Source organism: Dermacentor albipictus, chromosome 7 (assembly GCF_038994185.2).
Source record: "Dermacentor albipictus isolate Rhodes 1998 colony chromosome 7, USDA_Dalb.pri_finalv2, whole genome shotgun sequence".
In the NCBI taxonomy this organism is placed as follows: domain Eukaryota; kingdom Metazoa; phylum Arthropoda; class Arachnida; order Ixodida; family Ixodidae; genus Dermacentor; species Dermacentor albipictus.
The window spans coordinates 74,090,664-74,218,008 of NC_091827.1; the positions used below are offsets into that span (position 1 = coordinate 74,090,664).

Genomic DNA, 127,345 nt, shown 5'->3' on the forward strand with positions numbered 1-127,345 from the left:
GCGATGTGTCCATTACCGGAACTATTAAAGCAGATGGGTTTATCATTCGCTGTGTGTCAGTCACCTGGGCTGCGACACAGTGGCGGAAAGCTTCGCGTCTGGGAGCGAGCGGCCGGAGAAATCTGGTAGCTCTTTGTATGATGGACCGAGCAGAGAGATGGAATGCCCAAACTTGCTATTTCCTCCCGAACGACCGCTTGTATAAGGGAGATAGCGGGCACGCTTTCCCGACAGTCAGAACAAACTGGAGCCGGAGCCATGGCCTCAAGCTCACGGCGAACGATGCGCGTGATATCTTCTGGTCCTGTGGGCTGAACAAACTGCGACGGGTCTTCGCAAGAAGATGTCGTGGTGGTATTAGGCAATCGGTCGAAATTTTGAGTGACGCGGCGGCCCTTCGCTTGTTCGAAGCACCGGCACTCCTTTATAATTGCATCCACAGTGGCACAATCCTTACACATCAGCAGATTGAAGGCATCGCCTACAATACCTTTCAGTATGTGACCAATCTTGTCTGCCTCGTTCATGATGTTATCAGCCTTGCGACAGAGGGCCAGCACATCCTGTATGTAGACGCCATAGGATTCTGTGAACGTCTGAGCGCGGCACGCAAGTTCTTTTTTTCGCTGACAGGTGACGACCGACAGGTCTGCCAAACAGGTCTCGCATTTTTTCTTTGCCGACATCCCTACTCATTAGGTCAGCTTCGTGTGTGTCGTACCATTGCTTCGCAGTTCCTCTTACATAAAATATCACCTTTGCTAGCATCATTGTTGGATCCCACCTGTTGTTGTCGCACACTTGCTCGTACATCGTAAGCCAGCCATCGCAGCGACTTCAGGTGGCAACTTCAGAAATTGTGCGCAGATTCCTGGACAGAAGCATCTGCAGTCCACCATCGTCGATGCATTTTAGATTGTGCTGTGTTTTGAAACCTTGGGCATGGCGGCGTTGATAAGTTCACAAAGGTAAACGACTCATTTAGTGTAGCTCTCGAAAGTTTCCGCAGTCTGCTGTGCTCAGGTGCGCAAGCGCTGTTCAGGGTGCAGTATGCGGACAGCAGGTCTACCAAACACTTCAGTGAATGAGGTCTTGAAAGGTTACCATGTCGGGATGTAGGTTTCATGACATGGAACCAGAGTTGGGCCATGGCAGTAAGATAAAATATGACCTAGATCAACTTCGGGGCATGGTCCCACTTGTTATGTGCGCTCAACCGTTCGTAAGGTGTAAACCAGTCCTCCACATTGGTGTCACCTGCACCGCTGAGGACCTTCGGGTCACGCTGCCGAGGAACCCCGGCACAGATGACGGACTGGGGCGAACGCACCGGTGGGTGTGTGGCATTGGTCATGATGAGCGGGAGCGTTTGGGTTAAAAGCTCCAAGATAGAAGTGACGGGTGAGCTCCAGTAACCTCCGACAACTGATAGAGATTTATTGATGGTGTGTCACTTTATGGACGCTACGAGTAGAAACGGCCAGGCAGCCTGAGGAACCGTCCAGAATGGCACCAGCGACCAGCAGCGCGAGAAAAGCGAGCCGAGCGTAGACATTGCTGCTGGACGGAGGCGCACCTTCTTCACAATATATACACACCTCTATCGCATGACCGGCTTCCCACACATCACCTTAGTTACTTTTTACAGCGAATCTGTATATAGCTACATCGCGGCGCGGGTCGATGTCCGTCCGTCAACGCATCGCGTCGGCACGAAAAATGTTTCAGCTGAAGCTAATCGCGAATGCTCTGTAGCTGTCAACCTAATGCAGATATCTTGGAAAAAAATATGCTGAAATTGACCATTAAGACGACTACATCATTACGCTGACTTTTATTTGCTTGTTATAGTTAGTTGACAGTGAAGCTGTAAACGTTACAGAATTCCCGTCTGTTGTCAATACCTGGAGGGTTGCAGAAAACGGCTGTAACTCTTCTTTTGTCGAGACTATACGGAAACAAATTATGTGACAATTAGCGACCAAAACAATTCTAATATATTCCGACTTTCATCTACTTTTCGCAGTTACATATTTCACAGTGAAGTTGTAAAAATTGCGGAATTCCGATCTTCTATCAATACATGGGCCTCTGCGGGAAGGAAACGGTCAACCTCATTTTTGTCTGCTAGAATAAAACTCTAGCCCTTCCATGTTTTATTCAGCTAATTAAATAGAAAGTATGCCCAACCACAAATTACAAAGAAACGTGTTTTATTTTGTGAACTCCGCTGACTGCGCTCCGGCCAAGGCATGTAATCTCTAGCGCTGAGGCTCCGTTTAACACACTATTACCGCCAGTGGGTGTGGTGGGTACGTCATAGTAGCCTAGATGACCCTATAATAATAATAATAATAATAATAATAATAATAATAATATGCGTAATTCCGTCGACTGAAATATACACAGCTTTGCTGCTCACCCTGCACAGAGTAGAAGCCCTGATGAATATTCTAAGGAAGGAGAATAGGATTCTTCCCTACTTCAACTATTGTGAGCATATATATATATATATATATATATATATATATATATATATATATATATATATATATATATATATATATATATATATATATACTAGGCAAAGAGGGATTCTTCAGGCTACCTTTCAAACGTAAAGAACTTGAGTGGTGCTACACGGTAAACAGAACAAGTATTTAATTTTGACAGTTTCGATCGGTGGACCGATCTTCATCATGCATATATATATATATATATATATATATATATATATATATATATATATATATATATATATATATATATATATATATATATATATATATATATATATTGTCTCTTTCTTCCTTTCTCTCTTTCTTGCTATCTCTACGCCCTCTATTAAATCATCGGGTTTAATGGGTTTAAATTACATCGTATACAGTGCTAAATTTAAATTTCTTAGGTGATTTTAAACAGGAATGTTTTCAAAAATTTTATATATGGAAAGGCTGTCCGGATATAGGAGGGATACGCATAGATTAACGGTAGCTTTCTTAGGTCTTGCAAGTTCATCGACGCCGCTTCTAAAATGTGAAGCTGTGAAGGTTCTATATGACATATGTCATTTCTCGTTCAAGGCGTTCATGATGCACGGGAACGAAAGTTGGGAAGAATGTCAGGTCATGCAGCGTCATTGTTAGAAGCTTGCGAGGTCTAGTGAACTATGAGTTCGGATGATCTGAGTGAAAAATTATATTCACGTTTGACATTGCACGACGAAAAGAGCTGCCGTCACCACTACAGAAGGATGGAATTGTTCCTTTTCTTCTCATCACAATATAAGAAAATGACAACGGTCTTTTACTATCAAACTTGTCCGCTTGTGACGACGAAATACCTGTACAGTATTTTCACTAAACTCAGTGCACTTTCGGGCAGTGTCCTGAACCGAACAAGAACTGAGCCCGAAAGCCGAAGTCGAACCATTATTTTTAGCTGAACAGGAACCAAACTTTTATTTTTAAGCCACATTGTAATTGTGCCTGAACCCGGACGTACTGTAGGAACATGTGGTTCTGAGAACACTTTGGACACTCTCATAGAGCATGTCAGAGGATAAATGTTGGACTAACGCTCAAAGTATCTTGTAGTGAGTAAACGCTTCTCACTCTATAACAAAAATTCAAATGATTTTATTATCCTCAGCTCATTACTGAAACTTCTCACGTTGCTCATACTTGTGCAACCAAGGCTGTGCTGTATGCGAATAAATTAGCGGTTGATCTATGCACACTAATACATCTTCTGCAGCGAAGAGACGAGAAACATTCTTTCAACTCCCTGTTTGCTGTTAAATCGTTGAGGCCCAAGAAATATCTATTGGCTAGATTTTGTCAATTTTTACTACCCAGTCATACTTTCATATTGTAGCCTCACTGGATGAATTTCATGAATTGGGCTTTGTTATTTCAATAGCCACAAAGGTGTAGATTGTAAAGTAAGCTGCGTGAGTGCGGGGGCCCAAGCCGATTCAGGTGAACTAACGTGTGCTAAATTTCGTAAATTCTTAAAAGAAAATATCTACAAGGAAGACGAACATGATATATGGCCAGTTAGCTTTCTCATTGCAAAACTTAGCATTGAAGTTGTAATTATTTTTTGTTAGGCTGAAGATTTTGCCATTCAAGTGCGCAAGTCATGTCACTTTGGATGGTGACGAGGAATGGTGTTCATACTGCTTTTCGGGATGGCTGCAGTTCTCTTAATTTAGTTCATACGGCTGTAGACGTTACATTACTCCATTGATGCAGGCATATAGAAATTAAAACAGTAAGCCTCTGAGTGAATATAGATAAAATCAAACGTTTCGGTTCAGTAAAACATTCGGCTGTACTGTTAGCCTCTCCTGCGATAGCAGTCGATTTCTTTTATTGCAATGATGTTACCTGCTTTCCGTGGTGACGTAAAAAATAGACATATTTGTCTTATAGTACGGTGGTTTATCAGAAAACGGAAACACCACTGATTCCAATTTAACAATTGAAGGTTGCCCGACCTCTATCATACGCATCCACTTGTTTACTGCGAAATATACGTTGCCTGCGTTGTTCAGTTTTAATGCGATTGGCATTCTTTGCTACTTCAGCCATGTTGAGCCTCTATATAAATATATATCCTCTTACGTCGACGCATATGAGGAAGTCGTCTACCAGCTTTGGCCGCTCGGTATGCGCGCGTTGTCCCGATGCCGCCATGGTCATTGGATCGTCATTTTGCTTTATCACATGGCTCTCGACATGCCTTCGTCGTTCCGCCTTGTTCACCGACCTAGTGGGCGGCGTTGTCTAATAGCTTGGGTCACTGGGCTTGCGCTCGTGGTCTTGATGCCGTTGTCGCATTTCCATTTGGTCATTCCAGCTTGGTCAATTGCTCTCGTCAAGCCGTCGTTGTCACCCTTACATCGTTACGTCATTCTCGTCACGCAGGCTTCGTGATGCAGCCATCGTAACGTCATTGTCGTTATAGACTCATCATTATACGATTGTCCTGATATCATTGTTATCTCATGGTTGTCTCTCTGTCATCGCACAGTCGTCGCCATGCATTTGTCGTAGCGTCGTGGTAATGTGGTCGAGGTTGCTCCGTTGAACAAATTCACCATAATCTTTCTTCGTTTTTTGTGATGGTTCCAGGATTTATTGATTCTTCTGTTACACAACACGAGAAAAATTGGAAAATAAAAAAACCTTATCATAACACGGGAAATGTTTCATGCCATAAGACATTATCTATCCCTTTGACAGTCTACACAGTAGTTCTGCTATCGTAAGCCATGGGTACAAATTCAAGGTGAAAAATCCAAAGTCCAGACGTTTTTTTTTTCTCAGAAGCTCCCCAAATGAGTGTGCAGTTTCTATTCTTGGCTCAATCAGATAACAGTATAAATTGACCGACGAAGACGTTGTAAGTCTCTGCACGTTATGTTCAATTTGAAAAGTCTCAACGGCATGGTGTTCCCCGCAGGAAATTACTTCTATAATTAGCAAATTTCTATTTTCCGGATAAATTGATGATCATGTGAAGGTATTCAGATGAGCGCCACAGTACATCGTGGTGGTAGGCCTAGATTGCGTATCGCGGCCAGACGAAATTTCGAGAGTGGATCTCTGCTGGAGCATACGCGTCATGCATGACGCATTTTGCTGCTGGCAATGCTGCGTGCCACTACATTGATTTAGTGCTAATAACAGCATAAACGACGAAAACCATCCTCTGATGCTTCCTTTTGGAGTTTTAGTTTTTAATTTTAGAATGACAGTAAGCTGTTTGTCATAATTTGGTTATGCAAGCCATACGAGTGCCAAACCATTTTTATTTTTCTCTGAATTTCCTTCTCGTGATCACAATCTGCTGCAATAAATGGCCTACATAAACGTAACCTTGTACAAGTTCTAGAGGCTAATAGCAAATTATACATGCCTACATATGCCTGGTACCGCCCATCAAATCTGCCAAACTTGGCAAATGCGTTGGATAGTTGCGCAGGAAAAGTGGTGGAACGAATTATTTTCGACGAAGTGGAGTGGTGGGCTACTTAAACCCTGCAATGTTTATCCAAATGCTGTGCCCAGTTTTCGGTGTCTCCGTTACTCCATTGATAATGTCATCAATCTAATGAGTTACGCTGGGCATCACAAGTTATGTAAACAGTTATATGTCGTTATGTTTGCGAACCTTAGGGGTGCTTATGAGAAGCTTGCTCATGACACCATAATTAATGGTCTTGAATTGGTTGACCTTCGTGGTCGAGTGTGACAGTGGACTTCCTGCAAAATCTGTTACTGTAACTATTAGTTATACCCGTCAGATGGACAAGTTTAGCGACACTTCAAGCGAGGGCACTGTGCCTTGCTGAGTGTCAGTTCGGTGCCATGGTGCTAGGCGGCAAAACGGAGTGTCATTAAGGATTGATGACAATTATGATCTAGAAATGTGGAGCTTGATATGACTCCAAGCATTTTGAGTTTTATAACGTTTACTCTTTTATTACAAAAATAAATGCTCATTTCAAAGAAGCTTCGCACTAAAAATTTTAAATATCATAATATCGTAAACATATCTATTTGCTTTGAGTCAACACAAGCACAATTTGTATCTAAAATCTCAAGAGCCAAAATGGCGGATGGCGCTGGAAATGAACGTTTAAAGCTCATCTTGGCTTCACTGCTGTGGTAATGACGCTCACAACACCTGAAATTACGAAACAGATATCTTAAAAATTGCGGTGATTCTGCTGTCAGCATTTATTTATATATCTTTTGAAGCACAGCTATCGAGCCCTCGCACTTCAGCACAGCGAAGCGAGTTCGTCGAACACACTTGCTCGCGAATGTCGGTAGACATTTGCGTCTGACAGCTTGCGAGTGACAATAAAGGTGAACGGCGCTCGCTCGAAGTGTCACTGAATTTGCCTGTCTGACCGGGCAGATCAGAGCCTACAGGCTCAGTTACTCGCGCGTTCACTCCTTTTAACGATTACTTGGTTTTTTGTAGAGGGGGATGAACTGCGTCACTGCGATGCTTAACTTTCTCAAGCTGGTTATACAAAGTGGCCGTAGCTTGCCCTTTCCTTGGGTGGCCGCTAATTTAGTAATTAGTAGTTTCTTTGTCTGTCCTTACCTTTTAACGAAGAAGCATGCGTGCTAGTCGTGTGCACCAAGGTCAGTTATGCTCCTTTTGATTGCCGCGTCATACCATTCCAAGATTGTTAGAAACGATGTGATAACGTAACGCCTGAATTCTGACACTCGTGGGTCAGCACTATGCAAGCTAGTTTCGGCGCAAAGGTGCAACGACTTTGCTCCTCTGGCTATGTTTCTGCTTTCTGACATGAGCTTCCCAGCATTTGTTTGAACGCATGAAATTCACTGGACGAAATCGCCCTAGTGAACCCCTCACCGGAGTCCCTAATAAGTCGAAATGAGCGACAATTACGTACTTCCATGCGTAGAGGGTCACACCGCGTCATAAAGATTGACGAAAAGAGAACGTGAATATCTCATTTGCTGGCAAAAAGCAAACTTTGCGACACTTCTTCGATGAATTAAACAACGGCTTAGCGCGAAGCAATTTTTCAGCTAAGTGACAGTTCAGCGAAGCACACCTCCAGCTTTGTGCCATGTGGTGTTTGTGGTAATTACAAAGTGCCGCTTTTTTGTGGCAAGTTGTGTTGCATCAACGCCCGCCTGACAAAGCACCACAACTCCTTAAAATGCATGCTGAATGCTCATTTGTCTAGTTATTGCGTTGATGCTGTGCTTTATTATTGTCGTTGGAATCAAAACTTCCATGAACGCATAGTGCATGGTGTGTATTATATGTGGGCTTTAAGATTGGAGTTGTGTATAAATTGAATCCGTGTTCTGTGGCATCTGTTGTGTGCGAAGTGTTCATATCTGGTAGTTACACTGTAAGCGTAGGCCAGCTTGTAGTAAGAGACGTGAGCGACTAGTTTGAAAGCCGGACATCTGCTTCTATCACTGGAAGGCGACAACATGAACGCGTTACACGCAGTGAAAAGTGCGGCCGCTTCCATGTTGATGTGACAGCCGGTGTATGGGTCACACCCTGGCTCGAAGCGTTCTAAGAAAGCTTCACCCCCCCCCCCTAACAAGATACGTGGGTGGGAGCAGGCACACGATCGCATGGGGGCATGTGTTTCCCACGCAATTTTCACGGGAGTGGATCAAGGTGGGAGGGTGAGGCGGGTGGCCAAGTGACGGAAGATATTGAGAGGTAGGGATGCGTGCCTGCCGGTTACAAGCCATATTGGGAGGATTATTTTGAGAGTTCGATGCTTGGCTTTGAATTGAGGTACATTCGTCAAGGTGCACTGAATTCACTAAGTTACGTACAGGATTTTGCAGACATGGCAGTTTTCACGAGACACCAAGATCAGCGTACCCGAGCAATAGCCAAAACTATCATATTAATAAGGCCGCGCAGGTAAGTTTGACTCAGTACTACGTTTCATTACCACAGGAAGGATGCGCATACCTAAATAATGTTGTTACGAAATAATATTGCTAATATTTCACCTGAACGTTGTAAAGTTCTTTATAGTAAATTTTGTTCGTATTCACTTGCCCATTTTTTTTATTGACACGTTCTGATTTGTAAATGCAATTGTCACCTCTCTACAATAAAGCGCATGCGTCGTACCTTGTTGTCCGTCTCCATTTGTTACGCTCTTACACGATAAACGCTATGCCATGCTCTCATGCTCCGATCGGCATCTAAAGTTTCAGCGCATATATTTTCGGTGGCTGGTAGCCAGGTTTAATGTGCCTGAGAACCTAACTTCGAAATGTTTGTTAGCCTGGCAATATTTGAGCGTGGTACCTCTGCTCGTTGAGAATTTGATGACAGATCAAGTCAGTGTGTTGGAACAGAACGAAAATACAGACTATACACGAAGCAAAATGTTATTTTACTGGAACGAAAACGTAACCGAAACGTTATTTATTTTAAATGCGAATTATTTCATGGCGAGCACCTGCCACTTTGCTGCTATCTGTGTAGTCGTCTATGTCTTGGTGCTCTCATGGTCGTTTGGTTAACTTGCCATGTACGATAATTGGCTTAGTATGACAAGAGTGAACGACGAACATAAATGATTGGACATGACATGAATGTAATGACATGCGTGTCATGTAGGTAGTGAAACAGCCGCCTACGTCTTGGTGTTCTCATGGTTGTTTCCTTACCTTGGTGTGTACTAAATTTTTATGGTCTACGTCGAGTGTATGAGGAACAAAACTGATAAGGTCATAACATGAATGTAATGAAATGCGTACCATGTATGTCATGAAACAGCCCCCTATATCTTAGTGCTGTCATGGTCATTTCGTTAACTTGGTAGGCTCACCGCTCACTGCTCCGCAAAGCATGGATTCCCACAGGACGTGGAATCGGCCCACTTTTCTTTGTCCGTTTTCAGTTCAATAGGAAACTCGGCGATCTGAAAGAACCGAGGTTAGGCATCGTCAGAATTAGCGCATATCTCAAGGGTCCGCAGAAGTGCGTATCTCAAGCAGGGATACTGCGAGCGAGAACCGGTCGAGCGCTCCATTATTAAGAGTCAGCCGCTCGGTGCATTAGGTGATCAGCGTCGTAGCGAAACCCAGGGCTTGCGCGCTGAAGAGTTCATTGTTTCGTTTTCTGGGGGCCCAGCGTATGATTTGTTACGAAGATTTACCATTTTGCTTATGTTCGTATGAGTTTCTTTTGTAGGAAAAGCGGTCTCGCATTTCGGTGAGTACACTAGAAGACGGGCCGCTTCTGAGATCATGCTCGACGCATTTACCCAAGGCGTTCTGCATGATCTCAGAATTCCTAATTCAGTTATTGGGAAAAGTAAATACTTTGTTTCTATCTTTACCTCGCTTCTAAAATGTTTGCATGCGAAACGAAACCCTTCTGAACCATTAGAGATTTTTTTTCGTTCCGGAGCAGAAACGGAACGGATCTTCTTTCGGTGGAACAAAGCTAACACCACAACAAAAACGTTTCATACCAGCACTCTAGATCAAGGAAAGCATGGCGCTCCCTCACCGTAGAGAGCACCAACCTACGTCTGCACAAGTGATTTCAAATTTGTCATCGCTCTCCGTCGACGGAATGTCGGTAACAAATGGCGCTGCATAATAGTGTATAAACCTTAACATAACATTTAACATTGTTTTAAAACATGTTGCAGGTCGTCTTAAGGCTGATCTTTATTTGCGGACGAGCCTAAATATATGCCCGGCAAACAGGAATACTTGCAGAAAAAGGAGAATGCGCAGAACCATGCATATCAAGTCAAATCAGTTCACGTGCCCACGATTGCCCTGCGCTCGGCCAGGTAATCTTGCTCAGCTGATGACCGAGCACTGGAAGTGGTGCTTACGCAGCGGTCACCTATGATTGTGAATGCACTCCGCTTCTATTATTTCTCGCGTTAGCTGCGACCTGAAGTAATTTGACTTGATGTGCGGGTTCTGCGTATCCCCGCTTTCTTCTGTGTGTTTTCCTGTTTGCCACGCATATATTTAGGCTCGTCCGCTAAGAAACATTATTTGGAAGTTGGCGCTCTTTACTCGCCTCTGTCCTTGCTTTCCTACTTTTGTGCGCTACGCAAACACCACCGTTATGAACCACGACATACTCTCCCAAGCCTCTAATAACCCTAATAAGTTTTATTGCCTTACAGCGTGTGCGATGCGAGCAACAATATTTAGAGATCTCGCAGAGGTCGCCGGTTTTATAACGGTAGACTCTTAAACCCGTACCCCTACCTAGTGTAACGCCTGAGTCTGGTTAACAATGAGTCATAAGGAAATTTGTTACATGCGTGATTTGTCAAAAACACTTTCTGAACAGCGTGTCAACTATTGTTGACTAGAAACTAGGGTTTTCTGGTGTTGAGCACGACTCCTTCTTCCGGCACTAGCAAATTATATACAATCCAAAAATATGCTGCGCGCAAAATCGCCAATGCTGCGTTCGATTTGCCATACAAACCTATTCGTGAGCCACTTAACCTAATACTGGTAATTTAGAATAATGGGTTCCCTAAAAGTTATAAATTCAGCGATATGCAGAGTGCCTTTTTCGTTTGGCTACCGAAGTTAAACCATAAAGCGCACACATACAATTCCCGAGCATCAGGAAATTCGGTTATAGCTGAAATACCTATGAATAATGGTCTACAGATGATTTTTCATCCACTATGCTTTGTATTAAATTCATACAATGCTTCTATCATTCATGGAGTGATTTTATTAGCCTTTGTCTGTACAATCGTTATGAGAGAGCAAGTTGTAAGATACTTTTCAAGTTTTCCTTCAAAATGGTATTTTTTTGTTGTCGCTGCTTAAATTACTATATTAGACATGTTCCTATCAACCAAATTGTTTCTTTAGTAGGAAGCGTAGACCCCCTTTAAGCCTGGGGAATATTTCTTGCCTACCTCCCCAAGACAATCATCATGATTTAAATATATATTTCTGTATGCTTCTGTTTGTAAAATTTCTCCGTGGCAAGTCTATTTTGAAAAAAGATTCTTTAAAAAAGAGGAGCGGGTTAGCGTGCTGTAGCCACGCCATGAAAAGTGCACGAACAATGGACTAACCAACAGGCTAACGTAGTGACTTAAAACATGATATTTGGAGGTGTCAGATTGGGTGCCGAGTTGACAACGAAGTTAAATTTTTTTTGTTTTATGGTGTGTGCTAAACGAGCTGCGATATAAGAGCACAGAGGTCGCCGATTTCATAACGATAGATTTTTATACCCATGTCCCATCTTAATGTCACGCCTGATTCCCGTTACTGCTGAGCCATCAGGAGACAGACCGAGCAGATTGGTTTGGGCCAATAATAGAGGATTTCGTTTCTTTGCGTATGTGGAGGTTACACTCAGGGTGAGTTCCAGTTTACCTTCAAATAGAGATCTCAGATTTCTCTATCATTTGCCAAATATATTCGAGCCCGACTGCATTGAGATGTTCGCTATTGTCGGCGACAAAGTAGGAGGGACTGTGTCTTATATGTATGCTGCATGAATACTCAAATTCAGTTTGTCTTCACCAAACTCTGAAATTTCTGCAAGCGTGCATAAATTGGTTCGGGTTCTTGGTTCTCACAATCAAAGTAAATTTTCTCAACATACCGTCACTCTGACTGGGCTACCCTCAAATTTACCCTAGAATTTCTAACAATTACTTTAACAAAAACAAGACAACACCGGTATAATGATGGGAACAAAAGAAAACTGCAAGTTCTGTTATGTTGGCTTGTGCTTTTCCTGTCATTGGCATTGTCATTGGCTCTCACAATCTGAATTAATAATGTTCCCAACACATCATTGCTCGGACGCGGCTACCCTGTAATTTCCACTCGATTTCTAACATTTGGTTTGCTAAATACAAGACAACACAGTAATGAAGGTAACGCAAGAAGATCACACGTTCTTGGTTTGTAGGCTCTGTGCTGTAGTTTCTGTTGGTTCTGTTGGTTCTGTACTCGCGCTTGTCGATTGTGTTTCTCAAGTCAGGATGTGCTTACTCAGAGTAACACGGGCCGCTGCCGAAAGGGCTGTTGTAATATTATAGGCACTATAAAGTTGTTTTATTTTATTGTCAAAACAGAACTGAAAACTAAATTTTTCTTTCACAGTAAAAATATAGAAAACATTTAGTGTTCACGCGAAATTTAAACGTGAGTCGTTCTAAGGACGCATGAAGCCGTTTCGAGCTCCACTTACAGATTGTTCTTCGAAAATATCACAGGGTGGTGCTCAGAAGAGCGTTATCGTTTTTCTAAAAGAATGAACATCAGGCAGCAACTCCAACTGAACACGTGCGCATAAGGAGCAATTACACACATGATCACAGTGTGCCTGTAACGAACACGTGCTGTAAATATACGTGGATTTTACGCGAAAGTGCCATTTTTAGAGAGTAACTTCTAAGTGCTGCGGGTTATAACACAAAATATGGCTGAAGAAAACAAGACTCTCCCGACCCACAGGCCCCACATCCAATATGACCGAATATTCTTTGTCGCGGCCAGAAAGCCCGTTTTGCGTCGCATGCAAATTTTGAAATCTGGAAATGCTGGACACCAGAAACACTTGGAGGTATTCATAAATTGTGAAAAAAAAACAATAAGCCACTGTGTCTATAGAATATTCCTGGTGTTTTACAAATTACGAATACTGCACATTCAGCTAGTCTAAACAACGCATCTTGAAAGGATAAAAATGCTGCTCCAGAACTGTTACCTTATTAGACTATTATGCTGTCACGTTGTAGTGACGTTAAAGAACACAGTAGCAGTACTATTACAGTTGTATGTTCACAGATAAAGCCAATATTTCCATTCTTGAGCGCCAATTCTAGTGAACGCAATTATTGCCTCATAAAAGACGGCCGTTCACAAAAACAGCCTTTCCCTGAGAACCCGAAACTACTAGTATTAGGCAGCACCTTACATGCTTTCTTTACAAAGCCAATATTATTAGGGCGAGAACGAAACTGAGCATGTTTTTGTTCACCAAGCAAGATTTTGCTGACACACGATGTACATCATTCAAGAAATCTTTGTCGCCGAGTGGTGTCGTCAGGGCTATGGAAACTTATTCGATAGCAAGTACGCTGTTTATCTCAACATTTTTTAACCTCCAGTATTGCTTAACCTCGGCCACACTCCTTTCTAGTGCATAACTTTCAGGCTTTAGGAACCTGTTTGGAGCAGTTAGTTCAAGCTGCTGCACACGCGTACACGCGGCTACTGTCCATGACAATGAATTGGAACTCCAGATTCCTCACATCAATGTCTGCCTCTTGAAGGTTGAAGTTTATATTAGTGACTAGGTGGTCGATGCGGTCATTAAACCTTTGCTGAAAGGTGGCCGGGAGGTCATCAATTTTCTTGGAAAGTTCTGCAGATGTAGGCATTATCATAGATAAAGACACAAAACACTAAAAGCATGAAACAGGAACAGCAGCCGAAGCAGCAGTCGCGGTTCCAAATCATATAACGGATAAGAACGCAAAAGCAACAACAAATGACCTATACCATAGAGACCGCAATGTAACCTGTGCTCAATGCGACCACAACTGCTGCTTTGAGGGGATTCTTCCGGGAGTGCAGCTTATATGAAAGTGATCAAGGAATCCGCGCAGGCGCAGAATGGTGACGCAGCTCGGGATCATGGCAGAACCGACGTTCTCAAACGTTCTTTAGGTTGATAAGAACAGGACGCATTTTCCATGCAGGCCTGCGCCCGCGTCAGTTGATTAGCCGTTATCATCACAGTCACGAGGCATGAAGGGGTTCTAGCCGGCAGATATGTGGGCGACCTGTAGTGCACATACAGCGAACTTAGATATGCGCAAGGTGACTGCAACTGCTGCTATGTATAAGTCACCTTGGTGTGATTTGCGACACCTTTCTCAACTGGTATCCGCACATAAAATTTTGTGACTGGAAAAGAAACCTGTACCATTGGCATTTCGCGTATGTGGTGGTCAAATAGGATTGATCAGAGACACACTCCTAATGATCTTCCGTATGTACGTTGGTGCTATATTATAAATCGGCTGCGCACTCTTATTTGGAGCTCCAGCCTACAAGTCCCGCCTGCTAATTCCGATAGAACGAGGAAGCAATGTGCTTATGTCTAAGGTTTCTTAATTTGCCGCAGATGCTGTTCATTTTTTACAATTAATTGTTATTTGCCTTTCGCGCAGGTTCTGCCTTTTCACAATTCATACATTCTTGAGAATTTATTACTCACCTCTACTACATTCTCAGAGGCTCTTTGTTTACTATCCTGCATTGTCTTTCTTGTTTTGTGTAAACTGGCCGAAATTGCCTAACCCACAAATTAGATTCGTGCAACGATTGCTTGGGCCGATGAACATGCTCATCTACTATGTATTTAGGACACCCGTTTGCTACCCGTTTGCGTCTGCTATTCATTGCAGTGACATTTTTCATAATAATGTGAAATTACTTCCTCGTCGTATTCAAGACGGTCTGTGACAAGAGTATCTGCAGAGCCTTAAACCAAACACCGTAATTGCGACAGTTCCTTCGCAGAGAGTAATCACGTGTAGGTATAGCTTGCCCAATTCTTGACTGGATGCCTTCTCTTTGGCTGTCAGGTTGCATGCCCATATTAGCAGCTGAATTCATGGCAGTGGTGCTGGATGTAGGCGTATTAAGTCCATCAATTATGCATAGTCCGTGATAGTCTCCGATTAGTTATCCTTGAGAGAGAGAGAGAATAAACATTTTTATTGGGTGAATGCAGCTTTGGAGAGGCGTCCTCATTCCAGAATGCCTTGAGCTCGGGCCGCGTCCTGGGCCCTCGCAATCAGCCGTTGCTGATCCTCGAGGTCGGAGCTGGCCAAAGATCTCTCCCAAAGCTCGTTAGTGGGGTTAGGGTTCGGAGAATTTAATGGTGCCGCTCTGCAACCCCCTACTATGTGCCTGAGGGACCCGAGCTCTGTGCAGAAGCGGCATTGCGGAGATAATTGTGTCCGGTCTATGAGATGATTTCTGGTTGGGTGAGAGAATGTATTAACCTGTAGAGCTCGGAGGAATCGCTCCTCCTCTCTAGGTAGTGACTTGTGTGGGGGTGCATATGTTCTGCGGGTTAGCTTGTAGTGTTGTGTGATGTCTTAGTAAGAGATTAGAGGATGCATGCGCTCGGGTTCAGAGTCCTCGGCGTCGGCTCGGTGGGTCAGATCTCGAGCCACGTGGTTGGCGAACTCGCTGCCAGGAATGCCTTGATGAGCTGGCGCCCAGATGATCATGACTGATCTCGTTGGCGGCTTTTGATTGATGATCCGGAGCGTAATGGTATGAATTCTGTCGCTAGCAAAGTTGCGGCACGCCTGTTGGGAGTCTGTCACTATGACTTCAACCTCTGTTCGGGAGAGCGCGAGGGCTATGGCCGCTTCCTTGGCTTGGAGGCGATTGTTTCCTGTGAGCGAAATGCTGCTCTGATGTTCTGTGTTGACGACTACGGTGGCTGTTGTGGCTGCGCGTCTGGAGTAAGAAGCCGCGTCCGTGTAAGCTTTAGAGGGTAGAGTCCCTATCGCTTGTTTATGACTGGGGCGCGGGCCTGCCCTCGCTCTGCGTGGTGCACTGGGTGCATATTGCGAGGCAGAGGATGTACGGTGATGTTGCTCCAGATGGCATGGGGTAAGCTCACAGTCTGTGGCGGCGGATGGCTCAGAGGGGCAGATAGCCCCAGACGTGAGAGAATGGACCTCCCTGCTTCCGTAACCACCAGCCTTGTTCGCTGACTGGATAAATGTGCCTCAATCAGCTCCTCGGTCGTGTTGGGCACACCTAGTCGAAGTAGGCGTTCTGTGGAAGTACTGATTGGCAGGCGCATAGCCTGCTTACATGCCTTTCTGATCATTGTGTTGATTTTCTTGAGTTCCGTCTCGTTGAGTAATGCGTATGGAATAGCGTAAGTTATTCGAGACACGACGAAGACTTGGACAAGCCGAAGTATGTCCGCCTCCCCATGCCTCTTGTGTTGGTTGATATTCACCGGATCCTGGGCGTAACTTGGGCTGTTGTATTCTTAAGCTTTTGAATTAATATTGTATTGGTGCGATCCGACTGGAAAACCATTCCCGATATCTTTACGCTCTGAGACGGAACGATGGTGTGTCCCTCCAGTTGTATGTTGATAGTGGGCGAGTCGGATGTGTGCTTCTGTCGCGGTGAGACCAGGAGCAGCTCCGACTTTTGGGGGGCGCAGCTGAGCCCGCATGACTTAGCATAGTCGCTCACCACGTCTGCAGCTTCCTGCAAGCGGTTCTCCATTTCCCCGATGGACCCTGTGGACGACCAGATGGTAATGTCGTCGGCATATAGGCCATGCCGGATCCCTGTGATGTTATCAGGAGCGGTGGTAGGCCTATTATGGCGATATTGAAAAGGAGAAAGGATAAAACTGCGCCCTGTGGCGTGACGCGCCCGCCCAGTAGGAAGGGGTTTGTCGCTTTGTCCCCGACCTTTAGGATGGTTTGTCTATCTGAGAGGAAATCTCTGATATAGGAGTACGTCCTGGCCCCACAGCCCAGCGTGTTTATCCTCTGTAAGATTGCTGTGTGCTTGACGTTATCGAACGCCCCTTTAAGATCTAAGGCGAGGATAGCCGTGGGGGAGTTGCGTGTCGCTGGTACTATCACTTCCTCTTTCAGCTGAAGTAGGATGTCTTGAGTTGAGTGGTGTGGACGGAATCCTATCATCGTTGTTAGAAGTTTCCCCGAGTCATCCAGGAATGGTTGTAGCCGGTTGAGAATGATGTGCTCTACGAGCTTTCCTACACACGAAGTGAGGGAGATCGGTCGTAGGTTCTCAATGGCTGGTGGCTTGCCTGGCTTGGGTATCAGACGAACTTCGGCTATTTTCCAGTCCACGGGAAGGTTTCCTTTCCTCCATACTTCATAAAGATGAGCGGTAAGCTCTAGTAGCGAGGGGCTGTCAAGATTTACAAGTGCCTTATGGGTAATTTGGTACATTCCCGGGACTGTGTGGCATCTCAAACCCATTATCGCCGCTGTTACCTCATGTAGATGAATGTCCTCATCTAGGAGCTCGTTAGGGGTGCCGGCGTGGGGTGGCAGAGGCTCCGATGGCTTTGTGGGGAAGTACTGGGCTTTGAGAGTCAAAAGGAGGTCCGCCTCGTTTCCAGGAAATTGGTGAATTACTCGGGCCATATTTTGGTGGGATGCCATTTTGCTGCTGTCCGGGTTGATTAAATACCTCAATAGCTTCCACGTCTTGGAAGTACTCAGTCTTCCTCTCAAGCTGTCGCAGAGGGATAGCCAATTCTCTCGGCATAGCGTGGTAGCGTATTCCGCAGCCTCTTGTGAATAGTGCTATTCGCCTCTTGAGCTTGCGACTTAATCTTTGCCTTTTACAATGCTTCAGCAGGCTACGCCGGGCTTCCCACATGTGGAGCAAGCGAGCGTCGATGCTTGGAGTGGTAGTGGATGTTTCAAGCAATTTCATTGGCACCTTCACATCCTGGTGAAGCCGAGTGATCCAGTCCCCAATTGACTGAAGCTGTTGGCTCTGTTCGTTCTCAGCTCTTTCTTCTCTTATCTCCCGCAGCCTGGTCCAATCCGTGAGGCGAGCCATGCCTATCCTGGTTTGGATTCGAGCCCACGGAGAGTGGTGGCTAGCAGCGCGTGGTCCCTGCCTAGGTACTCCTCCAGATTGGTCCAGCAAGCTTGGGGGTTACTTCTGGTGAGGGTTAAGCCGGGGTTCGTGTCTCTTTGAACACTTGTGCCGAGCCTTGTGCTATTCCTTGTATCGTTGACGAGTGGGAGATCCATGTCCTCAATAACTTTGTGAAGCATGTTTCCCCTGGGGCTGGTGTAGGTATAACCCCAGAGGGGGTGGGCTGCATTAAAGTCGCCCACAATTAGAAGCGGATGGTTGCCTGCTGCGTGCGTGGCTTGCTCCAAAACCAGTTTGAGGACCAATGGCGCGCTTTTCGGCCGACAGTAGACGTTTAGAACAAACATGGGACCGTTCTTCTTTGTTGCCTGTGGGATAATTTCGAGCAGAATGGCAAGCGGTTCGGATTGCTGGAGATAGTGTTGAACGGCCACTAGCTTCTTACTGATTAGGCTGTGAAGGCTGCTGCCTGTATCGGTGCCATAAGTGACGTATCCGGTTAGGCTGACGTGTGTGTTCGTTCCTTGCAGTGCGATTATTTTGAGGTGGTCTTGTTGATGTAGCGATGTATTGTATCAGTGATCCACACTTGTTCTTGTAGCCCCGGCAATTCCACTGCCACACCGTGGTTTCGCCTGGGGAGCCCCCGCGCTTACTGCATATATGTTGAGGCGGAGCCACCTTGGTCATCAAGGGGTGGTGGTGCGTGCACAAGATGGGGTTCTGGGGAGTCCAGAGAATCTGGCAATTCTGGTAGGGCCTGATGGGATGTTTTCTTGGGGCGCCGGCTTTGACGAGCTTCCGGTGCTAGTATGCGTTCCTCTAGTCTCATGATGCGTTCCGCCAACTGAGTGTTAGAGTGTTGTTGTTGAGTTGCGAATTATTGTTGTGCCGCTGACTGTTGTATAGCTGTGAGCTGTTGCTGCATAGTAGCTTGTAGGGATGTCTGAAGGCTCTGAATAGCTTTTGCTACTACCTCTTCTACCTTCTGGAGAGTGTCATATTGGACGGGTATGGCTCCCTGCGGTGCATTGGGCTGCGCGGTTGCTCGTTGCGGTGTCGGATTTGAAGTGAATGTGTGAGCTGGCTGCTCTTCCCGCTTCCGCTTCTCCGGGGGTGGGGTTGACGTGTTTGGTATAGGCGTAGTGCTATTTCTTCCAAGCAATTCATCTTTAGGTGCTACGAATTCTGCGTGTACGCTAGTGATTTCTGATTTTAGTTTTGTGTTTTCTGCAGTGAGACGCCTAATCTGGGCATGTGCCTGTGCCAGCTTTGTGTCAACAGGGGGGGGGGGGGGGGGAGGTGGACGAGCTTTGGGAAAAACAACCTGTGTCCAGCGCACCTTCTCCGTGACCTGCGCTGCTCCCTTGCTTCCCCTCCTGCCTCTTGCGGTCCTACGCCTGGAACCGTAACCGGAATGCGGCCTCGAACTGCTCCTCCCCTGGACAGCTCCGCGTTGTTTCGGGGACCGCGACTTGTTGGATGCTGAGTGCTCGCCACGTGGCCTCGGAGATGATGAGCCTGCTCTCAGGGTCTGCTGTGGTTTCCGGCGGTTTAGGGGTGGCAGGAACCTGTTGAGGCAGGTTTTCGCTGCTGTCGGGGGATTCCCGCCGCACAGAGAGCACCGAGGGTGGCACTCGTGCTGCTCCGTTGCTACCGAAGTGCCGCACTCTCTGCACTTGGGTGTGGCGGGGGGCCGCCGGCAGACGTCCTCTCTGTTGCCTGTCTCGTTGCAGGTTCGGCAATGCGGCACGATTCTCTTGCAGAGGTAGCACCGCAGAAGAAGGCCGGAAAATTCCATGTAATATGGTACTGTTTTTTCCAAGAATGTGATCACCATGGTGGTTGTGTTTCCCAGTCTTCTACATGTTAGCGCCTCGTATCCGGGAGATTCAATGCGTTTAATTAACAGTTCGGGTGTGGTGTCGTGACCGATGTTGTATATCACCCCTTTGCAAGAGTTATCGGGGGAAATTCCGTATGCTGCAATATCATGTGTTGTTGCATCAACTGTAATTTTTTTGCATTTTGCTTAGTGCTGAGGCCGTAGCTTCTGAGGCAGTGCTCAGAACAAGGATGTTTTGGTCTTCGTCGATGCGTATTTTGAATCCGGTGGAGCCGATTTGTAGCTTTGCCTCATTTGTGATGGCGTCTACTAACTTGCCTGGGCTCACCTTGTTGAGCTGCAGGCCGTTCCGTGGGCGAACCACCAACTTGTAATCATCGGCAGGAAGGGGGGGTTGTCGGCGCTTGCGCATCGCCGCTCGGCTGTGGCGGAGAACGGGCTTCGGTGGCGTTCGGGAATGTTGTGGCGTGGTCGAGGGTGTCTGCAGCCGACGGCGACGGGCACGACTGGTAACATTGATCCAAGGCTCATTGTCATCTTGGTTCTCCTTAGCAGCCCGAAGAACTCCTTGGGATTCGCGAATTTCCATGTCCTCGTCCTCCGGGGCCCCGGTAGACGATCGGTGGGCTTCGTCGGCATCGGCATTGAGCAGCGCGTTCGCCATCTGCAGCGGTGCGGCGGCCGAAGCCTTTGCTAGGCCTCGCCACTAGCGAAGTGGTTTTAGCGAAACTTGATGTGGCCGTAAAATGCAAGATATAGCACTTACACCATCAAGTTTGGTGTTGACGTGCTCTGGCTGACATGCTCTGGCTGACAATGATTACGTAGAATCTGGATGCGGAGGTGATTTCGCCGAAATGTAGCTCCTATACACACACTTTTTCTTACATATCATCCTGTTTTTTTTTATTGTTCCTCTATACACTTTACATTTCCCTGAGCTAAAATTACCATTTGTAAGTTTCAACTTCTAAATTGTGGATTACCTCGCAGCTTAGCAGGGGCCCCATGGGCTAGGTGCTAGGGTGGAGAAGTCCCGGTACTGAACCTCTTCTAGCCTTGCTTGCTTCTTCTCTATATCATGGCGCGTACCAACCTAGAATCCAGCGCCCAACATTCGGCGCTGTAGGTATGTAAGTAGAAAAAATGAACTATTCATTGTCTTCTATGAAATACCAAAATGTCAGCTGCTGATCTCGAACGAAGTTTGCCAGATCTTTTAAATCGCAAAGCATGTCTACTTGCTTCTGATATTACGCGGTTAGAATTGACTCCGCGAGCACTGTCTGAAGTACAGCGGCGTCTAAGCGTATTCGTTTGCTCTCTGGATCCTGTTGTGTAGTCCCTTCTCTAGACAGTTAGCTTGGGCAATTAGGGAATACCGTCGGTACGGCCTCAGGTCGAAGCCACAAACGGTACAGCGACGCGGTCCCTGTGCGGCCGGTGGCTTGGTCAATGTATCTTGTCTCTCAAACTAAGTTTTCGCGTTTAAAGTGACGCTCGCACACTTGACAATATATATTTTGGCATAATTGCTGCTACCTGACATCGCGGGTGGTGGTTGACGCATTTAGCCTTTACATGCCACAAAGGAGTTGTAAGTAAGGCTTGCTACCCAACAGTAGAAGCAACCCACTAGCGAAATAATTAACCATTCACCATTTCAGAACGCTTTTCGCGTGGAAAGCCACATATGCACGTTTTTTTTTTGCTTTGTCTGCTTTAGGGAACGAAAAAACGTGGACGTTGAGGCACGTTTACTGGGGCACACAACACATCCCGTGCATTAGGCACTTGATTCTAATTCTGCACAACCCTGTTCGGCACACATAACACGCGATAAACACTGATGCCGGTCGCCGTTGCCGATTCAAGAATAAAAATAAAGGTTCAAGCAAACAAACAAATTTTTCAGCAACCACGTGCGTTTGACAGCAACCCGGAAGCGCGTACAAATGTGTACCTACAAGAAACATCTATACTGCAACCGACGCCGCACCGACAGCCCCAAACCGATGACATATGATCACGTGGCCGAGAAGCACTCGGGCCTGCAACGAATTTCTTCTAGGGGGCATTGCTCTCATTCCCCGCAGCAATGAATTTCGCTCTTTCATCCTTCTCTATGCTCGTTCGGCCAGTTACACCGAGGAACGCCGACGCTAAACGCAGGAGCGGGTGCATAACATAGGTGCTCTAAAGCAATCAGTAAGCGCGTTCTCATCATAGGTGTTCACACAGGCGAGTGCATCGGACGAAGCGTAGTAATGCTTTCAAAGCCTTTTGTTGTGATGAGTCCCGCTTGGGCTTGCCTAACCGCAAGTGATCTCAAATTCCTTGCAGGTTTCTTACAGATGTTCTAAGATAACCTCGTCCTTCTAAACGTTTCGACGTTCTTCCCTAACGATAGTAGCTGCGATAACAGCTTAACAAGCATGGTCAAAGTTATTCAAGCAGGCATCCTCTTCCTTTTGATGTGTTGGGAATGGTGCATTATTCAAGGTGAGTGCTCTTTTTCAACTAGTGCCAAATATTTGTTTCTTAGGAGTTTTTTCGTCGATTTAGTGGCACATTACTGCGTCATGACGTGGTCTATTCTGCAGTCTATCACTACCACTATTAAAAGGGCGCATAAAACTTACGACAGAGACAGGGGCATGGTACATAGCTTCCAAATCGACCAGCAAGCTGGTACCTGCCGTAGGTGTCGAAGCCATTAAACGGCACGCGGTAGTACGACACGAGAGATGTAAATACTCGACGCACACCTTGCCAGACGCAGTGAGTACATTGTTTTAGATCTCAACTCCCAGCCACTGCACATTTACTTCAGCACAGGACAGCGTCAAAATGGTGCATTTGGATGCGGTATTCCGTGTCGCCAACAATTGGGAGAACCGTCACGTGCAAGCTTTGTCCTACCCCGATACCGACGGGATTTCGTTGGAGCAACCATCGTGCCCTGTGAAGGGGTACTCTAAAGGAACGCGGGACAGTCAGACGGGAATTCGACAACCTGGGCACCGATATGTCATGAGTCCTGGTCGCAGGCTCATGACATATCGCAGGCACACCACTGCGTGGCTCCAAGAAGTGTTGACAACCAAAAGTGCTGTTGGGGCTAGGGAGACTGCTGGCGGCTCGCTGATCCCTGCTTCTTCCATAGGGGCACTTACGCACAGTCTGCGAATCTGTACAGGGAAAAATGTTACTTAAGCAGCTTGCCTCCGCTGCCTTGCTATTATATATCGCATATTAATCTCAACCCCATTAAGCAATGCGGAAGTGGAGGTACACGACCGGCTAATACGCAAGGCTTATAAGCAAGCGCTCGGACTACCACCCGGAACGACTACCTTTCGACTCGACGAGATAGGGGTGTACTACAACGCACGGGAAATTATAGAGGCCCACCTGGTATACAAGAAGGAAAGTCTACAACGCACAACAGAGGGACACCTTGTGTTGAACCGTCTTGGATATTTCATACGGAAGACCAGCGCACTCACAAAAATTGCAACACGAATACAGGGAACTATGCATGCCTCACCAATTCCCAGAGACATGCACCTGCACTTCCACCTCAAAATGCGACATGTACGAGCGCAGGCGCTCGCGACGAAGTATGAGAACCACCGCAACGTTCTGTACATGGAGGCGGCCAGCACCGCAAGATGCACCGAATTTGTCACCAGCGTTGTCGACAATCATGAGACCGAAGTGAATATGTCGGTTTTCAGAGAGAGCGCTGCAGAAGCAGAGGAACTAGTGATCGTGTTAGTCATTACGATGAGACCCCACTGGGAGTGCGTCATAGTTCTAACAGATTTTCAGACGACATGCAGAAATTTTCCCAAGGCCAAAATTTCCAGGCCTACACATAGCATTCTGACTGGGGCGCACCAGCTCCCGCCATGCCCACAAGTGGTGTGGACTCCGGGGCATGAGTCCTTACGCGGCAACCAGCAGGCACACGCCTACGCCCGAACCCATGCACACAGGGAGCCGCGAGAGGGCCGCACCGAGCAGTTTCACCCGTAGTCCATACCATTAAACAACACGTACATCCTACTACACTACCGTTTTTACCAAAGAAAACTACCGCCGGATCACATCGCTCCGACGGGAGAGGAAACGGTAATATGGCGAAAACTCCAAACACATATCCACATTTTAGTCTCTACCACGCCATACACACTGCGCTGTATTCGTATAAATGCCCACACTGCGATCAATGCGGCACGCTTTACCACATGGTATGGGCATTCACCAGCACACCCACAACCGACCACCGTAACAACCCCGCCACACAGCAATGGGAAGCAGCTCTGCGCAGCTCCGACTCGACATCATCATCATCAGCAGCAGCAGCAGCAACATCATCAGCCTGGTTACGCCCACTGCAGGGCAAAGGCCTCTCCCATGCTTCTCCAACAACCCCGGTCATGTACTAATTGTGGCCATGTCGTCCCTGCAAACTTCCTTATCTCATGCACCCAACTAACTTTCTGCCGCCCCCTGCTACGCTTCCCTTCCCTTGGAATCCAGTCCGTAACCCTTAATGACCATCGGTTATCTTCCCTCCTCATTACATGTCCTGCCCATGCCCATTAGTTGTTCTTGATTTCTACTAAGATGTAATTAACTCGTGTTTGTTCCCTCACCCAATTTGCTCTTTTCTTATCCCTTAAAGTTACACCCATCATTCTTCTTTCCATAGCTCGTTGCGCCGTCCTCAATTTAAGTAGAACCCTTTTTGTAAGCCTCCTGGTTTCTGCCCCATAGATGAGTACTGGTAAGACACAACTATTATACACTTTTATCTTGAAGAATAATGGCAACCTCCTGTTCATGATATGAGAATGCCTGCCAAACGCACCCCAGCCCATTCTTATTCTTCTGATTTTTTCCGTCTCATGATCCGGATCCGCCGTTACTACGTGCCCAAAGTAGATGTATTCCCTTACCACTTCGAGTGCCTCGCTATCTATTGTAACTTACTGTTCTGGCTGTTAAACATTAGTTTTCTGTAGATTAATTTTTAGACCCACTCTTCTGCTTTGTCTCTCCAGGTCAGTGAGCATGCATTGCAATTGGTCTCCTGAGTTACAAAGCAAGGTAATATCATCAGCGAATCACAAGTTACTAAGGTATTCTCCATTAACCTTTATCCACAGTTCTTCCCAATCCAGGTCTCTGAATACCTCTTGTAAACACGCTGTGAATAGCATTGGAAAGCTCGTATCTCTCTACCTGACGCATTTCTTTGTTGGGATTTTGTTGCTTTCTTTATGGAGAACTACGGTGGCCGTGAAGCCGCTATAGATATCTTTCAGTATTTTTACATACGGCTCGTCTAAACCCTGATTCAGTAATGCCTCCATGACTGCTGAGGTTTCGACAGGATGAAACACTTTCTCGTAATGAATGAAAGCTATATATAAGGGTTGGTTATATTCCACACATTTCTCTACCACCTGATTAATAGTGTGAATATGGTCTATTGTTGAGTAGCCTTTACGGAATCCTGCCTGGTCCTTTGCTTGACAGCAGTCTTAGGTGTTCCTGATTCTATTTGCGATTACCTTAGTAAATACTTTGTAGGCAACGGACAGTAAGCTGATCGGTCTATAATTTTTCAAGGCTTTGGCGACCCCTTTCTTATGGATTAGGATTATGTTAGCGTTCTGCCAAGATTCCGGTACGCTCGAGGTGATGCGGCATTGCGTATACAGGGTGGCTAGTTTCTCTAGAACAATCTGACCACCATCCTTCAACAAATCTGCTGTTACCTGATCCTCCCCTGCTGCCTTCCCCCTTTGCATAGCTCCTAAGGCTTCCTTTACTTCTTCGGGCGTTACCTGTGGGATGTCGAATTCCTCTAGGCTATTCTCTCTTCCACTATCGTCGTGGGTGCCACTGGTACTGTATAAATCTCTCTAGAGCTCCTCAGCCACTTCAACTATCTCATCCATATTAATAACAATATTGCCGGCTTTGTCTCTTAGCGCATACATCTGATCCTTGCCAATTCCTAGTTTCTTCTTCACTGCTTTTAGGCTTCCTCCGTTCCTGAGAGAATCTTCAATTCTATCCACATTATACTTCCTTATGTCAGCTGTCTTACGCTTGTTGATTAACTTCGAAAATTCTGCCAGTTCTATTCTAGCTGTAGGGTTAGAGGCTTTCATACATTGGCGTTTCTTGATCAGATCTTTCGTCTCCTGTCTAACGGAACTACCACCGGCTTCTATTGCACACTCCTTAATGATGCCCACAAGATTGTCGTTGATTGGTTCAACTCTGTGGTCCTCTTCCTGAGTTAAAGCCGAATACCTGTTCTGTAGCTTGGGGTGCTATGCAGGATGCGTCGAGTTTGGCGAAACTCGGGATCTTCACGAGCTCTGGCGACACCCCAAGATTAAAGCACGAATGGTACCGAGACACAGTTTATCTTTCGACAAGCCTCCAGTTTCATTGGTTTATCTAGATTCACTCTGGCTGGCTATCATTCCTTGGGCGTTGCCTTCTGGGCGGTCGACAAACTGGGGCTCACGTGATCATACCGTCGGTGCATGGCCGTGCCTTCTTTCACTTGTTTGTCGTTCTACCTAGTGCATTACATGCAGAAGCAAGTTGTAAAACAAATGCATTTAGTACAATATTACTAGTTACTTTAACGTGGTTTAGAAGCATTTTGAAGCTTACGAGATGTGCACTGAATGCGTCTTAGACTAATTTGTAATTTAGTACGCTTCGCATTATACCACGAGGGAGCGCTGTAGTGGCGTCATCGCATCCATTCACCGGGCAAGCATGACGGCTAAGCATCAGAGAGGCCCAGTGTAAACACACCCGTACAACGAGCTTGCAGTGCGCGACGTAGTGATCAGGCTCGACGAAGGCCACTATTTCTTGGATAGTTCTGTTCCTCCGTGGGCAATCTTCCCGTGCACCCGGTAAGACTGCCAATAGCTTCGGCGATTTTACAGATCGCAACGCGCACCTGCTGTTCACGGCGAAGTGCTGAAGAAACAACTTGTCCGGTGCTGCTTCTGCGAGTGCGCTGAGTTCCTCCACTCTGCGTGACTGCGAGCGTCACGAACATTACATAGTGTGGGCAAAAGGTAGACATCCTATATAGCTACGATGCGACGAGGTAGTACCGACGATGGATCTCGCTACCAACACAGTGAAGGAGACTTCGACAAACTGCAGATAAGTATATTTCTACTGTTTCGTATTTAGCATAATAAGAGTGCACGGATTAAGTCACTTTCGTAGTAACGAACTGAATGTCCAGCAGTTTAAAGAAGGCAGTGAGAACCAATGAGTGTTCGTGCTTTTACATGCAAGTGGGCCCGCGAAAATATGGAAAAGATGAAGGTAACCTTCACCAACTTGGTGAGATAACAGAAATTCATGAGTGACATTAGGTCAGCAAAATTTATGGAAGAGTATCTTTATCCAAGTGAAATATCAATAGCAAGTACTGATATAAAGCAGGAAACTTATACAAAAATTTCATGGGTTGAACAGCACATGGAAGGCATTACCGAATCGTGATCGCCACGTTAGCGATATCCTTGAAAAAAGTCTAGAATCATTGCATTCCACCGGTTATGCAATATGGGACATAAACCTGGAGGTTAACAAAGAAACTTGAGATGTCAAGGACTGTGTAGAAAGCGAAGTAACAAAAATTGTTGCAGATAGCATTAAGGCAGGAAGACAGTGGCGTAGTAAACCGTGGCAACTGATATGCTAGTTGAGATTAAAAAAGAAAGGAATCGGCAGGCAGGCCATGCACGTATTCGATCACTTGTTGCCAATTCATATCAGGTGATTACATAAGCATTACAGAATGAATGTCAAGGAGAGAGAACTACAGCCAAGCATGGTAGAAAATTGCGTAATGGGACAAGAACATGATGTTTGTAGGCATAGGATGCAATCAGCTCATATAAGACGGGATTGTAGGGTGAGGCATTTGTTTTGCAGCGAACAAAAATAGGTTTGTGGTGCTGACAGTAGAGACTCGTGAAGGTGCAGGGCCACCTCAGCTGCTGGCACACTAATCAACATGACAATTGGCTCTGAAAAAGAAAACCCCAGTTTTGAAAAATAAAGCAATGTTGTCCCAACGCATTGTTTTACTAAGCATACTACACTAGAGGCTTCCACATTTAAGGGCACTTAGTACTAATAGTGCAACGAGCATTTTTCATTGTAAATAATGGTTTGTACGTGGCTGATTCATTCCAATACACTTTTTTGCAGCAAAACATTCTGCTGCTGGAGCCACTCAACCGCCTGGTGGCAGTAGGCGAGCGCCAGGCACGTGCTCTTGAGAGTGTGGCAAAGGTCCAGAGGGCTGCTCCGCAACAGTAGTATCGGTGCCCTCACTGCTCTCTTGTCGAACCCACAGAAGGCACCTTATAAAGGAGCTTTCAGTTTAATATTTTGTTTATTATTCAAGAACATGAATAAAATTATTGCAGTGAACATTGTGCTGTGCATATTAGGAGACTTATAACATGCACTTTGTGTCCCTTCAAAATAGGCAAAAACGTAAGACAACCTGTGCCACTCTTGGACCATGTAAATAAAAAATACACTAATGCAGCATACACGTCATCATGCTGTTTGTTCTTTCTATGTGCAAGAATACAGTGCGTGTTCATTAGCCACAAGATGAACGGTGTGTGTAATTCACAATGAAGAAAGGAAACAGCAGGAGCTTAATAATGCTATCACCTATAGACTGTGCATATGACTGCAACACTCCCCGATTCAAATGTGCCATTACATGCATGTTCGATACCACATATTCTTTAACATTGTCTTATAATTGCATGTACCATATTTCACACATTTTAAGCCCTTGCATAGCACACTTCTGATGCATCCATTTCATAGGCCAAATAATTGTACACTTTGTCCTTTTGTGTTGTATGAAAAGCAGCATCCTTTACAGTCGGATAAAACTTCAGAAGACAGGAGAGGCCCCACCCAGATGACCAAAGCGCAGCAGCCGATTGCCTACACGTCTAAAGAAATAGTCCCTCTCCAACGAGCACTATTAGTCTGTCTGGCAGCACGATATAAGTCTCGAGTGCGTGCCCATTGGTGCAGGCTTGTGTTCACCTGCCTTAAAGTGCAGATTCCGCAGCCTCCTAAAGTTGTATCCGACTATAGAAACACGTAATGCCTTGCACCAGTTGCATAGACTTCTGCAATTTGATAGCACACAATGATCAGGAGCAGAAATCTATAAAGGCATCCAAGCAAAGCTGGCTGACCACACTTCCATTATGAGGGGCTGAAAAAGGTCTCGCCAAATATTCCCATGACGTCCTTGAAAAAGAGGTGGTGTTTGGCACTTCTTTAGAATCAAAAACAGATTACACTGAATGTTGTGTAGCACGTCAAAACAAACTGAGCTTGGTTATTTGCACAGCATGTAATGGGAGGTCGAGCTTCACATAGGAAACAAACTGCTCTGTCCAGTACAATTTTGAGGCCGGTATGGCACCTATTATGGCACCGGTATGGCACCTATTATGTCAACAGTGTCTATATACAAATTACACTTTTCGCAGGCCATTGATTTCACCATTATTTTTGTGTGATGGTTCTTTCAATCAGCGCTTGTATTACATGAGCAGGTGGATTTGAAAGCAAAGCTTTGTTTGCAAACCTTCTGACTTCCATATGTGTGTGGCAAGGCACTGGCATGTTGTCGAATAGCTCACACTTCCTCGGTCCTGCACCAAAGAAGCCCAATGCTCTATTTTAAGTTGGATCGCACAACAATTTAACGGCACACAAAGAAGTGTAACACACACAGCAAAGCATTCTGCTGTGTGTATTTCTCTTTGTGTCCCGTCGAATTGTTGTGCAATGAAACTTCAAGCTTCTATACCAATACACCGTCTTCAACCTCACCAATGCTCTAGTTATTAGGCCACAATGGTGCACATCTTTGAAATTTCCCAACACAAATTAGTTCTCCGAAAAATCATAAATGTTAAATTTTGCAGCACAGCTATATGTATGAACGTGCCATATTCTTTACCACTAAACTCACAGGAATCAAAGAGGCAAGCATTAACCAGCCTTGCTGCTGCCGTTACCATTGACACCAATGGAAAGACAGTGCCACGTTTCAGTAAAGGGAGTGCTGGAGGGAAAGGTGTGACAGCGAGGGCTTACAATAAAAATAACAGTTACGAGACATGTTCAATGCCAATATATGCTGCATGTCGCTCAGCCTACTTTGGCAATGTGGCAAGTGTTTACTCGTTTGTGCATATCACGTTTTGTGTAATCGTTGCTCTAAAGCTGCACAAATGGTCTATTTGCTCTGCAAGTTTTATTTTTATCATAGTAGGTTAAAGACCCACTTTTCATTGGCATCTGCACCACATTTCTCCCGATATGTAATAATGCCTTGGTGGTTCATGACGAGTATCGGATGTGCATTGTTCTAATGCTTAAGAATTAGAGCCCCATTACGAGACGAAAATATACAATTTATCCATCCAGAATAACGCCGCCCCCCCCCCCAAAAAAAAAGAGGATGCACTGAACGTCTGGCACATGCATCGACAGCCAACAGAGCAAACAATCTGAAGTATTTTCTTCATGCAAGCCAACACACTAAGATTCTCAATGCATTTTCATTTCGCCACAAATGCATAGGCACAACCGGCTTGGCGCAATATCCACATCTCGCGCTGCAACAAATTGTGCAATGCCTCGCTGTTTCATAGTGCGGCCGATAGATTACGCATGACCAAAATTCAGCATTGTGCATACTTAGTAACTTCACCAATGAAGAACCCCAAGTTGTTTATGAGATTAGGATTCATAGGTTACTTCACACAATTAGTGATATCCATTTATCTATTTATACTTAACCCCTTTCCCAAGAAAGTGAGCCATTTGGAAGGCACCCTGACAGATAAGTAGAACAATCGACAAAAAGTGATCAACCAGCGAAAAAGTCTGTTAATCACAGTAACGCTGACATTGAAGGCGCCTTAATTCCTACGTACGTTCCGTCGACACACCCGACTACGTTCGTAATGTTCCCACGAAGTGGGAAGCATTCTTTTATATATGCCCGCTCCGCCGCAGTATTCTGGAAAGCTAGCCACCGCTTACGCACTGCCGCATCGATAAGCGCGTCAGACACATCTCTGACACAGTGGCTAACAGTAGTTTGATGGCGTCCGATGTAACGCTCGGCGCCGACGCTTCCCTGAAAACTCCCAGTCCCGTAGAAACGGAGGGCACAGATGACTTGCTCTACGACGGTGAGCGAATGAAGCCCGCCACGCTGTCTCCACAGACGAGAGTCTTCACCTAGCTCGTCACACAGCCAGCGCACTGATGTCTTCGACAGGCGAAAATGACGCTGAAACTCTCCGTCGGTCATGCAGGTGAACGGGTCCGGACGGTCATACTGACGCTTGCTGCCGCTGGATGCAATGAAACAGGCTGCTGCTGCCGCCGCCATGTTCCCGAGTTGAACTCGGAGGGGGTTTCGCGATGTACGAGTTTAGCACGAGTTCGCCTGTCAATCGAACCCAGAGGTCACGCCCCGCGCGAGGCATGTAACTATTGCGCGCGCACCCACTACAGTTGGGCCACGCCCAACTTATCTTCCGGCAACAGCGACGCGGTGTCGAGCTGAGAGGCATCAACAATCTTGACCGCCGACATAAAACACGCACAAGCACTGTCATCGGTGATGTACTGAGCACCACTATCGAAAACAAAGCGTTGACTGTCGCTGGCATACATCTTCTCGGGCTGAGATGGCCGCACAACACGGTTTCATTGCCTGCATTGCGGCGCGTAGCGCACAGTAAATAATTATCGGCACGTCACTGTAGGTGCTTGCAAGGCGTCGAGGCGTCGAGGGGGACGACGATGCTGAGAAGTGCTTATTGCAGCAGTCGTTTCAGATGGCTGCTCTGACATCGGTGATGAAACGGAGCCACAACGTCGTAAACACGATCAGCGTCCGAGAATCGCTCGCTCTTCAAGGCCCAGTGCAATGGCATTTCTTCATCACAAGCACTGCGCACTCAACAGTTCCAACACCTCTCTCCGTTCGAAATCTGATTTCATAACTGCACACAAGAGCCCTCACCTGCCAAAATGCGAGTGCTGCGGTGTCGTTACGATATCCATCTGCGATCGCTGCTGGCTCCAGCAGAGGTAATCCGCAAGCACCTTCGACTGCACAACACACTCATATACTGCGTACATGCGCTCAGAGGCGCCTTTACTGGGCAAGCGATGACAAGCGATGAATTCTGTCGCTGGGGAAGCACGCACGTTTCGCAATGTCTCGCAGAGGCTTCGCGCACAAAGATAAACTGGTACATTTTCACTGAACTGCGTCACTACGCACTCTAAAATAACATACCGCCATTTTACAGCGTCAGCTGTTGTGTCGTTTTTAGTTGGTAAAGCGGGGGCCTTAATAGCCTAGTGAAGCGCCTGCGATGAACAGCCGTACCGCGGCGCTGCGTTTCTATTCCCCTAATAGAGAAAGAGTGGCCATGACCCTCCATGGATCATGACCGGCTTTATTGAGAATAGCACTTCAGCGCCCCTAGGCGACTTATCACCGTATGAACGCCCTCGTGCGTGCGACCCGCTTCAATGTACCGCTTCTAAGCTTTCGCCTCCCTGTCGCCACTCACGGCAAGAAGTGCAAAACTTAATAATTTGCTCGATCTACGTTTGTCATCACAAATTTCTAGCATTGAAAACGAAAAACAGATACCTAAAGAAATAAAAATGTGCGTTATTTTATTTGTCGTATTTTAACGTATTCGTTTGAGTGAAAGTGTAGGTGCAAGAATGCGCCGCATGTACTCCGTTTGCATTCGATGGAGGATAGATAGATAGCGCCCGAAAGATGAGGCACGCCCTTGACGCGCCCGGGAAAGGCGTGGCAAACGGCTCACGGCAAGTGTGCTGACAGACAGCGGGGCAGTCACGGTATCGCTAAGTTGCGATAATCCGTTGATAACAATACGCGGCGCTGGCGCGTTTCGTTGTGCAGCCTTCTGCGCTTGAAACGTGGAAGCAACGTGCCCCGCAGGGTGCGCTCATGTTGTCATACGCGACTTTTTGTCTACATATTTTTTTGCCTGCACCTTTGGCCCGTTCCGCGCTATCTCCGTTCACTGACGGCCGTCGAGCAAACTCGGGCAAAACTCGGGTGAACGAGAAACTCGGCGCATCCTGCATAGCACCCTTGATCTGGAATTCCTCTATTTAACCTTTTACCGCTTACTGATTGATCGGCTTCTTATGTTCCAATCGACAAACGTTCCCTCTCAAGACCAAGTTCAAGTCCGTGAGTGAATTTTTCGTCATCCCACGTGACTTTGAAAATTCGAAGCGGCGGAACCCCGTTAGGCCTCGATAGGCTTAGCGCGTGAGCGACTGCCTCACCGCTTAATAACCGGATCGCTTCTGCCGAGCGTAGGAGATGGCTACGTCAGAAGACATGGACCTCCAAATAACCTCCCCGCATTCGGTTAACAACGCGGACAAAAACAGGGACACAAAAATAATTTCTGAAGTTGGGACTAGCCCAAGCCAAGAGATCGCCGCCCACAAATAGGCGACGGACGGCTGGCAGTTAGTTCTATCGCGGTGACAGCGAGAGGCTGTCAAGCACAACGACAGGGAAAAGGCTTCCAACAACAAGAATAACATAAACGGGCAGCCATCAGCAGACGGTGTGAAAGGAGACGGGCAAATCAGTCGTCGCAACATGCGCCCGAGGAAGGAGAAGCCTCTGCCACCATTACCGAAGAATGACATCAAGATACTACTGAAGCCCCACAAGGGACTAATGCTCAAGGAATATCTGAGACGAGAAATACCACAAGCGATTATTCGTGCTATCGGGACAATATTCACAGGAAACGGTCCAAACCAGCAAAAAATCACCGGAGAGGATTTCATACTGCGAATCCCAGAGGGAACGAATACCATCATCGTCCCCACACCTTCGCTGGAAGTGGCGGACGTCATTCGTCGAATCACGTGCATGAAGCTGCGAGGCAAGCGACACCCCTTACAGTGTACGTAACGGATCCAGACGATAGCTACAAAGGGGTGGTTCACGGTTCTCAGCACACACGGAATCAGCAGATCTCCAGCAACCCAAGGAGTCACTATAGAAAGGGCCCGAATGCTAGGAAGCTCAAATGCCGCTCTCCTCACCTTCTCGGGAGTCACGTGCCTCAAATGCGTGTACTACATGGCAGTAGAGATGCGGTGTACGGAGTACAGGCCAACAATCCAAATGTGCCTGGAGTGCATGCAAGAAGGACACCGCTCGGACGTTTGTCCGAACCCCAGGAACATATGTCGTGGCTGCGGACTCGAAAATCCACCCCCACAAGGACATGAATGTGAAGTGAAGTGCGCCGTGTGCAGGGCGGCGGGGCACGTGACCCGTCGGTGCCGGAACAAACTGATTGCCGCCAAGCGCGTGAAGTCGCCAGTATCGTTCGCGGGAGCGGTCGGGACAGAACACCATAAAGGCACCGGGGCGCTGGTTCGAGTCGACGGAAGAGGAGGACTTCTAGTGGCACCGATCGAGATCCAGATCTCCACACGGAAACAGAGCGAAGAGCAATACCCCCTCGAGGGACCCTTTCAGCTCCAGGGCTTCGCAGCGGTCGAATTCGCCACTACCTAAAAAACAGCAGTTGAGCTGGGCGAGGGTTGTTTCTCCCACTGCTCCAAAACAGAATAATGATGAAAACGATAAACGTATTCGGAAATTGGAAAAGGAAAATGCGCGACTAAGAGAACAGCTCTCTGGAGAAGAACACAAACGACAATCACTTGAGAAACAAATGTCAGAGTTGGAGGCGCGCTTCAATAGCACAACAGCTGGAAACGCAGCGTCAGTCTGAAGAAATAGCCAAAACGAAAGTGGCGGCAGATATAAACGCCGTCTCCACATAGTCTCCGACAACCCAAATTTCAAATAACGCGCAGAAAACGGCACCGCAGATCTAGACAATGATCGCGGAAAACTTGAAAATATTTATGCATGAAATGATGACGTTAGTTACCCAAAGAATAATGGAATATCAAGAACTATGCACGAACGACTTCGAGAAACACAAGGTATTCGTGGCGGAACAGTTTAAGGCAGTCTCTAAGGCTGTTCGCACCAAAAAATGCGCAATTGCGATAGGAGTGAGTTCAGCAAAAACTAAAATAAGCCACTGCGTAACAGAATCCGACGGCTCCGACACGGAAACATCACGGGCTTAAAATAAGAGTGGGCAACATGGCAAATCACGCTAAGAAATCAGAACGAATACAAAATTCAGAACAATTACAGATATGGCAATAGAACTGCTACTCCTTCTCCAGGAAAGCGGCAGTCTTCCACCAGTTTATCAAAAACTCTGGAATCGCTCCGGACGTGATATGTCTGCAGGAGGTCGGGGCCAAGCCGGCCAAACTTCAGGGATACTACACTCTGAGCGATCCTCAAAATTCGAAGGTCGCCATGCTGGTGAGCAAGTCGATAAACGCTCAGTTATTAACACTTCCGCAAACTGAGGGAGAGACTAATAAAGAAACGAAGTAAGGCACACACAATAACCACAAATCTGTGCACTCCTCCCAAAAGCAGAGGGGATGACCTACCCCACATTCTTTCAGCAACAAAAGATTTAGCGGGCACCAGGGATAAGGCGGTGATAGTGGGTGACTTTAATGCACCACACATAGTATGGGGATACACGAAAACGTCGCCCGAAGGGTTCCTATTCGAGCGCACCACAATGGCCTTGTGCTTACGGGCAAACAATGAGATCGGCAAACCGACGCGCACGGGTAACAGCGTCAGCAGAGACACAGCGCCCCGACCGTGCCTTTACAATTAACAGCAGAGACGCACAATGGGTTTCCTTTGACGAATACCTGGGAAGCGATCATGACATAATCTGAGTAGCGCTCTCCACGCCCAACATACGGAGAACAATAGGAATGACTAAATTAACTGACTGACCTCATTATAGAGAACTCCAGAGAGCGCTGGAGGAGTCGGATACAGCCCCGACCAACATGCGAGGATGGACTGAATTCCTTCGACGAGCACACGAGGACACAGTAAAGCCATTGAGCGTACAGCGGAGGTGCCGGTGATAGACTCGCACCTGGTCAACCTATGGGAAGGCTGGCCAAGAGGTGGAAAGCACAACGTCTAAACAAACACCTGAGACAAGGCATCGCTCTCTTGGCAGAGCAAGCCCAAGGCCTCGCCAAAGAGCTCGCTAAAAACGAGTGGGCGACGTTCTGTGGAACCCTATCAGGGACTCTGGGAACGACCAATAAGTGGCGAATACTACGAAGCATGCTAGACCCTATGAGCACGCGTGCTGAGAATAACAAGAAGCTCCAAATTATAGCAGACAACTTCTAGGGTACAGACCAATATCTAGTCCATGCTCTTCAGAAAAAGTACATAGGACCCTCACCTGCCACGGGATCGTCGTACGCGAAGAGACAATACGCGGGGGAGGCGAACCCTAAATTAGACGAAGAAATAACGTACGCGGAAGTGTATGAGGTGGCACAATCCAGAGTTAAAAACTCGGCACCGGGCCCAGACTCGATCACAAATGCAATGATTCAAAACATGGGTTCGGTAGCCCTAGCGAAAATAACAAAGATTTTCAATAGCGAGTGCTGGGCCAAGGGAGACTTGTCCCAAGAGTGGAAATTGGCTAAAATAATCATGATCCCCAAACCAAAAAAGAATCCCTCGATTGGTACACTACGGCCGGTGTCGCTCACGTCCTGCCTGGGTAAGCTCTATGAAAGGGTTATCCATCGCAGATTGCAGCGATACCTGGAAAAGCGGAGCTGGTTCCCGGACTCCATGATAGGATTTCACACGGGGTTATCTCGCCAGGATGCGTTCCTCCTACTTAGAGAGGAAATTCTAACCAATATACCGTACGGCGACGAGAGACTAGTCCTAGCACTAGACCTCAAAGGAGCCTTCGACAACATCTCTCACGCCGCAATATTAGAGGAACTCGAACTCGCGGGTTGTGGTGAGCGCACATACAATTACTTAAGAGCGTTTCTTTCCAACCGTGAGGCGAGCATCAGTATTGGCCAAATCACTTCGGATTTATTTAAAATGCCTGACAAAGGAACACCTCAAGGAACTATATTATCTCCTCTGCTCTTCAACATGGCGATGTGTCGCCTCGCGCGCGATCTGGATCGGATACCCGACCTAGGTTACACGCTCTACGCGGACGCCATCACGCTGTGGACGAGCAGAGGCTCACTAGGGGATAAGGAATATACGCTCGAAAGCGCAGTATTAGTGTTCGAGAAATTTTCTACATGGAGTGGCCTGAAGTTCGCACCCGAAAAATCTGAGGTCATCCGGATACACGCGAAAGGCTACAAATCCAGAGGATCGATTAACATCGTGGTTGAGGGCCAATCAGTCCGAGAGCTACCTACGATGCGAGTCCTGGGTTTGTGGCTTCAGAGCGACGGGAGAGCACTACAGGCACACAAGACCCTCAAATTCACAGCCCACAACATAGCCCAAATGATACGTCGATTGACGTATCGAAAAGTGGGAATGCCAGAAGACGATCCACTAAGGCTCGTACAGGCCTTAGTGGTTAGTCGAATCACGAATGGCTTACCATACCAAATCCTGAACAGGGAGGATGAAAAGTAGGCTAACACAATAATCCGAACCACTTTCAAAGCTGCTCTGGGCCTGCCTAAGTGTACTTCAACGGAGGGCATGTTAACTTTGGGAGTGCACAATACTTTCGACGAACAGAGGCAGGCCACCCTGATGCGACAAAGGGAGTGCGTCAGCTTCACGAAAACTGGTAGGGCAATATTGGCTAGACTCAATATCCCAGCATACCCCATTTATCTCACAGAGCAGGCCGTACCTCTCCCTCCTTCGATGAGATCCAAAATTACAGTAGCCCCAATTCCAAAGAATATGCATCCCGAGTACAACAAAGAACGGCGCAAAGCACGCGCACAACACATTCATTCAGCGTACTCTAATAACCATACGTACAACACGTACTACGCGGACGCAGCTGTGTATGCAGAAGTGACCGGGCAGCGCTACCAAAGGAGGTACGCCATGGCAGTCGTGAACGCCATCAGCCAACAGCAAATTACCGTGTTGGCCATGGTGGCATCCCCCACCTCGGATGAAATATTAGCAGGGACGATGGCACTCGCTCACGCGGAGCGTTTGCAAAGGGACTCCGTCGTGGTCATGGACTCTCAGGAGACATGTCGCATGTTTCTCAAGGGGCACGTGACTGCGGCTAGCCTCGCGATAATCCCCAAATCCTTCAACCACCATCATCGCCTACTCTCGTTCCCGGACCACGCGGGGCTACAGGGGACCGAAAAGGCTAACGCGTTAGCTCGAGGGTTCACTAACCAACCGACTGCGTCCTCTTCTAACCCCAACAACTCGCACTATCCCTCACACAATTCCACAAATTATAATGCCAAAGACATCCTTGCTCATCAGCGCGGAGTCCACAGAAAATACCCGCCGCCTCACCCACACCTTAGCGGGGAAGAGGCCGCCGATTGGCATAAAATACAGACCGGGGTATTCCCCCATTTAAAATCGCTAAACGCCATGTATCCCACTTGTTATAGGGCCAACTGTCCTTGGTGCGGTGGCATACCTAGCCTAATACATACAACCTGGGAGTGCACTAAGCACCGTCACGGGCGAAATACCAGCAACACAATGGAGCAGTGGGAGGCACAGCTCGCCCGCTCCGACCTGGTAGGACAAAAGTCCTTAATTAGTCAGGTCAGACAGGCGGCAGAAGCCAGTGGGGCCCGAGACTGAGAGGCTCCGACTACCCCTCCTTCAAATAATTTCCATGCCAATAAAGTTTCCATTCTATTCTATATACCAGTTTCTTCTGTTCCCTCCTCAGGTCCAGGCTAATTCCAGTTCTTACCATCCTATGGTCACTGCAGCGCACCTTGCCGAGCACGTCCACATCTTGTATGATGCCAGGGTTAGCGCAGAGTATGCAGTCTATTTCATTTCTAGTGTCACCGTTCGGGCTCCTCCACGTCCACTTTCGGCTATCCCGCTTGCGGAAGAAGGTATTCATTATCCGCATATTATTCTGTTCCGCAAACTTTACTTATAACTCTCCCCTGCTCTTCCTTGTGCCTATGCCATATTGCCCCACTGCCTTGTCTCCAGCCTGCTTCTTGCCTACCTTGGCATTGAAGTCGCCCATCAGTATAGTGTATTTTGTTTGCACTCTACCCATCGCCGATTCCTCGTCTTCATAGAAGCTTTCGACTTCCTGGTCATCATGACTGGTCCCCCGACTACACTCTAAAAACTAAGAGAGTGCCGGGCACTCCCTTTGAGGGAGTAGCGGCTTGTCCCATATTTCACTCTCTTTTCCAGAGTAGATCGACCCTCTTTGAGAGAGAGTAGGTCAACTCCTGTTGACAGAGTTTTGTTACTCCGCCGCAAGGGATTGCTAGTACTCTTCCGCAGAGTGGTAATACTCTCACCGTAGGGGTAATGGCACTCCACCAGACCGAGTACTTCTACTCCCCCAAACAGAGTGCAACTACTCTTCCCAATACCCTCTTAGCGAAGTCCTGGCCACGCATGCAGGCAGGAAATCAGATCAAATTAGGGTCGCTGATACACCGTTCTCTAGGCGGCTCCTCAGACTCAGTGGCCCGATTCCAAGCGGCCTTCAGAATAGGCGTGAGCAATGTTATGCAGGATTTTAAAGTCATTTTTCCTGGCTATTTGCTGCCTACCATGAGTCGTGACAGCTCGTAATCGGCCTATGCGTATGTGTCCCGAACGCCACTGCGGAGAAAAAAAAGCTAATTCACATTTAATCCGCAAATATTTTCGCATATTTCACAATCAGGAGACACATAATCTAATTAGAACACAATAGTCGAGGGAATCACACACTTATGGAGAACCACATTGCTCTATACATCACGTGGATTCGAACCCGCGTACACTCGCATCTATACAATTCAAAGCACACATCCTAACCATCACACCACAAAGCCACCACGCTCAGTCGTGTTGTTTTAGAGCTTATATACATAACAAATGTATTTGAGGAATCGGCTGCGGTGGTTGGAGTTTCTCTGCAGTGTGCTGTGCTGTTGTGTACTGGAATACGTTTGCGTTTGCATCATTTCCATTCCTTGCTACGACTAACGGAGGAATACAACGTAGACGAGGACGTGAGAACTATTCACGGCTTGTCGTCACCCCAGGAAAATAACAAATGTGCCGTTCAGCTCACGATCGAGTGCTTTTCCAGTCCATGCATTATATGTTCTCCGAAAATACGCGGATACAAAGTATCGTGCCAACCATCCACGTATGTGAATTTAAGTCGCGCGTATACTGGTGAGCATTTCTATTTATTTTTTCCGCCAGTTCCATTCGTATGTGGTCAACTGCGATGCCAGTACCAGGCATTTCGACGTGCCTCACGCTGCCGTGTAGGCGTTCTTTTCAGGTGCATTAGTTTAGAGTTTGGTTCAGTCCGCTGTGAGCTGTTGTCCTGCATTAGCAGCGGATCGTTAGCGTTTTGAAGAGCACGCATTCCAGCATTTGGAGACTGCTTATGCCGATAGCCGCGTCACATGCATTGGCACGCATGTTTAAATGAGTAATGTGTCCACTTGTTACGCGTGCACTGCTCGTATCCTGTGGCAGTGCTCGTTCTAAAAGCTTCGAAGACCATCTACATTCATACGTGTGTTCAATATATATGCACAGGATAGACTTGCCGGCTAGTTGGTTGAGCATTTTAGAAGAAACAGCGCAACACAAGGACGACGCAAAAACATGGACAACACCACGAAGCGCTGGTGTGGTCGATGCTTTTTTTCGTCCTGGTGTTAGTGCTGTTTCTTCTTCCACGATACACGCACACCTCAGGTACGCGAAAGTTTAGGAGTATAGGGCGTTAACTTTGTTTTCCCCGTTTCCTCTCAGTGTCAATGGCACAATGCGTTGCCCAAAATAGCGCACACTTACCCCCATATTCAGAAATGCATCATAACTTGAAGCCCATGCTTGACTTGATCTAAATGACGCAAGTCGTGAACGCACCAAAAGAAAGGCAGTGAGCGTCTGGGGGACGTTCGCACCAGGCGTCGTTTATATAAAGTCAAGCATGGGCTTTGTATTAATATACATTTCTGAATACGGGGATTAGTCATCTACTTCTCACCGAAAATGTCGAAGAAACGCCCACCAAAACCAGGCACATTCGTAAACCTAACTAGGCAATACGAAGCTCCATAGAAAAAGAGTGGTATTAAAAGCTTTCAGTATTTTTCTTTACTCCAAAATGGTTGCGCTCTCGTGGTTTCAATGTACAGAGATGATGCAGCGTTAGCTAAAAAGCATGAATTTCCGAACTCCATGCCAAAATAAGCTTGTAAAATTATTTAGGTGCTAGAAACCAGGGTTTGTAGCGATCCTTGAAAACCCTTTATTTCTAAAATGCCATTTTCAAGGCATTGAAAAGCCTGGAATTTTTAGAAGTACTGGAAAGTCCTTAAATTTGTACACTTGGCTAGACATAGCACACATTGCCAAGTGTTTTTTTTTCCCTTCTGTGACATTCTTCGCATGTCACAGAGAATTGTCTGTGGAGGTAATAGAAGGAAAGCGACATCCTTAAAGTTCAAATTACAAAGGAGCTGCAGATACCAGTTTTAGGCACATGGAACCGGCGACAAATGTACTTGGAGGAGCAGAAGCAGGAAGCTCAACGGTTGAGGCATTCAAAGAAAAGCCGTGATGAGTAAATTGAGAGCTACAGACACAATAAAAGATCACCTTTCTCCGGTGCTGTGTTGTTCCGCGATCTTGAGCGCGCGCGCGCGCGGTGGAGAACTCCGAGTGAAAAAGTAGAGCGCTCGCTACGCGTTCCTTTGAACTGCGGCGGCCTGTTCTCTTAGAAGCAAAACGATGTGTTCTTTGCTCAGCGTGCATGAATGATACATTGCCATGTTCGGGGCCAGCCACCTACAGTTGAAGCAGAAGATCACGCTACGTTTTGTTCTCTATTGCCGCAAGAGTAGAACTACTCTCTCTCTCTGAAGGGGGAGAGTGAAAAGCACATTTCACTCTCTCCTTGGTGAGAGAGTGAACAATGCATTTCACTCTCCTCGACATTTTGCGAGAGTAAAACGACGCTTTGAAGAGTGAACCGGCCGCTTCACTCCTGCGATACCCTTCCTAGTTTTTAGAGTGTAGACGGACCAGCTCAACCTGGTGAAACACTCCAGAAGGGCAGCTAAGGCTTCTGGACTCCTGGAGTGACTGCACAGTGCACAGCAGAAGAGCTATCAATTCTCGTGTGCTCTTGTCTATAGAGTTTACTCTCTCTCCCTATGTACACCTTGCAAAGAATTCTTCGCCGAGGAAGCTCTCCTCGCCTCTGATTCTGCGTGAAGTAAGACTCAGACCTCCAGCCGCCCTCACCTATCTCAGTACACGTAACGAGCCTCGGACACGTGCACGGGCCTTTGTATATGCCCTCAATAACTGTTGAGTAACGAGCGAGAGAGAGTGGCGAACTCATGACTCGGAAATATGTATTAGCCAACTGACGACTGAGCGGAAAGCTGCTGGACTTAGTGTTCGGAAAATCGAGAATGGAGAACGACGGCAGAATAACACAGGACAGGCTGCTGGACTGTTCCGCATTGCGGACGTTGTCGCTCAGGCAAGAGCTGATCTGTGCAATCAATATAGAGGAATCAAATTCCGCGCAACTATATTCGAGCCTCAAAAAATGTGACTGCGGCGACACTCCGCGACCTTGTGGCTTCGCGTTCTCGTTATAGGCACAGTCCATATAACTGTAATTTATGAGGACATCTGTCACTCTTGTCGGCCGAGGTGCAGAGCGCTGTGCTTTGTGGGCTGAAATGATAACGTTCACATAGACGGAATCGTGTATTCCCTTGCACTTAAAAAGCATAAATTTAAGACTGCCGGAAGCAAAATCTTTGGTCCCTACGACGCAGTGGCTCGGTTTCGCTTCTAAGTGAGAGGGCGCATGTTCTTTTGTAGGGCGAGGTAGACGAATTTTGATGAGCACGAAAAGCAAGAACGCATGTGTACCGTGGAATGAGTGCGCGCTAAGGAGGCCCCGGAGATCAAAATTATGCTGCAGTCCCTCACTACGTGCGACATGCCTCCTAATGCGACTGTTGTTATGGCATGTAAAACACCCGACTTTTTTTGTATGCCTGTACGAAAGCGATATCTCACAAGATGGTTACGGGTGTATAACGGCAATGTTTAGGCGTTAGCTTTGGTGAGGGTTGTGTCTTTTCATTCCCGATCTCGAACTCACCGAATCGCTTGTGGGTCTGAAAGTGCTGCTCCTTCCATGACTTTGTAGTGTAAAGGTTGTTTTATAGCTCCAGTGCTCACCGGTTTTCCAGGCATACGGTGGTGCAGCCAAAGGCTTTGCAGCGGCGCGACTATCGCCTCCGTGGTCGCTGGAGAAGAGGAGGGCTCGCCTGTATGTAGCACGAGAATAGAACACGCTGGGGTGCTGGACCTGAGCGGTCGCGTGTCGGCCACTCCAGAGATCCCGCGGCACCACGGCTGGCCAACATAAATGAACCGTGGCGACGACCGCTGCCTCTTCGTGCCATCTCCCACAAACTGGTTGCCCAGACGACGAAGCCCAGCCATGACAGTCAGCGCACCGACCCTGCCAAGGCGAGATGGACGTGGCCTCACACAGTCCGACAGACGTCCCGTGGTCTTAGGGTATCCGTGAACTCTGCATCTATATGGGAGACATCTGGTTCATCTAGCTGGACAGCATGACGACTGATACCAAGTGACGATTGATACCATGGACAGCAACTTCCGTGTCAACGAGGTTCCAGGCTCCGGCTGCATTCTAGGATCCGGCTGCCACCTCCCTGCCCCGCTCTACAAGGACTTGCGGGCAACCGTGCTTGCTCACTACGCCGCCTCGAGCGCTCAGTCGCTCAGCTCTTGCCACTTGAACCGTCACATGATTCCACGTCTTTTCGTCTTACCTGCGTCCACCCGTGCAAATCGCCAGCATGCGTCTTCAGCACGCGCCGGGAACACTGGCGTGCGACTGTCGATCTCAAAACATGTGAAAAAGAGGGCTTGCTTGCATGTAGTGCGAGAAAAGGCCACGCTGGCGCGCTCGACCTGAGAGGTCGCGTGTCGGCCGCTCCAGTGATCTCGCAGCACCACGGCTGGCCGGCCTAAACAAACCGTGATTGCGGCGGCTACCTGTTCGCGCCGCCTCCCACAGCTTTATGAGTAGAACGACGTGACGACCCTGCGATGACGAAATTCAAATGGTGATTATAACAGGAGGACGACACTGCGACAATGACGTCTAGTGGACGATACGATGAAGGCGAGTGTTTGAGGTAGATGGCTCGACGAGGACGGCGTTACGTCGATGGTGTGACGAGGATCAGATGACAACGTTAAAACGACAACGACGGCATCATGAGGTCGGTACGACGACGACTGTATGACGAAGATGGCAACTATGTAATTAGGTGGAAATAGAAAAATAATCTGAGTATCTCCGAGCGATGGGACATTCGCATATTTTTTTTAGGTTTGGCTCAAGTTACGTCGGACACCCTACATATCATGTGACTGAGTAAGACAGATTTTGGCTTATTTTTCCAACTTGTGGTCTACTAATTGTCGTGAAAAGCTTTTCATCGGCACCTGTCTTTCATAGTTGTACACAGACCTACCTTTGTGTGCCCATGTGGATGCTTCTAATTTCCGCTAAGTATATCATCGGATGTTCATCGCGGTAGCTGTAACGAGCGCTTTTAGTTTGCAGGAGCGCGGTGCGCCCGCTTTAAACTTGCAAAGAAAAAGACAACAAGCCCAGAAATAATTGCGTGTAATCGGAATTGCAGAAAATGTACGGTAAAGAAAATAAAAGGTTGTGACCAGCAAAATATCGAGGTCCTTGTTCTAATTATTATTCTTAGTCCTTATTTTTCTCGCTCAATAAACCGGCAATAGTAGGCTACGCCTCACCTTGACGCTTCACTACGTTTTACCATACTTGTGGTTGCTAATTTTTCACATTTTTTAGTCGCCGGGCTTTACTTTATTACTGTTTATTGGAGATGGGACAGATTCAGTGAGGCTCGCATCATTTGTCAAACAACGAGACACGCCCACACGTTGAGATTTCTTCCTTTCTCATCACTTCAGCCTGCAAACACAACGAGTACAAAGTCCATTGCTATCATCATGAGGGCATCCCCGGAAACTTGTGCCCAGGAGTAGAGAGATGGCCGTGCAGCGGAACTAGAAAAAGGTGTGCATGTGTGCCGGGAACATACCAGAGGTGGGACGCCTACTGCGTGCCGTACAGGGACTGCGGTAAGTACCTATAGGTAAACGCTGGCTACTACACTCTAGCACTGGAGCTACAGCTAGCGCGAACCAATTAAAAGCGCAACTGTGTCCTTCAGTTTGAGGGGACTCGCATGCCCCTTGCGCAGTGGGAGTGCCTGGTATCTTACAGGAGTACCGACTGCTGCGGGTTCGCGGTCAGCTAGCCACAAGGCCACGTCAGTCTTTGCCTTACGTTATCCTGCGCGCCGTTGCGTTCACGCACGCTCATACTGCAAAAGGGTGTCGAGTGCTGCGCGGCAAGTACAGTATTGCCCTAAGTTAACGGAAACAGTTTATTCGCCTCCTGCGACATCCGGCGCTGCACAAAAGCCCGCTCGTGGGTTCGCTCGGGAATCAAAGGGGTTCCCGCTCCAAGGGCGATAAAGTGGTCCCCGCCAACCGCCCGGAGCAGGCTGACGCCTCTACGTCCCTTATCCATTCCGGCCGAGGGCGAAATACAGAATAGGGCGCCGCTAGCACATCGGTAAAGGAGGATAGCTCCCCGCGACCCTGCGCGAGGGAAACCTGTTCCCGATGCTATGCTGCACACTCTCGCTACGAACAATGTCCTACTCGCGAGAGCTAGTGCAATCCCCGTTGGCTTGAATACGACTCGGCGCATTACGACCACGCGCAAGCACTAGGCACCACCGCTCTTCGGCTTAGCGTTCGGAAACGGAGCAAAACAAGGTACGCGGTAGACGTATGTGAAAGGCGCCGCAAGCGAGCTCATGTCCGATGCTGCCCGAACAAAGGAGCTGGAGGACGAGAGCAACAGCGTGTATGTCCCCTAGCGCTGTCCGAGAGAGCTCTTCCTCGCACTCGCCAGGCGGCAGTGTGAGCTACACCGCCGCAAACCACTCTGTGGTAAAAGCCTCCCGCGGCATCCATCGGCGGTAAAAAATGAGAGGCTTAGGAACGAAGAAGCAGGTGAACGCCCGTACAAAGGCACCGAAACCCACCTCCATCCCCACCAACTTTCACATCATCGTAGGAAAGGCAGGTAAGCAGACGTGCAGGCAGACGACCAGTGCAAGGAAATGGGGCAGGCAGGAAGGCTATGCACCGTTTCGTGCTACAGGCAATGAGCATGCGTCCGGCTCCCAAATATGGGGCCATCAATAAAAATGCTTATCACCTTCACGACATTGCAGTGCGCTGCTTGCGTAGGAGTAGCATATGAGGGAACAGTAGGCCTCGTTGAAAAATCGCAACCCAGAACTTACATTCTTAAAAAAGATAAGGCGACTACAGTCACATTAGTCTCGCAAAAATATGTTCCCATTTACGTTATGTACAAGACGCGTGGACAACATTTGTACGCAGTTTCATGAACAAGGCGAGACGGAGTATCCGAGAGGTAGCGATACGCTCATTTAGTGCGTGGTTTATTTCACCTCGAACTCCGTTCGTGCAGCTGCGACGACTTATCTATACGAAAAATGGCAACAAGGAACAGTGGAATTATCGGTCAGCGTATCCGTTGCCAATGCTTTCAAAAGCTTCCACGTAGATCGGACCATAATGTACCATAATACTTAATTTGATTATTGTCAGTGTTTCTTAATCGTGTCAACAGCGGGAAGAAACGTGATTTTTTTTCTTTTTGTTTTTCCTTATATCTTTGCCCTTTTGCTCACTGAGCCCCCCACACCTCCCACCTTCTTGCTATGCCTGGCTAGTCCAAAAACCACTAGCGCACAGTTTTGTATAGCAGCTGCTTGTGCCAGAACGATGTGATGTTTCGCTATCTTTGCTGGTTTTTTCTCTCTTTTTCATAAACCTTGGATATCTAATGCAAATAAAGTCTTCAGGACCCACAAGCCAGATGAGGTAAGCAATATTTACGAGATAACAAGTGATTTATACTCATCCCTAGTAGAACTTGTAGATCACTATCCTGTTCATGCCCCCTCCCTCTTTTTTTTCTGATCTTCTCTTCCCTCTGAGCTGACTAACAGTCTTGGGAGCACTGTTGCCTCAGGCATACTGCTGTGATTTTATTGCTATATCAAGTATATAGCCACTTAAGCCGAATTTTCTCCGTCGTCGTGGCCTTGAGGTTCCGTTTAAAGTACCACTGCGACATGATCATATCACACGCTGTATGCTGTGATGTGAAGTGAAATTTGTGGGGGCGAGCTTAGAAGGATGGTTGCTTGATTCGTGCCCAGTCTGGCTGGTTACGTGATAAAGCGTCCAAGAGGCGAGGGGGGGGGAGTGGGGAGGAGGGAGGGAGCTCAGCACAGGTCTCTTCCTCTGGCCCGACCGTGCATCGCCAGTTCCCTAACTTGGAGGTGACCTCCGGTGGATGCAAAGAGAGTGAACCAACACGGCTGGCGGTTGCATGTATGCTGTCTTTGCAAATGCGTCTAGGGCTGAACGTCGCGTAATCCCAAGTTTCAGAAACACGTTGAAGGGAGAGGCAGTAGAAGCGTTGGCTCGCCCCAGTTTGCGCTCTTCAGAACGCCAGCGTTGGGACAGCGAGCGTTCGTGGTCATCAAGTGAGATCTGTTCATGTTTGTCTGAGCGAGCATGACACCATGACTGCTAATTTAATAAGCGAATATGTGATGTTTTTCTGTAATTTACACAGCTGATAAAACCACGAACCTGACACCGTGTAGTTGTGCAATCCTTAAAAATTGATATGAATGTTTCGTTTTCGAGCGAAACAGACTCTCGAAAAGATTCTCCCTACAGTCTGCGTATTAAAAGTGGACGTGTAAGTGCCAAAAACCTTCGTCTATTAACAAGCTAATCGGGGATTCTAGAATATGTGCGTGGTAGAGTGACCTGCAGTCCGTTTTCCCTGTAGTGCGCGACCAAGCACGCAGTATTATATATAAATAAATATATATATATATATATATATATATATATATATATATATATATATATATATATATATATATATATATATAAGTGAATGCTGCATGCTGTGCGGTGTCAGTAAATGAGTCCTAGATTCTAAAACTGCAAGGTGAAAGTTGAGGGAGCGGTAGTTCTGGCTACCTTGTTAGTATGAAATAGTGTACCACTTATTTTAGTAGGACAAACCTTAAGGGCTATCGTTTTCAGGCGGGGCTGTTTCCGTCAGAGGTGATGAGACTAAACCCGTTTGAAACGCCACCGCACCCATTTAACGTTACAACAAATTGCCAGACAAATATTAAAACAAGAATTACAGCCCTTGCGCAGGCACATGAATTGCAGCTTTTCAGCTAGATTTTAGGAACGCCAGCCGGTTCATTAGAAAGGAATTACAACGATCAGTTGAATCATTCACAGAAAACGAACGAGTTAATTTTATATTTCAGCACTACTAAGTTAAAATAATCCTACAGGTCTTCCCGCTGAATTTCATCCAAGCGCCAGTCAATTTACTCCGTGCACCAGTTAATTTAGTCCAAGCGCCATTCAAATTAATCCAACTGGCAGTCATTTTATTCCAAGCGCAACACAATTTAGTTAAAGTACCATTGAATTTAATCCAAACACCAGCCGGATTAATCTGGATGGCTGTGAATTTAACCCAAGTAAGGCATTTCAAGAACCTTTGAATTTTAGGCAACTGAACTTTTGTGTTAATTGAAGGGTTGAGGCTTTACTCAACCATTATTTCATCAACAAAAAAGACCCGCAACTGTCGTTTCTGTTGCGCAATAATAGTTGAGTAATGGATTACCAACTTGCCGGAATGCTGCTCTCATTCAGTTCAGGCTTTAATTCCAGATACAAGGGCAAAGCGGGAGACCAATAGTGTCCCTACCACACAACGGATGACAGCCTTTTGACACATTTTTTTTTATATTTTGAGCGCTACTCAGAAGACAAATTTCCGCACACAAGCATGTGGAAATGTCGGCATTGGGTGGTTAAGAGAGTGAGTGACACTGGTATTAAGTCCTCGTCTACGCGTATAAACCAAAATAACAATAAGTATCTCAGAGGTGATCACTAGACATGGTAGGCCTTTATCACTACTAAATATGAATCACTTTTTCTACTGCTGCTCTCAGTAGCCTTCAGTTGAATACGTCGTCATTGAGAGTACTCAAATTATCATTAAATTAGCAATTGACTGCCTCATACACATAATAGGGCATACTTACTAGTGAGAACAAGTTACTTACTGTGTTTACTTCAGTGTTATTGCTGCTTTAGGCATTATAACATCATGCATATGAAATGACATGTCATAAAACTAGGTATCTATCGAAGTATCATTAAATGAGCACATTTTCTGCTAATAACGGCTACTAGAGTCTCTATTGTTGTGTTACTATAATGATTAACGTAGTTCAGTGTTAATCATAGAAAACAAATTAAAAGTTATGCAAACGGCGATTCAAGTTTTATATATACAGTTAGGAAGTGCTAGGACTGCATCACTAGTGATCATGAATCGTTCTACATTACGAGTTAGCAATGATAGCAGGCAAATATGTCATCGTTTCACCATAAGAGCCCAGAAATGAATGCGTTTGCAACACGTTAGAGTGCTACATCAAGCGTAAGAGTCGTAGCTGTAGTGCCAGCATGAATTGAAGTAGACGTAAGCTGACGAAATAAAAACGAACTGTTCTGCTAGCGGTCCTTTGTTTGAATCTTGCCATTGGACAATTTTATTTATGCTTCTTAATTAAAGCCAGTGTCTTTCTTAGCGACTTTCGCACCGCTCTACCCTATCGGGTATGCTTCAAACCTTTTTACTAGGCCGATCCCGGATGTAGTGGACAGCCGCTCCAATTAAATTACAGCATTTTGACGTTAGAGCTCTGTTATTGTTTCAAAGTTTGAAGCTTTAACTCTGAGACTATTTAAGAAAAAAATGCATGCACTGTCTGTGTTTTGTTTCATTACATTTGTATGTGGGTTGCAATGCTCAAAACTCTGGGGAATAATTTTGTCGAGAATGTAAGACCTGACATGAGCGACTTTAGTGATAGAATGGTGGGGCAAGATAACACACAAATACCACATGTCATACAGCATGGCCTTGCGTATAGTAAACATTTAACTAAATATGGACTAAAAATCACGGCGACACCGACGGCAACGACAGCGTTTAAAATTCGCTTGGAGTGCCGGTATAATTCACTTCGCCATAAAATGCTCATTCACTGACATATCCAAAGATATCGATGACAGTGTGCACAAATATTGGTTATAAGGGTTGATAATCGTTATACTGGTTGGATCAACCTTCATAATATTGATAATGACACCGGGCTGCATGGAGATGAACAAGAGGCACAATGCTTACGCATACTTAGAAAACTCCCAGAGGAGTGTCGGCGTGAAATATTTGTTTTTCGTAATCAAGCAATTGAATTTTTTTTCGGACGCTATATTCGTCTACTATCGCGCTCAGTACGAGCTACAACGCGAAAGCGCATGGCAAACGGTCGCCTGTTCTAGCTCCTACTGAACATGATAGTACATTGACGTTGCAAGTAAGACAGAAACAAACTTTAAGAGGAAGCTGTACCTCCGGAACTCCACCTCTATATAGATGAAATGGAATATGTTACATCATTTTGCTTGCCAACCACAGCACCAAACTTGTTGAGTCTTTTTGCATCAAAAGAAAGTTGAAGTCTACTGACTGTGGCAAATGCATTAGTTATTTAGGTTATCATTTACTCTTAAGTCTTGCACGTCGTAAAATTTCTACGCGCCGAAGCATCAAGTTCACAACTTTGTAAGTCATTAAAATGAAAAATAATAACTCAAGTTTGTAAACTGCACCACTTCAGACCTCTTAAGGCGACAACATTAATGTGTTATACAGCTCGGTGAAGTATATCGCAAATTTGTGAGTAGGACGTTTGCGAAAGCGTTGTAAACATTGTAACAAATTGCCGTGAGCTATAGACAGCTGTATCTAATTTGGGCGCCTCAGATGCTCCAACAGATGCAGTTTACAGAACGCCGATATCGGCTCTTGTCACAGAGCTAAAGATTTTAAACATTTTGGATTAGTGCTTTCTTTTTGAAATTTCAATATTATCGGCAAATTGCTTTAAATGTCAAAAGCGGTAAATTGAAATTCTCCTACCTACAGCCCGTATATTTCTCCTTTACGTTTCAAGTGCAAAGAATTGCATTCAAATTGATTGAGCGATTGTTTAAAGAGAGCATTTCTGCGTTTCACAAATATATGAATAAATCTGAGTTGGCCCGAGTTAAGCCATCCTCTTCATACTGCAACAGGGGAGCGCTCGAACTGCTCTACCGTGCTCCCCCACAGGAGAAAGAGGATTAGGGCAAAGCCGGAAGAGAGGAAACCAGGTGGCACGTGGAAGGATCACGGGAGAATATGTCTAAAGGAGGCTGCTCTAAACTTAATGGCCTTAATTCCGTAGCCTATGCATGCACTTCCGTGAGCTTGGCAATGATTTAGCGTACGTAGTAATGCAGTGAAATACCGATATAATAAAACGTTTTGAACCTCTGAAATGCTTTGGTATATAGGTCACTTCGTCGAAAATTTCGCACGCAGTACCACTGACAATAGAGAAGGCTAAGTACTATTTGCAAAAAAAAATTGCACAAAATCGAGAGACAGTGAATTATGCCAATAGTTTTCTTCTCTACATTTAGTTCTACGGAATCATCGACTGTAGCTGAAGTTATGGCAGTGAGGTTCACGCCAAGCACTGCGGCGAAGTCTCGAGGTGACTCAAGCCATAGCTGCAGAGCGTCGAACGGTACCCCCGTCAAAAGTGTTGCTTAGTTTGCAGACAAACTGCTGCCTTTGTCAGCATTTGCCTCAATCCCGTCATTGGTTGCCTGGAGGATGTTTCCGAGCAGGTGATCACGTCAGATAAAAGTAAGAGAGAGCAAAGAGGAATGGTAAGGGAGGGGGTGGAGGAAGGCTACCTTAACTATTGCGATGTCTGAACCCTGGCGCATGGTGGCTGTCTTACGTGAGCTGTTCTTCGTAGCTACTACGCAGGGATGCGGTGAGGCCTCTACGTGTGCTCGTTGTAAAGAAAAAAATCGGCCCTGGGAGTCGTCTATATTCCTAAGATGTAGTGGCAATTTGTTGTAGGGGTCTTCGCTCTCGATGCACTTACGATACGCGCGATGTCTAGGAATTCGGCCAGGACTTACGAAGTCCTTCGCCATACAGAGCATCTCGCTGTAGAGGCGTTCCACTGTAGTCGCTTATTCACTTCGTGAACTTTCCAGTTGGCGTTCTTTCGCCATCCCTGGTCATTGCGCAAAAAAGAACTTATACTCATCATCATCATCAACTTTCTAGTTCTTACAATGTGCGTTAACCATATAGTTAGGCTGAAAGGTCGGCAACGACTGGGATACTAAACAACAACACTGGGATAATAGGCGATAATTAAGATCTAATAATTCTGAGGCTGGACTCACAAAGTATTCTCAGAAAAAAAAAATGCCAGTGACCAGCACTTTTCATATCACGTCAGTTACGATTTCGGTCCCCCCTTAGTTTTTTCAATGAACCGATCTTACGTATGCAAGCTGCTTTGTGAAACTGCGCGTATATCGCCTAGAAAGGATAACCCTGTGGTCACTCAAGAAAAACTTGTTAACAATGTCGCATTGTAGTGACGGTGAGGAAACAAACACTGCGAAAAGGGTGACTTGCGCATCCTTCACCTCATACCGCATACGCTTGCGGAGAAATAAAAGCAACACTCGAACCACATTGTTGGGGGCGGACAGTCCTCGGTCGTCAAATCTAATACCACGGGCCAATTATGCGCGTCGTCCGTTATTTATACATTTCTCACCGAACATTTCAGGGTGATCCCTTTTGCAGTTCGAGAAAACTTACAAATGATCTTCTGCGTGATATTTTTTCAGAATCATCAGCCTATTTTAGGTCCAATGCAGGAAGAAGGCATCCCCTTGCGATCTGCAAGGGGATGCCTACCCCTGTCTTGCGTAATCGTTTCAGACTAGTGCCCGCGAATTTCCTAATTTCATCGCCCCACCTAGTCTTCTGACATGCTCGACTGCCCTTCCCTTCTCTTCGTACCCATTCTGTAACCCTAATGGTCCAGCGGGTATCTAACCTGCGCATTACGTGACTTGCCCAGCTGGATTTTTTCTCTTAATATCAATTAAAATAACGGCTGTCTGATTAAAAGCGTTATTTTTATGGCTTTTATTGTTATGCCTAGCATTCTTCGTTCCATTGCTCTTTGCGCGGTCCTTGACTTGTTCTCGAGCTTCTTTGTCAGTCTCCAAGTCCTTGCTCCATATGTCAGCACCAGTAAAATTCACTGATTGTACATCTTACTCTTCAGTGATAGTGGTAAGCTTCCAGTAAGAAGCTGACAATGTCTGCGGTGTGCTCTCCAAGCCATTTTTATTCTTTGTACACTTCCTTCTCATGATCAGTGTTGCCTGTGAGTAATTGACTTAGGTAAATGTACTCTTACACAGACTTTAGCGGCCAACTGACGATCCTGAACTCTTGTTCCCTTGCCCGGCTATGCATCACTGCCTTTGTCTTCTGCATATCAGCGTACTGTATACTGCATACTGCATACTGCATCAGCATTCTGCATACTGCAGGAATCAGCAGAAAGTACCAAATCAATTTCATTGCCCGTTTCACCATTACGACTTTTTCACATCCACTTTCTGTTGCTACGCTTTCTCAAGAAGGTGTTCATTATTCGCAGCTTATTCTTTTCCACGAATTCTATCAGCATCCCTCCTCAAGATTTCATATAATCGACACCGTAGTTACCAATTGCTTGTTCGTCAGACGGCTTTTTCCACACTTTTGCATTGAAGTCCCCCATTACTACAGTATACTGAGTTTGCACTTTACTCATCGTCAATTCAACATCTTAATAAAACTGACGTACTTAATCATCATCATGACTGTATGTTGGAGCGTAGGCTTGTACTTCTTTTAATCTGTACATTTTATTAAGTTTCGCTACGACTATTTCTACCCTGTCATTTATGCTGTAGAATCGTCAATGTTGGCCGCTACGTCCTTATGGATTAGGAATCCTACCCCGTATTGCATCTTATCTGCGAGACCTCTATAGCAGAGGCATCCGAGACATGGCCTTTGGTCAGTGCTGTACAAGCCTCACCAGCTCTTCTAATCTCACTAAGGCCAATAATATCCCAAACACTGCCTGATAGTTGGTCAAAGTGTCCTGCTAAGCTAGCCTCACTAGACAGAGTTCGGGTGTGTTAAAGGTTGCCAGGGTCTGCAAATGCTCTATGCTAATATCTACTATCATAACTGCTGGTTAGTGCGCGTAGATTTATTCTTATTTTGAGACGAGCTCTGAACTAAGCACCCCTACCCGATATAGGGAAAAATGGCACTAATGGTTTCTTTTGAAACCAGGCTCTTGCGTAGAATCGCGCTTTATGATGTAGGCCATTTTCATAAGCACTTGCATAGTTCGAGCTTCCCTTACTGTTGGACGCGTGAATATGACCATGAGAAAGAGCGCCAGTAAGTATGTAACGCGTGCCTTAGTACGCAGAAACTATTTTCTGGGGACAATTTCTTGAAGCGTCCTCTGTAAAATATCATGCAAGAACTCGTCATGCAAGAACTTGCTCCAACAGTGAAACTTGTTGCCCAATTGCTGGAAATGAACTTTGTATTCTAAACCTAATGTACCTGCATGTCGTTAAATTACTCAACAAGATCTTCACAGAGAACAAGAAGTAGTACACACTTCGTAGCAGTAATTATTTTTCCAGTACATATAACGGGGAGCGTTTTCGCAGTGTCGGTCACAAAAAAAACACAAGTGAAAATTCCTTCTCATTCATTACCAATCTTAACTAATAAAAAGGAATGCATTTGATATATCTCAAGATTATCTTTATTTTCTTGCAGTTGCTCAGTCTGAAAGAAGACCTCGTCATGGTGGGCACAACGACTACAATATTCGACCAAAACACCCTCAGATGCTTTGTGTCCTCGCTGGTGGAACCCGTTAATTACAACTATCACCGTTACGTGAAGTATCAACAATTCGTTAATGTGAGTTGATTCGGGCTTCTCGTCCCCGCAGGGGCGTCTGCGTAAGCAGGCCTTTGGTTTGTTGCGACACCACGTACCCGAGCACACGAGGGTTGGGCCCTCCCGCGTGTAGCCGTGCGCGGCTTGGCCGTGTCCGGGGAAAGGGGATCCTGGAGGTGGAGCCGATGCTGGGTGTTCGCACCTTTAGGGCCCGTCGGCGGAGGCAACACATTTCTTTGGCCTCTGCTTCACGCAGACGGCACCCCCAGACTGACCCACCAGGGGGAATCGGCAGTCGCCTTTTCCTGTCCTCCTCTCCAATCTTCGTGTTTCTGTCTCGCCTTTTTCATCTTTCCTGTCTTCTCACCACTTCTCCTCACTTCCTAGTTTCCCGGCGGCAAGGGTTAACCTTGTGTAGCTAGCCAGCCTTGGTTATGCTGTATTTGGTTATTTATTTATTTATTTACAAATACTGCAGGCCCTATTCGGGCCCAAGCAGGAGTGGTTACATCAATAGTAACAAACAAGGCTAGAAATAATAACAAAAAAACAGAATACAGAACAATAATAAAGATATATAGAATCTAATATACAGGAACATCAGCCTTTGAAATTTAGACCTATGAACATGAATACGATATAGGAACAACAGTTGTAGTTTGCAACTCAACAACAAGTACTGACAAACAATGTACACACAACAGGTCATTCAATTCAGCATGTTCACCTAATTTTATTACAAAACACAGACAATGATTAATTAATTTCTTTCCCTATGTGCATGCTATTAATCAAAAGAAAAACCATTCACAAGATGAACAAACGATTGTGTGGTATTAGCACTAACTATTTCTTGTGGTAATTTATTCCACAATGAAATAGCATGAGGAAACAGGGAGTATTGATGCATGCTAAGGTGACTGAATGGTTGCCTAACTGTTTTGTTGTGTTGTGTACGGGCAAAGCGTATTGGCGCCTCGGTTATGTGACGTTCGCGCTGTATGTTAAAGTGACCATGGTAAAGCTGATAAATAAATTTTAATCTGGATACCATTCTGCGATGATCGAGTTTTTTCAGCTTCGCTTTGTCTCGAAGAACTGATACGCTGGAGAAGCGCGAATAGGTAGAATAAATGAACCTCAATGCCATGTTCTGCACCCTTTCTATTTTTTTAATTAAATATTGCTGATACGGACTCCAGATTAGGTCCGCATATTCTAATTTTGGCCTAATGAGAGCTTTGTATGCTGTTAACTTTACAGCAGGTGACGCATGACGTAGTTTTCGTTTTAAAAATGCCAGCTTTTTCAGTGCGTTACTGCAAACATTATCTATATGAGGTTCCCAACTCAAATTACTTGTGAGTGTAACACCCAAATACTTCACCTGGTTAGTTTTTTTAATATAAGCATTTTTAATGGTGTAAGCAAATTGTAAAGGTTCTTTTTTGTTACTAAATGTTATGCTTGCCGTTTTCGAAGTATTGAGTTTCAAGCCCCATTTATCACACCATGCACTGATTGATTGCAATGCATCATTTAGTCTGACTTGATCAGCGTGTTGATTTATGCTGGAATAAAGGACACAATCGTCCGCAAACAGTCGGATCTTTACAGGAGGTTGCACTGAAAAATAGATGTCGTTGATATAGACCAGAAACAACAATGGACCGAGCACCGACCCCTGTGGTACTCCTGAGTGTACATCTAGTGTATCAGAGATGCAGTCGTTAACGGCCACGTATTGTTTCCTTGAAGCTAAGTAACCTGCTATCCAGCGAACAATGTTGTCTTCAATACCAATAGCATGCAGTTTCGTTACTAAATCATCATGTGGAACAACGTCGAACGCTTTTGAAAAGTCTAAAAACACTGCGTCAATCTGACCCTTCAAATTTAGGGAATTTACGAAATCATCGGTTATCTCGGCTAGCTGAGTTGCAGTGGACAGACCGGACCTAAAGCCATGTTGATTGTCATGAAGCAGTTGGTTATTTTCTAGATGTATCATAATCGCCTTAAATATAATATGTTCTAACATCTTACAAATTGTGGATATTAGGGAAACTGGTCTGTAGTTGTTTAATTCTAATGGTGATCCAGTCTTGTGAATTGGGACTATCCTTGCGGAGCGCCAGTCATCGGGTATCACACAAGATTCTAACGAGACTATATATATTTTATACAAATACTCTGCTACCCAGGTCGCATATCTGTTAAGAAACACGTTTGATATTTCGTCAGGACCAGGTGATTTTTTTATATCAAGTGTACGCAAAAGGTGAAGAATACCCTCTTTGCTTAAGTTTACTTCAGGCATCGGTTCAAGAAGTGCATAAGATGGCAAATGTGCGTGTGACGCCGTCAGCGTGAAAACGGACTGGTAGAATGCGTTGAATTTTTCAGAAATTATGGAGGGGTCATCGATGATTACGCCCGATTCTTTTATTTCTGTGATACCGCTTTTATCTTTAGACAAATAACGCCAAAATTTTTTGGGTTGTTCTAACATGAAAGAGGACAGAGTGCAGGAAAAAAATTGGTTTCTTGCTGCGTGCACTTTTTCCTGAAATGTTTGTACAAGACTTGGAAGCTGTTGTTTGTCACCACGTTTGCGACAGCGTTTAATCTTGCGTTTTAGATGAATCAAATCACGATTCATCCATGGGTAGTCCCTGTTGACACGTTTCTTTTTTAAAGGCACATAACTGCGCTCACAATGAAATATCATTTCTTTAAAACATGACCATAGCTCCTTGACATCTCTTATTTCATTAAAATATGGGAACATGGATTCCATATAGCCGACTACTGCATTGTCATCCGCGTGCGTGTAGTCCCTGATAAAAATGTCAGAAGGCTTGACGGGTGATCGTGAGCCAGAAATAGGACATGTTAACACGAGTAACTTATGATCAGATATCCCATCTCTGATACTAACAGAGCAGTTTGGGAGCGAACTGCTTGCAAACGCAAGGTCAAGAATAGAAGAAGAATTGGAAATCCTGGTAGTTTCGGAAACAAGTTGGTTTAAGGAAAAGGTAAACGCAGTTAGTAGTAGAGGCTCAGCATTTTTAGAATCCTTGCCGTCGTGGGAAAGACTGGACCAATTAATGCCGGGTAAGTTGAAATCGCCAGTGATAAAGATGTTTGAGCGTGAATTGGTATTTCGCAGCAAGTAATCATATAGTGCTTCTATATACTCAGGGGGAGCATTCGGAGGACGATAGACACCACCCAAAGTTATATTCTTATCGAAAAATTTCAATTTGCACCATATGCTTTCGTGATTGTTGATACCATCTAAGCGAGTAAATTTAATGTTGTTTTTTATCGCAATTGCAACTCCGCCACCACGTGATCCTCTGTCTCTACGGATTAGTGTGTAGGAAGATGGAACTATTTCACTATTTTGCACATCTGAATGTAGCCAGGTTTCTGTAATCACTAAAACATGTGGCTGATAAGTTAAAATTACATCTTCAAGTAACTGCACCTTATTAAGAACGCTGCGTGCATTGAGTGAAACAAGCCGGAGCGTCTTGCTAGACACTTGTCATTTCTTAGCTCTCTGACGGGTGGTCGCACGAGTGGACTGAGAAGGCAACTGTTGGGATTTCGCAGACGCAGTGGATTGGGATAACTCTACTCTGCAATTTCTAAGTGTGTCCCATACATACAGCTTGCCATCGACTTTCAGCTTATCAAAAACTAGTGAAACTTTAGAACCACTGTCCTTTGCTTCAGCGGCAGACCGCCATAATTTCGCACGTATATCACGAATCTTTTTAGAAAAGTCCTCCGAAATGGCTATTTCTGTACCTTTTAATTTGAAGCACGAAGACAGAACCTTAGTTTTGTCGATGTAGTTATAAAACCTCAGAATGATAGGACGCGGACGCTGTGTGTTTTTGGCGCCAATTCTGTGGATGCGCTCTATGGAATTGATTTCAACACCCAGGACGTTCTTGACAATTTCTTCGTTTACTTTCCGTTCCAGTTCTTTTGAGTCTTCTCCCTCCTTTTCTTTTACGCCATAAACCAAAATGTTGTTGCGCCGACTTCTATTTTCGAGGTCTTCGACCTTTGCAGTTAACTCAAGAACTAGTTTGGTAGCGTTTCTGCAAGCTTCATCACACTTTTCCAACCTTTGCTCGCTTTTCTCGATTCGGCAAAGTTCTTGCTCAATAGTTGTAATCTTAGCTTGAATACCTTCGACCGTTGATTCAACCTGTTTCAAGTTTGTAGTCAGTGCGACTAGAGTCTTATTTGTCTTGGTTTGCTCTTTCAAAATTTTTTTCAGTAATTCACTGTTTAAGTGCGTCTCGGACTCAGAATCAGAAGGACCAGGGTTTAGTTCTACATCGCCGGAGGTTACTAGCAACAATCTGATCACATGCACGCAATCAAACAATAAACAGAGCAAACACTGGGGGCTTGGCAACACCGTCAATGTGACTGAATCGTCTCTAATAGAAGAAATTAAATATTTGTCACCAACCTGGACAAAAAGAATTGGGATAAGCATCCGTCTGCCAGCGGTGTCACCAAGCCCACTGAAAGAATCTTCCAACAGGCTCCGGTATTTATACTTGAATTCGCCAGTGTTCGATGATGTCACCGAGTTGATAAGATGACACGCCTGGTGCACATAGGGCGTCGGATCTTGAAGGTTGCTTGACGATGCCGCGATGATCCTGTCAGCTGGCGCATGCTCGTCAGAGGAAGCAATTTCCACGGCAGGGTTCCTTGATCCTACGGCGAAATGCGCCCTCCAAGTAATCTGGACAAAAAGAATTGGGATAAGCATCCGTCTGCCAGCGGTGTCACCAAGCCCACTGAAAGAATCTTCCAACAGGCTCCGGTATTTATACTTGAATTCGCCAGTGTTCGATGATGTCGCCGAGTTGATAAGATGACACGCCTGGTGCACATAGGGCGTCGGATCTTGAAGGTTGCTTGACGATGCCGCGATGATCCTGTCAGCTGGCGCATGCTCGTCAGAGGAAGCAATTTCCACGGCAGGGTTCCTTGATCCTACGGCGAAATGCGCCCACCAAGTAATCTGGACAAAAAGAATTGGGATAAGCATCCGTCTGCCAGCGGTGTCACCAAGCCCACTACATAGCAGCGATGTACGGCTGGCGTTGGCAGGGTTCCTCTAGCAGGAACTCCTGTCACGCCCCCCTGTTGGGCTCCATGATGGGTGGTCGGCATCGCGGCCGAACACCCAACTTTACTTATGGAAAACGCTTTTCCTAAACTCCCTGATCGCCCTCAGAAACAACGGCGCACCGAAGAGGTCTTTCAGTTTTTTGGATGCCAAGTCCACAATTTTCCTCGTTTTCATGTGATCCACGCAGAAAAACCAGCTAAACAAGTGCGAAAAATCTCCCCGTTCCTTGTATCTAAGTCTCTTACCAAAGTTTTTGGTCCAGGATATAAGGTGTCGAGGATGGCTGGCGGTGACCTCCTCCGGGAGCTCCGCGACCAGAAGCAATTTGAGCAACGGCCTCACCTAGTATCATTTGGGGAGACCCAAGTAGTAGTAACCTCACACCGCACGATGAATACCTCCCGTGGCGTTGTCTCGGACGATGATTTGCTAGTGCTCACTGAGGCTGAGCTCTTGGAGGGCTTCAGCGAACAGAATGTTATAAATGTCAAAGTAGTAAGATGAGGCGAGTAGGTAAAGAAACTGCGACCAAACACCTAATACTCACCTTCAATTCAAGTGTCCTGCCCGAGTCAATCGAGGCCGGGTACATCAAGCTCCGTGTAAGACCATACGTGCCAAATCCCCTCCGATGTTTCAAGTGCCAGCGTTTTCGCCACAGTTCGCAGAGCTGCTGAGGCCACCAAACTTGTGCGAAATGCAGCGCGCATGAACACTCCTCTGAAGCTTGTGAGAATTCTCTCCACTGTGTAAATTGTTATCGGGAGCACGCCGCGTACTCGCGGTCGTGTCCATCGTGGAAGAAAGAAAAAGAAATCGTAACTATCAAAGTAAAAGAGAATATCTCATTCAAGGAAGCAGGCAGGCGGGTTTTATACCTGCCGAAGAAACGTTTTGCCGATGTGACGCGTCAGGGGGCAGCGTCCCAATGGTCTCCGGCGGCTGTCCTTCCCACACCCAGTGAGGCGGCAGTGACGTCATCGGCCCCCGCGGCAGCTGTAGCTAACGCTGCTACGCAAACACAGCAGACGGGGCCATCGACCCCGAAGGTGGGCGCAGCCGAGGCTGCCCCAACCTCCCCGGCCCCTTCCAGTGCTGGCAACAGCAGGTGCAGCCAAATGCCTCAGTGAGTCCCATCGACCTCCGGGCTGGTGGGCGCAGGGGTCTTGCCCTCCAAGGCGGGACTCTCTCTTGTAACTTCTCGCTCGCAAGAGCACGTGTCCGGCGCCTCATAAGAGGCAATGGACACTACACCTGTCCTCAAGGTGCTCCAAACGCCTAAGGAGCGGCGAGGCTCCCTCGAACGCTCCAGACAGGGCAGAACCCCCGTTACAGGGCCTCGAAAGAGCTCTGTAACCTAAGGCATCACCTCCGTTTCCTTACAAACAGCACTTATTTACTTTCAAAATGGATACACAAATTATTCGATGGAACGTCAGAAGTCTTCTTAGGAACCTTGATGACGTGCAAGAGCTTATCCAAAAACACAATCCAAAAGTGCTGTGTCTACAGGAAACACACTTAAAATCACAACACACAAACTTTCTCCGACCGTATGTCAAGTTCCGTAAAGATCGCGATGATGCTGTCGTATCATTTGGCGCTGTTGCCATTTTTATTCATAAAAGTATTTCCTGGCAGCATTTACAGCACCAAACGCCCTTGAAGTAGTGGCGGTTCGACCTGTTCTCCTAAACAAACTCATCACCATTAGCTCTCTTTACATGCCCCCACATTACAAATTAACGAAACATAAGTTCCAATCCTTTATAGATCAATTGCCAGAACCTTATGTTGTTCTTGGCGATTTCAATGCGCACAGCTCCCTGTAGGGCGACTCTCGTATAGATGCGCGAGGTTGTCTTGTTGATCAGTTCCTTTTTTCTTCTGGTGCGTGCCTTCTGAATAAGAAGAAACCCACTTAGAAGTGTCTTGCAAACAATACCTTTTCTTCAATTGATCTGAGCATAGTTTCTGCGTCCATACTGCCTGAATTCGAATGGGAAGTTACGAACAATCCTTACGGAAGCGACCACTTCCCCATACTATTAAGAACACCCAAAGAAAACGAATATCCACCACAGGCTCCCAGGTGGAAGATTGACACAGCAGACTGGGAGAAATTCCGAAACTTAACTAGTATATCATGGGAAGACATGTCTTCTTTAGATATCGATGCTGCTGTGGAGTACTTCACAGCCTTCATAATAGATGCCGGATCTAAATGCATACGTGAAGTGGCTCCGCATCCAAACTGCATGTCCCGTGGTGGAACGATGAATGCAGAATCGCACGTAGGAATCAAAACAAAGCGTGGGGGTTGCTACGCGCTTCGCCCACTGCAGAAAATCTTGTCAACATTAAAAACGTAAAGTCCCAAGGTAGGAGAACCCGCCGACCGGCCACAAGAGAAAGCTGGTAGAAGTATTTATCGAGCATTAACTCGCTTACAGATGAGGCCAAAGTCTGGAACTTGGTAAATAGAATTAGAGGGCGACAAACATATTCACTCCCACTAGTAAATACACAGGGCGATACACTGCAAGATCAGGCAGACTCACTTGGGGAGCACTTTGAGAGCGTATCAAGTTCAAATCATTATTCACAATCCTTCCTGAAATATAAACAAATAGAAGAACGTAAACCATTAACAAGAAAATGTCGACAGAATGAGCCTTACAATCGTCCTTTTAGTATTGCCGAATTGAGAGCTGCCTTGAGCGCATGTAAGAGCTCTGCACCAGGATCCGATAGAATGATCTATGAAATGCTCAAAAACTTACACAATGACAAGCAAGTTACACTACTCACACTTTTCAACACCATCTAGGATGCAGAGTACCTTCCAACCGCATGGAAGGAAGCCATTGTGGTCCCTGTTTTGAAACAAGGCAAAGACCCTTCCTCAGTGGCAAGTTACCACCCGATAGCCCTCACAAGTTGCATTTGTAAGGTGTTTGAAAAAATGATAAATCGGCGACTCATTCATTTCCTTGAACAGAGCAAAATGCTTGATCCTTATCAGTGCGGCTTCCGAGAAGGGCGTTCACAACCGATCATCCCGTACGTGTTGAAAGGAATATCCGGGACGCATTTATACATAAACAGTTATTCCTATCGATATTTCTCGATATGGAAAAGGCGTATGACACGACGTGGCGTTACGGAATCTTAAGAGGCCTGTCAGAAATGGGCATCCACGGTAATATGCTTAAGATAATAGAAAGCTATCTGTCCAATCGTACCTACCGGGTAAATGTCGGCAATGCACTCTCACGTCCTTTTATGCAAGAAACGGGTGTACCCCCAGGAGGCGTGCTCAGCTGCACGCTCTTTATCGTGAAGATGAACACGCTTCGTGCTTCATTACCGACGGCCATCATTTACTCTGTCTACGTGGATGACATTCAAATAGCTTTCAAATCTTGTAACCTCGCAGTCTGCGAGAGACAGGTACAGCATGGCCTGAGGAAAGTGTCAATGTGGGCAGACAGGAATAGATTTAAGATCAATCCTAACAAAAGCTCTTGTGTTCTTTTTACAAGAAAGAGAGGACTTATCCCAGATCCTTGCATAGAACTGTGTGGACAACCGATACCTGTAAAGAAACAACACAAATTTCTAGGTGTCATACTTGACTACAGACTCACTTTCGGACTTACTTACAGACTCACTCACGGAGTTCTGCACAGACGCATCAAAGTCACACGACGGGGTGTCCTATGCAGCCATAGGTCCATCCTTCTCGGAAACCGATGTACTGCATCCGGAAACTAGTATCTTTACGGCTGAGGCCTACGCACTGCTGTCCATCGCAAAGCATATAAATAAATAAAAACTCCAGAAATCAGTTATATATACGGACTCCCTTAGTGTTGTGAAGGCCTTGATGTCTTTCTGTAACCACAAAAATCTGGTAATTAATGAACTCTACTCCGTACTCTGTAAATCATATATTTCTAACCAACATGTGATTATATGCTGGGTGCCTGGACATAGGGGCATCGAGGGTAACGTTCTTGCGGACCAGATGGCCACATCATTTTCATTGCATGCAGTTAATCCTACTGCTTCGGTCCCTGTCACAGACCTGAAGCCTTTCTTAAGAAGGAAAGTGCGAAACCACTGGCAACATATGTGGGACGCAGAAGTAAATAACAAACTGCATGTGATAAAGCCACAGTTAGGTTCTTGGCCCTCCGTAACAAAATCACGGCGAACAGATGTCCTATTCTGTCGCCTCAGAATAGGACACGCATTCGGCACGCATAGCTTCATACTCACTAAAAATTATCCTCCAACCTGCGGTAGATGCGGGGGGAGGCTGACCATCCTCCACGTCCTCCTGGAGTGTCGGTCAGCCGAATCTGAGAGAAGGAAACATTTTTCCCTAGCATACCGGCAGCACATCCCCCTACATCCCGTAATGCTACTCCGCCCAGAACCTTTATTTGACACCAACACAGTCCTAAGTTTTCTGAAAGAGGTTGTCTTGCATGTTGTTAGCCCCACATGTTCGTAGCGGGTCCTCTCTTCAAAGGATGCCGCAGCACATGCCTCTAGGCCCTTGTGTTTCAAGGGCCCTGGCGAGGCAGCTGTGCTCCAAGTAATTTTCCCATCTCATATATTTTCTATTTTACATCATTCTTCTACGATGTATTTTGGTCTTTATAGTATTCGTCATTAGTCATCGCCATAATTTTATAGCACGTAGATTTTACGCACTTACAGCGACTGTTTTTAGGCCACTTTACAGCGAAGTCACATCTTCTTTACAGAACTCATCATTCCACCACGAAATCACTAACACTGTCTTGGCGCTCTTTGGCCATATCTGGCCCTTACGCTATTAAACCACACACATTTATTCATTCATTCATTTGCGCTTCTCGAAACTTAGAGGAGCGCCCCCTTTATCGCTAGGGGATACGAGCTCGGAACCACGCGACGGGAAACACGACGAGCCACAACGTGTGATATGTATTTATTTCTGAGAATGCTTCGGAAAAGGGTCGTGAGAATGTTGCGTTAGAACCGCCGAACGATAAGGCTCTAGGCGGTAAAAACTCTTTCAAACATTATTTGAAATGTGAACAAAAACATGTCTTCCTATATAAGTGCGACAAATTTTCAATAATTCTAGAGCATTCATTGCTACGCAGCCTTCGTGATTCTATATACACAGCTCGTGGCAAACACTTCGCCAAAGGGGCAACGTAACAATCGACTATGCCACGAAAACGCTGGCGGCGCGATTTATACAGCGGCAAGCTACACATCACGCTGCATCGGGGACCACTGCCGCTCACAAGAAATCTAGCTCGCTAGCGCGGTCTACCCCAGGAGATCTGGCGCAGGAGCCTCGCATCAGTGCCGTAACTGGGCGGCTCTTCCGAACACGTCTCGTTGTGCGTATGCGCGCCAGTTCTGGGCTGCCGAGTCAATGAGCGTGCAGATGGCTGCAGTGCATGCTGTGACCCCACACTGAGTCCAGTGAGCATTTCCCTTGATCTTGCCCCAGCACGCGTTTGCACTGGGCTTACCCATACCGACTGGTCTTTGTGAATTCCTTCGACTGCGTGGCGCCATCCGTGCGCCTGCACGCACTCATGCTTTCCTTTCTTGCTCTTTCTCTGTTTTCTACTATGATTTCCGTTCCTAGGCGTAAGGTAAGACTGCTAGACACTCTTTTAAAGCGATGATTTCTTTGCCTACAATCCCATGGTTCTGGCTGTGGCGGTAATCAATCGCTCGTCGGGCTCTCACCAAGCAGATTCGTCCTCACTCCTGAAAAATATGCAAATCCGACGAACATGTCTGAATCTGTGGAGTGAAACTTTGGTGAAGAGTTGAATGAAATCCTATAAATTTAACTGCTATTTAACTGCGTCTTTGGCGTGAAGAAAAATTGCTGGCCCTCCCGTAATCGAGAGTAGATGTAAGCATGAAATGGCCACCGGCAAAGGACAATGGTTGGAGGTGATACTAGCCACAATTTTAAAATGGGTGTAGTGTAGGTTCGCAACGGCACACTCCACCACACCACACCGCAACAGGACATACCGTGCACTGGTCCGTCTGCACGTTCCTCAGCTAGAAGAAGAAAACCGGCTAAAGGGTGCACGGCAGGCAGCGAAAGACGCCAGGGAGACAGACCACACTGTCCAGCTAGTAGAATTAATTAAATTTGCTGGTTTTACGTGCCAAAACTCCGATGTAATTTTGAGGCACGCCATAATGTGGGACTCCGGCTTAATTTTGACAACCAGCGGCTCTTTAACGTCCCCGCAATACACGTGACACAGGCGCTTTTGCATTTCTCCTCCATCGACATGCAGCCGGCGCAACCACGATTTGAACCCGCGACATCGTGTTTAGCCGCTCCACACCATAACCGCTAAGCCACCATAGCGGGTAGAAGTGCCTGAAGGACACCCACGCAGCGTAGCACCATCTCTCGAAATGATGGAAAACCCGCGCCGTGGAACTCACGGGAAGCTGGCATGCAGTGGCTCAGCGCCAAAGATGACAACTAAGTGCATAGTGCCCTGTATCTACTTTTTGAACGTCGCTATTGGAAATGACAAATAAAACTTCAGCGTATTAAAGTTACAGCTTCAGTGATATTGTGAGTGAACATTATGAAGTACTCGGAAGCAATATTTTTTGTAACTTGCTTGGGCAGTAAGTAGCCTATGTAATGCGGTCTTATACGAAAGGTTGGGGGCCAGGACTGCATTGTTTTATGTTCTGACTGGTTGCCCCGGGCGATCTCGTCTTCATCTCGCAAGCTTGCCCGGATGTTCTCGTTCGAGTGCCCGAATAACGGCTGTGGCTTTTGAGTCAAGGTCACTTGAAGATCCCCGACAAAGGGAACAAATATCATTTCATCCTTAAAAACTAGCACGTTCACGGGCCCTCACACACGCGTGCTACTGAATGGCACAAATCTCATAATATGTTGGCTTGTATTCCTTCATTCCTTGTTATTTATTTCTATAGCGGAGCTCTTTACCTGGCGGACTTGTATGAATGAGTTTCGAATGGGGTACGCGGACTGCCTAACGTAAAGTGAACAAAAAAGATAATGCAGGATAGTATGGCGCAGAAGAAAGAGCGAACACGTGATGTCACTGTGCGCCGCACCTGCGAAGTGGGCAAGTGCACCCGCGCTAGTTGCCGTTGCTGCCGGCTGCTGTCGTCTGCCCTCAATGCAACTGCACGATAGTTGTGGCGGGAAAACACGGAGATGTGCGCCGCGGTAGCAGCCGCGGTGTGTAAGAACCGGATTGTGCATTGTTCTTAGAGCGTGAGCGAAGATCGTTCGACTGTGCGTCCACGCGGCAGAAGCGTGAGTTGCCACTTCTTTCGAGTTTCCCCAGGGCGAATTCCAAATGCAAGAGAATGTTTCTGGACGCGGAGTTTGGCCATAGTTGCTCGGTCTGCGATCGAGAGCTTCGCTGGCTAATCGGTCACTATCTGAATGAATGGGCCCGATATATCTAAATATATATATATATATATATATATATATATATATATATATATATATATATACATATATATATATATATATATATATATATATATATATATATATATATCGGCAAAAGTTCCCGCACACTCTAGAAATAAATTGTTAAGACCACCAAATGACCAAGATTCAAGGAATTTACTAATGTGCCTTCCGCACAATGGTCAAATAGAAGCTGCACAAGAGCAAAATTCAGAACGCTCGCAGATTCACGGGGCACAGGAAATAGGGTTAGGTGTTAAGATGCAAGGGTCTCCTCAAACGCTTCAGCAGTGCGGCACGCCAACGCAGCATTCTGTTCAGGCACCAAACAGTTTTCAATATCAAGCACTTTTTAAACCGCCAAACTATATGGTGTTGACAGGGAGCCTGAAAAGAAGGCAACACCAGTGGAAGGTTTGCCCCTCATGTGTTTGTCACCCTCAGTCAGCGATAATTTTGCGGGCAAACACATCTTTAATGTACCGGCTGCTTCCTAGCCGATCCCTCGCTGTGGGTAAAGGCCATGTAGTATGTAAGTCGTAATCATCAACATGCGACAATCATCTGCAAGTTCATCCACCATGTTCTAGTTCGTGACACGATGTACCGACCGCTTGGCCAATCTCCCGTCGCGGGTATGGGCCATAGCCTGGAAGTCAGCATCATAATGAACAGGCTGACACGGTTCTTTTGTGGTTATGCCGTTGTAATTATGTGCCACAGCACGAAAACCATCACCCTAATGAATACATGGCGACCATGCATCTATCTGAAAGAACTAGTTCGTGTTTTACCTGAGAAGTAAATCTTGACCTAATTGTTGGAGCATTTGGCTGCTTCGCTGAGGGGCCGATAACACGGTACCACGCATCTATTCTTTAAGCAGTACAGGCCAGTGGGTTTTACTCCCTCTGGCAGACAGGCTTTTCGTTTAGTTTTTTCTAAGAGTCAGGAGGAATCTACCCGTTGAGAATTCTGACCAGCGACCGACGAAAAGACCGACAGACCCAGGTGACACCATGAGGTGGTAGGCAAAGAAAGCTTCGATTTAAAGAAAGAAGCACGCCCGTCGGTGGCATCGGCCGACCATGTGCGGCGATGGCTCGAAAACTGCAAAATAGTTGCATTTAATTTTTTTTTCGTAACCGACTTTGTGTGAAACTATTATAAAACAAGTCTGCTATAGATGCATAGAATGTTCCTTTTATTAAGCGTTTATATCTCAAATAGGTTGGTAAATGGGCCCTTTAGGAGCAAAAGACAAGCAAAACATGCTTCCGGCGAAGATTAAGGCTGCTGATTTGGCTGCTTAAAGAAACGTTGCAGGTTCCCACCCCCAATCGCATTAACTGCCACGTCAGTTTGACGTCCGGACCTTGGAAAAATTTCAGTTTGGAATAGTCTTACGTTGTCGCTCCCACGATCAGCGCTTTGGGTATTTACGTCCTATACGACGAAAGAACTGGGGCGTTTACCACCAGAAACCGTTATAGCCACCCTAACCACGGCTACGTAGCAGCATGGCAGCGTCCATACAGCTTATACCTCCCACTTCCATCTGAACTTGCGCTTGTTACGGCCTCTCTGCCTTGGCAGACAGAAATCAGTGGTAACATCAGTCGTCGCTTAGTGTAATCGCACGCCAAGTGCAAAGCATCAGGTATGATTGGTCGTGTTAGTGATATCGAGTGTTTCATTTGGCACTGCTAGGACTACGGAGATGGTGCTGAGTCGTAAAAGCGGTTTCATTTTCAGTCAGCTAATGCGCCATAGCATTATCACTGGTTATGGGCGTACAATGCAAAGTGCTATAAAGGCCGGACTGCTTACTGGATCGGTAACTGATTACTCCGCTCTAGTATGGTAATTGATGAAGGTGGCGGGCATGCGCGAAATAGACGCCGAGCATAAGTGGTGCCGCTGCAACTGCCAGTGGTGCAACTGCAACTGCAACTGGGCAGTTGCAGCGGTGGCGTAGAGGTAGAACACCCGCCTCGCGTGCAAGAGGTCCGTGGTTCGAATCCCGGTGCCGGCAATTTTCCACCGGATTAAAAAAAAATCCGCCTGTTGATAAAATTGCATAAACAGGCCTGGAGCCTGGCCTGATCCCGGTGACCAGAACCGGTAACGCACTCTCTCACCAGAGCAGGATTGGCCACCCTGGTGCAGTACTTGGCCACAACCTCCTATATGAACAACACAATCAAACCCCGGCCCTCAGTCCCCAGCAGCTGCGAAGCAACTGACCACGGCGGCGGTCAGACCTGCGACGCTGCAGAGGGTGCTAAGAATCACTGGCTCCGGACAGGCCGCCATTGGAATATGAACCTGGCAACGTTTAACGCTAGAACGCGATCTGGTGAGGCGAGTCTAGCAGTGCTATTGGACGAATTAGAGGGCAGTAAATGGAATATAATAGGGCTCAGCGAAGTTAGGAGGCCAAAAGAAGCATATACAGTGCTAAAAAGCGGGCACGTCCTGTGCTACCGGGGCTTAGAAGAGAGAAGGGAACTAGGCGTCGGATTCCTGATTAATAAGAATATAGCTGGTAACATACAGGAATTCTATAGCATTAACGAGAGGGTGGCAGGTCTTGTAAAACTTAATAAGAGGTACGAAATGAAGATTGTACAGGTCTACGCCCCTACATCCAGTCATGATGACCAGGAAGTCGAAAGCTTCTATGAAGACGTGGAATCGGCGATGGGTAGAGTGAAAACTAAATACACACTACTAATGGGTGACTTTAATGCCAAGGTAGGCAAAAAGCAGGCTGAAGACAAGGCAGTGGGGGAATATGGCATAGGCACTAGGAATATCAGGGGGGAGTTATTGGTAGAGTTTGCGGAACAGAATAATATGAGGATAATGAATACCTTCTTCCGCAAACGGGATAGCCGAAAGTGGACGTGGAGGGGCCCGAACGGCGAGACTAGAAATGAAATAGACTTCATACTCTGCGCTAACCCTGGCATCATAAAGGATGTGGACGTGCTCAGCAAGGTGCGCTGCAGTGACCACAGGATGGTAAGAACTCGAATTAGCCTAGACCTGAGAAGGGAACGGAAGAAACTGGTACATAAGAAGCCGATCAATGAGTTAGCGGTAAGAGGGAAAATAGAGCAATTCCAGATCAAGCTACAGAACAGGTATTCGGCTTTAACTCAGGAAGAGGACCTTAGTGTTGAAGCAATGAACGACAATCTTGTGGACATCATTAAGGAGTGTGCAATGGATGTCAGTGGTGACTCCGTTAGGCAGGATACCAGTAAACTATCGCAGGAGACGAAAGATCTGATCAAGAAACGCCAATGTATGAAAGCCTCTAACCCTACAGCTAGAATAGAACTGGCAGAACTTTCGAAGTTGATCAACAAGCGTAAGACAGCTGACATAAGGAAGTATAATATGGATAGAATTGAACATGCTCTCAGGAACGGAGGAAGCCTAAAAACAGTAAAGAATAAACTAGGAATTGGCAAGAATCAGATGTATGCGTTAAGAGACAAAGCCGGCAATATCATTACTAATATGGATGAGATAGTACAAGTGGCTGAGGAGTTCTATAGAGATTTGTACAGTACCAGTGCCACCCACGACGATAATGGAAGAGAAAATAGTCTAGAGGAATTCGAAATCCCACAGGTAACGCCGGAAGACGTAAAGAAAGCCTTGGGAGATATGCAAAGGGGGAAGGCTGCTGGGGAGGATCAGGTGACAGCAGATTTGTTGAAGGATGGTGGGCAGATTGTTCTAGAGAAACAGACCACCCTGTATACGCAATGCCTCATAACGTCGAGCGTACCGGAATCTTGGAAAAATGCTAACTTAATCCTAATCCATAAGAAAGGGGACGTCAAAGACTTCAAAAATTATAGACCAATCAGCTTACTGTCCGTTGCCTACAAACTATTCACTAAGGTAATCGCAAATAGAATCAGGAACACCTTAGACTTCTGTCAAGCAAAGGACCAGGCAGGATTCCGTAAAGTCTACTCAACAATAGATCATATTCACACTATCAGTCAGGTGATAGAGAAATGTGCGGAATATAACCAACCCTTATATATAGCTTTCATTGATTATGAGAAAGCATTTGATTCTGTCGAAACCTCAGCAGTCATGGAGGCATTACGGAATCAGGGTGTAGACGAGCCGTATGTAAAAATACTCAAAAATATCTATAGCGGCTCCACAGCCACCATAGTCCTCCATAAAGAAAGCAACAAAATCCCAATAAAGAAAGGCGTCAGGCAGGGAGATACGATCTCTCCAATGCTATTCACAGCGTGTTTACACGAGGTATTCAGAGACCTGGATTGGGAAGAAATGGGGATAAAAGTTAATGGAGAATACCTTAGTAACTTGCGATACGCTGATGATATTGCCTTGCTTAGTAACTCAGGGGACCAACTGCAATGCATGCTCACTGACCTGGAGAGGCAAAGCAGAAGAGTGGGTCTAAAAATTAATCTGCAGAAAACCAAAGTAATGTTTAACAGTCTCGGAAGAGAACAACAGTTTACAATAGGCAGCGAGGCACTGGAAGTCGTAAGGGAATACGTCTACTTAGAGCAGGTAGTGACTGCCGATCCGGATCATGAGACTGAAATAACCAGAAGAATAAGAATGGGCTGGGGTGCGTTTGGCAGGCATTCTCAGATCATGAACAGCAGGTTGCCATTATCCCTCAAGAGAAAAGTGTATAATAGCTGTGTCTTGCCAGTACTCACCTACGGGGCAGAAACCTGGAGGCTTACGAAAAGGGTTCTGCTCAAATTCAGGACGACGCAACGAGCTATGGAAAGAAGAATGATAGGTGTAACGTTAAGGGATAAGAAAAGAGCAGATTGGGTGAGGGAACAAACGCGAGTTAATGACATCTTAGTTGAAATCAAGAAAAAGAAATGGGCATGGGCAGGACATGCAATGAGGAGGGAAGATAACCGATGGTCATTAAGGGTTACGGACTGGATTCCAAGGGAAGGGAAGCGTAGCAAGGGGACGGCAGAAAGTTAGGTGGGCGGATGAGATTAAGAAGTTTGCAGGGACGGCATGGCCACAATTAGTACATGACCGGGGTTGTTGGAGAAATATGGGAGATGCCTTTGCCCTGCAGTGGGCGTAACCAGGCTGATGATGATGATGATGATAAGTGGTGCGGGTGAGCATTTATGCGAGCGTTCGCCATTACAACTTGCTAAGGAGGGTGCAAGGAACTGTTGAGGAAGCTTATAGATAAAATGCAACCCCATTGTCACAATCAAGCAAAGGCAGCTTGTGGTTACAACGACAAAACATTTGCTGCGTCAATTCACCAACCCGGAGGGATGGCAGAGCAGACGCTGAGCAGACGGCGCAGCACGGATAAACACAAACAGAGAGGCATTCGGCCTTCCTATTGGCTAAAATGTGCTGGATCTTCCACAGTGCTGCAGGGAACTCCTAAGGGAATATAGTCTGCGGTGAGTGAACTGGAGTCGATGGAAGCGATTCGGAGTGTGTTTAGCAGCCTAGTGGCCCACCCCCTAATGTAACGCTTTTACATGCTTAATGCTCTTATATGTCGGTCAAATTATCAAGCTCCTCATAGATGTGTTGCTTCAGATAACACGAAGAAGGAGTGCGTCATCCATGAGACGTCGCCTTTTAAAAAGTGACAAATTGTTGCATGGTATTAATGATGGCATGAAGCTCGCACCAAAAAAAATTACGAAAAACCGCTTCAGTGAACTTCATCAAGCTGCACCTCGCGAGAGAATAAACTCCCTCGAAACCTAGTAGCGTTAAATATCTAGCTCAGTTACGTTGTAATCACCGAGCCCTCTAAAAATTCTTGTCCAGTTTCACTATATTCAACACCGAAAGTGGTTCTTTCTTACGGCCATGTTGAAAATAGAAACTACGCATTCGGTAGACCCGAAATCACCGTGTGAAATAGTAAGAAATGTTTGGAATGCTACAAGTCAAAGTAATATGCCTAAGCAAGATGCACAAAGCGTCCTATGTCAGATGGTCACAAATTATATGTAGATTGTGGTGTCTTAAAAGATATTTCCATCTGGAGATAACGAATTTGTTTATTTTCAAGAAAAAGCACGAGTGATTCTCTCTTGAATCATTGTATCCTGTTAACTTCAGAAAGAGGCACCAGAATCGGCAAGCATTAACAAATTCTACTTTCTTTCTTTCAGGGCAAGTGGGAGCACAAGTATGTCTATTTTTTTTTTTCATGCTATGAGTCTGTCACTGCTACACGGGCGCCTCTGCAGAAGACAACATTGGAGTTGCAAATTCGAAAACGAAGACTTTTTTCTGATTAGACACAATTAGAAGAATAAGGCAAAATATATTCTCACCAAATGAAATATCATGGACACATGCACATGGCGCACGTGTGTAGGTAGTGCATGCATACATGTGAATCCCGTGTCACCGGTACGTATCGATGGAATCCCAGAGTGTTTTGCCACACTTTTAGGCAGAAATAAAGTCGCAGTAGCCTGCGAGCGTTCCAATTCTCGGCCCATAGCAAAGCAATGGAAGACTGCCTCTCAGCCAATCTTAGGGTATTTCATGCCATTTCCGGGGACTACGTATGAATTTATGTTTGTATATAAACGTTTTCTCGCAATCTGGGCCACTTGGTAGTACGTGGTCGAATGGTTAGCGCATCGGGCTGCTGTGCCGAAGTTGCAGGATTCGAGATCAACCATCGGACAAAATTGGGTCACTGAGTATGCGGCAAAAATATTTATACATGACGCTCTTCAACCAATCTCTTTCATGCCAACGTGGTTCACTGTAAAGGTTGGACTAGGTAGTAGCGCTGTTCGAAGAAACTCTAACTCCAACTTGGAGAACTCGCTATATGCCATTAAGTGCCGCTCTTCAATGAACATCTTTGATATCTACTTTGGTAACACCTATCTGTCACTAAGAATGTACCGTGCAACAATGACGAATCCCTGATATCTCTCCGTTGCTGAGCGGAATCAAACCTCGTAAAAAGGGTTCCTCAGTGACAGCAATAGGATGCATTAGCAGGCTTCACCAAAAATGTAATGGGCAGGTGCCTCTTTTCAATGAACGTCTCTCAGGCCAACGCTATACTAAACTGCACTTAGAACGACAGAAATCTGAGCTAGTTGGTAAGGATTCATTATGCAAAAAAAAGAGGTGAAGCGTGTAGACAGGACGCAAGAGTAGAGAAGTGGACAACACGAACGCCGACTATCAACTGAAAAGAGTACTGAGGTGAAAAAGAAAGAAGACACAAAACTCATCTGCGCAAGCTCAGGAGTGGTAGCACCACGTGTCAGTCGGGTAGATGTACCGGTCTACGTGAGAGATAACTGTTAAGGCACTTAATCTCTTCCTTGTGTAAAGTAATCACAGGCTGACTCACGCACGCATTTCCACCGTTATATATATGCCATCCCTCTACCATAAGACGCGTATCTTCATTCTTATGCCTGTACAACATCGCGCATTCATCTAACTCTGGCGTGCAGTTACAATCTTGGCAATGTAGGAAAAGATTAGAAGGCGATCCAATGGTTAACAGCATTTTATGCTCCATTAGTCTCTGATTGATACACCGTCCCGTTGGCCCTATGTAAAACTGGCCACAGCTAAGGGGAATTTTATTAACCACAGTTATACGACAGTCAGTAAAACTGTTGTTCTTATTGTGCTTCACTGGACAAATATCTGCTCTTTTTTGCCTCTTACCTGCTCCTTTTTCCTATGTACGGCAGCGCATATCTTATCTAGCTTCCTTCAGTTGCATTTCCTTCCTTCATATCTTGCACGCTCCCTTCAGTTGATAGTCAGCATTCGTGTTGTCCACTTCTCTAGTCTCTTGTCCTGTCTGCACGCCTCATGTCTTTCTTTTTTTTGCAAAATTTAAACTGCACCCTGAGTGCACTGGGTATCAGCCGCCCTTTAATTGCCCTCCCGTCGGATGACGGCAAAAATACGTGCTGCTAGCCGAGCGCTGCCGATGATATAAAGAACGCTCTGCCGCTTCCTCTTCGCCATTACCGTTGCAGCCAAACTTGTTCATCGAGCGCACGCTTGAGTGCAGCACAATACCACTGCACATAGACTCCGTCACGTCGCTTTCTTTTTTCATATTTCCGGGCCTTTTTTGCAACCGGGAAAAAAGGACTACGTCAGACGTCTCGTACAGGAAACAACTCGATCGGTGGTATCTGAAGGTGCTCTAAAAATCTGCTTATCACACTTGGGGTCCTCAGCCAATAAATAAAAAGTTGGGTAATAAAACCTAATTAGTGAGTAATGGGGAAAACAAACAATCACCGGAGTTACTACATGCTATAGCGAATGGTATGCATCCAGCTGAATTCGCTTCCGTCATGCCTTTCATTTTTAAATTCCTGGCTATATATATATATATATATATATATATATATATATATATATATATATATATATATAAAATGCTAGGTGTCAGGTGCCAGTTGCGGCCAGTTGCCAAGATAGTGAGCTAAGGCGTAGCACTCATTATCTGTTTTGTTATTCAATTTTTCATAAATAGTGCCTTTTTGTGTTCATGTAACTTGATTTCCACCTGTTCTGAAGGGAGGGCGCGTAGCAGCGAGGCTTGACCTGCAGCCGCGCCAATGATTTCTTTTTTTTGTGTGTACTCAGGGACTTATTGCGAAATAAAGGGATGCAAACTTTTGCAACTCATTTTATCTTATTCTTACGATGACTCATGCAGGAAGTTCGATCTAAGGCTCTACACAGAATACCATGGAGAAAAACTCCTTGCCGATGAAGGTGAGATTGCAGCGAGTTTTCACCACACTTCACAGGTTGCTGAACGTGTCTAAGCTATCGGCACTATGAAATGCCTGGTACGAATAGTTACAAGAGATTCTACACATACTAAACAAAGTAAAGCGCAAGAATTGAAATGACAAAAATAATTCATACCCGAAAGGGCGTCATTTGGTGCATGTCCTCCCAGAAACGAGTTTTCCAATGTCAGAATCGGCAGGGGGTAATGAATTATTCATATATAGCATGCTTGACAACTTTGGGAGAGTATCAGATCAGCCGTAGAGCTCTTACTATCATGCTTGTCACTTGTAAGGACCAGTTAGTTCACTGCTTTTTATAGAGTGCTCGAGTGGCCGGTTCCTGCAAAACCAACGCGCCGACTAATCGCCCATCTCACAAAAGACAGCATACACAGAACTTCATACTTTGGCCGCACATGATCCTTCCCACGATATCATCGATATTTAGATCCTGACAGCTGCTGCCGGATCGGTCTGCTCATGCTATATACGCTATAGTTGATGGCATAGACTTTCCTTCAAAAATTACTGATTGGAACTCTGGTTATTGTGTCAGTGGGAGCTGCAAATCATTGCGGCTCAGAAATCAGGAAGTCACTAATGATCACGTTTTGTCACTTAGTGATAGGGATAACCTGCCCTTTATGAACCATTTCGTTTTATGCGCGTGTCGGCAGGTTAGGAGAGTGCATGCTTGGGTACGACTGTAGTGACGTCGCTGAGTGATTAGTGATCGCGTCATGTGAACGGGTGTGATAGTGTGCAGATAACGCTTCGAAAGCCATTTCGTTTGAGATCCATGTGGGCAAGTTAGGAGAGTGCATGCTTGGGTACGACCGTGGTAATGTTGAGTGAGTCACTTGTGATCTCGTCATTTGATAAACCGATAGTGAGCAAGTTCTCGCCCCTTGAAAGAAATTTCATTCGACATGCATGCTCGTAGGAAAGCACAGCTTGTGTACTACGGTGGGAATGTCGAGTGAGTCACTAATGACCTAATGTGTGGGACTCAATGATATTGAGCACGCAATTACGCTTTCAGACCCATTTCGCTTGATATGAATTTCGGCAGCATAGGAGTGCGTGCTAAGGTACAAGCTTAGTGTCCTATCGGAATTCACTTCGTGATTATGTCGCGTGGCTATGTAATTTTTAGCAAGTTTTTACCCTTGAAAGCCATTTTGATTGATACGCATAACGATAGGAAAAGAAATCGCATATCATGATACAACCCAACTCACACAGTGTGCACCACGATTCTGACTCACCAATGTGAGTCACTCTTGTCACTTTGAAACCTGGCTCGAAAAGAAGCAAATGAGTGATATCCCCGACGAAAGTGCTTATGAGACGGCCATGACGACACTAGTAGAGTGGAGACTGCTCATAAAGCGTGGACACCAAAATGGCGATTACGTCATTAAATAGTTAATTACGCCTGTTGCGACCTCTCTTGCAATATTTATTCCTTGTTTAACAATTTCGAAGAGGATTAAATTGATTGACACTGCAATTCAAAAGTATGGCACTTGGATTAAAGTGCATGGCTAGAGATTAAGTCACTTGGCGGGTGCATTAACCCAGATGACGGTGAAATGAAATGTTGTGGCCCCTGTTTTAAATTATTGGCCCTTGGATGAAAAATTTTTGGGCTCAGATTAAGTTGAGTGACACCTGGGGTATTTTCAGTGGCATTTGGATTAAATGGGACAGCAAATCCCGGAGATATTACCAGATTCAAATTAGCGATCTGTCTCAAAAGCCGCATCTGCTTTGTCATCTCACCATCTGAATAACGTCCCATTGGAGATTGTGGCACCTAACAGGTATCTTCGTATACAGATAACAGCTGACCTAGCTTGAATCAGACACCATAACACATGTAACCATTAATTGTAACCTACACGGCTACATTTGACGCAACCTTTTAAAGTCACCATGATCTGTTAATTTACTAATATGTAAAACGATAATTCTCCCCAAACTGAAATATGTGGCATCGCTACGCGACCATCGCATTCAAATGAAATTGACCCACTTGAAGCGGTACAAAATAACCCTTTGCAAGCATAAGCGCAATGAAATGCAGCCTAAACTTAAAAGCCGTCTCATCCAGCCTTAAGACCTTCCGTTTACGAATTTCTCATGAATTATCCCCAGTGCCCTTGTGATGAACTAATCTATTCACCCGATAACTTCTCAAAACGGCTGCATCATTCTTCCATATTGCCATTCCACAATTGCAACTAATACTTTCTTACAGCCCTTCTTTAGAGCCACAGTGAATTATTCGAACAATCTTTCTGCACAAATTTTTACCGTCTAAAATAATGGCCCATGTATGATGTCTTTAGCTAAGTAAACTATGCTAAGTGCATAAGTACATTTTGTGTTTTATTGTTTCTACTCCAATTCTCTCTGTGTGTACTTCCTATATTTCTCCTTAAGCACCCGAAGGCATCACATAAGAGGGGACATAAAGACATGTAAACTTCAATAATTCAATATGTGTATTTGACCGTGATGGTGCTTGCTATAAATGAATTGTGGCGTTTCTAAGAACCACAACTACAGGTAACGCATAGCTTAATAGATGTGCAAATGTATTCCACAGTTTATTCTTCTCTTCGAGACCCTCCCCCTTTTCCTTTTCTTCTTCCATGCCCTTTGCTTTTCCTATTCTTACATAGGTTAAGCTCACCACGTTTCACCCTCCCTGGCTCTCTTTCTTTAAGCCTCCTGGTGTGGTACTTCAATACATTCACATAGAGGCACGTTCTTCTTCACCAGAGGCTCCGAGATACAAATCGTCAGTACGCCATGCTGAGATGCAGTCTTTACAACAGAGAACTCTCTCTGAAATTCCACATTTGAGGACCAAATGCATTTTATTATTAGAATATTGTCATCAAGCTGTATATTTTTCATTTCATAATTTCGTATTTCGTGTTGGTTTAGCATTTCACAAGTTCAATAGAAATTACCCTGTGGGCACATTTATGGCCTCACTGGCCATTCCTCTGGCTTGTTCTACACTTCTGCACTTAACTATTTGAGCACCTGCGAATGCATTTTCCTGCTACCCTAGATTCTGCACTATTGCCTATAGACTCCTGTGTTGCAATAGTGTTTCATCTATTCACGGCACTTCTGCTGTTGAAATAAAGAAATGAACCGTAGTACGTCAACAAGTACTGAGAATGCAAAATAATTTCTCAGTCTTATTTTGAAACCATTTTATAAAGTTATAGTTGCTAACCGGTACGTCACCATGAATCTGTGAGTGCTGTAAAGTCTTCGTACCACAGAAATCTAGTTAAATGTGAATGCTCGTTTAGGAATATGGCCACTTAAAATGTGGCTTTCGGATTTCATCTACTTTCTGTATCTTAGAGCTTTTTGTGAGCGCATGTGATGCGAATCATGATTAGTCGGAAGACAGCACAGCTTACATCCGTAGCTTCTACTGTATGCTTTTGCACTTGGGAATGTACATCATCAGTACCACCTATTCTCAATGTCTGTGGTGTCGAAAGCCTTGACCAATTATTTAGTTCATTACTTAATATGCACAAGAAACATAGTAGGCCGTTGCTATCACATCTCATACGAAAGCACACTATACACCCGCCATTACACTGCCAATGTAACTAGACAATCGGGAGCTAGCAGTCTGAAGGAGCAACGAGTTCCTCAATGTAACGGGTACTAACGCTTGATAACCTATACTAGACACATAAGGATGTGTGACCTTTTGGTAAAATAATTGGCCCTACACTAGCCTTGAAAGTTAAATAACCAGTAATTACACTTCATTTTGTGCGCAGCATCAATACTTGCTGACAACAGCAAACACAAATGTGATTTTCGTGCTTCATTTGCCAACACTATGCAAATGTATATTCACACAAGAAAATGCAGGGTTTCAGGTAGCTTTTGGTTTACTTCACTGAGCTCTACTGCAAAGACTTAGGAATTGAAGCATCAAAGGGCCGGTGGTAACTGGCTGACCACTCTACTCACAAAAGCCTTTCGCGGAGAAGCAACACTTTATTTTTTTTCTTTTGCTGCTGAATTGTCGACGAGCGATCCTTCAGGCGATTACGCTTTGATAGGTGTCAGCTTTCAAACTCATCCGATTGAAGAGGCACGGGTACCACTGTTTCCCTTTTTTCTCGGCAAATTAGTGTTCCGCGATTGCCTTTGTAGGTGCGAGACGCTTCCGGCCCTCGCTGTTGCAGCGAGTATCGTGTAGCTCGTGTCCATTTTCTGCGCTCATTCGTACGCTTAATTCCGTCTAACCACTACGCAAGCATCAACGTTCAAGCAAAGACTCACCTGTATGCCCTTCCATGGTGTTGAACCAGTCGGAATCCGGATCCGCGTACGATGCAGGCCGCGTTCCGAACGGCTCAAAATCTCTATTTCTCCGCCGCTGGACACGTCATTTCAAACTAGCGAAATAATGTGAGAAATTAAAGTGTGACGTAAGGACTGGTTTTAGCTCCTGAACCAAGAAGCCGTGAACCAGCAGGCACACCATAGTGGGGAACTCCGGAATAATTTAGGGCATAAGGGGACTCTTAACGTACCCCCCATGAGCGGAACACGGGCGTTTTTGTATTTCACCCCCATCGGAATGCGGCCCCCTCGGCTGGGATTTATTTCCGCGATCTCGTGCTTAGCAGCACAACACTGTAGCCTGTAAGCCACTGTGGCGGGTGCGTCAATCCATTCAGTATTTTAACTGCGAGTGCATAAGTAACGTGGGAAGTCTATGATGTTGAACAATATTTTGCGTTTACTATCGCTAAGCCACAGAGTGGGTACTCAATAGTATTACGTATATATGCTTAGGAATAAAATTTTCATACTCTTTACTCTTTACTCTTTCGTAAAAAAGAAAGTTTCTGTTTTACAATTGCGCGTATTAAGACACCTCCAGCGGCAGATAGTGTGCCCATGCTGTAATGGAGTTAACATGCTCGTTGTCTTAGCAGTGCAGCGGTCGATTTCTCCGCCCTCTGTGGCAATTTGTTGAACTTGAGAATGCACTAGGCCAGACCACCCTGTCGTCAGCTTTCATCGCCGCAGCCACACGAACTCCTAGCTGACTTCCAATGTGGAGCCGTCATAGTGCGACGTAAGGAACAAAAGTTAGAGATTACTTGTTAAAAAAACGGTGCATGTATACGGTGTTGTAAAATTGAACGACGTGTACGCAAATTACCTGAATAAAAAGGTTTCAAAGCGAATAAAGAGCTACGACACATCTACAGAGCCTCGGTCCACGAACGGCAGGTAGCCTCCTGCCACCACACATTCTTTGCTCCTATTTCGGCCACTACTAAAGCCTTTTTAATAATTAGTATGGTAGAACGCTCCCTGCAAGGGGCTTTACAACTTCCATTCTAGAACCACAATTCCCGAGAAGTCACAGGTGAGAGGCCTATTAAAATTGTTGAGAGGCCCTTCAAGCGAGCGTGTTTTTGTGGGACTTCCTGGCAGTTGGCGGCCAGCTGCTGTAACACCCTTAGCCCACAGGCTAATCCGTCCCTGGCAAGGAGCATGCCGAGGGTCTTCGCAAACAAGATCGGCTATCTATAGTTTCCTTATGCACTTTCTGTAGGCCTACTGTGATAAGCAAAGTAAGATTAATAATGGGAAGGGAAAATTACTAAATAAAAAAGCAGTCACACCTTGTTTCTAACTAAATTGAACGATATAATTAAGCGCGTAAGGGATTTAACTACCGTCGCGTAATTTTAGCAGCGAAATTGCATCGTAGAAGTGCTACTAACGCCTAAAGAGACTGATTGATTGTCTTTAACGATACAAGAAGGGGCGCAAACTTTATGACACACACCGCATTGCAGTACGCCAGCGTAATTTTGACCATCTGGTGATCATTAACGTGCAATGTTCCCTACTTTTCGTGTCGATACTTACTTGAATCGGGAGCAGCTGGGAATGAAACCTCGAACCTCATGCTCGGTGGGTGGATAATGCACGAATTACCATGTGGCTCTATTGTGAGATGTAAACCACAACGATTTGACGTTGTTCTTTCAGAAAACGACGCACTGCCGTACGGAATTGGTTGTTTCCCAGTTCTGCACGCCGACAAAGACTGCATCATTCTGTCAAGGCTACCACCAAATGGAAGTAAGCACCATTATGGCGCAAGCACCAAAGGGAGGGCCAAGTTCAGAGAATGAACCACACATGTATCGGACGATAAGTCAGTTCTCATCTGTAGTTGTTCCTCATGATTATTCTCATGTGATGTGCGCGTGATTCCTTCAGCTGGCTCGTTGTCTTTCTCTGCGTTGTTTCATTTAATTGCGCTGCTATCGTAGTTAACATGAACAAAATGGGTCAAGTGCATGCCTTAGTGTAGCCAGATGCTGCTCATGTGCTCTTGACTGTACTTAGCAGCATACAGGGATTCTAGATGTAAAATGGGCAATGGTATTCGTAGAAACGCTGCAGAGGAGAGGCCGAGTCAACCTCACCGTATCGGCTGGCTCATATGAACTGATCTCTGAAAAAAACAATCAAGGAAAATTTTTGAGATATTCAATTCCATGGAAAATTTAAAAAATTAAATTATGGGGTTTTACGTCCCAAAACCACTTTCTGATTATGAGGCACGCCGTAGTGGAGGACTCCGGAAATTTCGACCACCTGGGGTTCTTTAACGTGCACCTAAATCTAAGTACACGGGTGTTTTCGCATTTCGCCCCCATCGAAATACGGCCGCCGTGGCCGGGATTCGATTCCGCGACCTCGTGCTCAGCAGCATAACACCATAGCCACTGAGCAACCACGGCGGGTCCATGGAAAATCAAGCGTCACTTCTCACACAGCTATCATTTGCCAGAACACCTCTGGAGAGACAGTACATTCAAGCCAGTACTCAAGACATTCAAAACAGTACTGTATTCAAGTTGTTGTTGGTTCTCCGGCGGTAAATATTTATGGTATAGCTACGGACATAAGAAAATCGCTCGATAATCGTCATGAGCTCTGTAAGTAAGCAAAGTTCGATAATAATTTGCTAATAGTTTACTAACATAACATTACATTTGTAAAACTAAAGGAGATCAATGTTCCCATGCGAAATTTTCCATCCAGGCAAAAAACAGTCAACTAATTTTTATTGGGAACGTCGGAAATCTGCGCAGCAGCGCTTAGTTTGGCGATTGGTTGCTTTATAGCCAGGAGGGCGACGTAACCAGCGAGGTCACCGTAGAATATCGACTTCATTACGTGGGGCTAGTTAATATTTTACTCCTTACTATGGAGTACGTTGTATTCTCAACGCGCCAAAGAGTAACCTTAGCAGGTTTATAGAAGATGTGGACCACGAAGGCCAAAATAACGAAGAAAAACCCACTGCCAAACCTGTGGCGTCGCAGTGACGTACAACTACTTTAGTTTCGGCCCGATTCATAATTCGGCAAATTAAACTTCATCCTTGATCCTTTTTTCATTTATATATGAACTTACTTTCGTGTAATCTTCGTAAACATAAATGAGAAATCATGCCTAAAGGAACTGACAACCAATATTTATGGAACCCACTTTGTTAGCACACTGAAAAGCTTACCGATCAGTGTCTAATCATAAAGTTGTAAGCGGAAAACGCCGTCAAATGTTTTATAGAATTTTTTTCGATCTTCAGTGAGGATACGATCCTTCACCGGAAGCATGCTCAAAAAACAATGATAATCCGTGCGATGGCGATTATATGCTGCTCCTGGTGGGAGGCAGACGACATGCGCGGTCATAACTGTGAGAAAGTATTATTTTGCTTATCAAGACGATGCTCCGGCGATTCACGTTTTGCGAAGTGTCATATTATGTCTACAACAGTAGATACGTAACACCGCTTTTTAGTGAAGCCAAGTTAAAATGGCCCTCAAGCAATTTTGACGATTTTGTTCAAACGTACTGAGTCATTAGAGAAAGTCCTTCAGATCGTTATTTGACGAATCTAAGTGTTCCGCGTAAAGCGTGTATATTTATTATAAGGTTTCAAAAATGTACATCGCTACCAATGGCAGCACACTGCTAGGCAGAATTTTCAGCCGCCCCTACCCCATATGACGTCAATCACCCGATTCACGTAAGTAGGGCGAGCAATCCGATTGGCTGCCCAGAGCACTTCATCAATAATAATGTCAGTTAATTTGTTTCTATAAAAAGAAAGTAACAGAAAGAGATTGCACAGGAACAATTTGTCACTACACTTAAGCACTTCCAGCGCACAGCAAACGTCCTCCACTTGTGTTACAACGTGCTCCATTTTGACGAGAGCTCCGCGGTTAGAGTCTGTCTCAGTCTTTTCGCGAGCACTATGATTCGACTTTGTCGCGTTGTGGACTGCAAACGTAGCGACTGGAAATATGTCAAGCTGCGACATCGTGTCCTTCTGCAGGGCAGCAGACCAGCCAACTGGCTGCAGTGCATCGGACTGCCGCAATCCGATCGGCGCCAGGATTTGCACGTTTGCGGCCGTCACTTTACACCGGACGTTTGCTAACGCAGTAGCGTTTCGCGAAACGCAAGTGCAAGGGAACATGGCCTGGCTGTTTGACCGTGTCATTTCACGGGATGATCACAAGTGCTAATGTGAATGGTCTGCATCGTGCAGCCACCTGGTGGCACAGACCTCAACCACAGAGAATAGAATAACGAAATGTATTCTTCTTCGCTGCTCGTGTAAATATTTCGCAGGAGTGTAATCATTAAAACGTTGTTTTTGTAAATGTTTAAAATGTTTACACTTGGCTAGAGCAATATTAGCGCAATATCAGGCGGCTCACGTACGACTACGCTAAAGTTCCTTCATCAGCTTGAGTTCATGCCTCCAGCCACCCGTCGAAACGCCCAGCGCGCCTCTGGTTACTAAAATACCAGACACGTTCGGCGCTGCGACAGAATGCTCGCAGCGCATGCTGATTCGATAGCTCTCGCTTGAGGTCGACTGCCAAGCAGCTGGCGGAGAGTTTGGAGAGGCTTCGCGCGCTCGCTACTAGAGAACCGGAAGTCGACGACACGACGTGCAATCATGACGCAGAGCCAGTGAAGGTGGAGCTTATGCCCGATCACTCGGCGAACAAGTTGAGGAAAAAATGCATGACTGTGCAGTAGGGTAGCTTGTAATCGTCCGTAGCTCTCTTAATATTAAACGTTTCACACAAATTGTAGTGCGAATGATTAGCTTTAGCTGTGCCCTACGCGCCTACAAAATTTGTCCGAACCGTTTCAGGGTCCATTTAAGTTCTCGATAGCGAGACGACGCTTTCCCAATTGTTGCGCACTTCAGCGTGTTGCCGAATAGGCACGAGTGCGCTAATATTCTGGTGCTGGCGCCCATCTACGGCACAACTAGCCGATGGCATTTTTGTACATCACAGCGAGACGACGCCACTCTGGGCACTTACTCGCAAACTCGCGCGCGTACAACAACGCGTGCGCTGCCATGCATTGTGGGACGCACGAACCGCTCTTTAGCCTAGACTTTGTTTACTTCGTAATAAGCGGTAATTCATATACTTACAAGTAACGTAGAGGTAACGCTTTATTTGCACGTATTTTTCTAAATGTTATTGCAGTGCTTTCTTCGTGAGTAGATTTGTGCAACTTCTTTTTCTGTTTGCCGGTTATGGTTTTTCACCCTTACGTAATGCCTTTGTGGCGGGGTAGACATTCTGTAAATAAATAAATAAATAACTAAATAAATAACTACATAAATAAATAACTAACTAAACAAATAAATCAATAAATCAATAAAGCGCAAGCGTTTATTCATACACCAACTTCAATTTTAAGCAATAGGTGAGCTGTACTTATTAACAGCCAACTTACGTACAGTAATTTCACGTACTACGTCCGAAGTTTTAAGATTTCACGCCTAGTCCGCGCCACTTACTGGCTTTTGCGACTTTGTTTGTCAATTTATAGTTACAATTCCTACTTAAGTCGCCAAGAGAGCGCTGGATTTCATGACTACAAATCTGGCTCCCTTTATTTCCGTCAACATCTGATAACATATTCTGGCGAGTTGTCCGTCGCTTTATTTATTCAAACTAATTTTATGTTATTCTTCCGCGGGTTCTCATCAAACTCACCTTAACCATTAACTACCAGCTGAGATTAATGTAGCTTCACATTCCTCAAGCACCTAGCGCACACATGTTCGCGTTCTCGCTATGTGCCTGAGCGAAGTGGACCGCTGTCTTGCGCAGCTGCAACATCCTGTGTTGTTCTTGAAGCTTTAACGCGCTTAATTGCTGTCACCGTTCCTTAATCAGTTTCCTATTTCGTTGCAGAAAAAACGCAATGCACGTACTGGGTTCGCAAAAGTGCTGTCAGAAATCGCAACTGGAAATGTGACTTCATATTCGACGCCTTTTGCAGGTCACAAGCGATTGTAGTGAAAGACATGAACACTTGCCAATAAACACAACAAAACCAATGTGTAAAGAAAAACAGCAATGCTGGCCTCTCAATTCATCATGCTGTTTTCCTGCGCTAGAGGTTTCCTGCAGTAGCAGTATTAGGTTGCATTTATTTTCCTTGTTGAGGACATAATAAATTCTCGGCTGCACAATTTGCGCAACGCACATAGGGAAAGTGCATTGCCTCTATTAGGTAAAGTCAGAAATGTGACGCAACGCGCAACAAGCGCCCAAACCGAATTCAACTACGTGTAAGGAAATTATACATAACAAACCTTGTGAGTGCCACTTTAATCTAATGCGTGCGAAAGCACCACCAACTTACCTGGTCATCTGAAGCATGCGTTACTGAACTAATGTTATTCTTCGGCGATTTCACACTGATTGGGCGTGCGTAGGATGCGGGATATCTAAGGAACTTTTCGAAAAAAAAACGGCTATTTGGCCCTTCTGGAGCGTTCTAGCGACCTGCAGAGGTATCAAAATCTGTCTCGACGGGACAAGAAACTATAAAGAGCCCAAGAGTCGGTACAGTAAGCGGTACGAGTGTAATTAGCACCAATATGGTCAAAAATGAACGACATTACACAATACACCTCCCTATCTCCGCGATCAGCCCACGTGGCCTACTGAAAAAAATACATACTTAAGAAAGACGCATCAAGCAAAGCCGACGCGAAAGAAGACGAACTCGACATACATGCACGTGAGAAATAACGGAATGAAAAAAACTCAGCTTGAATAAAAAGAATAGGGGTCCGTAAGAAAATGTAAAATCTGGCGCGGGGACGAAGAAAATTTTGCAATTAATGCAAAAGATGTCAAGCAATTATGCAACATTGCTTCATCGTTAATGCTCCAATTTCAGTGTAACGCCCGCACAAGGAAATATAAACATAGTTCACCCGACGACCACGAGCTCTTGCTGTCACAACGCTGGCTTGAGGAAAATGACCGGCACCGAGAAGCGCACGCTTCGTGCTGCCTCGCATTCCCCCCTCCCCCCCCCCCCCCCGAGAAAACCTCTCATGGCTAAATAGAGGAAAGCAGTTTTGAAACTATTGGGAACTTCAGTTGCGCTATTAAGGTTCCAAGTATGACATAGCAACTAGCCCGAGTCAATGCCTTCATCAAGTCATGAAAGGCTAGTGCCAATGTTTGGAGGCAAGGAAGTGTACCCGTTGGCATCGAACAGTCCCTCCGTGCTATACACATACCGGTGACGAGTGCCCTGATAAACCAGTGTGGCTGAGGCTCCGCATGTTTTGGAAAGCGCCTGTGGTGGTTTACATGCGCAACGCTCACGTCGCCAACATGGCCTTTTATCAGCGTTTCTTTGGCCTCGGGTGATTGCCTCATCAGTGAAGTTACGCACAACCACGCACACGACCATGTTCTTGTATATAGCTGCGCCGGCGCTCCTGTACTCGGGCCGCTTGCTGTGGATGACGGACTCGACACCCTGGATTTCATTGGCATCGTCATTCCAGTTTTCGGAGAGAGCCAGTTGGCCGATGTTGTTGAGCACCACGTCCCGTTACATCTCTTCTGCATGGACGTTCGGGGACTGCAAATTTAGCGCGGCGAGCGTAACGTGTTCTTTGTCGTTGTGGTACAGCACCAAAGCCTCCGTTAGATCAGCGATGGGCTGCCCAGGCGCTTGGCGAGCCTGTTCAGCTGGTCGAAGAGTTGCCTGCTGGTGGAGCGGACCGCGTGATGGAACCTGAATTGGCCTTTTGCGTTTGTCAGGTATAGACCCTCGAGGCTGGTTGCCTTGGACAATGCCACGTACACCAACATTAGGGGCCATCGCTTGTCGTAATCATACAGCACCTGTGCGAAGGGGCCCCCTGTGAAATTTGTACTGTTGTCGTGCTGGCTCGATTGAGGGGAAACTCTGACCTCTTGCACGAGGTGTTTTACATAGCGTGAACGGTGATGACGTTTGGCAGTCCCACGGGCTGCCACTTGGGTTATAAACAAGGCTTGGAGACTCTGGCGTGTTGCGTCCCTCTCAGACCACGATATCGACCGCGGGCGAAGGAAACTCGAGCCACAGGCGCACAGGGTAGGCGTCCTCGTGACAGTGGCTTGACAACGAATGAATGCACGCCATTGCGTGACGACGAATGTGTGACGATGGTTGTGTGACGACACTGACATGACGAAATAGAGGTCGAAGTTGTAATGACGATATGAGGACCACGTGAGAATAAAGCCAAAGATAACGGCAACTGTGTAACAATACATTATGAGGACTATATCATGACGACGCAGTGACGGCGAGGGCATGATGTGCGTGGTTAGCGTGCATGCCAACCACATATATTGCCGCTAACAGGTCCCATTACTTTTAATATTGGTATTCTAATTTAGAGTATCTTACAAGTTACCTCATTGTACACCTTTATTTATGCGGAATAGCTTCCACATAGCCTACTGAAGGCTAACATGTCACGCCGATGCGAAAATGACCGAAAGAGCATAGCTCATATACACGACTGCACAGACATTTCTCAAAAGGAAATGTATAAATGTCTGCATGACCCACGCGATATCTGGAATAATGCTAGAACAATTATGACCGAAACAATGGGTAGAAAAGAGCTGTACTCACAAAATAGAAAATTCGAGTGCTCTAGCTCGTACACACATACAAAAAGTGCTCACGGCGTCGAGCGTTCATTACATCTCTATCACTACCTGCACGTCAAAGTACAATCGCAGCTACGGTGCATCAATTTTCGCCTTAAACGCCACAAAGCATGTCTAAACAAGCAAAGGCGGAAAAGACACTGAAAAGCAACACCTTCGACGGTGGATGGCCGCGCTGCAAATCGATAAGATCCAAGGGGGAGTTTGATCGGTAGGTGGTTTCTTGCTGCCAATGCAATTTTTCTTCGCAAACAGCGCGGGAAACCCTAATAGTGAATCGCCAAGAGCTAGTAGTGCCACCGAAAAAGTAACATCGCACGTTATAAGGCCGCTTTGCAGCGAAATACGTAAGCGCAGCAGACGACAGAAAATGAAAATGGCGCTGATGATTTATGATGATTTATTGGCATCGCCCGTGAAATGGGGGGGGGGGGGAGGAGGGTTACAAATGGTCACCTAGCCTGCTTGAACTACTCAGCCATGGTATCAATGCTTTTCCTTCTGGAATTCTTACACATCTCTGTATTCTTCTCTGTCTACATTGTACCTCTGCCTATGCATGTAATGAATCCGGTCGTATCAGTCTCTTCCCTGCTTTTTTTTTCCACCAGTACTGTGAACGTCTCTTGCTTATCTCAACTGCTGACCGGTTGATACTTCCATCCAGCTTTAATGTAAGCACTTCTGGAAGTTGTACGCTACGTACAGGTCTCACTGGGTGAATCCCTTTGGATTCCATTAGGATGTTCTGATTGGTCTCGGGATTTTCGCTGCAGCATGCACAAGCCTCATCTTATTGCGAATATTTGCCCCAGTATGTTTTTCTCCTTAGGCAACCAGCTTGAGCTTCAAATAGCAAGGCGCTTCCGTTTATGTTATCACACAGATTTTCTCATCTAATATCCTTTTTTCTCATTCTTGTAAACCTCCACGGTACTTGGCGCTTTGATTATTTCCATTCATTTCTTTCTGATTACTCCTGGTTGTCTACTGACACTTTCACTTACCCTGTACTTGTTGGGTGCCAACTTTTCTGGCCTCTCCCTCCGTTCAGGGTCCATGCTTTTTAGGTACAGATACATGTGCGTTTTAGCCGCCCATTTATTTTGATCTATGCTCCTGATTATTCTTTCAAAACAAATTTTGTTCTACGCTCCTCTAAATTAAAGCGAGACCCAACCCATGTCTCCTTGCATTGCCTGATTAGTGGTGTTGCCGTTGGCTCCCAAAGCCGACAAACCCACGGATCCTTGGTTAAAATCCCGACAGTACGACTATAGCCGATTTTAGGCACAGAATGGCATTTGTGCACGTCAGCGCTGGTATCATGACGCCTTTCCAGATTTCGTGCACCGCCTCATATCTATTGTTGCCCCAAAGACCACATGTCTCATTACTGCTGCCTTCCGCTTCTCTTTAATTTTCAGTTATTTTGGTAGGCGCTTGGTAAGTGTTTCCGTCGTTTATGTAACAGCGAGAAAATTAAACTGCTTGACTGGGGGTACGACTCGCCGTTGAATCGACACCAGGTAGTTACTCGTCTCTTCATTAAAGATCATCATTCCCGGATTCTCTTTGCTAAATTCAAGGCCTAGATTTGTCGTTCCGTTGCCACACATATTGGCCAGTGTCTGTAAATTTCTTGCATTGTCCACTAGTAGAACTATGTCTTCCGCATACATGAGAGCGAGGACCTTCTGTTGCACCATTTGACCACACGACCAGTAATGAGGATGGATGGACAAATACTATGAGCGTCTCCTTTGGAATGGGGTGCTGCGTTGCGCCACCAAGCTCTTGTTATTAAATTTCCCAGTGTCCCACCTATGTTAAAAAGAAAAAGAAAAAAGAACAGTAACAACCACCCAAAATTTCTATCACCAAACTTTCTGAACGCCTATTGGGAACTTTGTTCTTGCATGCCTCCGTTCTCTTTCGTTTCCCTATTTCCACCAATCTTCCAGTGGCCCCCAAACGAGGCCCAACCCATGTTTCCTTGAACTGTCTCATTTGCGATTTTTGCGTGGGCTCCCAAAGCGGAATATGTTTACTTTCTTCTTGCTCGCGCTGCCAGAAGAGCCCGAAGAGCCTAAACTGACCGCTCGGCAGATATGTTCACATTCTAATAAAACATGTTCCATCGTTTCTCTAGCTTTACCGCAACAAGCACATGCTTCTTCTTCCTCGTTGTATCTCAGTTTATAAGGGCATGTCCTAAAGCATCCTGATCTCGCTACCAGGACCGCACCAAGACCATGGTATGGCAACGTATACCTGTTGACGACTCTATGAGGACGGTGCAATGAAGATGCTGACATTTATTTATTTATTTCATACTGCAGACCTAAAACAGGTTCAAGCAGGGTGGTTAAACACAACAATATTGCAATGCATTATTTAATCAAGTAAGGTGGTAAGACGCAACAGTAATATAATGAGTCAAACAATTGAAACAGGCAACAACGAGTTATTCCAGTCTGTTATAGTTCGGGGAAAAAAAGAATACTTGAATACATCCGTCCGTGCAAAATAAGGGGTTAGTGAATTGGGATGACGGGGTCGAGTAAGCCTAGACGTTGTACTGAACAGATACGATGCCGGATTAATTGATAAATCTCCATTAATAAGCATGGTAAGAAATCGAATTCTTAAGTGTTGCCTGTTGCTTAAGTGTTGCATGACTGCGATGGAGTGAGGAGTAGTACACGACGATGATGGAATGGCGACCACTGTATGACGATGACTATACGATGACGATAGTATGGTGTGATGGCTATGGTTGAATTTGTTTGCCATGTCTAGCACCTCGTTTCTGCCTCGGTGGGTCAAACAACAGGATGAGGGCATCTAACAATACACATTTGTGCACATTGTCTCTCGTCTGTGGCGTTGTCACCTCTATGGCGCTTTGCTTCTGCTTCTGCACCTCGACGCGATAAGTCAGTTCACGCCTTGCTGCTACTTCCACGGCGCGCCAAATAAGATGGACTTTGTGGGATAGGCAGGCGTAAGCACTCCTGATTTCGAGCTCATAGTATGGCTCCTTTCATACGATGGCACGGCACTGTGGCCCCAATCGGGCATGTATGAAAAAATGTCCACCTATTTCACCCTTGTTCAGGTGTGCATTGCAATGTCATTAATAAATACTAATTAAACGAATAATTACTAAAATTCGCTGGTGGATTGTGGAAGGTCCACTTTTAGGAACATAATTTCGCATTGCAAATTTTGTGAGGACTTCTGTCACTCACGGCAACAGCATTGCAGTAAAATATGTTTAGAGCTTTTAGGACGCAGGGTTTCCCCATGAATAATACGTTTAGCTTTCAAGGATACAAATCGTTAATTGCGGGTGGGAAGGGGGGCACTGAGGGATAGAAAACACTGCCGATTTGCCCCGACCGAGCGTTCTGTAGTCAACTTGCAGTGCTATGCACCATCGCTTCGCCAACATAGCGTCACCCCAAATGCTCAAATTATACATTGTATGCCTATGTGTTTTTCTGGTAAAATGATGCATGTACAAAGTGTCCTCAAGCTTCATCTATATCTGTTTCCATCCTCCGAAGCCTCCAGCGAACCTATCACCACTTCGCCTAGCGGCAGTAGTCCTCACTTGCGTAGACCGCGTCTGGTGGTGCATCTAGGACGCCCAAGTGGAGAAGTAAAACCCGTACCCACGAGAGGGAGCAAGAAGAAGCTGGATCTTTTCTGTTTGTATATATACGTGCATATATCTAAGTCTGTGCCTAAACGTATTGCCGCGTACCTGGTACACTGGGTAGTCAGTCCACTGCCAAATGGTGAGCGTCTCGCCAACTTGCATCACCCAGTATGTGCAGTGAGTGTGAGGCAAGCGAGGGAACAATTTTCAGCGTGCGCAGGAAGCGACGGGCAACGGTTTCCTTCTCGAAGGCCAGCGTGGAATTGTTGGTGGCTGAACCACTAGATGGTGCAGCAGCTGCAGGAAGAAGCACGAGCCAAGAGTCCGGTTGCCGCAGGACGCATTTCACAGCGTTCGCACGCACTGGTGTGCCATGTATTTCAGACGCCAGGTGCAGGCTTCAGGTCGAAGGTGGTGCATGATGGCCACGAGTGCTCCTAGGCAAGCGCGAAAGCAGTGTTCCGCTACAGTACACGCCTCATACATACCTCGTTTCGGTGGTAACAATACCCTGTGTCTCTTCATTGATTCAATGCAAATTCATTTCAGTTACGAGTCATCGTGAGATTCCTTCTGCCGAAACTTTTTCTTGTAGACAGCTTTTTGAAAAGCTTTGGTAGGCCTGTACTAGTTTCTCTCAAATATATAATAAATCAGGCGAATATGCAACGTCATATGTCTGTTGTACGAACGAATGCTACGTACTAGCGCATTCCTTAAATCGTTATTATTATGTTAGCACTTTTAGGGTACTTCACGCACTTTTCGGGGTCTATGTACTCTTCTATATATTTACTTATCTATGTACCTAATCGTATTCCCGCATACCTGGGTCCCAGGGTGGTCCCCTTCGTCACGACCGTCAGAAGCTGAGTTAATGAACAGTGCACTAGAAATTTATCAAGTGCGACAAGGCCACTCGTGAGAGTGAGGACGATGTATGGCGTCACTCGGATCAATCTCGCCATGAGCGTGCGGAGCGAGACAGCAGCGCCTATGGCAGGGCTGCGGCATGTCCCCGCAGCCACTCTGGCCCCCTCAGCTATGGTCCATTAACTTTTTTTAGGCCGATGGTATGTGGGCCGAACGAAGAGACAATTGTGGTCACCAAGTGTAGGTACAGCCTCAATAAAAAAACTTAAGACTTCTACGAACGGCCGGGGAGCGGCTGCGCTCCGCTATCGCGGCGCTGCCACCGTCAGCGGGCGCCGCCGCTCGCTGGCGCCCAAAATAAAGAAGGCCAGGGAAGCATGTCACCTACCCTGGAGCAACCTTTGACAAGAGCGCTCGTGCAAAAATGCGTTTATCCCAGCCACTCCGACTTTCCGCTTGACATTCTTTGTTGCCATGTTGCTCCCAATACAGGCCGCATACTCGCGTTTACTCGCACGAAGCGGCGGCCGCAAGATGAGCTGTAGCAGCTGGCAGAATGAACGCCGCACTAGTTTTTCGCCGGCACTGTCCTCAAAACATGTTTGATGGGAGCTATAACGTAAAGCAATTCCAAACTTTCATATTCCAATTCTTCCATCAGCACTACGCGATTGGTCAAAAGCTTTTTGTAACACCCTCACTTCGCCTGTCTGTGATGCGACGTCACGAAAACCGCGCTATCTCCCCGTGTAAATACGGAATATGCATGCTTGGAAAGAACAGAAGAATTTTTTTTATTCGGCACCTTTTTGCCATTAGCCCTCGGATATCGGTCAATATATTTCGGGCGACACCCACTTCACCTGCCTGTGGTGCGACGTCATATAACCACGAAAACTCGCCACGTCAAAGGGACGTGTGCGCGTTGAAGATGAATTATTACGCCGAACAAAGCTGAATTTTCTTCCGAATAGCCCCACGCTGCTCCGTTTCGAAAATAATAAAACATGGCTGCCGCCATATCGCTCAGGTACTGGCTACGCGCACCTGCCGGAGAGCATCGGCTTATTTGCACACAATAAAGCTTTTTGCGTGGCCGTGTAACGTTATCGAGCACTTTCGGCACGTTTACGACCTCATTCTCCCAACTCTTCTTTGCTAAGAATCCGTTTTAACGGCATTGTTAACATTCCGTTGCAGGCAGCCGCGATTTTTGACCAGCCACCACAAGCTAATTAAATGAAAGTGGACCAATCACAGAGGCCGGCACCACCCTCTTCATCCGGTTATCAATATTCAGTGCGCTGGCTCCGTCCCATCGAATACCTCTCCACTTCAGCGTGCTCCTCGCCTCTTGACAGCCAATTAGATAAGACAAGCTACTCAGTGTAGGCAATGTTATTCGTTTTTGAAACAAACAAACGTCACCTCCTATAAACGAGGAGAGCGTTTGATTGGTCTGCTCAGACAACCTTGAAAGTCACCGCCCGATGCTTGCGTCGGTGGTTACGCAAATCCGCCGTCAGCAGATTGGAATGAAAACATATTGGAATAGTTTTACGTTATAGGGCCGGCACTTCATTGGCCCCCTTCATCCTCGGCGTCAACGAGCTGCGGGGGGCGCCGATGGTGGCAGCGCCATGGCTTTTCATAGCGGCCTTAAGTTTTTTGACAAGTACTGTACGTGCGCGGAACGAAGAGACAGGCGTGAGTCCCGGTATTTCGATGACAACCGACCTTATTTTTTCTTTCTGCTGGCGGCTTCTCCGGACGCTGGTTTCTCTTTTCGTCGATCACCGCGCTGGTAGTGCCACGGCTGATTCCCGATGCATTCCGAGTTTAGCAGAAGTGCACTAGTTACGTGCCGCTCTTTAATGAAACTCTCGCCAACCTACGTTATTGGGTATGGGCCACTGAGTGCGCGGCGAGCGCGGTAAGCAATGCTCTGCTTTCGCAGGCACTGGCGCACCACACCTCTTAACTTGGAGGCCACACGCGGACAACTTGGCAGAGCCGCCCGAGGTTGCAGCACGGTGTTACGATCGCCCTGCAGAGGTAACGACCTTCAAAATTCTCCCAGCACGCCGCAGCTACGATGACTTTGGATACTGCCATTGGTCGAAGGTTGAACGGCCGTTTTCCCTCACCTAGGGATCTAAGGAAGACAGAATGTATTTAAGCAGCCGTTGTTGGCTGTTCAGTGCGCATTCTCTTTCAGTCATGTTAGACTGACAAACTGTAATGTTCTCCACCCTTCGTTTAGATAGTGTAAATAAACCCCATATTCCTCGTTCTCGATGAGAACTAGTCTCTCCTTTCAACAACGTCCTCAGCGTCGATGAGTCGGAGGATGGCATGGGCCAGCTACCATCTATTTCATGCCCGACCCCAACTCTTCCAGCGGACAGGAAGAAGCACGTGAGAAGAGTCCGATTGCCACATCGGGTGTTTCTCAGCGTTTGGTCGCTCCGGCGGCTCATGCATTTCGAAAGGTACGTAGAGGCTTCACGGTGGTGCCGCTAGAATGCGCCGAGCGAGTGCTCTTAGGCAAGCGTGAAAGAGGAGTCTCGCTGCAGTACACTCCTCGTACGCACCTCGTTTCGACGGTAGAAACACGTTGCTTGGCTGTACTAGTTAAATACTAACGCATTACCGTTGATGATCGCCGTGGGATAAATGTGCCGCGATTATTTTAACGTCTCAGTCAGGTGCTATAAAAATGTTACGTATTTATCGTAGCTAGCTGGTATCTGCACAAAGCTGCAAGAACCGATGAGAAAGCAGAACATCAGTGGTGATGCCTGAATATGCTTTATTCCTTCAGTCGTGTCCCTCTTGTAATGCACAATGCAGTTAGAGGGAATTCTTTCTGACAAATAAAAAAGAAGCGCAGATTTTCGTAAATCGGTAAAATAAATGAACGCAAGGGTAAACAAAAGTTAGCCTGGCACGGAATAGAATGAGGTGACATTATTATTATTGATACTATATATGGTGAACGTTTACTACGTGCCCCAGTTACATCGAATAACATTCATCCGCTACCATATCTGCAGCTGCAAAAACAAAGGCGTTATCAATTATCTATATTCCGGAAATGTGACCGAACTCAGGCACGGAAAATTTAAGGAGGTATGACGTGCGCAGATAATGCCTACTCGACGACCTCCTCAATGCTGAAGACGCTCAATAGTGATAGCATGTGCACCTGTTGAGAAATTTTTAGCTTATGCTGTTTGTTTAATACGCAGCTCTTTAATAAAAAAAACGAACGTATAAAATAGGAGCCATTCTTATCGAATACAAAAAATGTATGGAATAGAAACGTATTCATTGTAAGCCCTAGCCCCGATTTAAGATTGCTCGCAAAACTCACCTGAACTTCCAAGTGGGAAACACATGAAGGCGATAGCCAAGCAACTTCCTACCCTGTTTTTTCTTTGGTACCTGCATTGCACTCCTGGTAAGTTTAATTGCCTTTGCCACAATTCGTTTTCGTCTCGCTCAACTATTCTTTAACGCTAACTAAATGGCTATAATAAAGCGGACTTATTCAGTACCTCGACAAATGCTGGTATCGTAGTGAAAGAAAAAAGCCTTTAGTCGTAATGAGCTGCGGGTTTTGCTATGCGTGTATATCTTATTTCACTGTGGAGGTCCCTTTCTTGCAGAAAGTTTATTTTTTGCATTATGTTATTGCGTATTTACAACGTTATTTCCCCGTTATTTTATTTTTCAGAGCAATTTCGCTCACGGTCCTCTCTGAACCTTTGTATCCATCCTATATGTATCGGGGCTGTCCTATACTATATGCCATTTCATTTGTGCACAGCTCTGCTTGTTATGTCACTTCGGCGACTATTGCTGCTTTAAACTTTAAAATCAAGTCTTCAAGCTATTTCTAAAGAATTAAACTACTTATCATTAGACCGTCTATATTGTTACAGGGAAGGGCATTAGGTAAACTATTTACACGGCATACTTACAAGCGGTAGGAAGCACTGGCCGAGATGGAAGCCGGCCAACATCAAGCAACGCACGTGATCGTCTTCAAATCGGCCAGAGGCCGCTTATGGGTACGAGTGCCTAAATCCAAGTGTCCGGCTCCTCTTCGTCTAATAGCATGTAGCATAAAAGCCGACAGGGGAAACACGATTATGGATCCACAGCACAGGAAGGGTGGTAATGCTTCATGCCTGCTGTGCTTCCACGTAACAATATAATCCGTTCGTGGTAATATGAAGAAGTGGTTGCTTCTATTTTTAGTTAAGGATCTACAAGTGAAAATTTTTCTACACCCCAGGGAAATGCAGCCACTTGAGGTATCAAATGGCGTTTGAATTTCAACAGGATAGCGGCAATAAAAATTATGGCGCATATTTTTACAAGATGGTTGGTCAAGTCAATTTATATATTTCATTACGCAATTTCTCAGGAGGCCACTGGCCCGTTTCTTAATTGAAGAGATGCCTGTACGTATAGGCAGATTAGTTCCAAATGTGCTGCCTGGTTTTGAGCAGGTGTTCAAGAATGTAGCAGCAGCTACGGTCAGCAATGTTCGGAAGGTTTTGCTAGGAAAGCTGCAATATTTAAAAAAAACATTTACATAACCCATTTACGAAGATTCAATGTAGAAGTTCCAATTTATACGATGTGGTGCTTTGTTAAACCTGCCATTAAATTCTGTGCATGCAAAGTTGCAACACCAGCTCCAAATGGTCAACTTATTACTGTCTATAGTTTACCAATGAATCTTATTCTATACTCTTCTTCTGCCTCCTTTTCGAATTATCATCTAATTCCTCTTCTGTTCTACCAGAATCCACGCCTCCTGCCTGATTATGTTTGAGGGATGCTGTACTAGAATGTTTGACGTTAACGCCTTCTCAACTTTTAATGTGAATAGGATTCTTTCCCTACCTCAGCCGTTTCCCTACCTCAGCACGAGCGGCATTGCCCGAGCAAAGCACTGGGGAGGTTGAATGACTAGAACGCGCTGGAGAAGTTGGCCCAGTATAGAATTCATCTTCTTTGCTACAATTACCTTCGGGAACGAAACGGGAGCCGTCCGGCGACCTAACAGCTCCTCACTATGAGTGGATTATAGTACGTCTCGGTGCGCTCACGTTGCCAATGTCATGTGCATGACGGCGTATGTCCAAAAACATTTCAACGGGTTCGACCACGTAGTTCACGGGGGATACGTGTTCGAGGGCACGGCAGGGGCCTTTATACTTGGGTAGAGCTTTGAAGGAAGGCCAGGTGCAGTGGAAGGGACCGAGGGCCACACAAGTGCTCCAGGAGGGAAGGTAGGAGCAGAAGTGGTGTGATCGCGAGTGCTCTTCTGGCACTCTTGGTCAGTGGAGGTAAAGGCCCGCGCGAGATTGCGCCACTCTTCCGCAAGCCTTTCTGTGGCAGGAATGCGCGCACATTCAGATGCATCCATAGAATTGTATCGATGGTGTGCAATGGGTGCCGCGCAGAATGGCGTCCCTATTTGTGTGGTCAGAGGCAGTGTGTAGCGTAGGGTACGGGATGAAAATTTCAGGATTGATGTCGTAGGCGAAAGCACTCTACGCCACTTGTAAAGATGTTTATTAGTCACCAGCGTTTGGGTCGACCATCATAGCAGGGCTCTGACTCTCAGCACAAGCGGCGTTCTTCTAGCAAAGCACTCGAGTGACTGACCCAATAGAAAGCGCTGGAGAGGTTGCCCCACTATAGCATTCTTCTTCGCTAAATTCTTCCTTATTTTTAATTTTTCTCTTGTGAATCTGATGCTACAGTTCCTTTCATATTTGCGACCATATCAACAATATAGCGTCCTTTGCCTGGAAGTAGCCCCCTCCAACCAACCAGTATGTCTCCATAAAGATACAAACATAGCAAAATACAAAAATAGAAAAAATACAAAAGAGCAAACTGGTATAGACGATATTCTAATTGACTATAAGAGAAAAAATCGAGCTGGGCATGTCATGTAATGCGCCGGTTAGAAAACCGTTGGACCATTAGGGTTACAAAATGTGTACCAAGAGTAGGGAAACGCAGTCGATGACGGCAGAAGACAAGGCTGAGCGATGAAAGTAGGAGATTCGTGGGTGCTAGTTGCAATCGGTTGGCGCGAAAAGGTGCTGATTGGAGATCGCAGGGAGAGGCCTTAATTTCGCAGTGGACATAAAACAGGCTGCTGCTGCTGATGATGATTATTATTAATAATATTATTATGACGATGAAGATTATGATGATGATTATGATTAAGATGATGATGATTATGATGATGATGATGAAAAATACAAGAATTGGCTGTATTCCAAAGTTTGCATTCTATGATAGGTAAAGGCGGTTAACGTCTGCCTTAGACTGCTCTTCTCGTATGTCATCATCATTGCCATCGCCTTCGCGATTAGCTAATTTACGTCGAATCCATCATAAAGGCATCACCCATTGATCTTCCCTTTCCTCTGTACTGTGCCAGTTCACCTCCATCTCGTGCATGTAAATTTCCTAATCTCTTCACACCACCTAGTGATCTACCACCGTCGACTGTACTTCCCGTTTCTTCAAGCCCATTCCGTAACTCTGACAGACCTCTAGTTATGTGCCCTACTAAAAACTAGACCTCCACAACTCCATTTCCTCTTCTTGATATGTTATAAACGATATTATTCAGAGGCTGTACAAGTTTTTCGACAGTCGTGGTAACCTGCTGGTAATGGCTTGGCAATGCATACTGTATAAGCGCCAACCCACTCTCATACACGTTAAAATTTTGTGGTCGTGATCACGGTCTCTGGTGACTAGTTGGTCTAGAATAAATGATATTATAGAAACCAACTGCCAATCATCAATTATCGTGCCTTTGTGTGACCACTGAATATTACCTACATCTTCATTATTATAATCTTCAACGTTGCTCTTAGACTTTGTCTGCTAAAGTCCACATTCATTTCTTGCAAGTCACATTCGCATTGCTGAATAGGACAACGTCATCTGCAAACCTCAAGTTCCTTAGGTATTGATCATTCAACGCTACTAGTTATCCTTCCCAGTCTAATAGCCTAAATACTTCTAAGCATGCAGTGAGTAGACTTCCAGACTTGTGTTTCCTCCTTGATGCACTCTTTATCGCTACTTTTCATCTTTACTTGTTAAATTTCGTTACTTAAAAGTCTTTATACAGACTGTTTCTTGATTATACATTTTTTATAAATATTCGGTGAGCATAGATAGTGGGGTATATTTCTAACAAAGCTCCTATGCGAGGCCGACAGGCGTGTATGTATAAGGTGTGTTGCATAAATATAAACACAAAAAATTTTAAATCACATAATATTAGTACCCTACGGAGAAGTTATTTTTATGACACATATTAGGCTATCACGATTTATTACACCCTCATTAAGAAAATAGGTTGGATTTATTTCAAAATCTACATAATCGCATTCAAATGCTCAATCAGCTAAATAACGAGGCCATAACTTTGCAATGCAGTAATCGGGTGACCTTCGTTGTTGATAGAGATAATCATTTCGTTACATCATAAGATGCGCAAAATAAATTGTATGCATATCGCCGTTAATCAGACATTTAATTACTGGCTTTACTAAAGCATCGCTTCATAGATTCCAACATGTGCTTTGGATCAGCATATAATTTATTTCTAAAACATTACCGTGATCTGGGAACTGATATCATCATCTCCGGTGACATTTGCTAAGACGTTCAGGTGGACTTCTAAAACCAGCGAGAAAAAGATACACGTCGAGCGAAAGCTTTACGGCGAAATTAGTGATAATGAAGTAGCTTAAAATAAGAAAAAAATACTTCTATACGCTTGTGTTTATATGTTGCGGTGGCGAGATGACGTCAGTGCTACTACACTTTGAGAACATCGTCTTCACTCTAGAACTTTTATGTATAACTTCCTCCAGAATATGACTTTCAAGAAATCAGCGCTCACGCACACGTGAAAAAGCATTAAACTTAAAGATACTGTCCCTAAATGTAGAGGATTTCTTGTCACTTTTACTAAAATGTTAACTTTTATTGTGCTAGCGATATTTAGAGATTTATTTCATAGCGTAAGTGGCAATTCCATCGTCCTCGTAAGAATTTCTTATTCAACTATGAGTGCCTTCAATCGCTTGACATCATTTTAACAAAAGGGTGAGTATGTGGCTCTGTTTTTCCATTTCAAAAAACTTACTGAAGACCTTGCTGGTGAGACATTCGGGGCATCAAAGCCGCTTTTCTTGTTTGTAGGTTACAGCAGACCAAGGGCCTGTTATTTTGGACCAGAATATGGCAAGTGCACGCATAAAAACGAATCACGCCTTTATTACGACAATAAATTGCGTGCGTGTAAATATTTTACCTACGGTAGATGTGGCGGAAATGGCAATAATTTCAGAAGTATCCAATTATGCGCTCGTCGATGTGCACGTAAGTAAAATGCTAAGTCATGCTGTGTTTGATGGACAAAGTTTAAAAAGCATTGCACAGGAACGTCGACATTAGCAGCAAAAACGCACGCGGAATGACACGCGGCATAGAACACGGCACCACTGGCATGACCGCACTTGCTAGGCTCTTTGACGCCGCGGCTAACGAGTGATTCGCTAATATTTAGATTGACTGCGGCTGGGATCAGTGATTCAGAGGGAGGGTGCGTATTTTGCTACAGTGTTTGCTAACGTGAAGGTTTCGGCTGCTCCTCATTGTCTCCCCGGTCAGCGACAAGCGGCCATGTTGTGTAAAAGAGCTGGGGTAAGGCATGCGTGATTTTATCGCTAGCATGGACGTACCTTATGCGGCCTTTAAATATGGACGCCTCACCTACCGAGCAGCAATTAGTCGTGGGACCTAGTTCGTTTCTAAAACGCGGATGCTGACACATTTGTTATTTATTGATCGTTTTCAGTGACCGCTTTTTTTTTTCTATAGAGAATCGCAGTTATAACGCTATCGCCCAGGGCAAGACCCGCGCTCTTGGGTTGGAACTTTCTGAAATGTAGTAGGAAATCTTCTTAATTAATATTATATGCCTGTAATTATTCGCATAGTGCAAGCTCGGACGCACGCGAGTATCAGCGAACAAGCTTGAGTGTACAACGGGACACGTAAAAATTAAAACTTTAACTTTGACGTATTGCGGGCGAAGACGAAACTATGGTTATGAGGCATGCCGTAGGGGGTCACTTCGAGTTCATTTGAAACACCTGGGATTCTTTAACGTGCAGCTTACAGCCGTACACGGGCGTTTTTGCGTGTCACCGCAATCGCAATTCAGCCGCCGTGGCCGGGCTGCGAACCACGTGGCTCGAGATCTGACCCACCGAGCCGACGCCGAGAAATCTGAACCCGAGCGCATGCACCCTCTAGTCTCTTACCAAGACATCACACAGCACTACAAGCTAACCCGCAGAACATATGCACCCCCACAAAAGTCACTACCTAGAGAGCAGGAGCGATTCCTCCGAGCTCTACAGGTTAATACATTTCCCCACCCAACCAGAAATCACCTCATAGACCCTACAAAATTCTCTCCGCAATGCCGCTTCTGCGCAGAGCCCGGGTCCCTCAGGCACATAGTAGGGGGTTGCAGAGCGGCACCATTAAATCCTCCGAACCCTTACCCCACTAACGAGCTTTGGGAGAGAGCCTTGGCCAGCTCCGACCTCGAGGATCAGCAACGGCTGATTGCGAGGGCCCAGGACGCGGCCCGCGCTCAAGGCATTCTTGAATGAGGACGCCTCTCCAAAGTTTCATTCACCGAATAAAAATGTTTATTCTCTCTCTCTCCAGCGACCCCGGCCGTATCACCACAACGCGAAAACCACTACGTCACGTTGGTAGCTGTCGTGTTTAAATGGCTGACGCGCTTGACCCGCAAAGCAGATTTCGACGAACAACAATAATTCCCGCCGCTTCGTTATCCTTCAAGCATTACGTGTATTTCTCGGCACAAATACTCCCAATCAAAAGTTGCCTTCTTTTAGACAACGTCTTCGGCAGTGTCTTATTCTTTACTGTCACGACAAGAACACATCTGTGTACGGTGCTTTATTGTTTATCGAAAACGCCCTGCATGCCTTGAGAAAACCACAAGCCGTGAGGACATCGTCAACGTCACCACGTACCAGCGAGTAAGCCGCAAGCTACAAAGATCAGCGCTGGAGTTTTCCGACTTCTACCAGAGACCACAAAAATTATGACTAACATCCCTAGTGACAGCCCAAGTATCATCTGCAGTGATTGTGCTTGAACACACCACGGAGCCGCCGGGCTTCTATGAATAGCCATTCGAAAACCCACCAGAGTGCTGGCAGAGAATATATGAAACCCTCATTGCTATTAACATTTGGAAGTGCTATGATAAGCTACTGCATGTCTACATATCTTGAAAATACGTCGCCAATACGTAGTTGGCAAATCGTGTCTCCACCCTTTACAATGGAGACTTGTTCAAAACATGTTTCTGGACAGCTTTGCGAGCATCGTGTGCAAGGGCTCAAGCTCTTCAAGAAGCCCGTGTGCTGCTTCAAAATCAGAACATCGCTCTCTTTACGGAAGCAATAAAGCGTCTCCTTGGCCGCTAAGACACCTGCGTGATACTGGAAAAGCGCGTGTGTTTTTGATGTCCTCCGTGAAGCTAGAGCTGCTTGTCGGTTTGATACAAAACCCGCAAACGATAATCGCTAGATATGTTTCGGAGGCCACAATGATCGATAAGACGCTTGACATACGTACCAGGCAACACAACCGCCTTACACTGACGAGAAACTACGCTTAAATCCAGGCACTAGGCACCGACGATTTGCGCAACACGATCAGAGCAATCGTGCGTGAGGACCTACAGAGATTGTACGCAAGGTCGCAGCCTCACACAGCCTCGATCGCTGGCAACGCCAAAGACGAACTTCAGCATTCACAGGGAGTTCCGGAAACGATGAGCAACACCCCCGTCACCCTTTCTCAGGTTTCACCACCACGCCGGCGCTAGGGTACGAAAGCGCTGCAGTCCCATCGTCAGTCACCCTAGCTGCCATGTACACCCTTTCGAGAAAGAAAGGGACGTGTGGCGCAAACTCAACCACCGCCCGCTCTGCTATCACTGTACAGAAGCAGGTCAAGTATATCACCGCTGCCTATAACACGAGATGGAATACGAGGCTTCTCGGCGAATACCTCACGTCGCCAAGACGCGACTCTGGGACATCGCCAACTACATCAGGGTTTCTCATTGAGAACGTACGATGTTCACGCTCGACCTGTACAGGCCGCTACCTCTCGCAGCAACGTCGACAATATGGTGACACTACCCGCGGCTGGTCGTTTACCCATATCCGTAAAATTTAAGGCCTCAATAAATCAATTGCAAATGCCAAAAATTCTCCCCCGCCAAAGATGACGCTCCAAGAGCCACATCTACGCCACACCAACGACACGCCATATTCCGCCTCGAAGCCCCTAAAGAGGCCGTTACAAAGAGGCGCACCCGTGATTCGGTGCAATGACATAACTGATATCTAAATCTTAGAATCAACGAAGTCGGCGTGCTTCTTCAATGTTTAACAAGTCAGTGCTGTGGTAGCCACAGAAACCGACTGTGCACTGTCTTCAGTGTATCCTTCGCCAACAAGTAAAAAAAGTGTTAAGGCTGCATGAGATGGCCCTTATATCCGCACAGCTGGAGGGCACCTAATAACACCGACTCGAATCTGCACAGCTAGAGTCACGGTGCATAGTGATACGTAGCCTTCAGGGGTTGCAATTCTGAAGTATTGCTCACAGGACTAATCCCACGCGTGAACTTCTCCAATAAACAAGGTGCTGTTATTGATTTAAAAGTCCGACCCAATAACGATGTCTGCCTTGAATGCCTTGCCTTGAATGTTCCTGTCTATCAAGTGAGTATTCTGTCTGACCCAGCATAAGGATTTTCCTATCAGCCGGAGACATGAAGATCATCATCAAGAGCAGCCAACACATGCTGCTTGACGATAAAATCAGCGTCGCACGAGGAATCATGCCGCTTTGCAGAAGAGCTGCACTAGTAATGGTGCGAAACAATAGCCAGGACTACAACAAGCTGAACAAGTGCTCGGATATGGCATATATGCAAGAAGTTACAGCAGCCAGCAAGACCTTTCCCTTCTCAGATTGTACGGAAGATTCAACGACTTTCCCATGTTCCTGAAACAGTTTTCAATATTATTCCGACTTATGCCACGAACGAAGAGGAACATCTCAAAAGTATTCTGCAACAATGCTAGTACTGATTTTCGTCAACATCAAACATTCAGGAAACACCAGTTGCGAAGCAACGCATAGTAACCAAAGAATGCGCTCGACCATTCCGCGAGAGCACGTGCTACAGTTTAACACAAAAACAAGAAACCATGAAGGAAGAAGTCTACGTAATTATGCGCCATGAAATTACCTTACCCTCAAAAAGCCCCTGGGTGTTTCCTGTGTTTTTAAAGAAGAAGGATGATACTCGGCGTTTGTGCGGTTATCCGCGTCGCCCAAATTCGGCAAAAAAAGGAAGTATGCCTTGTACTATGGGTACTCGAGGCAATCAACAGACGCTGCAGTGTAAAGTAATTCTCATCGATCGATCCTAAGGCTCTTTATTGGCAAATTAAGGTACGCAAGAAAAATCGAGAGAAGACCTCGTTTGTCATGTGAGACGACTTCCTTGCGTTCAACCTCATGACGTTCATGCTTTATTGAACACCTGCAATGTTCGAACGCGTAATAAACACAGTGTCGGCTGGCTTCAAGTGACAGATTGTGGACGTCGTCGTCTTAGTCAAAAACTATAACGGTCACCTCAAGCGCTTTGGAACCATTCTCTTCCAGCGCGCCAAGAACAGAAGCTATAGCAATTTTTCCCAATATCGTTGGCAATAAGGCAGTATGCATATTCCTCTGCCCGTGGGCCCACTATAGTCAAAGGCTTTTCAGGCATTGTCGTCGGCCTTGGTTCAACTAATAAAAGCAGCCATTACTTTCAAGCGGGAAACGCTGAAGGTGTAACCGCTTCCAGAACTGATACGACGCCTGCTGTCATCGCCGGTACTCGCATACTTCCACGTTGACGCCAATGCCGAAATCCCCACTAACGGAAGTAGCGTAGACAACATCGCAGTACTACACCAGGCAAAACACACTTGAAAGGTCATTGCTTGCGCTAGCTGGTCGCTCTGGAAATCGGGATCGAAATATTTTATCCCTGAAAAAGAGCACCTGGCCATGGTTTGGGCTACTCCAAAATTTCTGCCTTGCCTATATGGTAGGTCCTTGAAACTCCTAAACTCTTATGCCCATTGTGGCCTGCTAAAGTTAAGGCAATCTCCAGGTCCCCCCTGCTGTTCAGCTTCGGAGTGCAATAATTCTAAATTACCGTTGTATGCAAATCCGGGCGCACTTTGTTGCAGATTGTCTATTCAAGGCTGTCGTCGAACCACCTTCGCAAGAACAAGACGAGCACACCATCATGGAAACGACACGTGCCTAGGATTTCGCCGAATCGCAACAAACTGGCCCCACACTAAGATGCCTTTGCGATTACTTAGACGACAAGACGAACTTGTCCAAGGATATTTTGTCAGGAATTGTCTTCGTTTAGGTTACGAAATGACGTATACGTGAAGCTTACAACGACAGAAAGCTGAGCTAGTTGGTAAGGATTCCTAATGCAAAAAAGGGTAAGGCGTGCATACATGGACGAAAGAGAAGTTAAGTGCACAACGCGAATGCCATTTGTGTAATTCACTTTCTCTTGTGTCCGTGTCTGCACGCCTTACCCTTTTTTGCATTATGTATCCGTTAACACGTTCAAGTTGGGCCTGAACGCAAACGTCGGCCAATATATAAAGAAATGCTGAGACTGTCAGTGACGTAAGACACCACCAACAAAGCCAGTATGAATGCTGTAGGCAATGGAGCCTTCTAATTAACCATCCGAGTAGAAGGGAATGGACTTATTCATTGCTTTTCCTACGTCAGCACCTCAGAATGAGTCAACTGCCGTGGGTGCTGACTAGCTTACCTGCTACACCAAAACAAAAACCGCCTCAGATAGAACTCCACTCGAAGTGGCAAAAATCTTCGTAAGAAACTACCTGCTACGACATAGTAGCCTCAGATGTACTCACAAGCGTCAGTTGAGTGGCTTTAACAGGACAGCTTCCTTAAAAGGCCTGCAAGACAGTCATACAAGTCACCGTTGCACAATACCCTACAACCCGCAGAAGAATTGTTTAAATAACACCCAAACAAAACTCATCTGCATGTTAGCAATGTCCGTCTGTTACAAACTCGAGACGGAAGACGCCGTGCTTCCATACGTAACGTTCGCATACAATAGGGCACTGGACGACAGCAGGCGGATGACGCTATGTAAGCGGATTTTTGGAGGAAAACCAGCGACGATGGTTGAGGCTGTGCTACCTTACGTCAGCGACTAAGTGAACCTGGCAATAGTCGCGTACCTTCAGCTCACCGAAGAAGCCTGACAGCTCGCCTACCTGCGCACAGAGAACCATCAAAGAATCTACTGACGGGGCAACAATCTTCGACCATGCTACGTGGCATACGAGTCCGGCGACCATATTTCGGCATGCACACCAATACGGCGATCTGGGCTTAGTGAAGAACGTATAGTTCGCCATTTCAGACCATCATGCCAAATGGCAGCTCTGATTAGGCAATCACAGCTGCGCCTCGTAAATCTGAATCCCTGCACACACTACGCCTGAAGGGAACCTCCACTAGTGAACTCTGCGACTTCATTTCTAACTTGCATTTTATTTTTCATACCTACCATAATTTCGCTTTTATGTCCTGTTTCCTGCATTGCGACAATGGATTTCTGATGGGACCAATTACACGCATTTAAATTGTTCGAGTTGGCTGTGATGGTTTTTCGCATGCCAATCGCTGGGACAACGTCACTAATCGGCGCAATCGTTCTGGCATTGGACGGGTCTGGAATGTCGCCGCCGATTCTGTAGCTAGTGAGCCTTGTCAAATCAGATGGCACGCACGACCCGAATAGCGTCCTACATTTTGGGAAAAAACACGAGTGTCAGCGATTGCGCTGAATCCCAGGATTAGTGTTGTAGGCACAGATTCATACCTCACATCTAGACGAAATACCATAGCGCTCGCCGCGTCGGTGTGTTCTAAGTTTGCTTGTTTTTGTAAGCAGACATTTGCGATGAAGAGGTAACTCATGTTTCGTCCCGCCTGTAATGCATCATGGTCTTCACCATCCCCAAAACCTTATATTTTACATTTTCAGTGAGTCTAGCAGTAGCGGGTGAAGTCGGGCATGCCCCGCTTGTGCCGCAAGGCCCTCTATTCGAATATAAAGAATTGTCCAGGCTATATCACAGCAACTGTGGAGTGCGTGAAACATATTGTGCATGCTGCAGACACTGCTTGGGCCAGCATGGTAAATTCAATAGTAATAACTTCACGCACTATGGCATATCCGAGCAAGCATAACATTTTTTTTCAACGTGCTCCCCCTTTGTAGTCCCTACAACTCCTGATAAGCGCCAATTTGAGTGCTGATTATTATACCTACTATGGCCATAGTAACCTCTCTGTAACGTTGATATTCCTGCTCTGGTGTACCAACGTAAGCTGCGTTTCTCTTAACACAACGGGCGAGGTTAACTTTAGCGGCAATTACGTCATAGGTAGCGCAACAGCGCTACCTACGCAGCCGAAACTTCCATGGTCATCAAGTAATGGCTCATTTTATCTTGACAGCGATACCAAAATAAGGTGCGTGGGTAGTGTGGTTGCAACTATATGAGCGATCATGCTATAACTTGTTTTGTTGCGTAGGTTTAAGCCAGGACCCCTCTTTTAGCCTTGTTAAAGCCGTTTCATACTGACAACACTCCTCTAATTGACTTCTCATTATGTGGTTTTATATAGATAATAACTTGGCTCACTTATCTTGCTCCCTTTGATTGAGGACCACTTTCTATTCGGGCATGGTACTAAATGCAAGGCCTCTTTCATTTAAGTGTAACGTCGCGACCATAAAATCTGCCCAACATTTTGCACTCCTGTAACACGTGAAGGCGAAAGCCTGCTGCCCACGTGGTAATATACGATGGCATAGGATCGGAGGCATGAGACTTCTCGCAAGGCACAACGAGCCGCAATGTGAAATAAGCGTATGACGCTATAGATTGACCTCCTCAGCGACACATGCGAGCACATAATGCATCGCCTAGACGGCCTCTCATCCTGTCTTTGCTTCCGTCTTTCTTTATTTGTTTAGTTCTTTCTTTCCTTTATTTTTCTTTGTTCCTTCGTTCTTTCTTTCATTTCTTCATTCATGCTGAGCTAGTGCATCTTTGCTTGCGTACGCGGATATGAGCCTTTCCATATGATGATGTTTTGATCTCGCTAGACTACATGCCGCTTTTTTCGGGTATGAGCCATTGCAACGAGCCACTTCAGGCTTTCACCGTGATAAATTTTGCGAACCTCTTTTAAAATTAAGCTGGAGGTTATTTTCTTGTGTAGGGCGTGTTTTCGTACGCAGACAATGTTTAGTAAAGGTCGTGTGCACGGCTCAGTGCTGATGGCGGAGCGTTTAGTGCTTGGAAAAAAAAGAGTTTTGATGGGATAATGAATACTCTGGTTTAAACTTTTCCTCACGTTTCTGCCACGAAGTATTTATTTTTGTCTGGCAAGATAGCACGTGTGCTAATTGTTCGGATGCATTATTGCGTTACGATGCCGTACTTTGGAATTCCTACCAAAGCATTAACGTTCTTAACATTCTTCCGCAACAGATTACCAGATTTCCAGGGACTTATGTCAAAGAACGCCAGGGTACACTGTTTGCCTATTCAGCAATGATTGGGAATGGATGTGGTATTACAGCGCGACTGATCAGAAGTGTTACCAGTTTAGACATGGGAAGTGCGGCTCCCTCTATATGAACGTATTCCCAACTTGTGAGGAATGTGTCGAAAGATGCAAACGTAAGTAGTGTAGTATCTTGTTCATTCTGACACTGCGCATGCATGCATAGAACAACGGTCATATCTTAATTACGTTGAAAACCATATATTCATGCTCAGGTAAAATTTTCAGCGATTTTGTCACACGTTCAAAAAATTATTCTGTAACCGTATCAGTATCAGGTAAACCTAGCGCCTGCTCTTGATAAAGATAATATAGCAATTCGTTTAGTGGTCGCAAAAACGGATTCAGTTGCAAATATATTTTGGCTCATTGCCTAGAGTCACTTAAACGCCAATACAGGTTCTGCTTCTTAATTTCACGCGTGTTCTATTCAATTTACCTCATAGATGAATGTTAGATATTATTGCTTGCGATTATACCCGTCACAAGGATTCTCGCAGTTGCTATGTCAATGTATTTTTACATGTGCTATTACTACAAATTTTATTATTTACTTATTTATATTCGCATATGAAGTTTTGCTTGTACAGGTATGTCACAACTAGTAGCTGCGTTTTATTTATAGAGGAACATCGTCTCTGTATGCAGTGCAAAATATTCCTTGCGAAGGTACTGCGCTCTGCAAAGTACATCCTAATTTAACGAATGGGCACCGTAGACAACGTCATTGTTTCTTGACGTCTTCCTAATGTCCTCTGTGTAAAGTTTGGCTGCATGGTGGTATGGCTGTTTGTATCCTGAGCTAACTAAACGAAACGAAATCTTTCGATAGCGCCAGTATTAGAGATGAGACAGGCTGTTTTTAAATACTCTGAAACTAAGCTGTCATGTTTGATTATGCATGTACAAGAAGCACCGAATAAGACAATTCAAGCACAACAATTTGCGTTTTATTTTTACCTAGGCATTCCACTCACAATTAATAAATAAAACCACTATGTGCTGTTGAAAATTGATGGGTATAACTTAATTCATCTGCTTGTTGTATTTATTGAATGAGTGAAACATATGCGTACACACTACCTTTATTCCTGCCATTCAATATTGCGCTAACTCTGTGTAGCTGTCATGCTTCGACACTCAAACTTTTATTGCGTGATATTTGATGCAATTATTATCTTGCGACGAGGTAGATGTCTTTTTTTTCATGAAGCTTCGCCTTTAAGGCTGGAACGCGATAGCGTTCAAAGATCCCTGAGTGCTTCTCACGCTTCCCGGCAACTGCAGCTTATGTAACCGCAATGTTCAGCGGGAAACGGTGGCGGCGAACGCTATGCACGAAGGCGAGCTTCGTGGTTCTTTTTTGTGGTATGCAAGGAAATGAGGGGGCTGCGCCGCTCCTACTAGAACACATCTCAAACGGTAGCTGGAAAACGCTATCGCGTTAAAAGGGTTTGTGTTTGAGTTTCCGCCTAACAGAATTATGTATTCTCATATATTCAAATTACAATGCGGCGCTATCATGCCTTTAGGTTGCGCGTAAGTCTACTTTACGATTTTTCTATGTATTTTACCTCGCGAAATTCAATTAGTTCAGTGATTTCCTTGCAGCACATAGAGGGCCTGCGTAGTTGAGTAGGCGTAGCTCGAAATTATTCTTGCCGTACCAACGTGCGCTGCTAGACGCTGGAAGCGGGACGCCGGTGTTTTGTATATGTATATTTTTGCCTGTGCGCACCTCATAGCATCCCTGCAAACATTTGTAAAGTCTCTGTGTGATGTCATCATAGTACACAGCCATTGTCTAGACCGTATATAATGAGCATCATTTTATACATATGACAATTAGTTTATCTGTAACTGCGCCTTTTCGTAGCTCTGTGTGGTTATATGTTAGTGAGTAAGGACTAGACACTACTGTGGTAACGCGCCGGGTGTACAGTGCTTCGTTCTTTGTATATGTTACCATCCTGGGGCAGACTCATAACTTTTTCTAAACGCCGCATTTGCTGCGACACGGGGCACTTAACGCTATCGCATGAATAATTTCTCCTGTGCGTGATATTAAGTTGTTAGCTTGCCTTGACAAATAATTCTGCGCCTTACATATACCACAGCCCATTTCTGATGGTAAAAAAATAACACCGAAAGTTATCTTTTGACTACCAAACCAAGGGCAGCGCAACTAGTTAAACCGCATTTCATATATTTACTTGCTTGAATATAGAGTCTAGCATTCACATATCCGGAGCACAATAATGTTACGTTTAATTTCTTCGTGAACGTGGCTCCACTTCTAGCATTTAATTTATAGTCAAAACAGTTAACAAAAACGTTTACTTCGCCATCAAACGGGCCCGCAAACTTGTGCTCTCCTAAACATTACGGCAACAAAATTGCGAAAGCTATGGTAGGCTTGGTTTTAGACGCACGCAGGAAGCAGTGTACATGGAGAGCAAACGTCGCTGCGTGATGTACTGGTTCAACTGAGGAGGACGTGGAACGTTTTCTGATAACCGGCACGAACATAACTAGACTAAGCACGTTTAAAACGCCATCAAATGGGCCCGCAAACGTGTGCTCTCCGAAGCATTACGGTACAAAATGGTAGAACCTATAGTAGGCGTGGTATTAGACGCACGCAGGAAGCAGTGTACATGGAGCGCAAACGTCGCTACCTGATCTACGGGTTGAATTGAGGAGAACGTAGAACGTTTGCTGGTTACCAGCACGAACATTACTACACTAACCACCATTAAAACAAGTGACTTCTCTCAATTCAACGTTGTCGCTGAAACTACATATTAATGACCAAACATAAATAGCAACATAAAACAGTTGCTCTGTTACACTTCTTTATGAACGAATAGTCTTGTCTCCTTTTACAGTAAGGACGATTGTTTTATTCGGACCTGGAACAGTAAACCTGAATCAGCATATCAAAGTTTAAAAATTTCAGCCATCTACGTTCAAATGTAAGTGTACCTGGATAAAGCGTAAACAGGACTGCGAGAGGCACCATATTTATTTGAAGCCGAAGTAGTGGCTGCTAATGAGGCTAGTGTCTACTACTGCATCGTCATGTTAATTCTTCGGGCTTATCAAATCACGTAGCAGCACTCTCATTTGAGGTGTGCACATTTTAGCTACTTCAAACAAAATATTACCTTGTAGACAGACTAGATGTTTGCTTTGTTCTTGTGAGTCTTCCATGCAGGTCTTCATTTCTTCACTAATACTGCGGCAAATTCTTTTTACAGATCACATGTATTACCTGCAAGAATGTCCTGCGCGACATCGAAGCCATAACAGAACATCAGGTGCCGCCTAATATTTGCAAAATAAATGGCACACTCAAATTTTACATTAGTTCTTTTATGCGTCACCCTGAATGAAACAATGGAACACGTTGACTCTATGAACTTTACGAAGTAGCCACGAATATTGCAGGCGTAATTCAGAGGGCACATTCTTATTTGTCAACACTAAGCATGCCGATCAAACGGACTAATACTTTTTTGGTTAAAATTATATTTCATGGTTCCTCTAATAAATATCTCTTCTGGCAGCGCGACAATCGCACGTGGCTGGCCATGGCTAAAGGCGTAAAAAATGTGTGTTTTTACGTGCCAAAACCACTATCTAATCATTGGGCACGCCACGGCTGAAAATCACGAGCGCCGCATGAGACTGATGCGAGTTAGAAGATCGCTCGCGCTCATAGCCTGAGCGATGACGTCTCTGTAGTGCTAATGGGGACTATTGCGATCATGGTTGGCTGGTTACAATAGATCATTGTCGCGGCGGTTCCTTCTTCAGTCCACCATCAGAACTGTTTCAGTGCCAGCTCCACGTTTGAAAAAAAAAGAATGGGTCAGTTTTCCTGCAGGACGAAGCATTTCCCGCGAAAGCAAGGTATTGAATACGCGGCCAATGTGTTCTGCAGAAGCTTTTATGATGGATAAATGTTTTTAAAAGTAAAAAAAGTGATTAGGAAATGGTATTTACCCTTTCACACCTATGCGGCAGTACAACATGCTCACGCTATGTAGCACTCAAGGTGGCTTCAGCTGGGCAGAAGGAGCATCGCTCAGGCACTTATCAAGTGTCTAGTAACTCTGGCATGATGATCGCCACTACTACTAGTGGCGTGGCATGGGTCTCACGTCGATAGAGCACGAGATCAGACCGCTACGATTGCCTCGCCTTTAGGCAGTGCCGAGTGAAATATTAAATAATGTTAGCTTCACGTTTACTGCTCATAGATGACCGCACGCACAGCACCTCTGACAGAGCCCTAGTGTGCTTATAGCTTGTGTGTTAACACTCTGCAAGGAGTGGCAGGCTGAGCGCTGCCCTTGCAGATATGGGCTAAGACTAATCCTAGACGTGCTCGCTTAACTTCGTGCGTTTCTCAGCCGGTTCGCGCATCAAGAATGATGTTATCTGCATATTAAGGGGCCGTTGACCTTCCAACAAGTCTCCATTGAGTCTGTGTGGATTATGTGGACCCCATAGAGGCGAATATTACGAATATAAAGCTGGAAATGGCAGACGACGTCCTAGCCGGTGAGGAATCCTAGCCCGTGCCGGGCTCTATGAAGTGAATTGGGCAACTTGCTGCCACAAGGAGACCTCGTTAAGGAACATAATACCACAACGACCACCTAGCGACACGCAGGACACTCCATACATATAACTCCATACAATTGGAAAGTGGTGTCACCGCCTTTCGGTAGCTCCATGTGGTAGCCGTTCAAGCAGGTTCATGAAGTCGCCGCAACCCTCACTCAACGGCTGCTTGCTGCAGCGTCAAAAAGGTGGGGACACACGCTTATGCTGGTGCAGGCTTGGCAGCAACCTGAAGTTCCATAAACCACGGTCTCTTTCAATGTATCCCGTAAATACCACGCAAGTGCACAATGCTTCATTAAATGACACAGAGCATAAAGGGAATTTTCGTTGGGAATCTTGAGCAAGAACAAAGCATCGGTATGTGCAGCATTTTAGGCGAGGTGTTCACGCCCCTGAATTACCATAGGCGCGAAAAAGGAATTCATTGTTGACATACAGGGTAACCTGCAGCGAACCATAGACACAGTAGTCTCATACGTGAGGTAGCACGATCTGACTTCCGTGCACAAGCGTCCCAATTTGTGGCCGCCCAGTGTCGCAGCAGTATTTTCGGGCCACCCCAATACTGCGCAAAATGACAATCATACACCGTAGGTAGAGCGCGTACACATCCCTGCCCAGTATGCTGAGGAGGATGGTCATGCGCCCCACACCGTGTGGCTATTGCTCCGAAAGATTGAGCAGATAATAACCGTGGTACGCAGGGTCTCCAGCAGCCCGTTAGCTATCCGCAAACGTAAGTTGCTCGCGCTGGTATATGCGTGCATAATTAGACGAGTGAACTACGATATCCCGTTCCATTGCTTCTCTCGCTATGATGGAGGGCGCCCTGAATCCATGCATCGCAAACCAACTAACATGACTCACGGAGTTACATTGTCCGCGACTGAAGGCGGACTTTTCACTCTGCGTACCAATAACACGCGGGGCAGGCTGCCGTTGGAATCTGAACCTGGCAACATGTAACGCTAGAATGTTATCTAGTGGGCCGAGTCTAGCAGTGCTATTGGAGGAAATAGAGGGCAGTAAATGGGATATAATAGGACTCAGTGAAGTAAGGAGGACAAATGAAGCATATACAGTACTAAAAAGCACGCACATCCTATCCTACCTGGGCTTAGGGGAGAGACGAGAACTAGGAGTCGCATTCCTGAATAATAAGAATATAGCTGGTAACATACAAGAATTCTATAGCATTAACGAAAGGGGGGCAAGTCGTGTTGTGAAACTTAATAAGAGGTAGAAATTCAAGGTCGTACAGGTCTACGCCCCTACATCCAGTCATGATGACCAGGAAGTCGAAAGCTTCTTTGAAGACGTGGGATCGGCGATGGGTAAAGTCAAAACAAAATGCACTATACTGATGGGTGACTTCAATGCCAGGGTAGGCAAGAAGCAGGCTGGAGACAAGTCAGTAGGGGAATATGGCATAGCCTCTAGGAATAGTAGGGGAGAGTTATTAGTAGACTTTTCAGAATAGAATACTATACGGATAATGAATATCTTCTTCCGCAAGCGGGATAGCCGAAAGTGGACGTCTACGAGCCCGAATTCGAGACTACAAATGAAATAGACTTTATACTCTGCGCTAACCCTGGCATCATACAAGATGTGGACGTGCTCGGCAACGTGCGCTGCAGTGTCCATAGGATGGTAAGAACTCGAATCAGCCTAAACTTGAGGAGGGAACGTAAGAAACTGGTACATAAGAAGCCTATCAGTGAGTTAGCTGTAACAGGGAAAATAGAGGAATTCCGGATCAAGCTACAGAAAATGTATCCGGTCTTAACTCGGAAGAGGTCCTTAATGTTCAAGATATGAACGACAACCTTATTGGCATCATTAAGAAATGTGCAACAGAAGTCGGTTGTAATTCCGTTAGACAGGATGCCAGTAAGCTATCGCAGGAGACGAAAGATCTGATCAGTAAACGCCAAAGTAGGAAAGCATCTAACTCTACAGCTAGAATAGAACTGGCAGAACTTTATAAGTTAATCAACTAGCGTAAGACAGCTTACATAAGGAAGTATAATAAGGATAGAATTGAACATGCTCTCAGGAACGGAGGAATCCTAAAAGCAATGAAGAAGAAACTACGAATAGGCAAGAATCAGATGTATGGGTTAAGAGACAAAGCCGGCAATATCATTACTAATATGGATCAGATCGTTCAAGTGGCTGAGGAGTTCTATAGAGATTTATAGCGTACCAGTGGCACCCACGTCGATAATGGAAGGGAGAGTAGTGTAGAGGAATTCTAAATCCCACAAGTAACGCCGGAAGAAGTAAAGAAAGCTTGGGAGCTATGCAAAGGGGGAAGGCAGACCAGGCAACAGCAGATTCGTTGAAGGATGGTGGGCAGATTGTTCTAGAAAAACTGGCCACACTGTATACACAATGCCGCATAACTTCGAGAGTACCGGAATCTTGGAATAACGATAACATAATCCTAATCAGTATGAAAGGGGACGCCAAAGACTTGAAAATTTATAGACCGATCAGCTTACTGTCCGTCGCCTACACCTTAGACTTGCGTCAACCAAAGGCCCAGGCAGCATTCCGTAAGGTCTACTCAACAATAGACCACATTCACACTATCAATCAGGTGATAGAGAAATGTGCGCAATGTAAGCAACCCTTCCATATACGTTTCATTGATTACGAGAAAGCGTTTGATTCAGTCGAAACCTCAGCAGTCATGGAGGCATTACAGAATCAGGGTGTAGGCGAGCCGTATGTAAAAATACTGAAAGATATCTATAGCGGCTCCAAAGCCACCGTTGTCCTCCATAAAGGAAGCAACAAAATCCCAACAAAGAAAGGCGTCAGACAGGAAGGTACGATCTCTCCAATGCTGTGCACAGAGTGTTTACAGGAGGTATTCAGAGACTTGGATTGGGTAGAACTGAGGATAAGAGTTAATGGAGATAACTTAGTAACTTGCGATTCGCCGATATTGCCTTGCTCAGTAACTCAGGGAACCAACTGCAATGCATGCTCACTGACCTGGAGAGGGAAAGCAGAAGGCTGGGTCTATAAATTAATCCGCAGAAAACTAAAGTAATGTTTAACAGTCTCAGAAGAGAACAGCCGTTTACGATAGGTAGCGAGGCACTGGAAGTCGTAAGGGAATACATCTACTTAGGGCACGTCGTGACTGCGGATCCGGATGATGAGACAGAAATATACAGAAGAATGAGAATGGGCTGGGGTGCGTTTGCCAGGAATTCTCAGTTCATGAAGAGCAGGTTTCCATTATACCTCAAAATAAAAGTGTGTAACAGCTGTGTCTTACCTGTACCCACCTACGGGGCAGAAACCTGGAGGCTTACGAAATGGTTTCTACTTAAATTGAGGACGACGCAACGAGCTGTGGAAAGAAGAATGATGGGTGTAATGCTAACTGATAAGAAAACAGCAGATTGAGCGAGGGAACAAACGCGAGTTAATGTCATCTTAGTTGAAATCTAGAAAATTAAACGGGCATGGGCAGGACATGTAATGAGGAGGGAAGATAACCGATGGTTATTAAGGGTTACGGACTTTATTCCAAGGGAAGGGAAGTGTAGCAGGGGGCGGCAGAAATGTGGGCGGATGAGATTAGGAAGATTGCAAAGACAACATGGCCGCAATTAATTCATCACCGGGATAGTTGGAGAAGTATGGGAGAGGCATTTACCCTGCAGTGGGCGCAACAATGCTGATGATGACGATGAACACGCTTAGGAGGCTATCGGAAGCCCATTGCCTCAGACAGACAATGTGGCTCTTACTCACGCCCACATTGAGGCACCTTGCTGGGCCGGCTTGGTCGTCCCATTGGGATCGCTATGAATTCGGTAGTTTTTTTTTTTCAATATATGTCTTCAGAATATACCTAACTAATTGTAGGCAAAGCCCTGCCATTGAATACGACTGGCTTTCTACTTCGACTGCTCATTGCGCGCTACTGCATTCAACGCTGTACGCTGGGAGCTTTTACGTTGGTAATGTACGCAAGTGATTTCTGTAAAGGTATCTATAGTTCTCATGCTATAATGTATGCGCATGCCACTACTATAATTGAAAGTTCTCTGTCCCTAAATGCAACAAACTCATATGAATGAGGCAATGTTTATTGTCAGCAAGTAGCTCCAATTAAATAATTCACAGGCTAGTACCCCATCCTTTTTTTTAGCGTCGCCATCCTAATTAGACCATTGCTCCACCGTAACAACTGTTCCTGGGACGGACAATGTTAACATAGTAGAAAGAGGAGATTCAATAGAAGGTTTTTAACAAATTCAGCAATTTTAATTTAAAGAAGCTTGCAGAGAGCACAAAAGTTGGCTGCAACTTTCTTTCGGTTTCTGAAAGAAGACAGTGGTTCGACACGTGTACTACTGGCCAGGAAACTGCGAGAAAATTGAAACATGAAAATGGGTGAAAAAAAAAACTTCATTTCACGCATCCCCGCAACCGGCAGCTCACAACGGAGAAACAGGAAATCAACTGGTAGCAAAACTTGATTGCTGACATGTTAGTGAATTGATCCCTTAAATAAAATAAAAAATAAAATTGGGCTTTCTGCAATAACAACTACTTACACAAGTGAATATAAAAAATAAAGCGAAGAGAGCTTACAAAGCACCTCTTTTCGCAAAATGAACTACGCGATTGCGAATAACGCAGCCAATGATCAAATGTGCTCGGAAATGTAAGCATCGGAACAGCGGCACCAGTGATTTATGCACTGAGGAGAAGTTCCTATGATGGCATTAGATATTTCTGCGAATAGAAATGGATAATAATGCCACACGTGAGAAACGTCGAAAGCTTGTAAAGGGATTTCTACAGCTAACTCGTGTAGGCTGCCCATCAACACTAGCGGCAAACATGTAGTAGTGGCTCAGCTACTACTACGCGTCCTCTGGAGCGCAGTAGTAGCGGACTCTGGAGCCTTAGAAGGCTGGGCGCGTGAGAGGTTTGCAAATTCACAGGCTAAACGTTAAAATAGACCAGTTCTGCCGGCTTGCCATACGACCTACATGCAAATTGCCGGCAGCAAAGCTGCAACACCTCAGTGCGAGCGCCTCGCAAGGCCGGTCAATGCATCGCCACCACCGGGAATACTAACATCAGCTACATCATCTTTGCTAGAAAAGCGGTGCGTCAATTGTATTATTGTGAACACCTACGCCCATTGTTAAATGTTTCCCGCCAACGAAAGCTGCGATGCAAGTCCAGCTGCAGTGCACGGCTGCTGACTGCAAAGCGGATAGGCCATGTTCGATCACACAGCAGCCTAAGGCGCCGCCAGTATTAGCGCACGACTTTCTTCTTTGTGTGAACTTATTGTAGCAAGAGGGCAAACGGCAACAAAAGGAACGTAACATGGCAGCTTGTGAGCCTCGACGGTTAGTTCTTTCAGCGCGTTCAGCGACAGATTCGAAGGAAAACGAAAAAGGTCAAGGAAATGATCAGCTGACGTTGATGGTAACTGGTACAGAGACAGGTATATAACAAACACGTACATTTGCCATGCGTTGCACTATGCGAAACGGCAAGCCAAATGAAATATTTAAAACTTCAGCCATATGTGCTTGATTTCTTGAAAATGTCAGTTTCCGGATCTCGACCCAAATGCGCGTGGCAACAAACCCAGCAATTTTGTTGTAACTCCCATAAGGATCCAGTTACACCACCTTTATGGTATAGAACTTATGCTGCCTTTGTCAATGCAAAACACGTTGAAGGAACATTTGAAGTGACAACAGCGCCAAACAGCTTGCGTACCCAGTGTCCAGAACCTCACGCAACATGCAACTGTGGAGACCGGAGATTGCAGTTTAACTGCTGGCTCTATGGGGTCACAGAGTCCGCGCGCATGGAAAGACATAGTCTGTTTATCGGGATATAGAGTGATCAGCACTAAAAGAAGATCATGTGTCCTGAGAAGGCAACAAACAGAGGCAGTGGACAGGAGCGATGATGTTATGACACAGTGCTTTATCAAGCTATCGCTTATGAAGGGGTCCCCCGCTCCGATGACATCTCGTGTATGCTTACTGCGTGAATATTTTAGCGCTACTCCTCTCGGAAATCTGTCGGTAGGTCCATCGGCCTGTCTGTGTAACGCGTGACACGATGCACTCCCTTGGTATTCTAGCGGTTCTGTGGGGGTATATAAATTTGGCTGCTGCTGTTTGTTATTATGACTACATATAGTTAGATCAGAAAAGGTATTGAGAGTATTTAATTTTTTATTTTAGGTGGAGAATCTTTTGTGCGCGTTTTCCTAATAGTTAAGACCTCAGAAGACCAGAAAAAAATTGAGCCAGTGGTGGAAGCAGTTATCGATTTACAAAGATGGCGTCAAATTAGGACATCGGGGCTGAGTGGTTGTGAAATGATAAAATCGCTTTTTTATTCCTGCTACTCGCTACAGTGAACAAAATCTGACCCAAAATCTTATTTTGCAGTGTGGAAGTGCTTGAAACAATTTCGGGACTTCGTGAGGTACAGGCAAATTTTTCCTAAAATAGACTCTCCACGAAGCATAAGTACTTTTACGCCCCGTGGATGTGGCTCCCCTTTTACATACGGTTTGATATTGAGACGACCTTTGAATGGCCCAAAATCTGACCCAAAATCTTATTTTGCAGTGTGGAAGTGCTTGAAACAATTTCGGGACTTCGTGAGGTACAGGCAAATTTTTCCTAAAATAGACTCTCCACGAAGCATAAGTACTTTTACGCCCCGTGGATGTGGCTCCCCTTTTACATACGGTTTGATATTGAGACGACCTTTGAATGGCCCAAAATCTGACCCAAAATTTTTCCTAAAATAGAGGCCCTTTCCAGTGCATCTCTGCGTTTTGCAACTCTTTTCCCTGCTGTCGTCATGCAAAGGCAAGCGCCCGACCTGGTCATATCTCAATCATGGAAGGGTCTGTTCTGTGCGTGTTTTACTTTCTTGGATGGTTCCAGCGGAGAACAGGAAACCCTTCCGTTTCTCAGTACAGGAGGTTTCCACCCTTCTTTGCAAAGTGCTTAAATTATGCACAAAGTAATGTCAAGAAAGTCATTTTGTTGTGAAGACACAATGCGCAGTAGATTAGTATCACGCCTGTATTCAAGCCATGACTTGACGACAGACAAGTTAATGAAATGCAAGGTCATCCGTAGGGTGCACTTCCTCCAGCGGAGGGTCACCCGGTAGAGTGCAACAAGAAAGCCCTTCTTGTCGACACCTCTCATGCTGCGATTATATTCACTGACAATAGCCGGACGTGGGACATCCAAATAGCTTTTCTCTGCTTTGCTCCAGTGCCAAGCTGTATCTACAAGCTCGACCACAACGAAGTTGGAGGCCATTGTTACTGCCTTGTTGTCCATCCACCTTCTTACTGCACTTGTCCCATCACTTGTTACCACGCAGTCAGAAGAGCCTCGCCTCTTTTTTTTCATTTCTTTTTCAGTCTTGAGGAGACATTTTTCGCATGTGTTGGACCTCACAGTTGCCGCTGCAAATATTTTTCTCTCCAACAAGAGAAAACAAGGAGGACCCGGCATCCAGAGAGCCGATCAGATGACGCGCGTCAAAGCACGTAATAAAGGCAGTGATGTGAAATAGTTGTCAAAGAATAGTTTTTTAGCCTGCATCAGACACAGTGCTCAAAGCCAGGTGAGAAACTATCGCTCCCGTGATGCCGTACCGCTGCTTGTAGTGGTCTTCAAGGTTAGTCGCAGATCCTTGACTTGACAGAAAATCAGAAACCAGGCCAGACTCTCCACGAAGCATAAGTACTTTTACGCCCCGTGGATGTGGCTCCCCTTTTACATACGGTTTGATATTGAGACGACCTTTGAATGGCCCATCCGCTGATCAATACACAGCCTTTATTCTTTTTGGAGTTCGTGGCACAGCTCTGCAAACTGGTTGAGCAGCTGCCTCACTTTCGAAAGACGATCAATTAGGCTAACGTTGTTCACATCGACAATCTGCCAATTGTTGTACAACTTTTCAAAATGGTTGCCCGATAACCATGAAGAAGCTGTGAGATCAGACTTCATCTTCACTTTTCAATACTAACCCATTCAGGCCTACCACAGATTATCCATTACAAAATCCATTGAAACAAGCCACCTGGGGTGCTATAACGCAAAACTATTCAAAGATTTTCCATTCCAGTTCTGCTATCAGCCCACCGCCATGGGTCAAAACCTTTTTTGGCCACCCCCACTTCACCTGTCTATCATGCGAAGTCACGAAAACCGGGATAGCTCCCCATCTGATATGATGTGTACACACTGATACACATAATTTGACCGAACAAAACAAAAATAGTTATTTCTGAATCAACGCCTTTTCGTCATTAGCCCTCGGCTATTTGTCAAAAGTTTTCGGGCTGCACCCACTTCACCTGCCTCTCACGCGACGTCACAAGACCGCAAAAACTTGCCGCGTCAAAGTGACGCATACGCGTTCATAATGCATTAATATGCCGAACGAAACTGAATTTTTTTCTGAATAGCCGCAGGCTGCCCCGTTCGGAAACGAATAAAATATGGCTGCCGCCGATCGCTCCGGCACTGCCTACTCGCCCCTGCCGTATAGCATGGGTTTATTTGCGTGTAATAAAACTTTTTGCGTGGTCCTGTAACATTTTTCAGCACTTTCGGCACATTTACGACCTCGTTCTGTTAACTCTTCTTTAGTGACGTTCCGTTTTAGCGTCATTCTTAAGCTTCCATTGCGTGCCATCGCAATTGTCGACGAACCACTGCAAGCTCAATAAGAGAAAGCGGAGCAATCGCAAACGCCGCCACCACCTTGGTCATCCAGTTATCGATATTCAGTGAAGTGGCTCGGCCCCATCAACTCCCTCTTCACTTGAGCATGCTCATCTCCTCTTGTGAGCCAATTAGGTACGACAAGCCACTCAGTGCAGGCAATGTTGTTCGTTTTTCAAGCAAAGAAAAGTCACCTCCTATGAATGAGGGGAGCACTTGATTCCTTTGTTCAGACAACCCTGCGGGTGACCGCCCGATGCGTGTGTCGGCAGTTACGCAAATTTAACGTCGGGAGACTGGAATAAAAACATATTGGAATAGTTTTACGTTATGTGGGCCCTGACCTCTCGCTCATCCGTGTGCACACTGGTGCCTTCCAGAACGGAATATGAATTTGTTCTGAGCGCAAGGTGAAGGAACACACTTTTTGGAACATACCGACTGAAATATCCATAGGGCAATGGCATGTCTCTAAGTAATCAACCATTGTAGTCGTCACCATTGAATGTCATGCTCGGTGGGATGAACGCCGTTCTCTTCCAACCACTCGCCGATATTACTGCGCATTCATCGTCGTTGCTTTCACTCTCACTCTCTGGTTCTTCAACATCCACAGTGTCGTCGTTTGTCCCCTCGTCTTCACCTTCATCGTCAGACAGGTTTCCCTTTTGCAGCCATAAAAGGAGCTGGTCGGTAGTTTCTTCTAGGCACTGGGATGGCCGTTAATGGCAAGAGTAAAATAGACTCACCGGTATTGACGCACCTGCATAATATACGAACGAAATTCAGGCAGGTCAGAACACCGGTCAACACTCAATGGCCGCCGACCACAACGGTTGAGCCCTGATGGTACCAAAATTATAAATGTGAAAAACGGGGCCTAACAAACAGCCTACGCATCTAATACCGTCTCTTTAGTGTATGTGCCTGCGCGCCAACATTTGATGCAATATCCGAAAGTCCCAGTGCGTAAATTGAGATCCACACAGAAATATGTTGACGAAAAAACGGTGCTTACCCGCCTCAGCGTCACCCATAACATCGGTCAAGCTTCTCCTTAGTGGCTCCAAGCTCCGCAAAAATGCCGCAGTGGTGGTGTCAATATATTGCAGTAGGTATCATTTAAGAAATATGTATGCAAGAATTAGCAGTTTGGTTTTGTTTCTGAGGTGCCTGGGGAACTTTTGTGTGACAGTGCAGTTGATACCGCCAGGGCTGAAAGGGTTAGGGATGCTCGAGATAAGTCTAATTATGTGTTCAATACTTAAATATGGATTTGATTAAATGCCACCATAATACAATTTGTAGGCCTAATTATAAACTGTATAATAATATACAGACAGCCTGACTGTATGAATGACGCATTTTGTAGTAGAGCTGACTGTGTGCTAATGAGCATGCCTAAGGTTCCATATTTTACGTAAATTTCATCAGGTTTCTCATACACCAAAGCAAGCCCAGTGACACCATATCAGTGACCAGAAAGTACACGCGCTCGTCAATGGCCAATCGATTGCATCACACAACAAGAATCTCTTAAAAATACTCGGCTCACTGCTCAATAGTATGGAAGTAGACGCAACTCATATGATATTGCGTACTCAAACATTTTATGTGGAGGGTTCGGGCAGTGATACGAGATTCTACGTAGCCTCTAGCGCAAATGTTGGTTCACAACGATTATGCTTTTTGACCCTCAAGGTGGCCGATGGTGAAGATGCTATATAGTAATGATGACAGGCGCCCTTTAAAACACCGCGTAGTGAGGGCGTAGAACGGCAGAGGAAGGTGACAAGACCACCATAGGTTTTGCCCACCTTCACCGTTTCGTTGCCGTGCAGGCTGGCACACTGACTCGTGTTCTGCCTTTTGTCGACTGCTGCGGGCCCTGGGGGCCCAGGCCGAAATGACTGCTTCGTCCATTGAACCCTCGCAAGCCACTGGAGTTTCCGCAGATTTCGACGGCCCAAAGGAAACTTCTTTTGGGTCGTCGTTTCTGCGGCAACTTCTGCCTTGTCTGGCACAAATGTTTCGCTATAGTTGCATTGCGGAGTCTAGGTTGTTGCACTGATGTTGCTTACGAATGTACGTATCCCCTACTCACAGCCTTGCTCAAATCAGGCGCTCTTCGCTTTCGACGAATTAGGACCTGAACAACTGTCCTTCCTGAATGAAATGAAATCTATCCAAACAAATTTTCCTCAACGACAAGCTGTTAGAAGATATCGTAAATCGGC

The 127,345-nt window shown here is 45.7% G+C and overlaps 1 protein-coding gene and 1 long non-coding RNA gene across 2 annotated transcripts; both read left to right on the top strand.

Annotated features, from left to right (window-relative positions):
• Window positions 1-11,773: 11,773 nt before the first annotated feature.
• LOC135916076 (uncharacterized) lies at window positions 11,774-96,942 on the top strand. Its single transcript, XM_065449313.1, has 9 exons — window positions 11,774-11,911; window positions 22,396-22,554; window positions 45,422-45,592; window positions 47,415-47,440; window positions 55,479-55,625; window positions 74,491-74,507; window positions 77,046-77,104; window positions 83,200-83,292; window positions 96,749-96,942. The coding sequence occupies exons 2-9, from the start codon at window positions 22,488-22,490 to the stop codon at window positions 96,940-96,942; spliced, it is 774 nt and encodes a 257-aa protein (XP_065305385.1). The 5' UTR covers window positions 11,774-11,911; window positions 22,396-22,487.
• Window positions 96,943-98,144: 1,202 nt separating this feature from the next.
• Window positions 98,145-115,026, top strand: LOC135916077 (uncharacterized). Its single transcript, XR_010568837.1, has 4 exons — window positions 98,145-98,254; window positions 103,057-103,236; window positions 111,624-111,815; window positions 114,960-115,026. It is a non-coding gene; the product is annotated as an uncharacterized lncRNA (long non-coding RNA).
• Window positions 115,027-127,345: the final 12,319 nt, after the last annotated feature.

Coding starts and splice junctions, on each gene's coding strand:
- LOC135916076 (XM_065449313.1), top strand. CDS start 22,488: ATGGTCAAAGTTATTCAAGCAGGCATCCTCTTCCTTTTGATGTGTTGG. Junction 22,555..45,421: donor GGAATGGTGCATTATTCAAG/GTGAGTGCTCTT, acceptor TCATCACTTCAG/CCTGCAAACACAACGAGTAC. Junction 45,593..47,414: donor CGTGCCGTACAGGGACTGCG/GTAAGTACCTAT, acceptor ATGCAAATAAAG/TCTTCAGGACCCACAAGCCA.